We start from the raw sequence: 141,545 nt of genomic DNA, 5'->3' as shown, positions 1-141,545 counted from the left end.
CTCGAATCAGTAGAAAAGCTTGCAGGCTGTGATGAGAAAGAGAGATGGAGATGTGCAGGAAAAAGGTAAAGAACTGGGGTTTTGTTTGGGTTTTTTTCACCCCCTTCCTTGGGACCCTGAGGAGCTATAAGGGAATGACATAATTCAGCTTTCCCTTGAAAACATCATCTTTGTTTTCATCTTCTTCCCATCCCCTCATGCAAAACAGGAGGCTTGAGAGGGCAAGGGCTGGTGAGCACAGGGATGCAATGCAAAGGTCCCCAAAGGTAATGTTCCCAGGGAAAAGGGAGGGCAAATGCCAGGCAAAGCTGCCTGGACTCTTGTATCTGTGATTGTGAAATCTGTCTGGAAAGAGCAGTATCAGAGCAAAGCTTTGCTCACATTGAGCTGCTTAATATTTCATGGTAAGCTGGTGTTAGACACGAGAATCTCCAGGAATGCCTGGAGCTGTGCAATAGAGAGGTCTCAATGGTCTGGGTGGCTGCTTACCTGCCGTCGTCCGCAGCAGGCTTTGCTCTTGGTTGTACCAGTGTCGGGGTGATCCTCTCCGGGCTGACAGCACCCCATGGCCCCCAAAGCAGGCTCCCCACAGCCAGGATCCCCGGACGAGGTCCAGAGCAGCAAGCCTGGGGCTGCAAATTGTGCAGAGGAATTTGACCCAGGTAGAGGGGGTTATTAGAGGCAATTTTTAGGGAAACAACTGCTTTGGGAAGCTGTTTTGCAAAAACTTCTTAGGGCAAGTTCAGCCAGTGTCCCTGCTGGTTCGGGAACAGAAATGTCAGTGTTTTATCACCTACCTGATGACACATCTCAGGATTTCACCCACCTTCGTTTTGGGGTGGGTGCAGTCTTGATTGTCACAAGCAGGCAAATAAAGATGGGGTTTTTTTCCTAGATCTAAAAGTTGAAGGAAACCTTTTGTGGAGTGAAGGCTGGAGCCTGTCTGCCTGACACCAAGTTCATCTTGGGTGCAGAGCATTCACCTAGCCAACTGCAATTCTTTTCCTTTGCTTCTGTGCCTGCAATACGCACGCAGAGAAAGCTTGCTCTCCCAGTTTGCTGCAAACCACCTGCAGACTTTCCCAGTCCGCTGAGATTTACAGGCGAGCGCTGGGCGAGATTCCCAACAGCCGCCTGACGGCGGTACTACAACCTTGTGATCTGTGGGTTTTATGCACGCTAAAAATAATCGCCCTTAGCAGGAAAACACGGTTGTGCTGTAGCAGCAGATGGCAGCACCGGATAACGAACGGCGGGGCCGGGCTGGTCAGTCCTGGGCATCCACCACCAACCTCAGCCTTTATGGGTGGGTTGGTAGCGATAGGTGGGTTTTTGCATCCTTCTGCAGTTGTAGAGGTCTGGTATTGCTGGCAAGTGGGGTCCGAGGCCTCTGGAGTTGGACGCTCATGAAGCGAAGGGTGCCTTCTCCTTTCAAATTGTTGGCTCCAAAGGAGTAGAAGTTTGTACTGTGTTGTGTGCTTGGAGTGGCTTAGCAAATACAGGATGAGTGTACTTAAATGCCAATCCAGGTTTTAAATCCTCTGCACCAATACTGGATAAAACTGCAGGTGCATTAATGAGGCAAGACACCTCTGCCAGTGCTCCAGTACCTATGGATGGGAAGGGCTTCGTGTCCTGTGCTCTCAACTAGGAAAGCACAGACTGGCTGCAACAGCACAATGATTTATATCCTAGGGGCAAGCGAAGCTGCTGCTCCATTAAAACAAAGTGCCTGGGATGTGCATCCATCACTAGCTTTTCCTGAAAGGCTCGAGTGTCATAGCAGGGTGCCCATGAATCCATCTTTCCAAGTGCAAATGCTTTAAGGCTAATCAATACTTTCTTCAAAGAGATTGGTTGGAGGAGAGGAACTCATCTAATTTCTCCTCATTGCCCATTCCCTGGTTAACCATGTTAATTTGATTGCAGTGGATCTCTAGGGAGAAAGCAAAGGAGGGGACCCTCTATGAGCTCTTGAGTGAGGATAAATATCCAGAGTGGATCTGGCGAGGAATCAGAGCCAAGGAGGGAGCACACCGCTGCTGTGTCAGGAGTCGGCCCCTCACCTCCCATGACTGGGCTCTGCCCTGCAGGAAGGTCTGGCTCAATAACCAATGCACATATGTCTCTCTCTGTTGGTATGGGATGCCCTCCTATTTCAACCGCCTGTTTGCTGGGAAACACCAAGCACCTGGGCCTAGCTTCATGCTAATTTTAATGGTTAACTGACAAATGTATCTTGCAAGTACAGGGTGCAATTTCTATCGCACATACATGCTTCATCTCAAGTTGCCAATGGTTTGCAACAAACTATTTCTCTTGACCGTTCTGATCCTTGCTGCACCAGATTTGGTTATCCCTAGATAGAGATGCAGGATAGGAAGCATGTCTCACCTTCATTTCCCCCACGTACACATGCTTGAATGGTCTCCAAGCATCAGAGCTCTGCTCGCCATTTCTTCCAGTACATCTCGCAGAGGTAGCTACAAAGAAGAGTAAGCAGATTTTTGTTCATAGCACAAACAGATCAGCACTGTATGTTGCAAATCAGTATTTGTGTGATGCGGGTAGGCAGTGTCCTCCTCCAGATGGGATTCTCTGCAAAGAGGCTTCCAAAAGCAAGAAGGGATATTTCAGTTCCTTCCCATGAGGCTGTTTTGCAACCAACACCACTAACAGGAGAGAAGGGATAGATGCTTGCAGGAACAAGGATTAGAAGTGAATTTTGCAAGGTACTGAGCATCTCATAAAGCACAGTGTGCCCTCGGATCCCTCTGAATTTAATGATAATCAGCATCACGGAGGAGCACTCAACACTCTTTAAGAGGGAGCTCTTGAGTGACTCTACATACTCCTGCCCTAAACCTAGCTGTACAAGGGGATCCCTGCAGAAATGGCAAAGCCTGATGAAGTCTAATGTTTCCAAAGGTGTGCTGAGCAGCTCCAGGGTAAGAGAGGAAAGCCTGTGCCTCAGTGACATCAATAGTAAAAGGTCCCCAGCTTTAGGCACCTGGTTTCTTTACACTTTGCTGCTGATCCCTCTTTACTCCTGTGTATGATTTGACTTTTGCCTCTGCTTTCACCAGCACCCTGGCAGTTGGGGATGGGTGGCTGGAGCTCTGTTCAGCACTGGGTTCTGCACTGTCTCAGCTATTCTTAATTGATTTATCTTCCTTCATTTATAGCAGCTGGGCTGTTGCTGTCCTGCAGCACCTGCTCTCTGAATCTGGGTTTGTGTTACTGCATCTACTACTCAATAGTAAAATCGCAGTCTACAGCTTCTTTTCCAGATCCCCTGAGGAAGGTTCTTTTCTCTGGTGGTCCAGCAGACCCTGCAGGACACACATCTAACTTCTGACACGTGAATACTTCACTGGCTTTCATGGGATGGTGACACACATAAATGCAAATGTATCTCTTGGGCCAAGCCAGGGACCTTGGTACTTTTTGTGATAACCCTCTAAAGGGCTTGAATATATGATGTGCATCAGCATGTTCAATATATAGTGTCTAGAAGATATACTAAATCAATAAGGATCAGTGTGTTGCTTCTAGAGGAAGCATCTATATTAGTTTAAGTTTCACAACCTCAGCAGAATATTTGTAATGTAATAAAATGTTCGGCTAAGGAAGTGGCACATCTCACTGCGAGTGTTTCCTAGGTGGGGGAGGCTTTAATTAAACTGACATTTCTGATAACCAAGTCACTGAAGAGATGTCTGGGCTGCGATGTTAACAGAAGCCTCTGCTGGGTCACTCGGCGGGGGAGAGAGCCCGATTGCAGATAGCCACCAGCTGACATCTTACCCAGAGCCAAACTGTGATACTGCTGCTCCTCTCCAGCAGCCCCCTGCGTGGCAAAGACCCCCCCAAGGGCGATCCTGCTTCTTAGAGAGGGGTCAGCGAAGTGACCGTAACCCGGGGCTCCTCCGCAGCCCTTCATCTGGGTGACTCCCAGCGCTCCGGAAAGCCTTGTCCTTTCCTGCCCGGAAAAAAAAATCTGGAGATTGGCTTTAAAGTTTGGGACCCCGGGTTGTGCTTTTAGTGCCTGCGGGAACTTTTGGGGGCCGCTCAGCCGGCGGGGGGCAAAGCCGGTGCCGGCCGGCAGCGCGCTAAGGGGCTGCAGCTGCTAATTAACGGCACCGCTAATGAATCCCTCCCCCTCCCTTCTATCCCCCCCCCTTTCCCACCAGACCCTGCCTTCCTCCCTGCCTCCTCCCGGGGCGCGCTCCCTCCTTCCCTCCCTCCCTCCTTCCCTCCCCCGCCCGCCTCGGGAGCGCGCAGTGCGGCGCGGCCGCGCCCGGGAGCGCGCAGTGCGGCGCGGCTGAGCCCCGGCTGCGGTGAGCCCCGGCGCTCCCGGAGCAGGTCAGTGGGGGGGTGGGGGGGGGTTAAGGGTGGTGTGGGGGGGGTTACTGGGCTGTGGGTGGCCCCCCGGGTGGGGGGATGCTGGGGTCGGTCCGGCCGCGGCAGCCCCCGGGCACGGCTGGGGCTGGGGGGGGGGATCGGTCCCTGCACCCTTATCGCGGGTTTGGGACCCCACTGCATGCGGGGTTTACCCTCCCCACCCCCTTATTTTTTTCCCCTCTCCGGGCCGGAGCTGCATGTGGAGGGAGCTTGGGTACCGGGCTCGGGCATGTGACGGGATTTTTGGTCTTACGTCATGACATCGTGTCTATGCGTGTGATAAAATCCTGATGTGGCAGTTTCGGGGGGGGACAGGGGGCAGGAAGGGAAATGCAGCCCGGGTAGAGACCTTTATGTGACAGGGCACGTTTCGGTCCCCAAGAGCTCCTGGGGAGGAAGGTTTGCTCTGCGGGGAGGCTGCACCCTCCTTCTTCCCTCTTGTGTTTGGGGGTGGATTCACGTTCCCCCTCTGAAACATCCTGGGCTGGTAAAATACATCCGCCGGCCTCGTCGGCGAGGCCTCTTGGAAAACACCTGGGTTGCGATGCTGCGTTCGATGGAGCCAGGCCTCGCCGGAGAGCAGCGGTTAGTGACTGCCGTATTTTTAATCTGCATGCTCCGGCTGTGCCTGCAGAGCAGCTCGCTGCTATCGATCAGGCTTCTGGAGGTGGGGAAAGTGCTGAATCATTTGTACTCCTGGCTGTACGGGCGGCTCAGCTGTTCCCTATCTCCAGCAAATGCTCAGAAATGGGTTGCAGAGACTGAAGGAAACTCTGCTACGTGTGCGTGGCTGTGTCTGAGGTGGGAGTCCTGTGGGCCTGGAAGAGGTACTGTTTGGCTTGAGCACAGAGTGGTATCTTCTTCTGTGGCCTTAGTGGCTCCTTGGAGGACAGGGAAGATGCATGCTTGCATCTTGCTGAGGCCTCTGGGCACGGTACTGTGGGGGGCTATGGGGGGGTCGAGGGAGGTTCTGTCTAGAAAATCCTGTCCCTTCTAGAACTGGGAAAGGCTTGTGGGGCTTGCTGCTTGGATAGGTTTTTCTTTTTCCTTTTGAATACTGTCTTTGAGATTCTTTTTTCAAGGTCAGGTCCTTGGAATAGCATGTGGGCTATGGAGCACTTCTGAAAGTCAAAGAGGGATGTTTCTGTCTGCTTTTTGAGAGAGAGGCAGTGTAAAGGGGCAGGGGGACGTGTATATTGCAGAAAAACTGGAATACCAAAATGCAGACCAGAGACCTGACTGTTTTAAGATGGATACTGTGGTGCTGTCAGTGTTTCTGGGGTGCTCCTATCAGATGCTGAGGACAAAAGCAAGAATCCAGTGACTTTTACTGAGATGCCGACTGCTTTATTGTTGGCTGTATTTCTGTAAAATGTCTACCTTTTAGCAGACAGCTAAATTGATCGTCAGCGCGACTGCTTTGTTTCCAGAAAACTTCTTTGCATGGCCTACCTTGAAAGATAACTGGTCAAATTCAGCATCACATTCTTTCTATTTAACGGCTTCAGGCAGGGCCCTTGCTGACTTTCCTTTTTTGTGTAGCTGTAATGCAAGTACAACATAAATAATGCATGGAGGTCTTCTCAGCTGACGGAGGATGGGCTCGAGTTGTTAAATTTGAAAATGGACTTTGTTTACAGGGGTTGAGACCTGGGGACTGGCTTTGTCTTGCTTGAGCTAGAGCTGTGTGGTAGTGCTGGCTACCGTAATAACAAAGCTCCAACATCATCTTTAGTGCCTCGCTGGGGGTTACTGCAGGCCGCAGTGTTTCCTGAGTTGTGTTGCCTTGGCTGTGGCTAGGGATCTGATTTAAACTAAGTCAGTCAATCCAATCATCTCTTCTCCCAGCTAATGATTAAATGGAAAATATCCCAAGCTCTCAAATGGTATTAATTCATAATGAATTATTTGCCTAGCTGTGATCTAATTGTCTTCATCTTCTTGGGTCTGGTATATAAAATCGATGCTGCTGCTGGCAAAGTGCCACTGCAAAGGCTTTCTGCAGTGCACACGCGTCAAAGATGGTCAAATATCTTTAATAATAACAGCAAGAAATGAGGTCTCCTTCTTCGTATCTGTGTCCCTGCCAGCTGTCTGAGACCCTGCGGGAAGGCTACTCGCATGAGATGCCTGTGTGTAGGTCTTAGCATGGTTGTATCCCTCCTGTGAAGGAGGGCACTGAGAGTCTCATGGGTGAGCTGCTGGGTGCAAGGCAGCTGTTGGTGTTGCCTGCGATCATAAGGAAAGGAAGAATGGACGTGGACAGGAGGCAAAGGGACTTTTGTTGGTGCTCGGTTCAGGATGATGGGAAACGGTAAATAGGTGGCTTTTAAAGTCGTTTAACTTTTCACTGAAACGATTTTTACTTCCAATGCTCTGTTTCAGGCCTGGTTGGGTGACCTAGTGTCCTTGGGAGAAGGCTTGCTGGGTGAATTATTCATAGGTACCAAGTACCTTGCCAGGCTTGAATCTTCTACCCATTCCTGTCATCTGTTTAACCCCATGTAGCAGAAACGTGGTAGTTATGGGGGTCCTCTAACAAAATACTGTCTGGATAAACGTCAGTGTTTTGAGAAATGGAGCCTACCTGGGCAGAGCGATGGCTTGTACAGGTTACTCAGAGCTTCAGAGTGCATTGGCTCCATCTTGTTCTTGGTGTGCTCTGATAAGGAGGAGCCCACAAATAAAAGGTTTGCACTTGAGATTGTTTAAGAAATCTGGGGAAATTAAACAGCCAGATTCCCAGGACACTTCTGTGGTTCTGACATTATCTGTGAGTCTTTGGCAGGAGTTACTGAATTTCTTCCTTCTCCGTACAGAAGCAGCATGTGTGTGTTGACTTTTATGGGGTTTTAATTTAGTTGTCTGTGCAGCATCAGACTCTTGAATCTCATCAGCACTTAACCTTATGTGTAGCTAAACCTGAATGGTAGGGCAGAGCTCCTTCATTTGTACGGTTACAGGACTTCAGGGAGATGTGAAATCCCCTGGTTTCTGCACAGTTGCAAAGCTCTGCTTGTTTAAGTGAAATAAGAATGCAGCTGAATTGTGAGGATTTAAATCCATTACAGTTGTTTACATTGAATGTCTCTGAGTCATGTATAGAAAATCAGATTTTACCTGAATTTGAATAAAAGCAAAACCTGGGAGGAGACTTTTAAAAATCCAAGAAAGAAACCTAAACTCTGGTACTTCCCCTTTGAACCTTTATTGTTCCTTGGGTTTAGTTTGCCTTTACCAAAATACTCCCTTGTATCTTAAAACCGAGCAGGCAGCTGAAACCAAGGCTCGTATTCAGTTACAGTTTTTGAAAGGCTCTAGCAAATCTTGTCAGAGAGGTCTAGCTTGTCTCCCTGCCCTGTGGGTAACTCCTTTCAAAAATCATATTCTTATGTTGTTGGATGACTTCTGCTCTGTCTTTTTTTTTTTTTTTTTTTTTTTTCCCCCTCCTGCTGAAGCAGGTCATACCTTCATTCTTTTACCTTTGCTGTCCAGGATAATTGTTGCATAATTTTAGAGATCCAGTTGCTGTTATGCTAAATAATCCCCCTCCCCTTTTTTTTTCTTCTTTTTTTTTTTTTTCAATCCAGATCTGAAAGAAACTGTGTTGTGTTTTGATGGATTAAAATAGAGGAGGATTTAGACCTCAGCCCTGCTTATAGGGATCACCATTCCTAGTTAATGAGATAGGAGGAGAAGGATTAACCACTGAACAAATAGAGATGGTTTTGCATGGCTAAACCAGGTAGAAGTTCCCAAGGATGCTATGCAGGGACAAGTCTTTGCCTTGCCTCTTTAGCTTCTCTCAGTTCAGAGTCCTTTGGATCTCATCCCATCCTCTTGCTGCTGGTGATAACCAGGTCCTATTATTCTCTCTGTAGGAATGCAGTTTGGAGAGAACAGCCCAAGGGCACAGGAGAGCAAAGCATCCTGCCCTGGCTGCAGGCAGAGCTGAACAAAAGACAGGGTACAGGTCTTGGGAACAGGGAATGGAGACTTTCCTTCAAAAAGCAGCATCTAGAAATCCTTTGCTAGCATCAGTCTGCCTCTGCTACTTAAACCTAAATTTAGGGCTGTTGGCTTCTGAGGCTGCCAGAGAAGCATCAGCACTGAAAAGAGGGTGCTTTGTCCAGTCAAGGTTCAAACTAGCATGGTACTGAGCACCTTCCAGTCCCAGTGACTCCAGTGGAATTTGAGAAGGTTCGACAACTTCATATGTGAAGGCCTGTGCAGTCCGGGGTGGACCCATCTCCTGCCAGGCCCTGCTCCAATGTGCACTGCTGTTCCTTGTCACAGGCAACAAATAATCTCATGTTCAAAGCATGATGTAGGTATAGCTGATAAATACCTAGCATGGGCTGTCCTAAATGCTGCTTTCCCACCTTTGGAAGCAAACATTGATCCTTACAGATGGCTAGTTAAAGGGAGCATAACCCAGAGGGTTGGTGCAAGGTGAGCCTGGAGGTTCATTTGAATTCCTGGCAGGTTTTTTACTGCTTTATGCCTCCTTGACAGTAGATTTTGCTATCTTCCAGCATAGGGACTGATGGGTTCCTACGGACTTTCTAAGTCACAGCAAGCATGATACTGTCTCACTGTCAGCCTGCATACTATATGCCTCTTGAAATGCCCTGGCATAGATGGGCAGGGCTGGCAACTGCAGTGTGAGCTGTGAGGTGGATAGGACTCTCCTTGAATCTGCAGAAATTGTAGTGAAATCCCCTTTCTGCTACAAAATGTTTACTTTTCCTAGTTATCCCATTAACCTTAAGAAGCTCCAAGTTAAAAGAAAATGCAGTGCCTCTAAAATTGAGAACATCTAAGGCACTGACCTGTTGCTCATGTTTTTCATTTGTATTAAGTAGTTGCTCCTTGAGGACAAAAAGTGGCTTCTGTGTTCTAGGGGTTACTCAGAGATCAGTGCTCTTAAACAAGCATTCAGGCTCTCTGTTTAATTTGTTTGGTGTCCTGCATGTTGGGTGCAAAAGTAGCATGTATGCTTCCGGCTTTTTAAAGATTTTTCATTCCATGTGAGACTCAGGGACATGGTTTAGTGATGGACTTGGCAGTGTTAGGTTTACGGTTGGGCTTGATGGTCTCAAAGGTCTTTTCCAACCTAAATGATTCTACGACTCTATGTATATTTACACTGAGGATGCAAACAAAACCACAGATGACGGCGTGAGCCTGAGAGAGCATCCCATCCCCAAATTTCAACAAGGGAAGATGCTTAAAGGATGGTTTACCTGGAGTTAGCCAGGAAGAATGAAAATCGCCACGGATCAGGGAATTAGAAGGAAATGAGTGTCCGTGGGTGGGAGAAAGACCCGACCTGAGCCTCCTCCGTCCCGTCCGTTCCGTCCCGTCCCGCGGGGCGCCCCGGCCGCTCTCCAGGGTGCTGAACCGCCGCCGCCGCCCCGGACCCCCGCCCCGGGGAAGGGATGGAGGGAGGGGGCTCTGCGGACCCTCCGCCTCAGTCCCTGCCTTGTTGATCTCCCTGTTGCTCCTTCTGTCTTCGGTAAGGAGAAGGGGTGAGAAGCATAGGTTGAAATAAAAGGATGCAAGGGGGGTGTGGGAAATCCACACCCCGTCTCCAGCATAGCTGTCAAGCAGTAACATAGGTTACCCAGAGAGGCTGGGTGGTCTCCACCCTTGTTGGATGGCTGTTTTAAAGACCCATCTGGATAAAACCCTGAACAACCTGGTCTGACTTCTTGGCTGATCCTGCTTTCAGCTGACGGCTGAACTAGCTGACCTGCTGTGGTCCCTTCCAAACAGAATTGGTTTGTGATCCTATTACCTTAAGGGTTTTCACAGGCAGGAAGCAAAACAATCTACTTGCTCTCTGCATCGCTTTTGAGAACCTTTTCTCATGTACAAAGATGGACTGCCCATCCTCATATCACTGTGAAGCAGCTTTTATTGGATATTCACAGCAGCTTTTATTGGATATTCACACAGCCTGGGGGCTAGGAGGGAGGGAAAGAAATTACAGCACTCCCTTCTCACCCAACAAAATGAAAAGGTGAAGACCAGCCCTGACTCTTGACTTGTTCCTGGAAGCTTTACACATAGTCTGCTCAGTTAATGAGGAGCTGCCTGTGCTTTGGTGTGCGAGTGGTGGTAAATGTCACTCTTCCTCAAGCAATTTAGATGATTAGTACTTGGAGCCAGCCTGCATCTTGTTCCACAGGCTCTTAACAGGTCCACAGTAGGGTATGGTACCACCAGCCACCTCATGTTTAATTACACAGCCCTGTTTGTGATAGCTGTGAGAGTTACTAATATGCCTAACAGCACAGCATGGCTCTGCAGTTGATAAAGACACATCTGTATGCTGAGCTGTACCCTTATTGAGTTAAGAGCATAGAAAAAGCTCTCTTTCTTGCTGTCACTTAAATGGTGTCAGGATTCGTGAAATCTTGCTTTCAGATTCCTACCGGACCCAGCAACAAAGCCTGCTTGTTGCAAGCTCATTGGTTTCTGTTCGAATCCCTGTGACGTGTTCACAGATGTGTGCAGACAAGTGGGAGGGAGGGGGGAATGAGAGAACTGAGGCTTTGTAGCCATGCACATGTGACAGCATGCATGGGACCCCTGAAGCTCCTCTCAGGCCAGCCCTCCTTTCATGATACATCTGGCATGCCCCAGACCATGTTTTGGCACTGTCATTTTGAGCAGTCTGTCTGTAGTTGAATTGCAAGTCTTGCAAGCACGTCTGGGGACTTAAATCTTGGCTTATTTTTACTTCTCCCATTGCAAATTCAAAAGAGCGTAGCTAGGTAGGATTTGATGCCCTCTGCAGTGAAGCTATGTATATGAGCGTGCCCTGAGAACAACCTCTTGAAAACCATATCAAATCAACTTACTTAATAAATTGATAATCCTATTTCCTTCTTCCACTATATCTACTAAATTTGGATTCTAATGTAAAATATCTTAAGACTGAACTTTCTGTGAAAACTAAGTGCTCCTTCCCTTATGCTCAGAGAAGCTGAAGTTAGGGTTAATTCATACATTCTTTAGTTTATAAAAAATACATGGGCTGCACTTAGTAGAAGACAAATATGTGTACAATAGAGGTGTCCTTCAAAATATTATGTTGCATATCACAGCCTGACATCTCTTATTGACAGCTCTGGTATCCAGATGCCAAGGCCCACAGGGTTTTATTTTCCAGCAATATCAGCAGCTGAGTCCACGGCTATGTATTTTTGGTTGACCTCGTCTGAATTCTCCTGGCCATGGTAACAGCTGTGAGGCTAATCTGGCTTGAGCCCAGTGTAGCGGGCTTCTCTCTAATGTTATATTTCATGGACTCTGGTTTCCTTGTCTGCCTTGCTACTCTAACCTTCCTCTCCAAATAGACCAACCTTTCTAGAAAGCCTTGGTTTTGGAACGGAGGTGGGACTGATTTCTGTGAGTGCCAGGAGATGAGCTGGGGAGCCTGTGATTTCTAAATGTTCCTGGCTGGCTTTTTACCCAGGAGATCACTGTGTTTGCTCAGCTGTAATGCTCCTTCCTTCCCCCCTAACTTGCTTTGCAAGACAAACAAACGTGAATGATGTTTATGTCCATAAAATGGCCCGGGTTCATGACGCACGCTCTGTATGTTTAAAAGACAACTTTATCACAATTAAGAGAGGAGTTAAAGGCTTGTATAAGAATAAATACATCTCTGATTGCAGAGCTTGGATCAAGTGCTGCAGAAACAGGTTAGTTAAATTCAGTGGGGTGACTGGAATTGTCACTTCTGGGGAGGGATGGCACCTTCCTGGAACTGCATAAGTGGGAAATTAATGCAGTGAGTCTCAGCACTCTCACTGGCATCCAGTTGTTCCCAAGCACCTCTTATTTTGGGAATTCACTTGTTGCTCTAGATGTTTCCTCAAAAGCAGATTTATAATGGCAGTTATATAATACACAATAGCATGGTCCTTTTGCGGAAATCAAAGTCACCGTAACTCTGTGACGTAGGGTTGGGGTGATGGGGAAGGACAGGAATTCTTGGTTGAAGGGACTAGTCAAAGCAGGAGAGCCCGAGAATGAATTTTAAATAAGTGTATTGCCTCTTAGACTGAGCAAACATATAATTAACAATAAGATAACAGGGTGGCTCTACAAGGCAGCTAATTGCATTTTCAAATGTCAGCTTGTCAGCTCTTATTTAGTCTTCATTCAATCTGGGCTTTGCTAGAACAGTGTCTGGTTTTAAATGGCATTTCCCTCTCCTGGCACCATGGAAGGATCATTTCCTTCCTTGTCCTCAGAAATCTCTGCTAGCCCAGCTCCTGATTTGTTTCACCTTAGACATGGTCTCACTTGCTAGAACATGATATTAGTCCATTGGGTTACATTTAAAAAGATTAAATAAAAAAAAATCTGCAGGGGTAGAAAAAATAACACCAGAAACAATAGGAGACTGTCCTGCAGCTTGCAAGGGCTTGCAGTACATCAGCTGCCTGAGAAAGTCTTGCAGGCACTTTCTTCTTGCTGCAAGTGATAAGATATTATCACAATGTGTCATGTCTGTGCAGCTGCCCTGGGCTCCACACCCTAGTTGGCTAGCTGGATCTGGGTGCGATCGATGGAGATGGCTCCATAGGAACAGCTGTGATGTGTGCTTTATGAGGTAGGCTTCTGTTTGCTGATGTCAAGGTGGGAGCTGGCAAACATGTGGACAACCAGAGATTCCTTGGATGGGAAGAAAATTGTGTCATATTTGTGACTTGCTGACTCTGCTGCTGGTAGATGGCTGAAAAGTTCTGTACTCCACTGCTAGTCCTCCGATTAACAGCATGTGCTTTTAAAACTACATTAATTTAAGGTAAATTATGATGAAGTATTTTAAGCTGCTTTGTCAGAGCACTGTCATGTACCAGGATTGAACCAGCCAGGCAGGAACCCTTTGGAGAAAACCCCCTCCAGCAGAATGAGTGGATAAGAAGGAAAGGAGAAACTCTGAAGTTCCCCATAATTTTTTGGTCTGTGGGTGCAGGGTATCACCCCAGACATGAGGGGACGTAAGCAGCCAAAACTCAGCTTCTGTGGAGAAGGCTGATGTGTGACCGCAGGCAGGAGTTGGGAAAGGAGCACAGGGACGTTGCAGCTCCACGATCCTTCCAGGGAGGGTGAGGAACCACCTTCCCAGCCCCTCGACAGCCTCCCCATGCCAGGGAGCTAGCCTCGCCGTGTTTCTAGCTTCCATCAGTGGAAGCACTGTAAGAAACCGCGCAGCAGGTTGCTGTCGTGGGAGGGTGTTTAACCTGCACTGACCAGCGTGGCCGTATCATGGGCAGAGATTAGCATCACCTTCCCGTTCGAAGCAGACAGCACATGCACAGTGTCGGCTCCGGCCACGCATCGGAGCAGCATATAGTGAGCAGCAGCGTGTCACTTCCATTCAGCGTAGCCAGGGATGGTGGCCTCGCAGCTGACCAGCAAGTAACACCAGTGCTGCCCCCCCCCTGCGCCTGCCTTAGTCAGTGATAAGTAGGGAAATGGCACTAATGAACTTTTCAGTGTCTAATCCCTGACATGCTTAGGCAGGGGTGGTATGGCTTGACTTAAGGATGGCTTTGGACTGCCTGTGGTGGCAGAGAGCATCTGTGGAGCTAATGCTACCTACTTAAGGCTTGGAGGATGGCAAGTGCTTTGCATTAATGTGTGTAGTCACACCGGGGGTGGCTTGTCGGGGACGAGGGCTGCCCTCCCTGCCCCGCAGCTGGCTGTGGGCGTACGAGAGCCGGGCTCCAGACACAGCCCGGCCGAGGGACGAGGTGGATCAACCAACAGGCAGGCGAGCAGCGAAACTTTCAGTTCCTCTTAATCCCTCAAAAATCAGGCCTCCTCTGTGCACTGCTCCCCGCATTACTGCAGTGATAAACAGCACGGCTGTGGAGCAGCAAGACATGGGAGGGAAAGGGGTTGGTTATAAAGCACAAGTCCCAGCTCCACGCTCAGACCTCCAGGAGAGACTCGAGCTGGCCTCTGGTGTTCTGGAAACCCTCGTAGCTGCTGGGCCTGAGCACGGAGGTCAGGTTCACTGGGTATTTGTGCCCCTTCCCAACCTCCCAGTCATCCCCAGCAGCGATGCTCTGTGAGACCCATCCTCTCCAGCTCGGTGTAGGGGAGGATTTTGCCTCCTGACTCCTGCTGATAGAGCAGTTCTGTGCAGAGTGATGGGGCTGCAGGGTGAGAGTGCTGAGCCAACCGCAGGCGCCTGGTTTAACCTTCTTGTGGTCGCAGTCTTGAAGATAAAAACAATTGAAGAGAGAACTTTTCAAAGTTTTTACTTTGCTTTCTCCGCATTTCAAGGCCCGGTTCCATCCTCTGTTTGTTACTGCAAGATTGTTCCCTAAAATGCAGCTAAACAGTTATTGAAAATATTCTGTCGGACAAAACCAGAAGTCCTTATTCTAATTCCAGCTCTGCTACCAGGAGGCTGTGACCCTGCCTCAGTTTCCCCATAGGTAGATAAGGAAGACTGTCCATGTTGCGGGGACTGATATGTGTTTTCTCCTCATGTCAAGAAAACTTGAGGCCCTGGGTAAGCACCAAATATTTATTCTGTGGGCTGTTGAATGCATTAAATCACTGCCTTTGCCTCGTTCAAGTCAACATATGTCAATCAATTTGCAATAAATCCTGATTCTCAATCAGAAGGAGCTCTTGCTAAATAAAATAGTGCAGGCAAACAGCAGGGATGCAGTACGTGCACAGCCATGGAAGTTACATGCCAGAAAGCAAAAAAATGCTTCTCTACAATGGAAATGCAGTCTCCGCCTGACGCTGCCTATTGTCCAGTAAAAAGGGGCTTGTTGAGCTGCGCTGGCGATGCTCCTCGTATTGATTCTGAACAGATGCTGAGATGTGGGAAGGCAGATGGAGCCCCACAGTGCAATTACCTCCCGCGATGGGGTGGGCAGCGTTGGCCACATGCCACGTGGGGTTGGTGCGAGCGTTTGGGTTCAGCCCGGGCTGCGGCAAGGCTTTCCCCGCGCGCCTGCGGTGGGAGAGGCTGCGGAGGGGGACGTGCCTTAGAGAAAACACAGTCCTGGTCTCGGGCAAGTGAATCTGACACCTGACTCAAATCCTAATTGTCCCGGTGCCGAGGGACCCCGCGCCGCTCAGAGCGATGTGTGCCACCGTCTTTCTATTTCTGAATCACAATCTGTGACAAATCCATAGCTGCCTTCAGCGTTGGGCTCTAGAGGGCAAAAGAAAGGCTTTTGGAGTTGGGTTGCCATCAGCGTGTGCTCGTGGCTAATTATAGCCCCGTGCTGGCAGCTGTGGCTCCCATGGAGGGAGGGAGGGAACAGCGGGGACCTGAACTCTCCTGGTATGACAGCGTGGGCTTCGTCCTGCTGCTCTGACCACATCCTTGGCATCTCTGTGCACATCTGGGCTGTGGCCAGTGCTCAAACCCCATTCTCAGGTGCCTTTTGGGTGCAAAGGACCCAGAGGGTCCTGCCCCGCAGCCAGGCATCTGGATGGGAGCTGGGGGGTGTATGTGGGATGTGGTCAGAGGTTTTGTGATGAGTTTCTAAGCTAGAGAAGATGGTTGAAATGAGAATACAGCTACAGCTGCGAACCTGGCAGCAGAGTAGCAATGTTTCAAGAGCAAGTTAAAGATGCACTAAACTGTTAATTGGGACTTCTGGAGCATTTTTAGAATACAGCCTCAAGTGTTAATCAGGCAGATAAAAGGCATCTTTCCTCCTGGGGAGGAGCTGAGGCAGGAGAGGTGATTTGCCTTTAGACATGGATGCGAATTCCTGTTCGCACTATATTCCTACCCCTTCCTCCTACTTTGTTCTCACTCTGAGTTATGGCAGCCTGTAAGCTTGCAAGAGGAAGAGAAGTGATCCTGTGTGACAGCAAAACATCCTGCTGTCTGTATGGGCAACAGCTTGTCTGAAGTCCTGCCTCCCCTCATAAACAGGGGCAGCAAACAGAACAGCAATACTCAGAAATTGCACCAAATACAAATACTAGAAGAAACCAACTGCTTTTCCTTTGCAGTTTCCTTCGGGACAAAGGCAGAAGAGAAATATGGTTAGTTTATTTTGGCCAGAAACTTTGCAGAATTGTCAAACTCATTCTGTGTGAGTGTGCAGGAGGTTTGCAGGGCTAATCAAGCAGAAGGCAGTGCTATGTTCACTCTTGCATGCTGCCATTTCAAGGAACAAGAAGTGCATCTTCTTTAATAAACAGCTTTATGCTAACTTAGAGTTGTTTCCTAGCTGCTGCCCTGGGCGTGTTTAGTCCCTGATAAAGCACCAAGCCTGAGCTGGAAGAGGAGCTCAGGATTCTCCCTGCCATCGCTGCTGACTTGTGGGCCTCCACCCCATGAAAAAACTCATCCCCTCCCCAGCAGCTAATTATCCCTGAAACATGACCAGTTCTAAAAGCCTCTTCAGGCTTCTCTGGGGGGAAAGAAGAACTAGTGGACTTTTCTTGCTCAGTGTAAGCCTGTAAGCAATCAATGGGATTTCAAGGGTCCTGAAAAGAGAACATGGCTCATCTTCCCTGGGGAGCCTTTATTCATCCTCATTATTCCCTATCTCCCAGGCCTGCAGCTTGTGCTGTCCCCAACTTAAAGCAATAGAGATATTGGACTGAGTTAATCCCCAGTGACTTCATTCATCTTCAAGCAGGGATGAATTTTTGCTGGCAACCAGCCCTGCTCCTGACCACCTGCCACTGCTTTCTGTGGCATAACTGAGGCCATCACCTCCTGCCAGGCTTTGCTTCTCTTCCTCCGCACCTCTGTAATGCACTGTCTGGGCTGTCCATCACTAAGCAGACAGCATCCACTATGATGGGAAATTTTTCAGACTGCAGTGCTGGCAGTGTCCTGCTGCTGTCTGGAGTCATGCGGGGAGCAGATCTCTCAGGCTGCTTTTGTACTGCGAGGATGATGGTGCTAATGCGTGCTACACATCAGTTTGTCTCATGGGAGTACGCTGTGTTGTAAAGGTCAGGATCAAGGGTTATCAGCAAAGGTTTGGTAAGGCTCACTCTCTGGGGTCCTGGGGGCATCACTAGGAGATGCCACAGAGATACTGCAGCCCCATAGAGAGGGGCAGATAGAGCCAAAGCCGCTCTGCTCCTGCGCTGGGAAATGCAGAAGCTGTGGCCTCGCCAGACTGGGCACAATGGCAAGACCAGACCTAGCAATTCAGGGCACCTGGCAAGATTTCGTGGCTCTGGGCGCTGTTAAGTCTGACATCCTTGCAGGAGGACCAGTTCTGCAATGGAAAGCCCTTAAGGCAGTGTGAAACGCAGAGAGTCTGGGGCGAGCGGCACGGCTGGCAGTGGGAACGTGCCGTTGTAGCCAGCCTTTTGCAGCAACTGCTGTTGCCTCCCCTCCAGACGTGGCCGATCTGCCCCATCCTCTGCCTCTGCAGGGACAGAGTGGGCTGAGCCACCCGGGTGGCTGCTCAGCACGGTGGGAGCGATGCTGGTTTCCACAGTGTCTGCTCTGGTCACTGGTTTTCAAGCGTAGCCCTGCATCACGTTTAGTCTCTTTGGTATCATGATAGTTCAGCTGAGGATCTTCATTAGGCAATCTTTGCAGATTAAAAGTAATTCGGTTTTTAAACTCGGATCTCGCTTATATCTCTTTAATGTTTATTCTTTGGGAGCCTGAATCATGTTTTAATTTCACCAGATAGCAGGAAGGCATTGCCTGGATGCAAGGGAAAACAGAGAGAAGTAACTAATCAATTGGTAGGAATGTGGCTTATGGTTTCAAATCCCAAGGCTTGGTCCTGCTCTCGTTGTCCCATTGCATTGGACCCCTTATCCTTCTCCCTTCCAGCCCCACTCTAATTTCTAGTGGTTTGAAATCTGTTTGTGCTTGCTGGCTTGCCTGTTGGGCATTACCCAATCTCAATAATCCGGATCAGCAAGCCTGACTCTGTAATTATCTCAGCAGCTACTCTGGGTTAATGAGAAATACAGACAGCAGAGTCGAGCTGAAATCAGTTTGTGGTGGTGACGATGCCCTTTCACGGGGGAGAAAGGATTTGGAGGGGTTATGGAGATTGAGGTGTATTGCACTTGTGATTAAATTAGCTGTCACAAATAACCTTCTGATCAGTTATTTGAGGCTTAAAGTTATTAGAACAGTAATTGCTACTAAAGGGTAAGTTTTGCAGCACTATGGGGGGAGAATTGTGTGCTCTTGTTGGTGGAGATAAGAACATACCCCTTGGCATACAACATCCAGTAAGCATTAATACCAAATGCTTGGGAGACAGGAGCCGGAAAACAAGGGAGATGTTGCTGTGTTAGCTCCGAAATATCAGGTCCTGGGTAAATCCGAGCTGGGAGGAAGGTGCGTCCTTGGAGGGCACCTTGGGAAGCAAAAGCATTGAAGTACTTGCTCAAAAAGGTGTTATCTGAACTGGCTCTGGGGCTTAGACCTCTCGGCACCAAAGTACCTCCTCCGCTGGAGGACAGCCAAGATCACAGAGACTTCTCTACTCGCACCCGTTTAATCAGGAAAATGGAAATAGCGTTTTAATAAGATGGTAATGAAGTTGTGGATCAGATTGGTCGATTCCTCATTTGAAGCTACAAAGGGAAGCTTTGTTTTTTCTTTGGGTTTATCACTTCTGTTCTTGCCTGATTAGTCATAATCTTCTGCTGTCCTTCACTGGGAAACTCCCTATTTTATTCTCTGCAAAAGACTATCCTTAAGTTTGTGTACAATCCTCCACGGAAATCAGGCCACCTATATTTCATTTAGTGACTTCAAACAATTAACCTAACAAAGATTCCTGTCTCTCTCCCCTCCTTCCCCCATCTGTTTCCTAATTACCAGCGGAACTGGGATACATATGCGGATTGTACCCATTTTTTAATTAAATCACCTCTCTTCAATGTTTTGTGGTTGGCTCTTTAAAAGCTGTGTCTCGCCACTGGGAAAATACTAAAACATAGGATGTACCACGAGGGTGAATGAGCCTGAAAAGGGTCTGAGATTCAGATTTGGGGGATTTTTTTCACATCAGAGCTGGAATGCAGAATCACTTCAGTCCTTCTCATGGATCAGAAAGTGTCGAGTCATCTGGAGGGGAAGGCTGGGTGACTCGGGACCCTGGCGGAGGTCTCGCCCCGCTGGTCAGCCTGGAGCAGCTCTGGGATAAGCTGTCTTTGGCCCAGGAAAGCATTTTTGGGAGGGGAGCAATATGCTGTTTCTCTGTTCAAGACGGAAAAATCCCTGTGTCCCTCCATCCTTGTACAGGCTGGCCTGCCTGCCCCATCCTGCTTCCTTCAGCAGGTGCCGTGGCCCGTGCCGTGCCAGCGAGCTCCCCGATCCTGCAAGCGCAGTGCTGTTAAAGGCCCCGTGTGATGATGGTGGGGGGGCAGTGCATCCATACTGGTGTTACTGGGAGGAGGAGAAGTGCCCTGCAATGAGGACTCAGGATCTGTATGGGAACTAATGCCCACTTGGTGCAGGGTTTGCTGCAGCCTTTGGCTCTCGTTGCAAAGCTGCAAACCACCGTGCGCTCTCCGGCTGCAGGACCCCGCTGGCATCTTCGCTCCCTTCTCCTGCCCACCCTCTGCCCTTTTCCTCACCCTCTATTTTACCCTGCCTTGCCCCCCCCCTCCCCATGCTCTGAGTCATCTCGTCTGCACCATGGGGGACACGATGAGGAAAACCTGTTCACGTCTGACTGCTCAGCCCACGCCGCTGCCGGCGTGTGGGAATGAGCTGAGACGCGTCTGCCTGGGAGTCACCCCGCTTCTCGGCTGTACCCCGGTGCCTCTGCACCCCAGCAGCCATCCCCATGGGGGGAGCGTTTCTTTCCTGGCAGCTACAGCCTGGTCGGCAGAAAGGCATTTAACTTAGAGCTGCAGTTAATTATATGCAGGGTAGGACAGTTCAGACTCTGCTGAAACCTGCTGGGAGGTAATTATCCTCTCCTTGGCTCTGAATGCCTTTGGTGTGCTGCGATGCTCCAGGAGTTAAACCCGCAGCTGATGCTGCTGGGCGCTGCATCTCGGGCGTGAGCCTCGCAAGGCTCGGGGAAGGTCCCACCAGCGGCGCCGGCAATGCAGTAAGTGATTCAGCAGAACGGTCGGAGCGAAGCGGGTTTGGGAGGAGGCAGCTGCTTTGCTCTGTTCGCTTGCGCTTCGTTGCGTTTGAGCCCTGCTCGTGCGTTGGTTAGACCGTTGTGGCGGTAGAGGACGGCTGCGTCGCAGTCCGGTGGGGGTTTGGAGGGTGGGGGGAAGCCCACGCACCTCCCAGCGCGCAGCAGCTCGAGGCAGGAAACCTTGCACTGGGCGCAGAGTCTCAAGGACGGCTCGTGTTCGGGAGCAGGCAGGGTTTAAGAGACCTTTGGAGCCCGGTTCTGCAGCACACGTCGTGCTTTCTGCACTGCAAGATCGGGACCTGGGAGCTCAAAGGGAATTTTTGTTGTTTTCTACCCCCACCTGGTAGAAGAGCAGGAAAGCCCATGCTGTCCGAAGGGTGTCCCAGCCTCCTCCTCGGCTTCCCTTCCTTGAACTGGAGGGGTTCACGCTTCTCAGGCTTCATCTTGTACCTTGCAGTAAGAAATAACATTGTCAGGAGAGGCTCTGAAGTCTGTGTTTGGGGCCCATTAGGACTGTCGCTACAGGATAAAAGAGCGGGGGGGGGGGCCTTAATTAATTCACTTTCTTGCACTTCAGTTTGGTACCAGCAGAGTTGGTACCTGAGCCACCTGAGAGTCGCTCAAATGAGCGTGGTAGAAGACAAGGCTCCCTGCGACTCCTCACCTTTATTGCCTCAGTTTCCATAGCTGTAAAATGGACACGCTGCTGCTGGAGAGGGGGAAAATTGTGCTGAAATACTTAGAAATCCTTGGCTTAGAACTTTCGATCCACGGGCTGGCTCCGGTGCCGGTGAGATCTCCGCCCTGCCTCCTCAGCAGCTTTGCTGCATGATGTGCGGGTCTGTCTCACCGCCGCGGACGCCGCTGCCAGCGGAGCTGGAACAAAAGGAAGCTGCATCTGGGAACAAAACCCTGTCGTACCGGTGGCACTGGTGCCCAGGACATGGGGACAGGCCCTGGCTGGCACTCGAACTCGCTCCCTGCTGGCTCAGGGACTGGCAGGGGACAGAGTGGGTAGTGTCCTGCACCACAGCTCCTGCATTATTCATGAAGGAAAATCCAACAAGAGCAGGGAGGGAAGGGAGAAGAAAGTCGGAGTTATTAATAACAGCTATTGTGCCTTCTCCCCTTCACCGGCCCGCAGGGACGGGTGGGCTGGAGAAAACACAGCCCTGTGTCAGTGGGACGGGGGAGGATGGGGAAAGGGTCTTGGGCAGCAGCCCAGCGATTTTTTGGCTCGTCCCCAGGCAGGTCGGCTCTGTGCCGGGGCTGGGGGATGCCAGCAGAGCCATGGGGTTCACAGTTCTGTGAGGGGCTTAGTGCATCCTCCCCGGGACATGGAGACACTTTGTGTTTGGGATAGAGGAGACAGAGAACCTTAACACGAACTCCGGAGGGGAAAAACTGTATCTTAAATGGGAAAGGCAAAGGTAGGTGGCTCTCTGCCTTTGGAAAGTAACTTGTGAGGAGGTGGTGGTGATTTTCCATAAAAGCCTTGGCTGTTGGGACATTTGCAGTAGTATAGGCGGGACAGTCTGCTACTGTGTCCTGCTCGAGGGCTGACCATGTCCCGAGGGCCTCCCAAGGGCACAGCGTGAGTCACTTTGGGGGTGAGACCTGCCGGCAGCTCAGTCCATGTGCGTCTGTCCTACTGAGAACGGCCGCCTGCACCCAAACCCCCCTTTGCTCTTCAATTGCCTCATTTTGCCATGCCTGGGTGCTGCCTGGGGCAAGTTAATTGGATTTTGATCTCTATTATCTCAGTGTGTCTTTTGACTTTCTTGCTTTCCATTCTTTTCCAAGGCAGGCAGGGATGATGTGTGCGTCTAACCCCTTGATTCCTGTTCTCGGGGCTGCTTGTCACCGGGACGGAGCTGAATAACGCTGCTGCTGAGCCTGGATGGAAACAGCCCGTTCCTCTGCGGGGGGGTGGTGGTGGTGTAAATACCAGCATTCATCAGAAACATATGTACCTTTTGGTTTAATTAGGATGCTTCTCTTTTAATCCAGAGAGCTTTAGGGCAAGATGTAGAAGTGCTATCCTGACTTCTTGGGTTACTAATAAGCTTTTTCTTGCAAAAGGAGTTGGTGGCTCTGCAGTAATCTGGGTGTAAGCTGATTGTAGCCTCCTGCTCCCTTGCACTGTGCTGTGGGTTGGTCTGGATCCAAGCCGGTGTGGGAAGGAGGTTATTCCAGAACACCTCTAGATGCCCCCCCCCCAGGGCAGATATCAAGCAGTGGGAGCAGACCAGGTACCACGGTGGGGTCTGCCTGTCCAGCCCTGCATTGCAGGCAGCCCCAGGGCAGTGGCAGGAGGGATTAGAGCACCCTGCAGCCTCTGGGCATGAGGAGATGGAGATGATGAAGGTGAACTCCTTGGGGAGGTGATTAGTGTCATCTTCCGTAAACTGTGCTGGGCATTTTCATTACTATTTAATGGCAGGCTTTGTTCTGCTTTGCCCAAACCCTCCTTGCACTGAGATGCTTTGGCTCTTGAGGCCCTAGAAAGCTCTGTGCATGAAGGAGAGCGCAGCCCGCTGGGTTGGCTTCGTGCTTTGGAGGAATGCAAAAGGCATGTACGAGCTGGTGACCCAGAAATCTGTCTCCCTGCTCTCCTCCATCCGTCCAGAGGGACTCGTGAGCTGTGTGGTGCAAGGAGGATATTGCATCTCCATTGCCCCCAACAGCAACCGGCACATCCCAGCATACAAATTCAGCCTTTACCCCCAGCCCTGCCCGTGCTGCGGGGAGGAAAGCTGCTCTCTGAGCTGCTCCAGGTTTTGACACAGGCTGCATGGTCAGATGGTTTGGGTGTAATTGCAGCCGCGTTGCTCTGGAGATGCTGTGTTGAGTTCTATACATCAGCCGTACCTGTCTGTTGCTGTAATTTGATCTGATTAAAATGAAAACCTCTTGAAAGGTTGACTGGGAAACCAATCCTAAAAGCTCTGATAGCAACAACTGCGTTTCAGTGCTGCTGGTTTGTTTTCAGAATATGCTCCGTCAGACATCTGTTAGGGGGGGACTCACTTTCATGGACCCCCAGTTCCCTGCAAGTCAGTCTCCCCTGTATGTAGCTCAAGTGTCAGCCCCTCTCCTGCCTGTGAAGCATCTGAATTTGGGAAAGCAGAAACCGGAGTCTCTGGATAAGCTCAGTTTTGCTGCCTTTTGTGTTCCTCCTCCTGTTGCCCTGGCATCTCTCCTTCCATACCCATAATTGTGCGGTACAGTCCCAGCGTTGAAAGGCAGGTCAAAATTATACCCCGCCAGGCTCCACGCTGGGCTGCAGTGGTGGAGATGCAACAAGAGCCGTTAGTCACCATGTCGTATCTAGCAGCCAGTTTGCTGGGAACTGGTGAAGAGGATGTAACGTGGGGCAAGCTCGCCTGCAGCCCAGCAATGACCCGGCAGGATGGTATTAGCATCCCCAAACGGAGCGGGACCAGGCGTGTCTAGAGGCTGATGTGATGAGCTGATTGCACTGCCGGCACTCCGAGTATGGCAAATACATTTCCATGCATCTCTCTCTGTAGGAAGAATTTGCATAAAACTGTACAGAAAATAATTAGCATAAAATGGCTGAAATGAGGCTGTTGGATGGCTAATAGACTCCCGGGGGGTGCAGCGGGGACCCTGGGCAGTGCTGGCCCCTCTGCATGCACGTTCCTCCTGCCGCGGCTCGAGCAAACCCTCTGCCCGCTCCGGAGGGAAGGGGAGAAGCGGTCCCTGAGCCGCAGGGGCAACCAGCTGTGATTCCCAGTGGGAAATGCTTATTGAGCTCTGGTGGGGTGGGAATGGTAAGGAGGTTTCTGGTTTCTCAATCATCATGTAATTGTGGCAGAACATGGTCCTTTAATTGAATCAGCCTCTTATATATCCTGACTGGGTATTTTCTTTTCCATGTCAGTTTATTTACTGCAGTAGGTAATGGGATTTCTCTGCCCCTCGTTGGTTAGACTGCACGTGAGTGCAGGAAAGGGCTAAGATGAAAATAAGCAAGCAAAAGGCTGTGGGTGGCTGGGGGCAGAGGGATGGGGAAAGGGGTGGCTCAGGGCTGCCCCTCTCCCCGTAGCATCGCTGCATCCCTGAGAGTCTCTGTCTGCAGGCTGAAGTTACCTTTCGGTGCAAGATCAGGTTTGGCATTTGGAATAAAAAAAAAAACAAACCAAAACAACACACACACCCCACCCCCCCCCCCAATCCAAATGGGGTTAGAAATCTCTGATGTGAGCAACTCATGCTGGCTTAGGCTGCAATGGGAGCTGAACTAGAGGAATAGGAGAGGGGGTCTGAAAACAGTGATGGGGTGACCAGCCTGTCTGCCAACTGCTCAGAGACTCCCTTCAAGAAGGTTTTTCTTCTAATTAAAGAACAACAACAAAATAAGGCACTCAAACTGGTGCTTCAGAACTGACATCGCAAGAAAGGGCTTTTTTCCTTTTTTAATATTAAATTAACAGCCTTTTGCCAAGGGGAACGGAGAGGAAGATCCTCTGCCTGCCCGCTCCCAGGCAGGGCTGGGGGGGAGCACGCTTCAGAGGGCTTGTTGTAGCTCTCACTAATTTCTCATGAATAATTTTTGAGCTGGGGAGCGAATTCCCCCTTTTTCGCTCAGGCAGGCGTTTCTGCGCATGAACGCGGGTTGCTATGGCCACGCGCAAGTGCTGCGCTCCCCGGGGGATGCGAGCGAGCGGCTGGGGAGAGCTCTGGGGGCTCGTGACCCCCAAAAAGGGGTCTGACATCCCGCGAGGGTGTCTGCGCCTCCAAACCATCCTGCCCTGATCTTGATGTGCGAGTCGGTAATGCTCTCAAGCCTAAATGGCTTTTGTGCCTGCCTGTGGGCTCTCCAGCAGGGTTCGATCCTGCCGGGCTTCGTTCCTCCTTCATGGAAATCCTCATTTTTCCAAAACTCAAAGCTCGCCTCTCTTGCTTTCCTCCAGATTTTGATGGTGGAAACCTGTTTGTTAGCTGGGGTGGATGAGGGACTGATTTGATTTAATGCCACTGTAATTTAATCCTCTTACAGCTGTAGAAAACGCTGCGGGCAGGAGAGGCGAGAGCCCCGATTCCTGCCTCTGCCCTGCCTGCGCCGGGCAGGGAGGACCCAGCTGCACCTCACATGGGGGCTTGGCATTAGGTTTGCTCGTGTTTCCTGAAATTCTGCAGCTTTCTCAAACGGTGCAAAGCATACAAAGGGTTACAGATGCCTGCAGGTTTTGACCAGCTTTCTGAGCTATGAGCAAGGCTGGGAGGCAGATATTATGGGAATTGTATGCATGCCTGAGCGGGAGGGAGGCTCGGCTGCTTGGCATCCGCTTGTCACATGGTGCCTGTTTGGATGCCAGAGGAAGGATCCTGAGGTTGCCACCCAGAATAGATGCTTGTTCTTAAGCTAATTGCACCCTTTCAGTGATTCTCAAATAATAGAGTGCCAAACTTTTTCTGTTCCGAAAATTCCTGGAAAATGCCTGACACTTCATTGTACATTGGAAAAAAAAAAACATTTTAAAAGAGCTAACTAGCAAAATAAACAGCTGTTTGTAATTGTAAGATCATAAAAAGGAGTGTGTTATGAGCAGCGAAAAAATTTCTAGCTGCTTCAATGAGTTTGGTTTTGACAGGCTTGTGATTTCCCCAGTTCCTTTGGGAAGCACTTGCCAAGTGAGAGTGGGCTGAGGTCCTCAGGGGAATAGGGTTTAGGCATCTTCCCATGTCCAGAATGGTACAGACCCAATTCCTCTGCCCGCATTTGTAAAAGCAATGTTTCAACCAAGTTTTTACAAATGCATTTCCTTCTCAAATGGTGATAAACCCTCAGGAGCTGCCTCCCCAGCCCTGCCTGCTGCCCAGGTAGCGGTTGCCTTTGCAGCCACCCACCTCCTCCTGCAACCAGGCAGCAACACTCTTCTGCTGACAAGAGCACCTGGAAAATGCTGTTGCTGCCTTTAGATATCTGTTCAGGCAAGAAAAACCAAGTGGTCCTGCTCGGGACCAAGCCAAAGCTCTCATTAACAGAAGTCCCTTGGTACCTTCTGATGGGGACGGTGTTGCTTTACCATTTTGTAGTACTGAGTGTGGGCTTGTCTGCGAACGAGCATGAAAATCCCATCCTTAAATTAGAGCGTCACTCTTGAGCCAGCAGCCTGGTTGAATTGGGTATAAAGATGCAGCTGGGGGGATACAGGATCAGCCCAGAAGTGATCAGGCTTGTGGCTAGCTCTCCCTTTGTTCACACTGGGTTTGAAATAAAGCTGGTTGTGTGGCAAGTGCATTGCCTTGAAGTGCAGCTTGTTAGAAGTGAAACTAGCAGCAAGGCTGGAAGGCAAAACTGAACCTCTCTCATTGCTTGTTATAGCTTAAAAACAATTGAAGCTGGCTCTTCCCCTCTGTTCTTTGAAGGGGTTTAATAAATGAGCTGTGAAAATATCTCTGGGGAGTGATGATTTTTTAACGTAGCTATCTTTTAAGAGTATGCTTGCCTTATCAACATTTCTAACAAAGTCTTAAAGTGGAGAAATGTCTAAATGGGTTAGGCTCTTCTGTGCCATTAGATCTCAATGGGATTTGAGCGTATAGCTCTATGGTAGCATGGAAGAAACCAGGCTTAACCTTCAAGTCCGGCAGCCACAAGCGGTGGTACTGGTACATGCGTTATGGTTCTGGGTCTTGAGGGCAAGCAAGACCTGCAGGCTGGGGACGTTGCAGTCAGCGCTACACTGAATATTGGAAAATTTTGAATCGGTGTATTGCTTCTTTTTATTTATTTTTTTTTTTCCTTTGATTTTTTTTTCCAGTGATCCAGCTCCAGATGGTTCTCTGTGTGCATTTTGGTTAAGAAACTCAAATTTACTCTGTTTTTTAAATCAAAGTCAGTGCGTAGCTTTCCTTGGGATTCTGTTCTACTCTTAAAGCTACTACACAAAACCCAAGCTCGCATAGTTCCTTCAGTGTAAGAATAATGTTGCTTGAAAAGCATCAGCAGTTTGTGCTAGAAAAAAAGGGAAAGAAACTCTTTCAAAAACCACGTGAAAAACATTTACTATTTTCCATATCGCTTTAGCCAACATGGAACATGTTCTGCATTTCTATATTATCTTCTGTCCTGGGGGAAGTCAAGGGAAGGAGCTTGGGAACAGGGTTTGGGTTTTTTTTTTTGGTGGTTGTTGTTTTCTTTTTTTTTTTTTTTTTTTTTTTGAAAAGCCCTGGGACCGGTCGTGCCCTGAGCCCGGTCGGTGCCTGGCTGAGCGCTGGTTCTTCCCAAGCCCTATTCAGGCAGCAGTGCAGGCAGGGCAGGCAGCCTGCCCAGCTGGAGCGTGGCCAGGGTGCCGGGGCCGGCAGCGCGGTTCGGGGACGGGAAGCGTTGGGATGTTTTGGCTGAGGGACACTGAGCACCAGCTGCCCCGATGCTCCCTCCGTGGTTCCTGCCAGAGGTGATTTCGGGTGTTACTCAATAGGATCATTTCTCCTCTCCCCGAGTACTGTCAGGGGGAAAAGCATTTAAGTATTTTACTGGAAAACCAAAGCCGGATTTCAGCTCAAACTTTGGCATACAGAACTCAAGAAAATTGCCAATTCAGCCCTTAGTTCCCAATCCCTTCTCATTACCCCTTGTTTCTGTCAGCTAAAACAGTGTTTTAATGGCTTTTACAAAGATATTTTGCATTTAACATTTGCAGCGGTTCACCACCATGATGCAGAGCTCGGCTGGGTGAATTTGAGACGAGGTGGGAGACAGTGGAGTAGTTAAATATTGACGTTCTCCTTTGCTTTGTTTTCTGTTTGTCTTTAAACTCTATTATTTATCTAGTCAAGTTTTCCTCTGCTTCCAGTCCTTGTCAGCGAGAGGAGATTTGTATTTGCAAGGGTTTGTAGGACCCGGGGTTCATATCTTACAGCCTGTGGGATGTTGGAAATTATAATGGTCCTTAGCTCATGCATCCCCTGGCTCAAACTGACCTCCCAACTAAATCCTGCTTGGAGTCTCAGGATTGATCTTGCACAGCTGGAGTTCACAAAGCAATGGTTAGTGCTGCAGCTGTTGGTTTTTTTTTTTTCTTCTATTACTTATATATCATTTATTGCCGACACCTACACTGCTCCTGTGCCCATCTGCACCTTTTCAGGGCACAAACTGGTCGCTTTTGCCTTCCCGTTTTCACGGCTAGTGCCAGAAACGCTGCCGGATCGGCGTGGGCGTCACGCCTGGCACCAGTGACAGCAGATTTTCAGGGCAGCTCCGGAGCAGCGGTGCGCGGAGCAGCTCCTCTCCAGCAAAGCATGCGGGAGAAGCTCCACGGGAGGATGCTGTGCCCAGCGCTGGGCGCAGCCTTTGCCTTCAGTTTGAGTCTTTTCAAAGAAATACTAAGCACCAGCCTAGTCTTTCAATATGCATACACATCCCTTTTATTTTTTTTTAAACACAGTGAACAAGTAATCCCTATCCTGCATCCTGTACTCCGTCCCGAAGGTTAAAAGCTGGTTTTGTGCCAACTTCATTATGTAGAAGCCAAATGCTTCTACCAATTAACTTATTACTGTTTTGGAGGGGGCTCAAAAGGCAGATGGAGTGACTGTGCCGGCAATATTAATGACCGTGTTGCAAAGGGTGAGAATTTTATGCAGAGTAATGTGAAAACGTGCTGGCAAACTTGTGAAGGCATTGCTGAGAAATACCGGAGAATGGTGTTTCCCTTCCAATTCTGAGCTCGGGGTAATAAATAACGTGTGATTTCACAGCATCTCTGCTATACCAGGCTAAAACTCGCTGTCTGTCATCAAAGGCTGTCAATATTTCACATCCGAGGACAGGCAGGGAGAACGGGGCCACCAAAACGTTACAGGCGCGTAGTGGGAGACACGTAGACCATTAACTCTGAGCTGCCAACTGCTTCTGTTGGGAAATAAACTACTTTCAAATGTTGTTGGTGGGGTCTGAGGGAGGAAGGGGAGTGAAGGTGCCCAGCCTGCCCCGGTCAGGGTGGTGGGTGGGTGCAGGGGGACGCAGCCAGAGCTGTGGGGCTGGCTTGATTTTTAGCTGCACAACTAATAAAGTCTGCATATCGAAGTCTCCTAGATGAATGTCTGTCCCGTAAGATGAAAGCTCCCTGACAAGCCATTTTCATTAAATTTGCAGGAATTGAATGTCTCTAGCAGAGGCAAAGGGTTCCCCAGCTGGATTTGAAATGGGCCAGTGGGCTGAGGAGTTATTGGCAGTGACCAGCTGAAAGCCAAGCAGTGCGGGGAGGCTTTTTCCTTTGGAAAACTGGCTGAAAATGTGGATTTGTGATACTTGGTTTGCCCTTTTTGCAAAATCATTACAAGACATGCTTTACGCCTGCAGAATAGTCCAGTTAAAGGTAATTTTTTTGTGAAGATTTGTGAAGCTATGGCAGGTGGGCAGTCATTGAAAATCAGATTTCCCAGCCATAAGCTCCATTATACTGTAGTAATGTGACTTAAGGGAGTGTAGATGAGAGGTAATGATCTCCTTCCTGTGATTCCCCATATGTAATTAGGGTCTAAGTGTGCACAAGGCAAGGAAAACGTGTTACGCAGCATTTTTGCAAAAGCAAATCCAGTGCTACTGAGAGGGGCAGACTTCCAGATAGCCTTGTTGTTTGCATTTTTATATAAGGTTTTCAAGAATTGCTCTCTCTTTCTTGATCCCTTCCCATTTCTCCAAACTGTTCTGTACTGTAGTCTCGTCTAAAGGTTGTACGTCAGATGGCTTAGGGATGAAATGTCAGATTTGCTGCTGCTTTGCTCTGTCACTGCTGTCGAAGCGCCTAGGGTTTGAAATTAAATGTCAAAGGCATTTTGCAGAACATGGGAATCAGATGTGCTCCAAGACTCTGTCTGGGAAGAGCAGAGCAGCTTAATTACCTCCATTGACTCTTCTTGGGAGATTTATCTCCGGATTTGGGCTGATACCCAGCGTAAGGATGTGGTCCTGGAGAGCCGTGCTCCATGCAGCGGGGGCTGCTGCTCTAAGGGTGGTGGATGGAGGACACGGTGTCTGGCAGCTGCCTGCACATCATGACCAGCTGTAAGGTGATACAAGAGCTTGAGGGACCTCGGCCAGGCTCTGGGGAAGAGCCGGCATCTGTAAATACAGCTCATTTACGGGATTAATCATCAGCAGGCGTGTTCCTGCCTTGTTGGTGACACCTGTGTGTTTGATCCAGTTACAGACTGGGGGGGGAGATGGTGTCTGGGGACCTATGCTGGAGGTGGGGGTGGGTGGTGGTTGAAGGGGACAGGTCAGGAGCGTTACGAAAAGCAGCCAAAAGGATGGGGGAGACTGTAAAGGAGGAGCAGAGCCTGCGTACCTGGGGAAACCCCCCCGTGGGGCTGTGGCAGGTGGGTCCCCACGGACCTCAGCATCTCTGCCGGGTCTGGCCAGCCCGTGCCGTGTTGTGTTCCCACTGGGAACGTGGCATTTCCAGCTTCTCAGAAGGTGCATTCCTGCGCGGGCGGGCGGCTGCACAGTCCCGCTTTGTTCGCCGAGCCCTCTGAGGAGGCGCAGAAGGACTCGGCCGTGATGCTGCCCATCGGCTCCTCAGAGCTGGTCACAGCCCTCAGTGCCGTTTCTGCCTCCTGCTCTCAGGGGCAAAACCCTCCTTGCTCCTCCTGGTAGCTCTTGTCCCCAGCTCTTCTAGGCTTACACCACCCCATGAAAATTAAAGCTTTTGTGCTCAAGTCCTTCACCTTTGAATACTATAATTTCCAGTGGGGAACGTTCAGCACTTGAATAATTGCACCCATTCAGTGCATCCTGAAGAGCACCCACAACCGTGAGCAGGTCTGAAAGAGCTTCAGAGTGGCTGCTCTAGAGCGGCTACTTCTACTTTTCAACCCTAAAACCCAGAAGTATTCACCTTCCTTCTGGTTGTGCTATATTGAAATAGCTGCATTTCCCTGACGGAGGGAGTGTTCGGCTTAATAAAATCAAGGGTAGTCTGTACTACTGCAATTGTTTTCTCTTCCTTCTGCTAAACAGAAAATCTTGGTAACTTGTTTTGAAAGGAAACCCCATGGAATAAGCAGTCTCTGTTTGCAGAGGTGCAGGCAGGACCAGGTCCCTCTGCCACCGCGTTTGCCCAGGGATGCTCCTGTGCTGCTCCCCTGGCTCACCCTTGTCCCTGGGTTCACTTGTGGCAGCACTGCCCCTGCCCGGCCACCGAAACCGGGACGTTAGGGACATTGGGGACATTGGCTCTCGGTAGGGGCACAGCAGCTCTCATTGATGCTGGGGACCGCTCTGGGCTGCAGTGTGGACCCTGCTGAGGCTGAAAGCAAGCTTTCCTCCAAGTCAAAGGACTCATCAGGGCGCTGGGGATCCCTGGGAGGGAGTTAGAGGGTAATGGAAGGGTTAATGGATTTTTCCCAGGCTCTTTAGTGATCACAAGTGACCAGGACCTAAGTAATGTGAGACAGAAACACAAATACTCCAATTCATTTAGTTACCAAAGTGGCTTCCTGGAGGAGCCAAGGGCCTTTTAACCCCTGGGCACCTGCACGCTGCAGGTCAGGCCCTTTTGCTTCATTATTAACCTTTTCCCTCTGTGCAAAGGGAAAACCCTTCTTGCGGTGTCGGGGCGTGCGCATCTGTGACAACGTGCATCACGTCCCTGGACGCAGCTGAACAGGGCGGCTTGCCCTGCCTGGCACGGCGTACGGGAGAACATAGGCAGCTCGTGTGGCACGTACCAAAGAGGGGCTTTGGTGGCACAGCTGAATAAGTCACCATTTAGTTATGATTTGAGGGTTTGAGAGATGCTGGGGGCTCTGGGAAAACCCTTGGCGTGGGAAGGGGAGAGGCTGGGCAGGGGCAGGGCAGCTCTCCGAGCTCGTGGGACCCTGCGGGACCCATCTCCTCCTGGGACATCCATGTGACCAAATGCAGATTCAATGTCTTGCTGACTTTTTGAGCTTTTTAACTGAATGAAAGCACAGAGGGAGGGGACCTTGCCTGGGCACCATGTCCCCTGCCATGTCTTGCGATCTCCTCTGGCCACGGGGATCGACTGCGGCCAGCAGCGTGCGTCTGGGAGGCTCGGCCAGTTCACAGTTATCGAACCCTCGCTGCAGTCTTGTCCAGAGCGCTGCCGAGATGTGAGCTGAGACGCAGCTTCTGCCTGGGTCACCGTTATTTGCTGTCATGAACGAGAAGCAGCCGCAGGAGGAAATTGCTGCTGGGATAAGTCACGCTAGATGCTCTGTGCAGGGTCAAGAGTCTGCAGGCTGCCGGGTCCGTGGTGCAAGGCACGGGGATCAGCGCCGGCTCGCTCCCACGTCCGATGGCTCCTTGGGCGGTGGGAGGTCAGCGCTGGGGTGCTCAGCCCGTAGGGGCTTTGCCCTGAGCATCCCCTGAGCATCTCAAGGCACATCACCGGTGTGGATGAGGTGCAGGTTATGACCAATGTACAAGGAGGGAAGGACGGGTTGGTGCCCTTAATGAATTCATATCATCTCCTGGCCCTGTGCAATTAGAGAAATGCACATTCTTGCCTCTCTCTGGGTCTTGCATCCATCGTCTTTATTAGAGAGGCTCAGCCTGCTGCAAACCCCCAGGTCTGCCTGCTCCTCCTTGGGGTCGTGCCCCGCAGAGGGAAGGGGAGCAGACTCGCGTGGGAGCCAGAAGGAGAAAGGCAGCTTTTCCACAGCAATTGCTGTACGAACTGTCCTACAGTTGCTGTTTATAGCTATTGCTCTGCGTGATTAGCAGTTGGCTAATCACCAGGGGCCAGATGCTGCCGTCCCTGGGAGGGGTGGCCAAGGGACACAGCGGGGGCAGCCATTAACCACTCGCAGGCTGAGCATCCCCCCTTGCTGTTAGCTCTGTCACGCTTCCCCCCGAGCAGCAGCATGGGATGGATGGTCTTGGAAAGGAGCTTTGCTGTGAGGGTGGGGGACTGGCACCCTGTTGCCTCCACCTCTTCCGAGACTGCCGGGGGGGAGCGGGATTGGCGGTGCTGCTACTGGGGTTGAGTTTGAGTGTGGGTGCTTCTCCATCAGGAACTGGACAAGATGCCCAGAGTGTTCCTCATAGGCACAACCCGATAGCTGCTTTGGGGTTTGGCTCTTGGGGCTTCTGCTTTGGTGGAGAATTGGGGATTGAGAAGCTCCTGGACCAGCCTCAGCATCACCCTGGCGCTGCCAGGTGAAGTCCTGGCAGGCAGGGTCCTGTCCAGCACCAGAATGGGTGTCACCAGTGTGTCCTGTGCCCTAAAACTGCCCCTTAAAGCTTCTCATTGAGAAACTTTCCCACCTGTGTTTTTTCCCTTTTAATCCACATTTTTCACACCAGTTCCCTTCCTTGTGCCTCTTAAAAAAAAGCAACATCCTAATGAAGTAAATGACCATGTATTTTTCCAAATAGGTTGCAAGATAAGAAAAGTTGTTAAATATTTTTCCCCCAAAATAACAAGTAAAAATGATTGCTTTTTCATCTTAGCTGTAGCCCACCCCGTGTTCCTTAAATGTCATGCGATGCCCAAGATGCAGCCCCTGCAGAAACGATGCTCTGGAGCTCCTTTGTTTCCTACCAAGGATAACCCCGATGAATTGGGTTTTTTTTTTTTTCTTACTCGCTTCTCACTCTTGCTGATGAAAGGAAGAGATGCGGAAACAAGCGGCTCCCCAGGAGGGTGGGAAGCTGATTAGCGGGGCCGGTGTGACCCGGTGCCCCGCGGGTCCCCGGAGCGGCCCCAGCAGCCTGCGGATCAGCTGTCGTGGGCCAATTCCCAGCTGCCGCGGGGGCACGGCATGGGCTCGTGGGTGATGTGCCGGCTGGCGAAGGCCACATCGTCGTCTTCCATGGAAAGTTTCAGGCTTTTCCTTTTTTTTTTTTTTTTTTTTTTTTTTTTCTCCCTTGACTGTGACCGGTTTGTAAAGGTTAAATGGTATTTTCTGATTAAACCGAGTACTCCAGTGATCTCAGCTCATTTCCCACTCATGCCATATCTTTTGTCTGCCCTTGGGGTAACACTTACACAGGGGGACTCTAGTCCGGAGAGGTTAATAGAATGACAGTATTTCCTTACATTACCAGAAGGACAGGATGATAAATTTATTCACATTTATGTAGTGCCGAGATATGACCGTGATAGATTAAGAGTCTGTCCCTGGAGTTACCCGTGCTCTCGGTAGTGACACGCAGCTCTACGAGGGAATGAATTACCTCCTGAAAGTGTAACCACTGTCTGCACTCAAACGCTGCAAAATGCAGCCACAGCTCTGAATAGCAGCAAGTGCAATTATCCCCTTCCTCCTGCATTTTTTAAATATTTCTGAAATTGGAGCCTGAGTGCAGCTGGTCCCGACTCAAGAGGGCTGCAGGAGGAAGGTCGGGTGAGCTCTGGCTGGCTGATAGCTATGGAGACAAGCTAAAGTATAAATCCCCATACTGCTGGCGTCAGCTTTAAAGTTCAGGGGATTGACGGATTCGTTCCCACTTCCCACGTGTTGCCCTATGCGGAGTCGGAGGGATGCTGCCGCGGCTCTTCCTGGCATGTGCTGGTGGGTGACTTTAGGAAGCCATCCTTGTTCCTGGTGATATCACGGCACCTTCTCTCAATGCTTGTTTGTTTGCTCGGTTCTTTTAAAATGCATACAGCCTGCAGGGTCTGGGATTGAAAACTCACCCACGTGCAAGGCAGGAGAGTTAGAGGGAGTGAAAGGAAAATGCAGCATATGGCAAAAATCCCGTGGAGGAGTGAGACGAGAAACCAGGGGCTGTGAGGAACGGCCTGTGTGTGTGTTCCTTAAAGACATGTTTCTTAAAGATGTGCTGAAAACGTAATAGGAGGAGTCTATAGGCAGATATCCCGAACAAATTGGTCTGCCTGGAGTTTTTACGGAGGGTTTGCAGTGATGGTGTCGAAAGCGCCTATCTCTGCAAACCTCTGCTGCTGCAGGTTATGTTTTGAGAAATGTCTTTTTGTTCAGAGGACAGGAGCAAAGATGTGTTTGGGGACTCCTTTGGGGTTACAGCGGGTATAGAAAATGATTGTCGATAGACACTGGACCATCAATAATCTTAGCCTAGGACCCGTTTCCCATGACAAGCCTGACTTTCTTTCTTGCCTGTGATTAGAAGGTATGTAGGTCTGAAGCGTTAGTTGCTGAAAGGATGGGAATGACTATTTTTTAAGGGGGAGAAGATGAGATGCAAATGAACTTGTTAGTGTTTGCTCTGACAGTTGTTCTGCAGAACAATTGTGAAAGCCGTACCCAACCTCAGGAACAGACACAAAGCGCTTCTCTCTCCTCCAAGCAGAAGCAAGCGGGAAGCGCTGCCCCCCCAGGCGCTGCTGGCTGTCCCCAGGAAAGGGCACGGTCCGTCCCTCGGGATGGCAACGCCAAATGATCATGTCTTGCCTTTGTGATTGTTTCTTTGCTTCTTCACGATTGCTTCTTTCCTTCTTTCCGCTGACTTCTGCGCTGTAATGCAACCTTTGCTTTGAACGGCTTCTTAGGCCTGTTGCAGGGATGCGGCTGTACGTACATCATTTACTGGTGCGCGTCTGCGTACGACTGGGGAAATGAAAAGATGCGTGGATGTGTCCGTCCATATTCCACAGGTTTCGTGTTGCAGGGTGGGTCCCAGCTCCCTATGTAGCTCCCAATGGGCACCTGCGTGGAGCAGTTCCTCTGATGGGGTGTCAGGGTCGGCTGGCACCCACGTGGTGGTTTTTACCAGGTGTGACAGAAGGTCCCGTTGCTGCCAAACCAAAGCGGGGGGTGGATTTATGGCCTGGAAGTCAGCAACCTGGAAACCCATCTGATATGTTATGGTATGGGGCGGGGGGGGAAGGCTGCGGAGAACATGAATGGAGCAGAAGCAAAATGAAGCCTTTAGTCACTGTTAGGGAATCGCATACATACATTCCCTCTAAATCAATGTTTTTCATTATCTGAAACCAAAAGGGTTTTCGCTTTGTGGAAACGTTGTTCTGTGCTCTTCAATCAGTATTAATTGAGTGACTGAAATGCATTAAATGGTGCGGTAGGAATCTTGGGAACACTAGCTGCTCGAGTTTTACTGTTCCTCTTACAAACGTAAATAAGGATAAATGCCTAATTGCTACTGAAAGCATCCTGCTGGACCTAATGAGCTGATTAAAAGCAATCCTTTATTGTGGAATTATTTAATTGTATATAACTTCAACCAGAGATTCCCCTTGCTAACCATTTCTGTGTCTGCTCTACAGCCCCCCGTCTGCCTTGGAGAGTTCATGACCGCAGTCGTTTTGCAGGAGCAGGGCTACAGGGATGGGATTTGTTTCCATTGTTATTCTGGAAGGTCTCATTTTGTTAAGCTGTTGAGAAGGCAATGAATTTCAGCCCTTCCCCAGTGTTATTTGTGCACCTGGGGGAAGTCCTTGAGCTCTGCTCAGTGTGCCCAGCTTCCCCTGGGCAAGATGAAGGGCAGCAGGGCTGGGGCAGGACATCCCGCATCTTGCAGTTTGCAGGGATGTGCTTTTGGGAATTATGACAAAGAGCCAAATTTTGGCCAAATCAGCCTGGGAGGAATTGGAGTCCCAGCTTCTGCTGCCTTGGCCTGGAGTGGGTTCTCGCTGACAGTTGCATCTCTGCAGCAAGAGGAGATATCTTCATATAGCGTTTGCCCCGGAGCACCGCGAAGCTGTGGAGCTCTGAAGGGGGAGCCCGGCTGGAGAAGAAGCGAGCGGATTACGTGGCATGTGGTTCATGTTCCGCTAAAGAGCGGAGCATGTCAGCAGCCTCGTCTTGCCAGAGCCTGCCATAGGCAAATTCCCCCCTCCTGCTTCTGGCTAATGCCAATCGAAGCCAGTGGGAAACTTGTTGGTGCCGAGCAGATGGGAGCTCTGGCTCGCCGGCGCGGGGGGAAGCAGGGATGCTCCGGGGCTGGGATGTGAGGATTTGCTAGTGCAGCTTTCTACCATCTGTGGGAAGGAGAGATTTCCTCCATCTCAATGCAGGGAGGAAGCAATGTACATGTTAAATCGACATGTGCGTGGAGAAATAGAGATTCAAAGTTTCTTCTAGATGGCTGTGAAGGTTTGCAGCTCTGCCAGGCTGGTACACAGCCCACTGTGCTGGCTTGGCATCCCCGAGGAGCTGTGAAGAGAGGAGGCAGCGCCTGCAGAGAAACTTTTCTCTAGTGGTACCATCCACAGCACTCCCAATGCTGGAGCAGGGCTCTTGAGAGATGGAGGAGGACCTAAAGGAATTTTAAAAGCTGATTTTTTTCCCTCTCACTGCAGATTTTGAGTGGCTTACAGGCAAAGTGCTTGGATATGTTTTCTGTTTTAATTATTGTTATGTCAGTGGTGTCTTTACATAAGGAGAAACTTGAGAGTGTGAAACTTGCAACAGAGCAGGGCACGGAGCCTGTAAGAACATATGGGCCAGGTATAGTTTCAGTGCCATCCCATTCACCATGTGGCTGTTCGGGTAATCAAGGCACGTTCGCCTGGTGGGTGCCGTGACCGTCAGCACCTCTTGGCAGAGGGTGTCGTGGGGGGCTGGTCCCTGCTGGCGGGGGCACGTGGGGCTCCCTGGGGCCAGGCTGGGCTCTGCCGTGCCACACGAGCATCCGATACCCCTTGACTCTTTGTACCTCTTCTTGACTCCACCAAACATTGGGGCAGTTGCTTACCTGTCGCGCTATCGTTTGAAAATCCAGATTTGTTTGGGAAACATTTGACAATGCCACAAAAATCACTCTCTGCCTTTAAAATAGAAAAGAAAACCCACGCTGCCAGAATATGGTCCTCTGCCTGTGTATTTTTTAATGCAGGATGTCCTATGCACAGCAAGATGTTTCCTTCTGGAAACTTCTTTTACTTTCAAGCTGATTTGGCCTGACTGCTGCACAAGAATAAAAACTGTGGCTAATTTATCTGTAGAAAGCATAAATCCTCTCCAAACCCTCCAGTTCCCATCCTGGTTGCCCAGCCCTCAGCTGGGGCAGGTACTGCTGCCATTGAGTCCCAGCATCTGTATTTTCAGCCCTGGGACTAATCGTCCCATCATGGGGTGTCTCCTTCATCCCCAGGTGTCTGTCCCTCTTTTGTCTTTCTTGCATTTATTTTTTTTTTTTCCCTCCAGTGCCTGTTCAGAGAGAGGAGGGAGGCTCCGAACAGAGCAGAGTTAAGGTTGCATGTCCACCTCTTGATTTCAGATACACCCCATGCTGTGTGGATATTTCGTTGGATTTTGCCAAAAGGAGCAGTCTTTAGTTTTAAAAATCCTGTCCTGGGATTACTTGTGCTTTTGTCTAGAGAAAAATGTGTTTACAAAACTATCTGATACATCTGGAGGGAGATCTGGGCCAAGGTCTGGGATGTATTTCTCAACCCAAACTAATAGTTTGTGAGAACTGATGTTGCAGTAGGTCATGGGGGAAATGGAAAGCCCCAACAAGTCTGAAAAACATCTCTGAGCTCTGGGTAAGTATTTGGGGAAAAAGGCATCTGAGACTCTTGTTGCTGTCTTGCCCATAGCTGGGGGAAAGTGGAGCAGGGACGTGGCTTTTGTTGGTGCTTGGGTGCAGGCTCAACGCTGGATGAGAAATGCATTTAAGCAGTTAAATTCCTATTTGATGGCATCACAATCTTGCAGCTATTTGTGTGAGATTTTGCTCTGTGTTGTGTTTTTGCTGAATTTTAAGGGCCAGATTTCAGATCAGGTTTGGGTCCAGCCAGCTCAGAGGCTTCCTGAGCATCCCCAGACTGAACCCTCCCGCCTCCACGGCTCCGACCATCCCATCAGCCGGCTGCGGGTACGAAGTTGAAGGGCTCGTTCCGCTCTTTGGGCAGGAGTCAGATCTTCTCTGTGTTGCGCAACGGGGCCGGGAGCAACGATTAAGAAACGCTAAGTCTGGGAAGAAGAGGTCTCATCTGCCCCTTTGTGTGGGCCGTTTTGGGTCGAGCCAGTCTCAGAAGCGGATGAAGACATCAGACAGCTTCCCGACGGTTAGCGTCCCCAGATAAGCCCATCCGTGTCCCCACCGCAGCTCCAGCCCTCTGTGCTGGGGAGACGTCCCTGTCCCCGGGCGAGGAGCAGCCCTGACAATGTGGGCTGTGTTCTGCGCGGCCGGGGGCTCGCGGCACTGCCTGTCCCCAGGACCCACCTACACGCGCAGGCACGGCGGCAGATTGTTCCTGATGCACGGCGAGTCGCACCCACATCTGCCCCGAGACAAAGGGGCCCTGGAAGAGCCCGGCGTTCCCTCTTCTAAAGGCGGGGATGCATTTTTTTGAGCGTGTTCTGTTCACGGGTTTTATTATTTGCTCTCCGTCGGTGCCACTCCGTGCGGTCATACGGGCTGTTCTCCACAGCCGGTTCATCGGTACTGGAAGCGCCTGGGTCATTCTCCTGCAGCTCTGCCCACGGTTTCAGTTCGGAGCTGCCGTGTCCCTACTGCTCCCTTTTGCAGCTCAAAAGTTATCTGCAAATTTATCTCTTTCTGATATGCACAGCCCTTACTTTTACAGTCCCAGTGCATGTGGTGACGGGTAGGATATACTATTCTGCATCAATTAGATGCATAGATGCCTCCTGTGTATACTGTATATATCAGTGTTTGGGCTCAGCCCTTTCTGTATTCCCATTTAATGCAAAAAGCACGTATGTACAAATATTTCCCAAGCATCTGTGCCAGGAACCTACTCCTTCACGTCATGGCCATTTCTTTCACACCCAGTCTAAAGAAAACAACATATTATTTGCTTTTCAGGCTCCAAGCAGCATGTAGAGATGTGCGCTATTTAAATGCCTGCTGTCTTGCACTTCCCTCCCATACTACATCTGTGAATGAAGAAGGGTTTAAAGCACTTTGCGATAGTGATGTGAAGCATCAGTATGTGAGTAGGGACACTAGAAATCTCGGCCTTCCTAAATCTCTGGTTGCAGTATTGGCTGATTCAGTTCATAAGTCAGTCTTGTGCTTAGTAACACAAAGGCATAAAACCAGCTGATCCGTTACTCATTTTAAGCTGTAACTGGAGAAATGAACCGCTTTAAAAAATGAAGGCTACAGATCAAAATGATATCTTCCCTTAGACAGAAAGCTAAAGAAGTAATTTGAAAAGCTTTGTTCAGCATGACCTGATCACAGGACTGCGGAAGTCCTGGACATGACTTTAATTACTGGCCCACTCCTATAATTATTCTGTCCTTCAACTATTTTTATTGCAACAGCTGGATTGGAAAATCCTTAGAATGAGCAAAAAAGATGAAAGCAACACTCCCCTCCAAAACCCTTCACAACCTACAATCTGTCATCTGGTGTAACTGGGACATGCTGGGACGGCGAGTTCCTTCGGGCTTCAGCCCGAGAGCGAGGACCCGGAGACACCGATCGCGTCCAGGCAGGGCTGGATGGAGAAACCATTAAGCACATCTTGTTCCCCGTAAGAGTAATGGGGCAAAGTGTCCTTAAAAGTTGTCTTGCGCTGGGTTTGAGCCTGTCTGTGATTCAGGAGAGCTTCCTGGGCCATGTGTCAGGGCTGTTTATTTTCTGTGACATCTGCTCCTCGCTGGCTCCCAGCAGCGTTCCCTGCGGTACCCGGAGCCCCCCGGCAGCCCCGTCCTCACCGGGTTTTGTCTGTTGTTCTGGGCCCCCCCCTCCCTCCCGCAATTGCTTCATATGGGGCTCAGGAACAGCTGAAGGGGTAGAGCATCCAAAGCTGCAGCCGGTGATTTATATTTTATGAAGACTGGCTCTCCTTGCCTGCCAAATGGCCTCTCCGTGCTGCTCCCCTGCCTGGTGACATCCCACCTTGGCAAAAGCCTGTGTGAGGGCCAGGGAGGAGCGGGATGGAGCAAGGCTGGGGATTTTCCACTGTTTGCTGCCCTGGCGTTATTTTTGTTCTTAGCTGAGAGAGCTGTCTGCACGGCTGATGCCCTTTGTATAACTCTATTACAGAGAGTTGTAGCTCAGCCGCGATGCAACCTCTGTGCCACAGCAGCCTTTCTAAGGGGGCTTTTATTGTGCAGACGGGATAATTTATCCTCTTTTTAAATCTGCATTTAGTCTATGGGTTTATTAACAGCAAAATAAGAGGTATGGAAAATGCAAATGATAACCCGACAGTCCCCAGGAGGTTTGGATGAGTGCCTTGGGGAGCCCGGCAGCAGCAGCAGCGTGCAGCACATCTGGCAGCAGGGACCGGCTGGGGAGGGAAGCAGCTGGATCCTGGTTGGAAATGGGTTTGTCTTGTTGGGAAATGTCCCACCATGCCCCGACTCCTGCTAGAGCTGTGCTGGGTCAGTGACAGGCTCTTGGGACACGAGGGGATCTCCGGAGCTGGCTCCTAGTATTGCTGGGCTGCACGGGGAGGCAGAGCTCATCCCGGCACCCCGCCAGAGAGAGTGGATGTTTGCTAGGTATTTCTTGTTCATAAAATACAAATTTGGGGGTTTTTTTTGTTTTTTTTTTTTTTTGTAAGCCGCAAATCATCCTTTTTATTTTATCCTGCAGGGACTGTTCACTGCTTTTGCATTCAATTGCTCTGAGTAACTTTCTGTCGGTCCCAGGGGAGAGTGTGGTCCTTCTTCCATCCAAAAGGTCTCTCCAGGGTGTAAGCACAAATAACCCCATAAGGCTGATTTTTGTGCCTGCAGAACAGCCCAGGGGTTGGGAGGGCAGTGACGACAGGCTTGTACCCGGGTCACCAGAGCCTGGAAACTCTTTCTGGCAGTATTCGCACCCCTGTCCCTCCGCACAAATATTTTTTGATTGGAAACACTCTCTCTCCACAGTTGCCAAAAGGAAGACAACAGAAACGGAGCTGTAAACGGCTCGGTGACCACTGCGTTTGTGTTCGTTTGCAGCTGAGGATCTGTCTGTGCGTGCTGCTGGTCTGCTCGCCTCGGGGGACACGACTGAGGTCCTAACGCTGCCCAGGCGTCCAAAATGGTCATGCAAAGACACCACCTCACCTGCGCAGGAATAGCATTCGCTCTCTACCTTCATCACCTCGTCAGCGCCATCGAAGTCCCCCTGGATTGTAAGTAGTGGTTTACTCCTCTAAAAACTCCTGCTGAAATGCTTGAGGAGGTAGAGTGAAGATGTGCACGGCCCAGGCAGCCTTCCTGGTCCAGCCTAAGCTTTTCTTTACTGCTGTTTGTTTGGGGCTATTTTTCTTTTTAAACCACATGCCCTCCAGAAAGTCACCTAAATCACTCTCTGATTTAGTCAATCTATCTCAAAAGCTGAGCAGAGGACTCAAAACCACATGTCAAAATGGAACAGAGCATCTGAGCCAAGCTGGCAAGCCTTCAGCCTGTTGATTTAAGTGGAGCATCCCAGGACTTGTGGTGTTCCGACAGCATGGGCAGGCTTTGGGATGCTCTTTTGTGGAGGAGGTGAGCTCGTTGTTACTCTTACCTGGCAGATGGTGTCACGAGCTGACACCTAGGTCCTCAAGGGTAGTGGAGATCCAGGCAGGTCCTGCAGAGCAATGTGATTTTTCTCTCTCTCTGTCGGGACTTTTTGGTTAATTTTGAGATGGGACTTCTGTTTTATTCAAAAGCACAAGAGCTGGGGGATATGAAGCGAGGAGGAAGGGGGACATGGGCTGATGTTTCTGCTGAATGGGCATCTTCGGGCCAGCGCATGGGAAATGCATGACTTGTTTGAATGCACTTGAGACTGGGGTTTGTACTGAGAGCTGCTCAGCCACTGTTCTGGAAACCAGTTTAATAATTTCTTTGTGTCCCGGCTTCCTCCTGTAGAGGCTGTTAATAATAATCAGCCTGTCGCTGCAGGGAATCTCTTCCGACAGTGCAATGTACAGAAATCCTCCAGTGAGCAGTGCATTAGGAGAAAAAGCATGGCTTTTTGCTGGGGTCTAAATTCAGGCTGAAGTGCCAGGGTTGCTCTTGATAGGAGAAATTAGGTCCTGTGGGTTGTTTCTCTGTGGAGTCCTGGGTGTGCTGGCCGTAGGTGTGGTACCTCAGCTGATCCCTGACTCTGGGGAGGAAAAATCTGAGGCAATGGCTTTTGGCTGAAATTTGGAAATGACTGAAGAGAATGCGTGGGAAAGCTCTGATTTGTGGAGGGGAATAAATACTTGTGTTACTTGAAAGCATAGGGAGGGGATCCCAGACTCCAGTCCCTGCTCTGCTCCATTCTAGGTGATTGTGGATGAAAATACCTATTCCCCTGGAGTCAGCACTGTAACACGCACAGGGGACTCTTGTTCCCAGCAATGGGAATTTTATTTGATGTACACAGCTCAGTGGTTCCTTCAGGCCTGGCTTTGTTAGCATTGATAATATTCCAGAAACGCAGGCAGCCAGCGTGGAAATAGGGGCCAGTGCAGTTGGGGAAAACCGAACGGGTCTGCAAACAGCCGCCTTCTGCCATTTCTTGTACTTTGCAGCAGGAAAGAAGTAATTTTGCTACTTAAATATAACGTGACCTTAGAAAAGTAAGAGAAATGCTGACAGCTGGTGGAGAAATGCTCAAGGCAGCCTGCAGCAGCTCACTATTTCTCAGCAGCTCACCGTTTCTCTAGCCACCTCCTCCTCCTCCCTGCTGCACAGCACTGAGCCGCCGAAGAGCATCATCCCCTCCGGTGCTGGTGGGAAGCTGGGATCATAACTAAGAGCATCCTTTTGTCATCCTCTCCCGAACAGGTCCCTCGCAGGACAGATTATTTGTAAATAATGTGCAGGGAGGTGGTTGTGCACAGCTGTGCCAAGAGCGGGTGGGTGAGGAGCATCTCCCAGCCCGGGGTGAGGGTTAGGGATTCTGCTGATGCCTGTCCCCACCAGCCGACCCTTCCCAACCTCCCTTGGGTTAGCTCTTTTGGACACATGGAGCATCAGCTTCGTTTTACTTCCATCCCGACCTTCAGAGCCATCAGGGGTTTGTTTTCAGCTCTTGTTTAAGCCACCTGGTGATCAGGGCTCCCTTACCCACTGCTTATCTGTGAGACTGAGCTAATGAAAGCATCGCCTGCGCTCAAATGGCTGCAGGTTTGTCCAGGTGGTGTGTAAAGAGCCCCAGCTGCTCCGGCTTTGTGCAGGAACTGATAAAGGTGCAAATCAGAGGCTCTGTGAGCACATGAGCTCTACCCTCCACATACCACTAGCTATGAAAGTCTCTGCTCAACAGAGATCAGCTCCTTTGTCCAGTGCTGGGCTCTGCCTGGTCCCCACCAGCCGGAGGGGGCTGGGAAACCCCCCACCAGCACCAGGGGGTTGAGATGCTGGTCCTTGCTGACACACCTCGGGAGTCAGAGATCTCCCCAGGGAGGAGTTTTGCTCCCCGGACCTTATGTTTTAAGGGCAGAAGCAGCTTGGGAGAGGGCAAAGCCTCAGGGTCCCCTCACGGCAGAGGGAACAGCCCTTGCTCACCCTGTGTCAGGGGGAGCTGTACTATTTCCTCTTTTTTTTTTAAGCTTGCCTAGGTGGTTTTTCCCCTGCCCCAACCCTAACAAGTTTTCTTCTTTGGATAAAATCCTGCCTGCCCCTGTTCTGGGGACAGTATATATATATATATATATATATATATATATATCCCTATGTTACAGGCACCTTCTCTGAGTTTGAGCATCACTTAAAAAGTCAGCTAAGGGTTTATCAGGCACACATTAACCTCTGACTCAGGGGGATGTACCTGGGAGGCTCAGGGTAAGCCTGGCCATGGAGAAGGGGTGAGGGAACGTTGCTAACTCCTGCAGGCAACTCGCTGGACCACAGGGCCACCAATGCCTGCAGGCGAGTGGTGTGAGTATACCTGTGCCCTCTTTTGGCCCCCAAAACCCCTGCTGCAGAGAGAGCTGACAGCTAACAGGACCATTCAGCAGCAGCTTCTCCCACGTGGACAGTAAGTAGGTAGATTAGAACATGCTTGAATGGTAAGATGGTTTGTGTGTAGTATTTGCAAGCCCTACAATAACTGTACATGTTTATGTTTGTCTACATGATGTATATAGGTTTGTTCTTCAATTAACCCTTTTTCTTTTTTTTCATTATGCTTGCACTTGGGGAATAACAGCAAATATTCAGAGTGAATGTAAGTGTTCCCCTCGCTCCCTGTGTGTATGTGTCTGTCTCCTGCATGGCCGAAACAGGGCACGAGGGGTCCGCGCTGACCAGGGGCCGGTGGTGGCTGTTGCTTGGCACGCAGGGTCCGTGGGTGCGTTGCCTGCCCTGTGGCAGGGCTGGCCAGAGTCAGGACAAGCCACTTCTCCTGCACAGCCAGGCATGGCTGGGAGAGACACGGGAGGTGCTGGAGCCACTTGGGAGGAGTGCTTAGGCTCTGCCGCTTTCCCTGGAGCAGAAACCGGACCGCCTTCGCGATGCAAATGTTGTTTCTGCAGGGGCTTGTTATTGCTAACGCCACACCTCGGAGCAGAGCAGGCTCCTCTGCCTCGCACGAGCACGTGTGCCAAGCTCAGCTCCACGCACTGACACGTTTGCAGCATCGCTAGCTCTCGGGGGAAGAGCAAACAGCCTCGGACCTGAGCGGCTTCGTTCCGGGTCAGCCATGGGACTGAGCTCTTCAGTTCAGAGTCGGGGATCCGAAGCCAGATCCTACACTAGCTGCTGGGCTCATGTGGCCCTTTTCACAAGCCCTGCCCTTCCAAACACAAGTGCTGTGCTCCTTCAGGGTAAACCTGGAGGTTTTGAGCCTCTTTCTTGCACAGAGAGTACCTGTAAGCGTCTTGCAGCGGCTCGCTGGCTCCCCGTCCCAGCTGCAGCCCCTGTCTTTGAGGTGCACAGCCAGGATGCTTTTCAGTCTGATTCAAACAACCTGCAGTAGCAGGAAGATGTAACTGTGAAATTTCTTAATGAGACTAAGATACTGACTGAGAAACAGGGGCTTCCCGGTACCAAACGGGAGTCTGAGCAGGGCTGATGGTGCAAGAGGTGACAAACAGCACACCCTCACAAATGCTTATGGTAGTTTCCTCAGGTGTTGAAGGGCTTTAAACCACAAATTGCACGTCCAGCCTGGGGAAGGAGCTGAAATCCCATCAGGATCTGCTGCAGGATGGCAGAGAGGGGATTCACCCTCTTTGCACGACCCTCCTCACGGCTTTTCGTTTGCTTTGCAGTGCCTCAGCCCCCCACAATCACCAAGCAGTCCGTGAAGGACTATATCGTTGACCCGAGGGATAACATCTTCATCGAATGTGAAGCCAAAGGGAACCCCGTTCCCACGTAAGTGCATCTACAGCCCTTGTTAGGCTGAAGCCCTGCTGTTCTTCAGAGCTGGCTCTGGAGGAGCTTCCCTGGGGTCAAGTTGTGCCTTTTACACCATCAGCTAATCCAGCTGTTGGCTTGCACAGCACAGGTAAGGATCTCACCGGGTAAATACGGTCCGTGGTTACAAAACCAACCTCTCCGCTACACTTGCAGTTTTTCCTGGACGCGGAACGGGAAGTTCTTCAACGTGGCGAAGGACCCCAAGGTGTCCATGCGGCGGCGGTCGGGGACGCTGGTCATCGACTTCCACAGCGGGGGACGGCCGGAGGACTACGAGGGCGAGTACCAGTGCTTCGCCCGGAATGACTACGGCACTGCTCTCTCCAGCAAAATCCACCTTCAGGTTTCTAGTGAGTAACAGCAGTGATGCAGAGAAAGCAGCCAGCTGCTCCAAGGAGAGCAGGGACTATTTGCAATCATATGAGATTTTGTAGAAGAGGTGTGGAGAATATCCAGTGCTCAAACATCTCAGCCTGCTTCATCTGCGACCTGTGTCGGGATGTATCCAGCCACAGGACCGAGATGAAGGCATGGGGGTTATGGTTGTACCTAACAGGGAAATACTCAGTATAGATTTAAGGGAGTCTCGCGCATGTAGAAATGAAGTTTGCATTGAGGCCGCTCCATTGAAACCAGGCCAGGTCCAGAGGGAAGAGATCTGCAAAGTTACTACCCTCCCTTCCTCACGCGGTGTCTTTACTTCTTATGGCAGAGTCTCCCCTGTGGCCCAAGGAGAAGGTGGATGTGATAGAGGTGGACGAAGGCGCTCCGCTCAGCCTGCAGTGCAACCCGCCGCCTGGCCTGCCCTCTCCCGTCATCTTCTGGATGAGCAGCTGTGAGTTGGGGGAACCCTCTTCCCACCTAGAACCCTGTGGGCAGCCTTTCCATCGCCTGCAGCGCTTATTTAAAATAACTATGTTTAGGGTCGTTGCTGCTAGTTCAGAGCTTGGAACGTGGCTTGGGTCAGGGGTTTGCTTTTCTCCTTTATGCAGCCACCCGTGGGAGGGTCTGACTTGCTCTGAATACCTGTTCTCCCCTGCAGCCATGGAGCCCATCCACCAGGACAAGCGCGTCTCCCAGGGCCAGAATGGCGACCTGTACTTCTCCAACGTCATGCTGCAGGATGCCCAGACCGACTACAGCTGCAACGCGCGCTTCCACTTCACCCACACCATTCAGCAGAAAAACCCCTACACCCTCAAGGTGAAAACCAGTAAGTGTCACGGTGACTGCTCAGGATGGGTCTTCCCTGGCCTCTCCTGGGTAGGGTTTTCCTTCCAGGCACCTTGTTTCTGTTCTTGACAGTACTGAGACCTACCAGGGAGAAGTGTGGCTTCCTTCATTTTGTTTAGGATAGTACAAGAACCAGTTTGGATGAGGAATGATAGTCCTCGGACAGCTAACCTGGCAGGGAGGGGTGGCTGGTTTCCCTCCAGCATCTCAGAGCTTTGCAACTTCATGGGTTGAGGGCCACAGAGGTGACTTGGTGCAGGTATCGCTAAGTCCATGTGTCTGGGATAAACTGGAAAGCGTTTCAACACAGATGAGGCATTCCCCCCATCTTTAGGGGAATGTATAATATCAAGTGAGCTTTCCCTAGTTTGAAAAGCTGAGAATAGCCTTGGTTTGCTCCAGGCTTAGGTTTACGTGCTGGTGCTGCGTGGGGGGACTGAGTGTGTGTCAACCTTGCACAGCTCAGGATTTACCTACCGCCCAGGAGCTGCTGTTTAGCTCCTTCACTCTGGGACATGCTGCCAGGAGGGCTTGAGCCTTTGGGTTCTGAGCGTGTACACGTGGGTCGTGTTCAGGGTGGCCAGCGATCTCAGTTTCACCCTGGTGAAGAGCATCGTCTTGGGGGACAGGAGGAACACAGGCACAGCTCTCTCCAGGCATGTGAAAAGCTTTTCTGTGAGCAGGTCCAGCCACCCGCAGTCTCTTCTCCCGAAATGAGGCTGCTTGAAGGAAGGCGAGTTCCCGATGCGAACGCGTTTCATGCCAGCTGGCTGGTGGGAATGCTGGCAGAGGGGAACTGAGCAGAGTGCTGCAGGACGCGAAGCTCTTGACTTGATGCAGGTCCCGCAGAGCACGGGCTCTCTTTTGGGGTGTGTGCGTGTGTGCAGAGTCACCGGTGCAATAAGTAATCGGCACAGAAACAGCATCTATGGGCCCCAGTCATCAAACAGGAGCCATCTCCCATTCCCAGTAAGGTCCGACTGGGAGGAAGGGGTAGCGTGTGCTGGCAGATGCAAGGCTGTGTTTTGGGGACAGGCTCTTGGGTGAAGCAGGCACGAGGCGCTCCTGAATCCCAGTGTTAGGAGCTTAATTTGATCTCGCAGCAGCTTAAATTAGAAGTAACGCTATTAAAGCGACCTGAAAGTGACGTGAGAAGCAGACGGGGCCTGGAGCGTTTTGTACTTTCATTGTAACAGCTTCTCCTCTGTGTAAAGCATGAGTGGAGAATCAGCAATATAAACACTATAAACAGGCTCTTTGCTAATGGTGAGGAACGTGTGTAGGTAATTCATTCTGAGTATTATTTGGCTGTTTACAGAGCTGGCCAAACAATGCCAGCGTTTACCTGTTAGGGAAGGACCGAGTCCTAAATTAGTGTGAGCTGGAGAAATTCTGGCAAACAGAGATCTGTGGTCATTTGAGCCTCTGAAGGCTCCAGCCTGACATATTTGTCAAACTCTAGAAAAAATGGGGAAGAAATCCTGGAAGATTTCTGTGCAGACAGATACAAGCTCCCCCTCCTGCTACACTCAGATGCCACCACAGCGTTTTGCTCCCAGGCTATGTAGAATTGGCTTCCAATAGTACTGGACCCTCTCTTTAACTTTTCCTTTGGAAGTGTCTACTGGATTATCAGATGCAAATGCCACCCCATGAGCTCCCCAGCGGCCCTTATAATTTAAAGAACTGAAGCTCTCATTTCTCATCTCTTATGATACAAAAAATTCTTCATACATAGAATGTTCAAAGGAGACGAGCTTGTATTTGTCTCAAGCTGTTCAATCATCTCAGCCTTAAGCCATGAGCATTGGCTGTCCTTAAAAAAAAAAAAAGTTCACCAGCTGCTGAAAAATGATTGCATGGGATTGACATGTTCTTGGATGCAAGAAGAGAAAAATGCAAAGGTTTGGGGGAGCGATACACTTGTGCCTTTCCCTGCAGAGAGTTTCTCTGGTGTATCCAGGTTCAAGTAGCTCTTGGGCATCTGCTGGGCTCTCTTAACCCCCTTGCACAGAGACACAGTGTGTGGCTGATGACTTATGGCTCAGGGCAACAACTATATGGTAGCCAACATAGCCTCCTGCATCTCCTGTTGGGCAGATGATACCGTAACACGGCTCTGCCACATGCCGGTGGAAACCAGGGCATTCTCGGACACCGAAGCAGTATTTCGGGTAGCGGTGTGAGCTGAGGAGGGCAGATCCTCCAGCAGCTGCGGGGCAGGACGGTGCATCCCCCGGCTCCTCGCAGAGGAGCATTGCCCACGGGCAATTAGCTTTCTTCTTCAAGCAGAGGTGATGGCTGGCGGTGGTTGTCAATAACTGAGAGCAGCGTGTTATTGAAGAGGTGGTATTTTGCATGTAACACAATCTACTTTAATTACCTTGTAATTAAAAGGGATTTGACAGCAGATTATGCTTTTAGAGCCTAATTATTATTATTATTTTTATTTGTTCATCTTCGCCATGCCTTTCTGCATCCTTACACTGCTGCCTAGCTGTGTCCAACCTATGCTTCACGCTGGGAAAAAGCAGCTGGAATATGTTTCCCTCATAGTTAAGAAACTGAGAGAAAACCCATTTTTCTTCTCCGACTTGAACTGATATTTTTTTTTTTTTCAAAGATACAACTGTCTTTATAGCAAAAAGAAAAACCCTTCAAGGAAATGTTTGTGAAATGATTTTCATACGTTTATTTGTCCTTCCATCTTGTAGGAGGAAAACAGTCTTCTTTTCCTCTCCTTTATTGCTGTGTTGTGTTGTTTGTTGTGGAAGGCAGCTGTGCTCAGAGTGCTTTTGTCTCCCTGCTGTTGCCTGTCCGCATTGCTCTTGTGTTTTGGGAAGTTATTTTGTTTTCTGTCCCCTGTCCCCCCCCCGCACCGCCTGTCCCCCCCGCCCGCTTTGTGGCACTCGATATGCTCACAGTCTTTTGTTTATTGCAGAGAAACCCCATAACGAAACGTCTTTACGAAATCACACTGACATGTACAGTGGTGAGTCAACGCTGGCTTCTGGAGACCTTCACGATTTAACCCCCCTTCTGCCTAACCTGACTTATCTCCCGCGCTAACCGGGCAGCGAGCCGCCGCGTTCGCAGCATCGTCTGCCCTTCGTCCATGCCCACGCACCCCTGTGTGTGCCCGCGTCCCCCTTCGTGGGTTACGGCCTCAACTTTGCAAAAACGGGTGGGACGAAACGAGCCAAAGGATGACAAAAATCCTCACAAAGTTTTGACACCTTGAAATTATTGAGTTTTAAGCTAATTAACTGGATATGTGGAGCCCAGCTTGAGAGGCATTTGGATTAATAGGATCTGGCCCACGTGAAAAAGTCTGCTTGGCTGAGCAAGCCCAGCTTGCTTCCTCGCTGAAGAGGTGGCTTGTCCTCAGCAAAGGCTCATGATTTAAAGATAAGACCCACCATCCCTCTTCTGTCTTCAGAAAGAGCATCTATTGTATTTGCAGCTAAACACAGGCAGTGCCTGGGAGGAAAAAAAAAGAAAGAAAGAAAAAAAAAAGAAAGAGTATTTGGTTTTCTTAAAAGCTGGGTGCTTTGTTTCTTTGTGGTGAGGTTGTACGTGTTGGATGCTTTCACGAGGCTCTTGCCCTTTGTCTGGGCAGGGAGATTACCTCCGCAGCCTGCGTTTGCTGGGAGAAGCGCATCCCAAACTCATAAATTATGCTTCAGACACAAAACCGCACGGCTCCCCGGGGCACGATCGCTGCCCTGAGAATGGATTGGAAGCGTCACAGACGGGACGGGATAATGCCGGCAGAGTTGGGCAGCAGCAGGGTTTGTAAGGGAGCGGGGAGATGGGGCTGTTTGCCGGCGATGCTGAGAGCGCAGGCACTATCAGGGATGCGAACGCCTCGCCAAAACCCACCACGGAGTCCGATTGCCCCAAGGCCAGGCGCTGTTTTGAGCAGGATTTGCTTTCTGCCCCCCTTGCTGCTTACGGGGACCAGGGTTGCGTGGCAGCGGGATGGGGACAACCCCAACCATGCCCTGGGCTGGTCCCCAGCTGTGTCCTATGGCAAAATCCTGCTCAGCCGTTGTCTCATCCCCTTCCACCCAGAGCCACAGGTTGGTTTGTGTGATCCAGGGCACATTTTCTTCTTCCACGGGGACTTTTGGGGCCAAGGAGTGCTTTTGCCAGCTAAGAGCAGAGAGAGTTGGAGTGTGAGAAGAGGAGGATGTGCCAGGTGAGAGCACCGGGTTTGGTGTCCCCGTCGAGAGCCCTCCCGTGCCGGCGGGCAGCCTGGGCATCCCTTCCCTGCCGAGGGAACCGGGGTGTTGGCATCTCACCAGCAGCCGGGAGTGGGAGGTTTCTGAGGATGCTGGAGAGCTGGGGAAGGCTCGGCAGAGGAACCGGTCTCGGAGGAAGTGCTGGTGGCAGCAAATGGGCTGGGCATAGTCTGAAAATATTTGTAGAAATGGCTGTGGAAGGGGATTGCCAGCAAAACTAGCTTCAATGGGAACTGCGTAAACTGCATCACGCCTCAACTAGAGGCAAGCGGGAGGAGATGCCTCTCTCGCAGGCACACAGGGCCAGGGACCAAAGAGAAATCCAGTGGCGAGATCTCCTGTAAATATATCTTGCACCTCAGCAGTATAAATGATGTTTGCATTTCAAAGAGAATGCCTTCACGCTGGCTGGGCATCGCTTCTGTGTTTGCAGCCCGGCCAGTTCAGGAAGGAAAGTCACTGTGGTGGTCGTGGGCTTCTTGATCTCCCACTGCACGTCTTTGTTCTGGGAAAAGGGATGCTTAATAGTCACTTGGTTAGGAAAATGAGATCTTATCTGCACAGCCTCATAGATTTCTCCAGATTTCTCTTCATAGATGCACAGGATAAATTGCCTGCGCTTTGCATTATATGGACTATTTGCACTTATCCCCTGGAACACTTTATGGGTCCAGTGGATTAAAATCACCCACTCACGCTCCTGTGCAAATCTGAGCTCCAACCCAGCAATTTCTTAATAGTTAACAAACTGGTGAAAAAATTCTTACCCTCAGCCCTTTTTTCTTTTTGCTAACCCTGTGTTTCTCCCTGGAATGACCTGTCTGGCCATTCTGGCCACTGGAACCAGCTGCAGCAAAGCAAGGAGTCTTAGGGGTGGGGAGTGGGGAAGAGGGACATCAGTCTCCCAAGTATTTTAGGTGTTTGGGAGACTTGGGGCTCTCAGACCCTGTACTTTGGGGTGCTGGTCCCTACGGAACGGGCTCAGCTCCGGAGCCAGCTGGCAAAGGGCTCTGCAGAGCTTGCAGGGAAGCTCGATGGGACGGGACAGGCTGGTGGTGCATGGCAAAGTCCCCTTCCCCGCCGGTCGGCGATGGATGTGCCCGAGCTCATCTCGGGGACGTGGGACCTGCTGGTGTGGACGTGGGGCACGAGCGGTTTGTGGGACGCTCGTCTCAAACTGCACTTGAGGGCCAGGTTAATCGCAGGAAATGCAACCAAGCCCTTCTCCCCACGGCTCATAGCGGGTGCAATGATTTCCTTGCTGCCAACTTAATTCCCTAGGCAAACCGCCTGCAACCATGAAGGCAAAATTGTCTAAAAGGAGTAACTGAATATTTTATTAGCAGAAATTTCTCACCTTTTTTTAAAATGGAAACGAAAATCTGTTTTGTTCCTTTTTCTTTTTTTTTTTTTTTAATTATTTTATTTTCTTTTTTCTTTTGGCAAAACTGCAGGATGTTTTAAAGCTGGCTAGCTGTGCAGGAGGTGAACAGATGGGATGTGTCTGGATGTGCATATTCCGATTATCGCCTTTCAGTCGAAATGCGAGTTGATGTACAATTTTTAAATGCTGTCAGGTCAGGACTGTGGGGAGGCGGCAGTTGGCTGCTCCGGGGTGAGAAGTGGCCATTTCTGGGATATCCTGTTCACAGCTGAATGGGTCCAATTTCACAGAGGTGGGGACAACAGTAGCAATATATTGGAAGCAGAGCCTATTTTTGAGCAGAAATAAATAGCCATGGGATTTATTTTTCCAGTTCTGTTCCATCCAAACAGATGAGTGAGACATTGCTATCTGTCTGACAGCTTCCAGCTGTAGCTGCCGCAAGTTCAGAGCTGGAGCAGTACCTCTGCCTGAGAGAATTTCTGGCCACTCCTTATTATAAATAGCAAAATATTTATTAGTAGTGCTGTACTAAGGCAAAAAGCTTATCAGCTATGCAGTGTTGTCGTTAGATTTATTAAACAAGTGGATAGGATACTAATTTATCTCCCTTATTTTTAATTTTCATCATTAATATATGGCTCGTAAAATTTGGCTTGCACTGCTGCTCATCTCTTCTCGTTATGCCCCCCGGGCTCCTCAGCGAATGGGTTCACTGTGGGAGTGAAGTGTACAGCCTGTTCAAACAGGCTGCAGACTGTTGGCTAATAAAAGCCAATATTGACTTATAAAATAATATCCCACTCTCCTAATCACATGAGAAGAGAGAAGATCACGAATGTGGCCGGAGGTATGGGAGTTGTTGATAAGTGCTGACTTTAGATCCAGCCACTGGCTCTGTCATCCCCCCGCAGAGCCCCGGCATGGGCGGCTTGTTTTAACCAAGAAAAAGATCCTCTCCAGAAGCAGGCAAGCAAACAGCGGCGTGTGCCTGCCCAGAGAACTGGCCCTTCAGGATAAGGTCAAGATTTGCCTGCCCTGGTAATCCATTAATCAAATAATTGACTAACCCGCTGACCAGCACGTGCGGACCGGTAACCTGTGGGAGCGGTGGGAGCGGTGGGATGCGTGTGTGCGGCCGTGCTCCTGCAGACGTGGAGTCGTTTCAAAGGCACCGTTTAACTCCTGGGGTTGGGGTTTTTTTCCCCTTGTGAGCCTGGTCCCAGGCTTTCCCTAAGGCAGGCTGATGGGAATTCCAGGAACAACCCCTGCCCTCTCTCCTTTCCTTCTTCCCAGCCCTTTTCCCCTACCAGAGCTCTGGTGGAGGCTTCCCAAATAGATGTGGGCATCCCCCAAAACCCCACGGTGCTGGGCACACCTGGCTGCCTCCTGCTCACTGAGCGAACAAAGCTTTCGGGGCAGCGGGAAAGGGTTTGGCCTGTGCCCCAAGATCCTGCTCCTGCACCGGGTGGGCTCTCCCCACCGATCGCTTCAATACTTGTAGTGACCCTGTGCCAGCCCTGGCCATTCTGTCCCCTTTCCTAATCTCATAACCTCCATCTCTGCTGCTGCTGCTTTCAAGCCCATCTCATCCTTTGTCCTCACTGATCTAGATCTAGTTTAATAATTCCACTTATTAATGGAATTTATTCCATTAATAATTCCCCCCCCCCACAAAGAGACCTTTGCGGTGTGTATCTGTAGAGAGTTGTCTTGTGTCTTCCCCTGGTTTTCTCCTGTTAAACTTTCCTGTCCAGTCCTGAAATTTGTCATTTTTGGTCGCCAAGTTGTTCCTTTCCAAAGGGCACTGTCCTTCCAGGCCCCACAGCTCCTAGTAAGGGTGGGAAACCTCCTTGCTGCTGCTAGAGCCCCAGACAGCGCTGGGATCCTCTGTATTTCAGAGAGCCCTGTGGCAAAGCAGCTCAGTTGCCTGATTAAACCCTTCCTGTACCCATTTGTTCCTTTTGTCCTTCGTTACATGTTTTGTCCATCAGTATTTCCAAGTCTCACCTGATCTCAGCCCATTTCTTTGCACTAGAGGCAGGGGTGGGCAGGAAAGGCGCTGCCCCGGCGGGAGCTGGTGCTCCGGGAACTTTCCTGATGCACCATCCCTGTGGCTCAGCTCCCTCTGCCCATCCTCTGCTGCTTTTTCACCTCCCTGCCTGCCAAGCATCCACTCTCTACCCCCCCTTTTTTTTTTTAACTTTAAAAATTACCTTGAGCCTTTCTCTACTTTCCAGGTACGTTTCTGGGTGAGTTCAGTATCCCAGGCTTGGCCAGGAACTTGACAGCTTCCCCCTGAAAACACTGTGTATTTCTGGCCCTGTATGTGCCCTCCCCGTTGCTGTGGCAAAGGAGAGTTTAAAAACACTTTATTTTGTTTGTTTGTTTGTTTGTTTTCTCTCCCGCTGATTTCAGCCCGAGGGATTACGGAAACAACTCCCAGCTTCATGTATCCGTACGGGACCTCAAGCAGTCAGATGGTGCTCAGAGGGGTGGACCTCTTGCTGGAGTGCATTGCTTCAGGAGTGTACGTACCGCTTCCCGGCTGGCAGAATTGGGGAGAGGGTGGTCCCCAGCAGTCCCCGGTGGGATGGCCTTGGGACCAAGGTGTTGAATCACCAGTGGAAATACTTCTGGCTAGAAAAAGGGGTCATTCCCTTCCTTTTAACTGCTATTAACAATACTCTTATGACCTACTTGAAGCATAAGAACGTGGAGCGAACAGGAGAGCTGAGTTTCGCAGCACTGTTCGGAGAAGCAGGTGGCTTCGGGTACTTGCTGTCCGAGGATAATTCCCCACTGGTTTGTCCTTATAGCTATTTGCAAATCTCCTGGGTGCTCCTCGCCATGCTATAGTAACTGCAGAAGCATCCTGGGCTCGGGGTCAGCCTTCGGCAGCACTCCCAGGGTGTGCTGCCTGGTGCTGCCTGCACACCCTGCCAGACGCGTGCTCTGCATCCCCAAGCACGAGGCGTGAGATGGACCCCGCTCCTGATCAGCTGGTGATGCTCAGGGTGCTGGATTAGGCCCTGTGGGAGGAAGGAGGGTGGCCCAGCAGTTGGATCAGTCCTTCTCTCTGGGTGCCAGTGGTTCCGAGTGTGGGATGATCAACTGTTTTCTTAGGAGTAATTTTCTTGTCTTGCAAAAGCATTTATCTCCTCCCCTCTCCGTAGACCAGCACCAGACATCATGTGGTACAAGAAAGGAGGAGAGCTCCCAGCAGGCAAAACCAAGCTGGAAAACTTTAACAAGGCTCTTCGTATCTCCAACGTCTCCGAGGAAGACTCCGGGGAGTATTTCTGCTTGGCGTCAAACAAGATGGGCAGCATCCGCCACACGATCTCGGTGAGAGTGAAGGGTACGTCATCCTTACCTTGCCGTCTTTTTTACCTTTGCAACCAGAAGCTGAGGGGTGTGCATGGGAGGGGATGCTCTGATTTGTTGAAAGGGGCAGCGAGGGCTTTCTGCGGGGGCTGTTTCTCTGCTGTATCTAGCCATACTTGCTTCTTGTCCAAACTGACCTAAAAGCAATGCGAGATGTGCTTTCAGCTGGTGTAACTCAGCAGAGCTTATGGTTGTGGTTTTGTGTGGCCAAAGAAGGGGGCAAGAGGACTCGCCACCCTCACTGCACCCAGGGAAGCCCACTCGAGAGGACGGTGTTTTTGTTGTCTTAGTTCAGCAGGGAGCAGTGGAGAGGGGATTTTGGATGAGGCAGTATTGCTGCATTCATAACTGGTGCATTGGTGTATTTTAAAGCTGCTCCATACTGGTTGGATGAACCCCAAAACCTCATTCTGGCCCCTGGCGAGGACGGCAGGCTGGTGTGTCGAGCCAACGGGAACCCCAAGCCTGCAATACAGTGGCTGGTGAATGGCGAACCTATAGAAGGTGAGCAAGGAAGAATCTGTACCTCCTTTACAAAAAACCTCGCCAAGGATCTCGTGACTGACCACAAGAGCCAGAGCTGCTGTCGGGGTGCCAGGCACCTCACTGAGCGGTGTGTGTGGGCTCCAGCATCGCAGCACATAAACCACCTGCTTGTCTGAGATGAGGCCAGTTGAACCGTGTCTTTGTAGGCTGGGAAGGTCACGTACCCATCGTCTGGTTTTATCTGGGCTGAGACGGAAAGATGCGTCATGATAGACAGTCTTGTGAATTTTAATTAAAAATTTAATTTGAGTGCTCTCTGTTTTGAAGCTTCTCCCCCCAACCCGAGCCGAGAGGTAGCTGGAGACACCATTGTATTTCGAGATACCCAGATTGGCAGCAGTGCCGTGTATCAATGCAACGCGTCCAACGAGCACGGCTACCTTCTCGCCAATGCTTTTGTCAGCGTCCTGGGTAAGTACTTACGGAGGATGAACACCCTATCCTCAAGTTTTCCCTGCACGAGTTCTCCGTTTGCTTTCCTCTTTGTTGTTAGCTACTCTGAGGCTAATACACAAAGGTACATGATCTCTGCAACCAGGCTTTGGAGCAGAAGTCCATTGCCACAGACCTGCAAAGCCATGCAAGGCTGAGCAAGTCCTGTTGGTCCTAAGATGTAAGCAAGCTGATTTGTGTAGCGAGGCTAGAAAGGGAAGGAGAAATGAGAGGGAATGGAGAAGCTCTACTGAGTCTTGAAGTGCCAACAAGGAAGAGCGAACAAAAGAGAAGGGAGGGTGGCTGAAAAGACTGGAAAGGGAGCAGCGGTCTGGAAACTGGTTCCTTTTCTTTCTCAACAGCTGTGATTTTTGCTATTTGCAGACGTGCCTCCACGGATACTGGGCCCCCGCAATCAGCTCATCAAGGTGATTCAAAACAACAGGACCCGACTCGACTGCCCCTTCTTTGGCTCACCAATCCCCACCTTGAGATGGTAAGAGCTGCAGCATGTCCCCTGCCAGTCCGGAGAGGTGGGGAGGGGAGGTTTCCTGCTCTTTCTTCCCTTACAATAGCACTTTGTGGTGTTGTGAGGTTTAAGAACGGCCAGGGGAACACACTGGATGGAGGAAACTACAAGGCGCATGAGAATGGAAGCTTGGAGATGAACATGGCTCGGAAGGAGGACCAGGGCATCTACACGTGTGTCGCTACCAACATCCTGGGTAAAGCAGAGGCCCAGGTTCGCCTGGAGGTCAAAGGTAGGGGCACGAAGGGCTCTAGGTCAAAATGGTCTCTTGGATCTTCTGAAACTTGGAGGAGAAATAATAATTTAGGTTAAGGGAGGGTTGGTTGTGCGCTCCAGCAGTCCGTCAGCGGGACAGGCACTACGTAATTCGGAGCTGGAATCCACAAAATGGTAGAGATTCCCTTTTAATGTTGGAAAAAACCCAAGGCTGTGGACATACTGAAGCTGTAGAAGGGCCAGCTGTGGATATTGAGCTGTAAGATGCCATAAGCAATGCAAAGAGAAATACAAAGTGTTCCTCAGGGTTAACTGATGGCAATAAAACATTTTCCGACTCAAGTTTCCATCAGGGCTCTCCCTGTTCAGCAAAACTGATTGCTGACTCAGAAAACTGGGTATTTTTTAAAGGGTCAGCATGAATTAATGGCTTGTTAAATTAATTTATTTGCAAGCATTTGTGTCAGAGAAGTTCACTATAGCAAGCTGGACAAACACTTGACACACATGCTTGTCCCTTCCAAGTAACACTGCTCTTCATTGAGTTCCTGAGCTAAGACCCAGCAGTTTGGTGCCTAACGCTTTCTTTCTGGCTCTGTGCAGATCCAACGAGGATTGTGAGAGGACCAGAGGATCAAGTGGTGAAGAGGGGCTCCATGCCTCGCCTCCACTGCCGTATAAAGCATGACCCTACGCTGAAACTTACAGTCATGTGGCTCAAAGATGACGCACCCTTGTACATTGGAAACAGGTCTGTGTTGAACAGTTTTGTGAGTCTTCTCTCCCAGGATTGTCAGACGACTTAAAGAATGTTTCAGGAGTCACCAGGGATAATATGGATAAACATCGAGTTCCTGTCTAGGCAACATTTGCTGTTCTTGATACTTTAATGTTACTAGCTCCTTCCAACAGACAGTGCCTAGCAATTAAAATCGACTTATCAGTTAATCAAGACTTTGGCTGTAGGTTTTATTTACAGATATTTTAGGACATCTTGATAGAATGCGTGAGTTAGTTAATAACAAGATACTTCAAAATCAATGTTTATCTGGTGTGAGTGGTACAGCTGTAATTTCCTTTCCGTAGCTGACTCCCTTCTCATGAAGTGACATCTGATCACAGGACACGAGCCGGCCAGAGGTCATACTGTTTTCCTAAAAGCGTGATTATTCCAGATATATACCAGAGCACATTTGCTGATTCCTTAGGAAATGAGGTTTCCAAGAATAACTCAACACATCCTCAGCTGATAAAATCTTCAGACCAGAGACGTACTCCTGTTCTGTTTGGGCTTTTATATGTATTTTATCAGGGAACAGTGAGACCTCAATCCTCCTGCTTAATGTGCTTAGGCACAGTTGTGTGATTATCGTTTTCATCCCTTTAAGGATGAAGAAAGAAGATGATGGTCTGACAATATATGGCGTGGCCGAAAAGGACCAAGGGGATTACACCTGCGTAGCTAGCACCGAGCTGGACAAGGACTCAGCTAAAGCGTACCTCACTGTACTAGGTAAAGCTGTCCTCCCAACGTACTCCTGCAGAGCTAAGTGCTTTATTTTTAATACAACAGACTGACTTCAAGGTCAGACTGAAAGGGTGATCTGTGATCACAGAATTGTCCTCTGAAGCAGAGATGCTCAGGGAGATGCTGGCAGAGCAATTGTTCCGTTGCTGCAGGACTCGGCAAGGACATGCTGCCTAATCTCAGACTCAGACAATGGCATTGAATTTGAGTTGAAGAAAACTTGCATTTGAGACAAAAAAAAAAAAAAAAAGAGCAGTTATTACATACAGCTAAAAATATCTAAATGTGGACATTGAAGCTCTGTGAGAATGGTCCTAAATTTGCAAGTGAATTTAACTGAGTGTCAGGGTGCTGAGCAACACTGGAAACCCGGGGGTGAGAGCAAGCCACTCCCAGCCTTGCAGGTCCCCTTTTCAGTATAGTGAGTGACAAACCTAAGCCCGTTCCCCATATCCCTTTATGTACGCTGCAAGATCTACTTGCAAAACACAGATTTATCAATCCCTGCTCTTGGCCACCTCAGATCTTGCTGATGTGCTGCGTTCACAGAAGTGCCCCAACTGGCCACTGCTGCTGGCATAGACCCACAGTGCCCTACAAAAGTCAGAGTGCAATATGAATCCCATATCCCTAATAATTTGACTGGGCTTGTTTTATTTCCCTTCCTTTTCCCCTAATAGCTAATTAACTCTATAGAAGGCTGATGTTTCCCCTTTGCTGTGTACTAGAAGTATGAATAAACGTGTGCAGAGCATGCTTGGAGGTCCCTGGGGGAAGGATGTACCTACCCTAGTCCCCAGGCAGCATTGGATCCTTCTGAAATCTGTAACTGTGTGTGTAACTTTATATTTGCCAGGTGCTCCTTTGGCCACCCAACCTTAATGACTAAACTAACACCGTTAACAACCAATGTCTTACCTTGCAGCCATCCCTGCTAACCGTTCGAGAGAGTTACCGAAAGGTAATCATCACTAATTCATTGTGTTTATTTTATTTTGTAAATTGATTTTGCTTTGCCTTGCCAATAATGCCAACAGAAAATCTAGGTGTAGCAGCTGAGAAAGCTGGGAGCTGATGCTTCCAAGTCCTGTCCAAGTTGTCCTTGAAAAACCATCCAGATGGCCACGGGTAGAAAGGTCCTGTGCCACATCATTTCATGTCCCACAGTGCCAATTCCTGAGTGCAAGAATCACTTTACCCATACTTGGAAATGGTGAGCCCTGATGGGAGAAAAAAAAATCACATTGAATCCCTTGACCTTTACCTGGAAAGAAGTTATTAATGTTACTCTTGTTGCATGAAATGGTTCTGTGCGATCATGTGGGTTGTGACCAGATAAAGAAACCAGAATTGTGCCCAGAGCATTTCTAACAAGTATGTCTTTTCATCGAGACTTTGTGTGCTTTCTATTCTATTTGTTTGCAATTATGTTTTGGACAGCTGCGTGTAGTTTGTTGTAAGATCATACATCCCCCTGCTAAGCCACTATATCGTGCTTCCACCACCAGATAACATCAGTTGTACAGGGAGCAGGTAGGGTTTCAAGGCAAGGCACAATTAGTACATGAGCACATTTGTATTTGAAAAATTGCTCTGGTCCACCAAGAGCTGCAGGACGTGAATCGTGCCACAGAGCACGTGTCCTCCCACGGGTCTGGGCTAAGATGGCCAGGGCTTCCCCTCCCGGGAGAAGCAACGGGAACTGGGACTCCCAGCTCCTGGGACAATCCCAGCCTAATTTGTCTCGTTACTCGGCCAACAGAACGACCCGACCGGCCCCGTGACTTGGAGCTGACAGACCTGGCCGAGAGAAGCGTGCGGCTGACGTGGATTCCCGGTGATGACAATAACAGTCCCATCACAGGTCAGCCGCGGGACCCTCTGGCCCATATCCCTCCCTCCCTCTCCCACACAGCGGAGGGAAAACTTTCCTTGTGAGCTGAACCCTTAAACTCACCTCTCCATCCTCTCCCCCAGACTACATCGTCCAGTTTGAGGAGGACCGGTTCCAACCTGGCATGTGGCATAACCACTCCAGATACCCCGGGAGCGTCAACTCGGCCGTGCTGAGCCTGTCTCCTTACGTCAACTACCAGTTTCGGGTGATTGCGGTGAACGACGTGGGCAGCAGCCTGCCCAGCGTGCCCTCCGAACGATACCAGACCAACGGGGCACGTGAGTACCGTCCGCCCGGTCCCTCTTGCCGCGGTGACTTGACGTTGTTCTTAGCATCTGGCCACCACTCTCCGTGTAGACTCTCCTCTTGTGGTGTATGATCACAGCTCCTGTAACAGAAACAGATTTACACAGGTGAGGGAATGAGCTTGTCCATGCAATCATGTGCTGGGGTGTAATTTTATATATCACATCCTTATGCCCATGCCCAATATTCTGCAGAGCAGCAAAACTCAAAGGGGAAAGATTTATGCAAAGGTCACTCCAGTAGAATCTATTGAAGGAAAGCCCAGTTTCACCTTACAGAGAAACTTTCTAAACAAAGTCTTTCATCCTTTCTGACAACAGGAAGCTCAGAAGTCTCTTGGAAAATTAGACTCAAGTGTAAACTGGCCACAAGCAAAAGGCATTTTGTTCCAAAATTGCTAATTCATTGTCCACTGCTAGAGCTGGCCAGGAGCCCAGATAGATGCAGGAGTAAAGTGTGCTCCAGCCCACGACCAAGACTCAGGTCTTCAGTTTGTGTGCCCAGCACTTTGTAAGTTGTAGAATACTTGGGAAAATTAATATGAGGCATTCACAAGAAGCTTAGTAGTTTTGCTGCATTTCTTAAATTAACCGTTGCAGAGATACTTCTGCAATATCTACTGGCATCTAGTGTTGGCTTTTGACATTACTCTTCTTGTTTCAGATTTCCAAAGTGTCAGACTCTGTTCCTGGGGTTGCTTCACAATGGCTGTCTTTCAAAGATTTAGGACATTTGGGGGAAAAAAAAAAAGAGGCTCCTAAATAAATGGCCTGGTTTTCAAGAGTGCTGAGAGTGTCATGTTCCATTAACCTGAATGGGAACTTCTGGAAAAATCAGGCCATTAACTTCTGCCTTGGAAGTACTTTTGACTTGCACAGTAAAGGGTTTTTAACCACTCAAATGGTCATTTTTCAACATTTTACACTGCATTTTTTTTTTTCGATGTGAATTTCAGGTCCTGAAATCAACCCAACAGGAGTTCAAGGTGCAGGGACTCAAAAAAACAACATGGAGATAACCTGGACGGTGAGTACTTCTTTGATGCTTGACAGCCACCCACCATCTTACCATTACAGTCACAGATGTTAAGAAACAGAGAACTCAGCATCTCTAGCATGCGTGATGTACCACACAGAATACCATAACATTAACGATTGTAAAGGAAATAAAAAGCAGAAGATGCATCTACAAGAGAGGCTGCTGTTAGTGCCCAGAAGACGGTTTCTGATGAAAACAGTAATTTGCAACTATGTAAGCCAAAGAAGAGATTCTGTATCACAGATACAGGTTAGGGAGGATGCTCAGAGTAGATTCCTTAAGATTCCTTAAGCAGTATATAGGGCTTACAGACCAGCTCTTGCTTTTCATCGTAGACCAGCAGGTGTCATCCACAAATAAGCCAGCATCTGTAAGGAGGCTAGAAACTGCAGTGGGAGTATGGATTGGAATATAAGGATATGGTTCTTGGTCCTGCCTTGGGTCTGGAGGGCAAGGACTGGGTATGTCTCTCTCTGGGAACAAAAGTATTGACCTCCTTTGAGATTTGCTGATGGAGCATGAAATAAGAACCAGCTGCTGAACAGAACTTTTTGGAGCTCCATGGCAGAGCAATACAGTTGCTCTTTCTCCTTCTCACTTTCTTTTTCTGTTTTGGTCCATTAAGCCTCTGAATGCAACTCAAGCTTATGGGCCCAACCTCAGGTACATCGTGAGATGGAGGCGAAGGGACCCCCGAGGGAGCTGGTACAATGAGACAGTGAAGACACCAAGGCATGTCGTCTGGAACACACCCATCTACGTACCCTACGAGATCAAAGTGCAGGCAGAGAACGACTTTGGTAGAGCACCAGAGCCCGACACCGTCATCGGCTATTCAGGGGAAGATTGTGAGTACTTTCTCAGCCAGAAATCGTAAGTGTTTCAGGGCAGGATCCCACCCAAGGTCAGTGGGTTGGCACCTGTGCCCAGGACATGTTCACAGCACTGCTTGATTTGGCACAAAAATCCAGTTCCAGGCATTGCAAGAAAAAGGCTTGGGCATTAGATTCTGTTCTGGGCTCTGCCTGCATGACCCAAGTCACTTAGCCTCTCCCTTGCTCTCTGTAATACCCAGATAACACTTTCAGTGTGGAAGACAGTAAGATTTCACTTAAGATGAGCTCTAGCTGTATTCCAATAAATCGCATTAAATTTTTTGCCCCTGACATCCATAGAGCACCGAGTCCATCTCAGATGAGAGGTGCTACGAATGGCCAAAAGGGCCTTGGTTCATCCTGGACTGGATTCTTATGCCTCTCTGATAAGGCCCCAGCTAAGTCCCAGCTTGGGCTCCTGTTTGCAACACACCATTGGCTCAGCTTATCTTTCTTTAAAACTCTCCACCTGGTCATGCAGAACAGCAGCCAGCTTGTTTAACTCTCTTTTCACCTTCTTTCTGGGCTACTGGTATCACCTTCTGCGCCTGTAGCATCCAACACTGAACTATGATTATCCTTGTCCTGTTAGGATAATGCGGTTTGCTGCCAACAGCTTTATTTTTAAAGAAATATATATTAGTTCCTTGCATTGCAGCATCAGTGGGGGTCCCTGGCTGTATGACTTTAGGATTACCAAGAAAGAAGTAAGGTAGATAAGCCAGCTAACCATCCCTGACTCTGGGCTTGAACTCAAGGGGACACAAACAGGGCACGGCAATTTCAAGCAAATCTGCAATCTTGGTGCTGAGATAGCACGCAGGACACGTCCTCTGACTGGGCATCTTCTCCCAGAGGAGACAGGGCGATGGGAAGGAGAATGGGCAGAAACAGCGGGAGTCAGGCTAAGAGCTGAGCTCTGGAAGCAAAGCTGGACCTAGCTGAGAGGCTGTTACTGGAAAAGCTCCACAAGCACCTGACTGCACCAGCATCTGCATTACCTGTCTGTGCACTACCAGGGTGGGTTTTTTCTAGTTTCAGTTGAAAACTTGTGCAATAAATTTGAGTTTTGGGGGGGATCTGACTGGGCCTGCCCATGTGTGCTTTACATGGAGGTAAACCAGGGAGACCAAAGCCTCTGTATCACATCCCAAACAGAAATATGTTCCTGCCTGTATCCCAAGGAGTAGGCCAAGTTAAAAACAAACAAACAAACAAAACCAACCAACCAAACTAGTCCCTGCCCTGTCATGTCTGAATTGCTTCACAAAGAACTTCAGATTTCTACAGACAAGCAGGTGACCTGTAAAAAGGAGGTAAAAAAACCCAACTGGATCAACAGCAGGCTCTGGCCAAATTCAGATTAACCGATATGGAAATAAGAGGTAGTTTTTGTAACTCCTGGGTCTAAGAGCAGCCAGCCAGTTGCAGCAGGAGGGGGCTGGATTTGCCAGTGCCCTTCACTGGGAGGGAGGTGAGCCAGACCCCTTTCTTGCTAACATGATCTCTTGCAGCAGTGTGTAGGGAGCCCTGCTATTAACTGGATCGTCAATATTCTCATGATGGCTGGCTGAGTGAAATATGGGGTTTTTTTCTCCCCCTTCCTGTGGAAGCACTGCTGAAAAAATAATAGTTAGCTTCTAAAGCATGCACATGTCAGGGACAAAGCGAGGGGGACAGAGGTAAGTGATGCTATTCTGTATATTTGCAGGGTGGTAGGGTCCGCTCACCCCAAACGAGGGCAGCCAGGAAGCTGGGAGTTGGCCTGTCGCTGCTGGTTTATTTTATCAAGTTAGGAAATCCTCAGAAATTGAATTTAAAGAGGGAGAAAAGTTGCTGATTATCCCCATGAAATCGGCAGACAGGCCGGCCACGGTGCCAGCAGATGGCAGAGCTGGCACAGGGCCACTGCTCGCCCAGTTTGCCACAGCCCAGCGATGCTGTGATGGGAAAACCATGGCAAGGGCAAGGGGAGCAGAGGGGTGTCCGTCCGTCTGTCTGTCCTCCAGGGTACCGCTGGGTACCTAACGTCCACTCTGCTTTATCCCTGAACGCTCAGATCCCAAGGCTGCGCCTACGGATGTTAGGATAAGAGTTTTAAACAGCACTGCCGTTGCTCTGACCTGGACCCGAGTGCACCTGGACACCATCCAGGGACAGCTCAAGGAGTACAGAGTGAGCAAAACCAAATCTTTTCGGCACTGACTATTAATACAGCTAACCTTCTTACAAGCCGAGGTGGCCCCAGAGATGGAGCTGCCTGCGATGGGGATGACAGAAAATTCTCCTCTGGCCATCACGACCCTTTTGCCATGGCTGGGTGCAGACCACCAGAAAAGGCAGCAGAACCAGAAGTGAAGGGCCTTGGTTTGCTCTTCGTGGTGCCTGGACGGGGCTGGGGACATCTCCCCTTGCTCCCCCAGGGCTCGGTGCTGGGCTGGCCCTTCCCAGTGCCTGCCCACAGGATCCGGGGTGCTCAGAGCAAGCGGGGCTGCCCTTGTGCACCCAGAGAGGGACTCGGGGTGGTCCTACCCGTACAGCAAGGTGTCTCCTGGCTCTAGAGCTGCCCAGAACGACGGGCTGGCTGGCTCTGGGTGGGAATGACCTCAGATAGGTACAAACAGGCTGGTTTTTGTGTCATCCCCAAAGTACCTACATCGTCTTTTAACGAACACCAACGCCTGCAAAGCCTAAACCCAGCGGTTCGTACTAACCGGCAACTAAAGACAGCATGGATTCTGTTGTGTTTGGGAGGTTTTTTTTCTTTTAATGTGGAATATTTACTGCTAAGGTAAAATACTAGTGTTTATGTCCAGAGGACAGACCCTGTTCAAAACAAGCAAAAGCCTGGACGGAGCCCCTTCTATCAGAGTTTAAGACATTACCAAAAGCATGCGTCCTGCAAACAGAGCGTTTCAAATCCAATAATCTGCTGGGCATAAAGCAAGCTTCCTGGGTACTGCTTGCATTTTTTTCTGCCTCTGCTCTGTCATTCTGGTCTATTTTTTGAATGAATCTTATTTCTGCATGAAATAAGATTTACAGTCAGGGCTTTGAATGGGAGACTTTCCAAGGTCAGACTTTCCTTTGTGCCTGGACATGTCCCACCTTTCCTTCTACACCGCTACGGTACTACTCTGGGTAGAAAGGCAGAGTGAGTCACTTGATGCCTAGCCCTTGGGAGCCAGAAACAGCTCTTTGTAGTCTGAACTTAGTGGTTTTGCTCTGTGGCCTTTGGTAAGCACTTAACCCCATGCTCAGCCTCTTCCTCGGGTAACACCACTGACCTGCCTCGCTGGGGGGACGTGGAGCTTCATTAGTTGCTCTAAAAGGCTTCTGCAGCTGAGAGCTGCTCTTTGGAAAGGCAACCTTTTGCTATGCTTTGTTAATGGAAAAACAACTGCACTTAAATGGGAAAAGCTTCACTTGCCATGCATGTTTCTTGAAGGCCTATTTCTGGAGAGACAGTAGTTTGCTGAAGAACCTGTGGGTCTCCAAAAAACGGCAGTATGTGAGTTTTCCTGGAGACCGAAACCGGGGCATAGTGTCCCGGCTGTTTCCTTACAGCAACTACAAGCTTGAGATGGTTGTAACCAACGGGAGAGGAGATGGGCCACGCAGTGAAGTTAAGGAGTTCCCCACACCAGAAGGAGGTACGTTCCTGGGGGTTTATGCCGGCACCCGTCCCACACAGGCACGTGCTGGGAGAGGTTTGGGTGGTTCAGCTCCGCAGAGCCACGATGCTGCTGGGGAGATGCTCTAGGGACAATTTTTAGGTGAGCCTGGGCAGCATCTTCTGGGCAGCATCGTTGTCCAGCGGCGCTGCTGTACGCCTTCGTCACAGCGGGGCAGGTGACATCTCCACAGCTACACCTAGAGCTAAATAATGGCACTGTCTCGTCAATCTAAAAATCCCCTTTAGGTACTTCGAACACATCAGCAAGTAGCTCTTAGGCTGAACAAGAGAAATGTTTGCAAAGCCTCCTCAGAGGCACAGCACCGTGCCCTTGATTTGCTGCCTGACCCGCAAATGTCACCGCCCCTCCCTGCGCTGCGGGTCGGTGAAATGGCAGCGAATATATTCATCTTGCTCAGTAAAAGGCAGTAAAATCCCTGTAAGACCTAAGTACTTTTGTTCTGAAAGGACATCACTGATACCCCTGTTAGGCTTTTAAGGCAAGAGCACCTCATTCTTCTGTTTAAAGAGCTTGTGTCAAGGATGAACTTGAGATTTTAATTTTCTTGCTGTCACAGGAGCTATTTATAGATATGCCAATAACTTTTTGTTGCAGCTGCACTTTCAGTGGCTAGCAATGAATCTTCCTATAGCACAGATGGTTTTGGCACAGTATATTACAAAAATGCAAGAAGAGAAAACAGTAGAGGCTGGAAGCAAATCCTGTCTCAGCTAACACAAAATACTATGGGGTCTTCCTCTTTCTCTTCATCCTACTCCTGCTGCACAAGAACAGCATCTCTCAGTCCCATCTCTTTCTTCCTTCACATTTTCTTGGACGCTGTCACCATTTTCTAAGGATTTTCAATTGATCAACCATAATTAAGCTTGCTTAAAAAGAAGGGACTCTGTTCCAGCAGGGTGGTTCTGCAATCAGGTGCATTTTGATTGAACTGCTTACCTGCGTGCTAGAGGCACAGAGCATTTGGGGTAGCTATATGCATACATGCATGGCATTGATTGAAACAATTATAATGGATTACACTCTTGTCATAGGGAAACTGTTGATTATTTTTCCTATACCACTAGACTATTTTATTGGCTATATATTGATGTTTAGGAGACTGAATGATACTCTGCAAAACTTCTGTTTTAAATAAAAAAATAAAAAATCTCTGATCTCTCAGATCGGAGAGCCAAGTTCTTTCCCCAGTCAAGACACTGCAATTATGAGTAAGCCAGGAGAATAGTTTAATTCAAGAATGTATAACGCTTTCCTTCCTTTACTAGCTTTGAATAAGCAGTCATAAAAGCAGCAAGTCCTCAGGGTAAGGACCGCTGTATGTGTGCACCAGCTCCCTGTTACAGATCTCCAGACATTAATAATACAAGGATGCTTTGCAATTAGAGAAGCTGTTATACTATTTTTCACTGTTCCAGCAGCTGAATAGATGAGATGTAAATGTTGGGCTGGGTGGGGGCTGTACACAAGACCAGTAAAGTGTGCGTACAACATACAGAAGTGACACTTGAACTGTGTCGCAGCTCCGCTTCACGGCTGTAGCATCTTTTGCGGGTGCCTCACCGAGCTATGCGCTGGAGGGCAGTGGTACCCAGCGAGCGCAGCGCGGCACGGGCACGGTGCTGCTGGGGCTGGGGTGGCATGCAGAGCTGCTCTGCTTTCTGCTCCCTGCACACACGCTGCTGAAAACCCTGGGCTGGCGCATGGTTTCTGGCACAGGTTTTTGTTCAATCGGTTTCTGACCTTTAGTGTGTGTGTGTGTTTATTTGAGTGTCTTGAGTGTATCGGTGAGCTTGCAATGTATACAGTATTGTAAGGTATGTTATCTCGTATGTTTTTTTTCTTCTTTTCCTCTCCTTCCTGGTCCCATCCTCCTCCCAAGTGCCCAGCTCCCCCAGGTATTTAAGAATCCGACAACCAAATCTGGAAAGCATCAATCTGGAATGGGATCACCCAGAACATCCCAATGGAATCCTCACAGGATACAGCCTTAGATATCAAGCCTGTACGTTCCACATCTTCTTAGTGATAATAATGAAGTCATTAAATATTTTCCTTGCTGCTAATGACCTCCTCACCTAGCACAGAAAGCTCTTCATAAGGAACTGGAGGCTTTTATCACAGGATGAGACACACTGGTGTTGGAGAGGAGTCCTGGAGCAGTGCTGGGCAGCTGCAGTTAACCAGGGAGGCTGGCAGCTGCTCAGCAGTTCTCCAGACTCGACCACTGAAGGGAAATAAGTTTGATCTCTGATTTAGAAAGACCTTTAAGCGCAGTCTGAGTAGTTTACGTGCTCACTCAAGCACCAGCTCCCAGCCATATAAGAGACGCTGCCCGGATTGCAGCACACTCTGCAGAGCCCTGCACGATGCCTGGGGCAGTACAGCCTTCTCTGAGACCCTGGCACTGGGGCTGTGCCTTTCCTCGACCACCTCTACGACCCCGAATGTCCCCACTAGCAGGTCCCCCAGCCGGGAGGTCACTGACTGCCCCAGACGAAGTGTATTTAACAGCAGCTCTAGCTCTGAGCACATGTGGCCCCATACCGACTGCAGGTCGGTCCTGGGGGCGAGGCGATGAGGTAGGTAGCACAGGGTATTTCTGAAACAAAGGCTGAAGCCACCACGACCTGCCTTTCCTCCCCAGTTAATGGATCCAAAACGGGCCGAACCCTGGTAGAGAACTTCTCTCCCAATCAGACAAGGTTCACCCTGCAGAGGACAGACCCCATCTCGCGCTATCGCTTCTTCCTGCGAGCACGGACCCAGGTGGGAGAAGGAGAAACCATAGTGGAGGAATCGCCTGCCTTGCTGAACGAAGGTATGTGCAGCAGCAACGCCTCCTGGCTTTGCTGAGGGGTTAGGGGGGTGATGGTACATGTATGAGCCAAAACCTGCAGGTCAGAGAATTGGGTGATCCACAGAGCAGCCAGTACAAGATAGTAACTGGTGCACAGCTACCTTCTACTACAAAAATAGATAGAATACTGGCCAGGACCGAATACTGCAGCAGAAACGCTACAGAGGTGACTGGGGGGACTGTCCTGTGCTCCAGGGAACCATCTTGCTACCCCCCAAGAAATTAAAGAGTTCCTCACATGCCCTGGAGCCAGGAGAGCCTCTTGCTCTCCTCTTGCAAAAGGTGAAGCTCTAATCTGCCCCTCTGCAGTCTCTGTAGGAGCTAAAGAAGGGGCAGATGTGGGTGATTTTTCCATGGCTCGAAGGGGGTGCAGCAGCTGCATCCCCCAGGCAGTGAACCCCAGCCAGGGGCTACGGTGCCACCTCCCTGTCACCCCATAATCAGCAGCTGATCTGACCCTCCAAAGCAAAGCTCCAACTCCCAGATTCATAATAAGATAAAATGCCTATTGTGAGACATTCATCAAACTAAGTGAAAGTTCAGGAGCCCTCAGGGAACTCGGGGAGACAAAAGCTGGCTCCTTCCTTTCTTTAGCATTTGCTAAAAGACCCATGATTTGGTTAGTGCTCTGATTTAATGGGTTTTTTGTCTCCTTTCCTCCATCTCCCCCTCCCCAACTAATGGCTCTGAGTAGGAGAAGTAATTCCTACTGATGACCCAGTGGAAATGAAATGCTTCCTGACACCTCTTAGGTGGGCTCCAGCGTCGCTAATTGATGCGACAGGATGGGAGATTAGGCTGCATATGCTATGGGGAAAAAAATCGGCTAAGTTACACCCTGGCAAACACAAGAGGGGGCATGTCATTGCTTTAAAAAGGAGCTTTGCTGAACAACCTGTTAGAGCACAGGGATCGGATTGAAGTTGTTGGTGCTGACAGTCCATAGTTCTAGTTGTTTCATATACATTTGCTTTACTGGGTTTGCTTCTATACATTGATAAGAACAAATGTTAGCAGAACGCAGCTAAATAATAGCCATAACCAACCGCTGTTGTATATTGCTTAACTGATTTGCATCGGGAAATAGCAGGTCCAGCGTACGCCAGCGTGACAAGGTAAAGTTCCCTCTCCGCAGGGTCGGCGATGCGGGCAGGCGGTGGCACCCAGTGCTCCCCGGCTGCCCCTACCGAAGGGACAAGCTTTGTCCCTTAGCAAAAGGACCAAGCATTGGCCATTAAGCAGCAAGAAAAATTGAAGTAGTTTACAGACTGACATTAGAGAAGTATGGCAAAGTTTGACCTTCAAAACACGAGACCCTGAGGTACAACACGACATAGGCAAGCTCTGTTAATGACAGGCGTATCAGTACAATTAGCAGCTCTAAATGCCCACTTTGATACGAAGGTACCGGCTGTAAAGCTACGCGAAAGATGAGTTTGGAATTAAAAAAAAAAAAAAAAAGAAGCCGATTAAGAAAATTAAACCCATTAACGCATTCAGAGGTTGTTTTCTGCTTGCCAGACTCATTCACCTGAGAAGTTTAAATAAAATACATCTCTCTGATGTTCTGCGCCAAGGGCTCCAACCCACACAAGGCAGGACGAGCACTGATGTTAGAATTACGCTAGAAAAGCAAAGGCGAAATTCAGAGTGTCAAAACCGGTCCTTGCTGGGATTAGCTATAAGCACCTGCTTAAGCACTTTGCTTAATCGACACCACTGGCATCTCTGCTGCGGAGCTGGTGCGTGTTTAACCGGTAACCTCCATCTCCAAGGGGCCGTCTCTGCTCTCTGCCCTGTGCAAGTGGCTCTGATGCACAGGAGGGTGACGGGTTGTAGCTAATGCATTTATTTCCTCTCTTTCAAGTCTCTGGTGACTGTGTGTAAGTGGTCCCAAGTCTCGTGTTGGTGTGTTCTGGTTGTTTTATATATTCCTCTGTTTTCTCTTCCTTTCTCTTCTATGCTCTCCTCGTATTCCCCTCTCTATCCTTGGCGCTGCCCTCTGAAGCCACGCCAACCCCAGGTACCGTACCAGCTGGAGGAGGTAACAGGCATGGGGCAAGGCTCACTCCACTCTCGCTTGCGTGTGCTGGCAATTAAGCATGCACTCCATTAACCCTTTCAATGGGAAGGTGAAGTGTCAGAAGTCTAAATTGGGCATATGAAATGACAGCAAGTAAAAACGAAGCCCCGCAGGCAGAAGGGACAAGGGCAGGCTCTGCAGGGGGGTCCGCAAAGATCAAAATATCTCTGAGCAGGGCTTAACAGCCTCCCAGACGCCTAATGATAGCTAAACCCACCAAACACTGCAGCTGCCGCAGATTGTACAAGCAAAACCAAAAGTCAAGTTGCCCTATTAAAGAGGTTTTTAATTCTAGGTCTGCACAAGCCCTCTTCCTTTATAAGGCTCAACGTCCCTGCCCTGCAAAATACAGAATATTTACCAGCCAGCCCTGAGTCAGTGGTGCCCATCCTGCACCTGCGCTCTGCCCAGCGGTATTTAAGCCGCACTTTTACACCCGAGAGCCTGCACTATTGCTGCTGGAGCAGCTGCCTCCCTTGGTCAGGCAGGTCTGGGTTGCAGAGTACAGGCACCCACCTCCCCGTGGTTCTTTTAGGGCTGCCAGGGCTTTCGTACAGGAGAATCCTTTTGTTTCCAGGTGCCCATTGAAAGGGTTAAGGACAATGTTTGTGCCACGGCTGTGCATGTCTGCATGCGAGGCTATTGCTGGCTTTGCCCTCGATCGCAAATTTCTACGGCAGTTGAAGCAGAGAGAAACCTTTTCTTGTAACGGGCTGGGGGCAGCATCTCTACCTGCTTTCAAGGAAACCCAAATACGCAGTCACCCAGTGTCAACCCTGCAAAGTCCAAAGCATAAGCATAACTTCTGGTTGCCCAAAGAAGGACGCCCACCTCTTACAAAAGCTGCAGACATGACTTTTTCCCCTCCTGCCCCTCTGAGCCAATATTTCAGCGGCGGGGACAGCCCTGTGACCGAGCTCAGAAGGGGGCTAACGGCAGCGCTAGGGAGTGCAGCCAGCCAAAACGCACCCTGAATGCTGCAGAAAAGCTTTTTGTCTGGAGCAACAGCACTTGTTTGCCCTGCACCAAGGGCTCTGTAAGAGGTCGTGCTTTGCCTTGGCTGGATGTGGCCCCAGGGCTGCTGGGGCTCCCCAAGGAGGAACAGCTTCTTAGGGAAGACTCTTCGCAAGTGATACAAGTGCAGGACCCGCTCTCTGCACCTGTAGGTTTTGCTTTCCTACCTCATAGATGTTTCTCCTCCTTTTATTTTGTTGCAGTGATGTCTCTCTACCCAATATTATTTTGCATTTTTTTTTCCTTTGTGAATAGATGCCAATCTTTTTCTTACTCTATTTTTCTCTTCCTAAAAAAAAAAAAAAAAAGAAAAAGGGGGGTAACAGATTGGTCTGCTTTGGGTGGTGGTAAACAGAAAACGGACGTAGACGTAACCGTTTGGCTTCAAGGATCTCTATCCTCTGAGTCCAGGATGGCTGTTCTGCTGCTATAGCTCATACTTCAGCCAGGGTTTAGCTTATCCACAAGAATACAGATTTTCTTTGTGGATCAGGATCACTTTCTAAAGTACTTTTCTACTTGCAGTGGATATTGCTGAACTCTGAAAACACAACATGATCTCTTTATCCTTCCAGCTTCATATAATTTCAGGCATAATTTCTTACACCACTGGAAGCTAGATGTATTATTTGCCATTTAAAGTATAATTCTACAAGAACAGAGCCCACTGGTCCCCCACGCCTCTATTTTTTTATCTTCTGCTAGGAGAAATAGTAAAGAGAAAAGATATGCCAGAGCTGAAAGAAGTCTAAGAGTCAGTAAGTGGAGTGAGTAGGTTGTTAAGTGCTAACTCAGCCACATTCACAGCTTCCTCACCATGCTAGGCTTTGGCAAGAGAAATCAAGGCAGTATAAACCGTAGCAAGATCCAGGATGCATCTTTGTCTTGCTTTTGAGCTGGATGTCATTTCTTGTTAGGACATGGGGCGAGTGTGGGAGCTGTTACACAAATTCGAGCAGTGTTTGTCCTGAGAGGCTGTTTCTCTTCCTAACAAGTATGGGGTTCGAGTGAAATACTGCTTGACCTTTCTTGGAAGATTCATCTCCGCTCAGTGACCTAGATTTTGTAGATTTTTATGGTTTCACAGCGAAAGTTGTCTTAAATTGCAGTAAAATGCTCTTTGCCATAGGCTGCTGGCACTAAAAAATATAAAAAGGTCTTTTTTTTCCAGAGGTAACCTTACATATACAGGGTCAGAGCTGTTTTGTATGTGTATGAGAAACTGGACCAGCTTGATGAAATCAAAGTGAAGTGCAGGGACTTTCCCTTAGGAAAGGCTTTACCTTTCCTAAGCCAGACCTGAACAAAGGGAGAGGTGAAATGGGAAAAGAGAGGATATCTAAAAAGGGCTCTCATTTATGCTATGAATGAGAAAAAAAAACCCAAACAAACAAGCAAACAAAAAAACTGGATCCTGTACTACCCATGTGTATGGAAAAACTTCATCAGGGACCATAAAGAGTATTGGTCTTAGACTTTAAGGAAAAAAACATTGACTTTTCTCTGTTCCCTTCTTGTTTCTCCATAATTAGGAATTGGAGGAGAAAGATCCTATTGTTCGTTTTAGAAATGGACAGCAGTAGAAACAGAGAGAACTGCTGACCCCTCTCTTTTAGAGGCTGCTCAATCGCTCCTTTCTATTCTTGAATTTCTTATAGCCATCATCAGATTTGGAACACTTTATGGTACAGACTTTACAATTTCCTTCTATTGTTAAAAACTGGGAGAGGGCGAGAAGAAAAAAAAACAAACCTCTGAAAATGTATTTGGCTAATCATCAAAATTCATGAAAAATTAATCAAATTTCTCCAAGCCTAATTATTTTGTAGACACACCCAAGGGAAAGCTTTTACTACAGCCTAACAACACATTAAAAGCACCTTTAAATAATTAAAGAGCAGTATGGATGTGTATTGTTTCCTGTATTTTGCAAAAAACCATGCAACTACTCCCTGAACTGCTGCACTACTCAAAGCAGGACTTGAGCCCTTCTCTTAGGAGATTCCCTCTTTAAATATCCCCCTTTTGCCTTTATGATTCTTCCTCTCAGGTTTTTTCTAATCTGAACCTCACACAGTTTTTGTGTAAGGTTTGGGCTCCTTTGTACTGATCCATTCATGGTCATAGAAGCCAAGCTGCAGCAAAGAGCACAGCCGTCCTGCTGCAAGCATCTCTCTCATTACTTCGCCTATTAATTGCTACAGCCAGACCGCTGCATCCCCTGTCCATTATAACAGCGTATCTCCTCCCCACCGTGCCTCTTGGTCTCCATTACCTGAAAGGGTAATGCATCTTGCAGACAGAAAAAGCAATCTTTGCCTTGCAAAGATGGGGCCTATTAATGAGCTGAATGGGTATTTCCAGGAAGATGGGCTAGGCTACGGCGGGAGCAAGAGAATGGGAATTGCTGTTGTTGGCTTTTGCTCTGGGTTTCCTGGTTGTATTGGGGCAGTTTCAAGCCTGCTTGAGGTGCTGGTTTTCAGGGTGCTGCTCTGCCCTGCAATTGGGAAAGTGGCAGCCCCTTCTCTGTACCACCTCCTGCTTTCAGAGAGGGGGGAATTTTTTCCCTATCGCACAAATGCTACCTGCTCCAACCTGTACCTAAACTTGAGGCAACTGTTGTCAAAGCCCTTGAGCGAACCTCACGTTGGGAACGCAGAAAAATAAATTCAGCTACTCTGCAAAGCTCAGAAACCTTATACCTGATGAAGTATTCCAACCACATTTTTAGAAGGATGTGTGTGATTTCTAAATTTTCAAACTGAGCAGTTCTGGAAATGCCAGCCTCGCCCTCCATCTGCCCTGTTCCCCCCTTTTCTTGCCAGGAGCAGTGATCTGTCACTCCTTAATTAGCCCCGACGTGGTGGGGAACGAGCGGGGGACCCCAGGTACCCCGGGGAAGGGCCGCGGCCCCGCGCAGGCTGCTCCCCGCTGCTCCCCCATGGCAGGGTGCCCTTTTCTTCAGGGGACGCTGAGGCGTTCTGATCTCTGTCAAAGCCCCCCTTTATCTCCCCCCCAGTCTGAAATCAGCTCTCATTAGGGGATGGATTTCAAAGCCTAGAAAATGGCCCTTATCTTCTCTCCCCCAAATCTCCCACAGCTGAGCTTTTCTCCTGCATACATTTCATATTTAAACACAAATGAGGCTGTAGCTTTGAATCCCGGGCAGCTTAGGGCTAAATCCCCCCAAGGCTGCGGGAGCCCTGGCCAGCCGCAGCGCTGCCTTCCCACCGCCCAGTCCCATCCTGCAGCACGGTGCTGCCCATCGACGCTCTCCTCATCCTTCCCTCTCCGAACTATTGCTTTCCAAACTCACCCAATCCCTCCTAGTCCTGCCAGGATCATTTTTACCCCCAACACCCCCTCCTCAATCTCACACAGGGACCCGCTCGGGAGCGAGCCCGCGTTATCCTGATGCAACGCGATAGCCCCGCTCTCAGGGAACATTTCCACTGGAGTGGGCGAATCCTGCCTGGCATCGCTGTCGGCCAGAGCTGAGCACCACAGCTCGGACCGATGCTGAATCGCTTCGGTCAATGCAGCATCCGGGAGGGTCTTGGCACTGCAGCTTCACCTGCGTGCGCGTGTATCTGCAAGTAATACATAAAGATGATATCCTACACGAGGGATAGTGAAGCTTTGACTTATCCCAGATAATCTCTTCCCATCTAGAGACTAGAGGAGCATTAAAGCTGAATCTCTTCTTCTGCTAGAGCCCTTACAGCAGTGGTAGGTGATGCAGACAGTCCTCGAAGGTGCTGTGCGGGAGAGGCATGATGAAGAGACATGTGACAGGCCTGGGAGCTGGGGGGGTTGTACTAGGTTTTCTACCAGGTCCTGCCTTTCAGCAAGTTACTTTGTGCCTTTTGGGGTGCTATTTTCCTCAGAGGGGATTCACAGGGGAAATGCTGAGACTGCATTAGCTAATGCTAGTGTTTACGGTGCTACTTGATCACGTACGTTGCAAACCTATTGAGGAGCTGCAGCTTTAATTGGGTTAATGGTGACATTAACCTAGTGACACTAATCTCTTAACCTTCCAAAAGAATGCTATGAATCAGCAAAGATGGATGTTAATACTTCCCAACCCAAGAAGAGCTTTTGTCACTTACAGCCCCAGGACACAGCAAAGCCCTCCTTCAAGTAAACCGGGTGAAAAAAAAACGCAGAACAGCAAAACCCCCAGAAACCCTATTGCCATGGCTGGGTCAGGTCGGAGAGAGCTTTCCTACCCCACAAACACCCGAGGACAAAGCCGTGCCGTTTCCCACCCAGGCCGGGTCCCCTCCCTGTCACCACCATCTCTCGCCCGCGGCCGGACCTCCCCACTCCCCCCCCCAGCCCCTCGCCCACCCGTGGGGCAGCGGGTGCTTTATTTCGGTGGCTGCACTGGTGCATGAGGCTGGCTGCGATGCTGCGTTGGTACCGCGGCAGAGAGAGGACGCGCTGCTCTCTGGGCACGCGTTGGGGTGGGCTGGTGTTTTTCGGGATGCGCTGGTAACTGTGGTTTTATTGCAGCTGCGGGCGGTAGGGACGATGGACTGAGCGACCTACTGCTCTTCTCTGCTTTTGGATCCGTGGGAGGGCTGAGGTTTCAGGGGTTAGCCCTCTTTGGGGGTGGACTTGGTGAAAAAGAAAGCCCTGGCTTGGTTCCGGGACACCTTTTAAAGTACTTTCCGAGAGCTATTCTTGTTTGTGGGTGATATTTAAAATAGCCGGTTTCATTTGCCTAATGGGGATTTGTAATCCCTTGATCTATAGTAAGAGTAAGTAAATATAATTTAATGCAAGCATCACAGGGTAAATCTCTGCCCACTTACCTTAGGCAGTTTAAGCAGCATTTCAGCTGCCTTTTCTGCTGGCAGGTTTTCAGGCCCAAGCCACTGCACTCCCCTTTGGTGGTGTTCAGGACCCTCTCAACCACGCTGCGGGGTGTGGGCGTAAAGTGCACATTTACCCCTTTGCTCTGGGGTGGACACAAGACAGCACAGGTGAGATGTGGACAGGGGCTATTTAGAAAACAAATTGCTCAGACTTTCCCCCTGGACAGCTTGGGGTGTGCCAACCCCTTTGTCCTAATTTAAATGTAAATTGTGAGGGGCAGTGATGGCAAAGTACCATCCATCACTCACCAACCAGCTAAAATCCACGTTAATGCTAAAGCCACTCCATCACCAGACTGCAGTATTAGTACAGAGACGAGCCAGGAAGGAAACAGCTGAGAAGCTGCAGGCTGAATTGGCAGCTCAAAAATGCTGGAGGTGTAGTCCAGGGACTGCTGAATTAATGTAATTGTGGCTTGCCTGGCCCACGACAAATGGGATTATTATGTTTTCTTAAGACATAAATCCCACTACTTATTTCAGGGAGCCCTGAGTGCTCTCAGCGCAGTTCTGCACGGGGGGGTATGATGAGGCGAGGACAGCCTGCCCTGTGCAGCCCCATCACTTTCCTCCTGCCTCGCCTTCTGTGCAATTTAAGCCCAGGGTGGTGGGAAGCACTGCCGGCAGAGCAAAGGCAAAAGAGAAGCAGGTCGTTCGGCCCTGGGAAAGGGATCAAACCGTGGGTGCAAGCGGTGGGTGCACGGGAGCAGCTTGCCGGGGGCAGCCCCCCGCTCGCTGCCCCTTTTCGCCCCCAGCATCGCTCCTTGCCCCTCGGCCAGGCACGTGGCCGTCCCCGCACGTGGATGGGAAAAGCGGTTCAGCCTCGTGTTTCCCGGTGCTGTTTGCTGCCTCCCTCCCCAGTCCCCCCACCCCTGCGCTGCGCTGCTCTGCTTTCTCTCGCGTGCCTGCACATCCAGCCATCGGGGATGGCGAGTGCAAGCCCCGAAGAGACATCGCCTCGTCTAAAAAGCCAGTATTTCCCTCTCCCAGCTGCAACCGGGTTGCCTCCAACTACAATCGGTCTAACCAGTACTACAACAACCCCAACTACCACCACCACCGACACAACTACCACAACTACCGACACAACTACCACCACCACCACAACTACCACCACTACTACAGCCGCCACCACTCTACCCGCCACCACCGCCGCAAGCACTACAACAGCTCCAGAGAGGGCTCCGGCAGCCACCACAAAGCAGGAGTTGGGTACTGCGCTTTCCTTTTCCTCTAACCCCTCTAACCCTACTGGGACCTTCCCCACATCTTGCTCAGAGCAAGGATTAGTAACGGGCGTAGGCAAAATTTAAGACATCCCATGCTCCGGGGACGGCTTTGCGAGGAGCCGGAGGTGGCACAGGCTCGGGAATCAAGGCGAACAAGCGGCTCCCGGCAATCTGGGGGTCTCTGTGCCACCCTCCTGGTCTCAGTCTCAGGGATAACACAGCCCTCCCCGGGGTGTCCCAATGCTGAATTAGCATCAGTGTTTGGGAAGGAGGCGGAAGACCCTGCAAAAAGCTCTCCAAAGTATTATCTTGTATCTTATTGCCATTAAAAAGGGGTTCTGTTACTATTATAGAAGATGTCACTTCAAATTTAGCACATCAACTGTTAGCTAAGAGACCTGTCATCATTTATATGAGTCTTTTGGTTTGTGCTACTGCTCTTTGCGATGTAACCTAGCCATAGCCCACAGGAGAGCTGGGGAAGTGTTTAAGTTAGAACACGCTGGTGTGTGCCAGGTATTTATCAGGTCAAGATGAACTCCTCATGTGATCAGCTAGATGGGATGATCAAACTCTGTGTCAGTGGAGGCTTATTCTCTACTATACGTGTTTTACTGATAGAGAGATGTATCTTGCTGAGCCTTGTTTTTAAAACACTACTATAATGGTATCTACAGTTAATAAGTAATTATGGATAGTTATAGTCAGGTTATTAAAAAATAAATCAAGCTAGTAGCAAAAGGGAATGCAATCAAAAGAATTCAGTTGTATAGCTGGATAGGATACACTCAAAAATGCAAGTGCAAAAGCTGCAGAAGTCTTTGTTAGCTCTTCATAAAGAGGGAAAGGAGATAGTCCTAATAATTAATATCAAAGTTGACACCCATTTAACTCAAGGAATTTGATTAAAGCAGTTCAGACCCCTCTGTTTATAGTCTTGCATAAGATTAGCTCAGGATGGTTAAAAAAAGCCACCAAAAACATATGCTGGGAGGAGCAGCCTCCACCTCAAACTCTGCAGCAAAACAGATTTGTGAATCAGCAGCCCATTTCGTGCTCTGTGCTGATTTGCTTGTTAAAGATGCAGACCTGAACTCAGAAATGTGAATTTGTGTTCCAGCTTGTGGCACCACACGCTTCCCCAGCCAGAGAAGCCTTACGCTGTGCAAAGCTGCTAACTGCACGGCAAGGGAAAGCATACAGGGAGCTGCACTGCCAAAACAAAATCATCTTAAAAACTGGTGCAAGAAATACAGATGCAGCTTCGTCACTACATATGAGGTCTTAGCCACGAAGCAAGATTGCTACGACAACACAGTCGTTATTTAAGCAACTACGTGGGAAAACGTTGCTACCTGAAAACAGGCAATTAAGTGACGAGGCACGCAGTGCCACAGAGCAGGGAGAAGGGACGGGAGGAAAATAGGAGCTGCAGAAGGAACCGTGCGTGTCCCGAACCACCCCGGGGACAGGAGGGAAGAGGCTGAGCCGTAATGTGGGCAGACAAGGCAACCGTGTGGCAGCACAGGTTGTATTTGTATGAGGGATTCTAGGTCACGTCCCCGACCCCACAGCGTCAGGTCCTTGCAATTTCCTAAAAGTCACATAGCTGGCCTCCTCCCAGGGACTGCAGTTATTAATCTGTGTTTTTTCAAACCAAAACCTGAGCTACACCCTGATGTAAATAATAAAACCAAGGTGTAACTTAGCCGACGTCACTTAAACACACACTAAACTAGTGGATTAGCTCTACTTCACTAGAAATGAAGTTCATCCGCTCTCCAAAGCAACGTCGACAATCCTTAACTTCAAAATCAGAAACGAGTGACTTCATTGCCCCACTGGCTGTCTCTAGACCCAGTAACATGACAATATTCTCTCCCAGTCTTTCCTTCTCGGTTGTGGCAGTGAGTCCGTGTGCACTCATGCACGTGTCTCCTGTGTCCATTTGGGCACAAGTTTAGTCAGGAGATTTCCCTGCTGACCGAAATCCTCAGGGATGTGCCACAGAAGTCTTCAGACTCCAAAGATAAGCTGAGTGCAGTTGGACTTAAACACCAATACACAATGAGCTTCTGCTACCAAACTTCCCTCCAAAGTTTAAGGTTAAGGATCTTGAAAGGAACAAATACATCCTTAGGCATGCTTGTAGGTTAAGATCAAAGCATTAACTTCAGGAATGATTTTGTAAGGTTTTACCAGCACCAGGTGCTAGATGAGGTCTCATTCGTGTATAATCCAAAATACTAACTCCTGTTCTAACCTGTCCACCAGCCACCAATGGATCGTCCATATGGGACATAAGAGCTATGGCTAATAGTAACTGGGCAAACATCACCTGGAGCCACAATTACTCTGCAGGAACTGACTTTGTGGTTAAGTATATCACCAGTAAGCATCAGATCGCGTGGGGACTCTACAGGGTGGTGATGCCATTAGAGATCCTGCCAGCTCCCATGGTTGCAACCTATTACTCGGTCTTAATTACTGTGCGTAGAATGACACTCTATGGCCACATGGAGGATGGGAGAGGAAAAGGCAGGTCACGGTCATGGCTGTTTAGAGTGCACCAGAGCTAATCCTGGTGATTCACAAGCAATTCCCCTCCTTGCACCAACTGCCGCGAGACGTTTATGAAACATAAATGAGCAAAGCTGTTTCATTTGTGAACTGTTCATTGAGCTGGGCTGTATGTGGTCACAATGTAAAGAGCCTTAAAAAAAAAATATCTCTATATATGAAAGGGGACGAAACTTCAAGGGAAAACAACTGAAACCTACATAAATTGGAGAGTAGTTTTAAACGCCCTTCAAAACGGGCTTCTTGAACCTGGAGTTGGCAGAATCATCTATGATCCCAAACCTCCTGTTGTATCGGATATCGTTGTCTCTTAAAATTGTAAGGCTACATACTTAGTCTGGAAACTCAAAGCCAGTATCTCTGGTTTTAGTACTTGTTTAGAAAGATGTTTACATATTGTTGGTTGGTTGTTGTTTTGGGTTTTTTTATAGATAGGCAGTGATGACTACTGCTTATCTCTGACTTTATTTCCCAGCCATTTCAGACCTCATATCATCTCGTATACTAGTCTTAAATCAGCATTTAAAATAAACCAACTAGGCGTAATCATTGACAGCAAACCACTTTTGGTCATTTACAACACAGCTTAAGAGATGACCTCGATTTCTCCTTGAAACAGTTTCTAACACACAGCCAGTGCCTGGTCTCGCTCCGCAGCCTGCAGGGCTTCGGTAGGCAGCGTGGGCTGGGCTATGCTCAGCCTTCCCCTTTTTAACTGGTTTCTGTAATTCAAGATATACATCAGCTTTCCAAGCCCTAAATGCCAAGTACTGCAGCTCCCAAACCACCTGCCACCAGCCCTGGATTTTCCCCATCCCTGGAAAACACAAAGCACAGGCGATGCCCTTCCAGAGCCCACTTGCTGAGTCTATGCTTGGGATGGGCTGCAGCAGCAGCAATGCCTTGGGATACCCTTATCAGGATCTGGCTGAGAGGGAGGAAATCTGAAAGATTTCAGCCCTTCCCAAACAGCCACAGCTCTCCTCCCTTTCTGGTGGCATTGGAAGCAAGCAGCACGCTTTTGGCCTCAAAGCCACATTTCTGCTTTCCCGCAGCACTGCCGAACTGGAATGCGCACACCTCCAGAACCACAAATCAAAGCCCCACTGCAGGCTTTCTTAGAATTCAGTGGTTTAATGCTCAGCATTAAGCTCATCAGCAAATGATTCCCAGCACAGTGCAAAGAACAGGTCATCCCTGGATAGAGCTTGGGAGCAACCAGCCCACGAGCATCCCTCCTTGAGCTGAAGGGCTGAACTCCTCTCGCCCTCCAGCTCATTCAAGGCTCCTTAACCTCCCAGCAAAACCGGTGCACAGGTACCACTCCCAAAAGCACAAAAATTGGCTCCTTTACTGAGTCCTGTAGCACCTCCATCCAGCTGAGCGGGACCAGGCAAATTTCAGATCTTTTGTGGTAAATACCCAAATATCCAGACCTGAGGCTGGGCAGATAAAGAACCTGTCAGGTCTTAAAGGTAGGGAGAGATCTGAATAGCTACCAGTATTTTTTCCAGTATGGCAGGCAGGGATACAGCAAAACCCACACCATATTCCTGCATCACTGATTTTCTTCTATTCTCAGTGAGTAATAATCACGAAGCCGTTAATAGCTCCTTGACCATCAAGCTGTATTATTTCTGCTCAGCGGCTAGGGATAGAATAATGCATTGCCTGCAGTGTCAACACGGTAATCTCTCCGAGCCTCCTGCGGCTGGGTTTGATGTGCGGTTTCTGTTTCTCAGGTAACAAGACAGAGAAATCTATCCCTGTTAAAGCTCAGACCCCTTCCTCTGTGCAGCTGGCGAATCTGACGCCGGGAATGATGTACAAGCTGTGGGTGTTCCCCATATGGTCTAGCCCCAGCGAACACTCGTACATAACCTTTACCACCAGCTCAGGTGAGACGGGCTTCAGCCCCGCCGCGGGGGCGCGTTTCCGAGGCATGTCGCATCCATCACCGCCGACGTCATTCGCGTGGTGGCGGGAGGTGGTTTGACCATGACTGCATGGAACAACCCTCATCCATCCCCCCGGCAGCTCTCCCACCTCTGCCCTTAACTAAAGAGCCACCCCCAGCGTCGCCGGGAGGTTGCTCGACATCGCGCAGAGGAGGGGAGCCCCAGGAGGGGATGGGGATCCCTTTGAAGGAAAGGCTCTTCAAGGAGAACGTGCTCGTGTTGTCATGCGGCTCCGCTTGAAGCCCCGCCACTGTCTGTTTGCACTTCCACGCGCGCGTTGCTCCTCTTGGTGATGGTGGTTGCTTTGGCCCCAGAGAACGTGCACGCGTCTGGCCCCAGGTTATGGCAGAGGGGCAGGTGGGGAGATATCGGTGATGGGATGCAAGCGAGGGGCAGGACCGGGAAGGGGAATGTGGTGTTCGCAGAAGACCTCGGTCAGAGTCACATGTGGCATATGCTTAGGGCTTTCCATCCTCCAGGTATGTTTCCTCTGGCAACTTCACATTTAATTGCACAAGCAATTTTCCAGGCTTAGCACCTGAGTGATTTTTACAGCTTTCTAATTATGGGCTTCCTACACTGCCCACCAAATGCCAGAGAAAAACCCTTACTGACTTCTACAGGCACTGAATCGGGCTTTATGCGTTTATAAAACTTCACTGTTCACACTCGATGAGTTTCAGTAAATCAAAACAGCCGTAACTTCCTTTGTATTCACCTGGGGGTTTTGCCGTAGGAATCTGTGCACAACGCTTGTCAAAGCATGGGTCTAAACACTCAGCTGAAAAACCAAGGAGCAAGCAACACTGGAGCAGCCCACATTGACAGATGTAGTAGGTAGAGGCTGTGATTTTCAAAGAACTAAAATTATTTTGCTCAGATCCAGCCGTGTAATGGAAAGCTCGAGCACTTACCAGCCTTTTTGCTGACAAGCGCAAAAGGAAAATGTAATTCACAGCAAGGGAGTGCTGCAGGGGGAGGTGGGGAGCAGCAGGTCTCCCCACACCCCCTACACACATCTTATTTGGTGTCCAAAAATTTGGTAAGCTGTAACGCCGCCGAGTAATTCTCTGACATACTAAGATGACACGGTGACAGATGGCAACTGCTGGTATTTCTGCATGTCTAATGCTGCCCAGCACTGAGAAATAACCAGCGAGTGCTGACCTTGGCTCTGTCCTACCTCTGCCCTGTGCTGAGGTCTGACGTGCAAACTGCTCCATCACCCTGTGATGTGGCCGAATCCACAGCACAGCAGCCCCTGGAACATGCTTGGCTTTGCAGAGAGCCGTGTTTTCAAAAAGAATTTATTTTCACCGGGGTTTTTCCCCCATTGCTCTGGTGCTGTACATGTGGCACAGTGCGGCTGCCTTGCCTTGGGAGTTTTCACAGCTTTGCTTTGGCAGGACTCGGCTCGCAGACACACAAACTGTCTGCAAGTTTCAAGTCCCTGCACTCCCAGCCTGTTCCTACATTGCAGAGGCTGATTCTGACCCCAGACAATAAAAGAGCTGATTTTTCAACTCGGACTCTCTCCAGAACAGCTCCAGCTGCAATGTTGCATCCCCAGTTTTGCTTCTGCTTCTGGACCCTCCCCAGACTCAAAAATAGCCACCAGCTCCGCAGCCCCACCAATACCACGCAACCCGTCTTTCTGGATAACTCTTTCCCAAACCGGACCCGCCTCTTCTTTTATCACCCGCTTTTCACCCACTTTGGGGTCTGGGGGGAGAGGGGCAGCCCCCTGCACAACAGACAGCAAGGGGCAGGGAATCATTAGAAAGAGGGGAAAAAAACACCCCCAGTATCCTTGGCTGATTGATGTTGGCAGTCTCGGCATATTTATTTTCTGTAATTGAGGGGTTCCAATGGATATTATTGTAGAGACTAAAGGATGGGGCCACCTTTGTCCCTGTGATAGAGGCCAAATGGTGACCTGAGCCCTATCACTGTGGGATGCACAGTTATCGCCGTCCCTGCATGCATAAATGCTGCAGATCCATTTCTTTGCTGGCTGGATACTGCTGACACAAGTGTTTAGCCCCCACTGACTATCATATGCTATCAGGAATGCTTCTGACAAAAAAAGCACTGTTCAGTTTTTTTTGTCAGTTTTGCTTTTTAATGTTTTCCGAATAGCTATTCTAAAGGTTTCTTCAGTTTGAGGGTAGATAAATAAGTAGTCCACCCACACTGTGGCTGCAGGACGCTGCCCTCCAACTTTGTTTCTGATTAACTGACAGCTCAATAACCCAACAGAGTTCCTTCCAGTAGTAAAGGACACTTCAAAACTACAAATATAGCTCAATACAAAGAGGTCTTCTAAATTAAAATTAAATAAATAAAAAAATAAATTCCCCAGCCTGTACAAACACTGGGAAGAAGATCATGCGAGGGTGGACCTAGTGAGACTTTACATACCCAACAGTCTGCTTTACAGAAAAAGACAAAAATTTTGCTGATCTTCTGTTGGTGGAACACAGTCAGCTTTGCTATTGGCATATAAACTATGATTGTTAGATAACATGTTTTCTGCCACAATAGTATAATTAATTTTTTTTAAAAAAGTCACTGCAGTTGCATTTCAAATCAATACCTCTTCGATTACGCAGCTGCTTTCCACCATTTCCCCTCAACATTGGCCTTACATTAAAGCAAATCAAAACATCCTGACAGCCACGTACTTCTTCTTCTCTTTCTCAACGCTGCAATGACAGTCACTCGTTTACTCTAAATACAAGATTGCTGTGACTATAATTTTGTCGTCATGTGTTGCTTTTTTGGGAAGGATGGCAATTATACCTCTACCTCGGCGATAGGCAATGCCACGATCCTACTGCAAGATCCCCTGGTGACTCGGTACTCAAAATCCTCCCTCCCTGTAAAACTCAGCCCAAATCCACATGGTAGCACAAACCCACCTCTCAGGCTGGTCTGGCATTTCATACTTTGGAGACCCCCTTTTCTCCCTTAGTGTTGGTTTCTGTAGAAATCCCATCTCATCAGGACTGCTAATACAATCTTTTTCCATTTCAAAGCTCTCCAGTAAAGCTTTCTTCCCCTTTCCTCCCCAAGCACTCTGCTAATTGAATCCAGTTCTCAGCTCCGCTCTGCTATAATCTCATTCTCTCCATTATAAAAAGTGCATCTTCAAGGACTATGTAGCTCAGGTTGTACTAAAGGTAAATATTAAATGTGGCAGCATTAGAGGGAAAAGCGGCAAAAGGGAGCCAAGGCACCATTAGGCAGCTACTTCCACCCGACTTCCCCAGGAGCTCGGTGCCGCTCACAAATACAGAGCGTTCAGGGTCCAACACAATTTCTTTAGCAAATGGTCCTCTTTCTTGTCGTTCTCCTCTGATCTGAATTCCCTTGTCACAGTTTGGCTGCAATTACCTACTGACAATGTGGCTTAGATTCCATCCTAAGAAAGCACCTCTTGGGTTCAATTTTGATGGAATAAGTACAGCTTACAGCCCTGAAATGGTGTGGGTTAGGAAAGTTTACCAATTTAACCCATTTTTAAAGTTGTTGCCTCTCTTACAAGAGCCTTTCATTCAGAATACCTTAACGGATGGCTATCTTTTATGTTTTCTTTGTAAGCACCACCTTGGTTTTCATCACATGGGCACCACAAAAGGTTGCTCGCTGCACTGTCCTGCCCATTTCAGGCAAACCCCTGCTAAATCCCAATTTGATCCCATCCAGCTCAGATCTCCCGCGCTCCTGCCAGGAATACCTATCTCTGTTTGCACTGCAGTCTGGTTAAATTTAGCCCCCCTGCTGCGCTGAAGGTTATTTTCTCCTCTGCTCTGTCTTGTTGAATACGAAGTGCATGTCAATGAGAGCCAGAAAATGGCAGCTTGTTGCTATTTATAGGACACAGATTTGTCTGTCTGACCGTGTATGGGAGCTGCAAACAAGAAGTCAGAGTACGTGAGGGAGGACACGGCAGTTAGGAGCCAGAGCGTTGTTTGGGGAACAAGACACCTCCTTGCTTGGTATTAATATAACAACATTCAATATAGCCTTGTGAGGGTGCTGGAAGCAGTGGTATAAAGAGCTTGCCCCAGGAGAAAAGACTTTCCCGTGCTATCAGACCACCTCTCAACTATCTGGGACCCATTTCTCAAAGAGCTGTTCCCACCTCCATATCCCCACTCGTGCATTGGCCAAGTCTTGGTGGGCTTCCAAAGTCCCCTCTTAGCCCTGGAGACCCCCTGTGACCACCCAAAGGCAGCAGAACCCTGTCGGTGGTGGCAGCGCAGCCAGAGGCGATGGGCAGTGCAGCTTGGGCAAGGCTGGCCCGCAGGATTCAGGTTTCTGCCAGCTCGAGGCTGTTAACGAGCCCTTGAGGGGCTCAGGATCCAGTGGTGCTGCTCAGCCTCACTGGACACCAGGGACCGGATCTGCTTTGGCACGTTTCTTTCAGACCTTCTCGCTTCCAGGGCGGTTTTCAGACACAGTAAATTAAAGATCAAATCTGTTACCCAGCTTCTTTTGCCATTATTTGCAATGCACCTTTCTCACTGGTCTGTGCTAGGTTTTACTTTATGTTGTGACCCTTCGCTGTTTGTAGCTCCTGCTAAAATGTTGAGCTGACCTACCACCACAAAAGAAAGAAAGAAAAAAAAAGCCACAGATCCCTGTGCTACAGTCTCAGATAACCTGGTCAATACACGCAAAGACACACAAATACAGAGCTAAAGATAATTTCTAAACCAGTGGATGTGTCTTACTCTTCATCTATTTCCCTCTGTGGTTCTGGTCTGTCCCTTACAGCTTTTTTTTTCCTTTCAATTTTCCTCCCAGCTTATACCAAGAACCACGTGGACATCGCAACGCAGGGCTGGTTCATCGGGCTGATGTGTGCCATAGCTCTCCTGGTCCTTATTCTGTTGATTGTCTGCTTCATTAAGAGGAGCAGAGGTGGGAAATACCCAGGTAAGAGCACTGCATGGCAGTCGTTTGTGCTCATGGTTTAAACATCTCCAGGCTTCTGGGGGCTAATCAAATTGTATTGCTCTCGGATAGATGCTTGTGATTACAAGGGCTTTTCTTTCTCTGTAGTAGGAACGCTATTATTAGTGGGAAGCATTTCAGTTAATTAAAGGTCGGGTGAGGGCTCTGTGCTGTGCAGGCTTCAGCCTGTGGAGCTGGACGCTCCTGCTACGCGTGATCCAACCTCTACTCTGCAAATTTGCTTGTCCTTATCTAGAAAAAGATCTTTTCAGGCAAAAATCGCATTAATTTTTGCAAAGCAAAGATAGGGCTTAAGAAAATTCCCAAATTAATACATCCTCTCTCGCTATCTGAAGCGCCTGTGCCCTGGTGCCACGACAGCAGCACTCTTTGCAAGCCCTCCCAGATGCAGGTTTTTTACCGAGTCAATGAAAAGCTGTACTTCACCCCGCAGGGATTTCACAAAGACAGCCTCAACGCCAGCTGCTGTTACTGTCTCGTAAAGCTTTTATCTTCTGTACTCCTTTTTAACGTGAGTGTCGGGGATGTGCTTGTTTACAGTACGAGACAATAAAGATGAGCATCTAAATCCCGAAGACAAGAACGTAGAAGATGGGTCGTTCGACTACAGGTATGCTTCCATCGGCATGCATACCCACACGACCACGTCTCCCCATCAGCCCCACTCCCGGCCATCACAGACCTCACCGCGCTACCCCTCCACATAACCGCAGCACCACGGTGCCACACAGCCTCTTAAATTATTTCTCCCACCTTCCTCCTCCTGCCTCCTTCCCTCTGCAAGTCCTCTACCAAAGGAAACATTTCCTGCCTAAATCCCTGGAAGAATAACCAGGCTGTGAGGGTGCTGCTAAGGTCTCCTACTTTTCCTGTCTCAGCCTGGGAGGACCAGTCCAGGCAGAGAGCTGGGACTCTGGCATCAGCTACCCGGGACACGGCTCTCGCCAGGCACAGATCAACCTTAATGACACTCCTAACACATACAAAAAAAAATTTAAAAACAACTCTGAAGCAGCCTGAGGATATTTCAGGTATATCATCCTTAGCTCAGCTTCTCTCCTACCCATAAAAGAGTATCCAGGGGAGAAATGCCCAAAGTTATGTTTGGATCAGCCCTGAAAGCATGCAGGAGTTCCGATGTGGGGGTCTGCCTGCATTCCAACTAAAGCTTTTCTGTGAGGTCCCCAGGCAAACCCTTCAGAAACACCCTTTGAGGGCTGCAGCGCAGCCTAGCAGCAGTTCTGCTAAAACGGCTCTGTTGTCCCCCCACCTCCGCTCAGCTGCTTTGATGCAAAATGGCATCCTTTGAAGAGCAGCAGCACCCATTTCTACTCCAGGAAAACTCCTAGGATATTTCAGAAAGGGGCAAGCGCTCTCCCAAGCCTGCTCACGCACAATGCAGCATTCACAGCTCTGCTGCTGTTAATGGTTGCCCCTAAGGAGCAGAAGCAGGTAACCATGTCAGGTCTCATTGGATTGCCCACACTTGACAGATGACGGGGATGTATTACAGCACACCCAGCTCGCCCTTTCAGCGCCTACAGTGGGCTTTGCTTTTCTTTAAAGAATTAAAATGCACCTTTCCATCTGAGCTGGATCCAAAGCCCAATTAGACTAGCAGGAATTTTTCTCCTGACTTCAAAACAGGGGTTAATTAAACCCCATGTCATTACTGATACTTCTAGCATTACAAATTGAAGTAGTAAAGATAGGAAGAATTTACAATTCAGTAAGGGATGTAACAAGACACACGTGTTCCGCCAAAGACTTTAAAGGAGGCAAAATGAATATATCTGCCTGCAGACAATACATAAATGGAAGTAGAACTGCAGCCCTCAATACGAACACATTTATATTGTTAGCAGCATGGTAACTCTCAATAGCGAGACTTTCTCCAAAGGATGTCATAAGCCCAAAGTTCCCCAGTCTTCTGATAGCGTGACACAGAATACAAATACACCCCAGCAGGAACCAGAATAAGCAGTATGTTGTAGGAAAAGGTCGCCATTCTTCGTTGCCCTAAACAACACCCAGGGCAATACCCTCCTCACCTCCCTGCAAAATTTGGTTATCACTTCTAGTGGTGGCAAGCCACACTGGGGCAATTACATTAAGTCCACATACAAATCACAGCCTGAGGACGTTCCCTTCAGATTCCTGGCTAGGACATAAAGAACAGCAGAGAAGAAATTAGCCCAGCCTGGTCCTGTTGCAGGCTTTGCCCCAGATCAAATGCATCTCTTCCCAGGCATGATTTTACAAGTGCAGGCAGTGCTCCTTGTACAGATACGAGCCATAACCATAACTGCATACTACACAGCTAGTGTCCATATTTTGATCAAAACAAGTCCCTTAATGCTCTGAGTCATGAGAGGGAACTTCTTGGTTCCCAAATTTGTGGGATGGTGTAAATACCATGTAACAAGCCTGAACCATCTTATCACCCAGGAGCTACCCACACACAACGCTACAGGCTCAGCTCCATCACCTGGATCTCAGGCAAGGTCTCCACAGCCGAGCTTCTGGCAGTACGCACCGATTTCAGAGATCTGCTTCTCAAGAGTCCGTTGAGGTGGTTGCAGTCAAGACCTCCTCAACCCCATCGCTCCTAAAGCAACTGCATTGCCAGGGACCACTTGCCTCGCACAGAAGGAAAACCAAGCTCTTGGCATGGCTGGCAGCATTGTGACAGTCAGCAATGCTGCAATTACTGCCCAAGCACCATCCAAGGGGCACTGCCTTCCAGGCAATGGGAAGGAATGGGGTGAATCCTTCACCCTACTACACAGCAGATTCTGCTTAGCTGAAGCTCAAACTTTTATTGACAGCCCCATTCCCAAAAGTTTGTAAGCTAAAGGCAGAGGTCAGTAGGAGGGCAACAACCAAGCTCCAAGATGCTCCTGCATATTCAATCACACAGTCCCATAGACCAGATGGGGAAAAAAAACCCAATCAAACAAGAACAACACAAAAAACACCCAACAACCCATAAACTTTGTCCCCTCCTTCTCAGGAACAACAGGTTTCCTGAGAGAAGTAATAGGAGGCTTCCCTCAAGGAGGCAGAAAGGAAGGTGAACCTGAAGGATTGATACGAAACGCTGTTGGCTGATTAAGATTCAAAATGATTGCGATGTTAGGCTCAAGGAGGGTAGCAATTAGTATTTCAAGCAAGGACAGGAATTGAGTTGACGTGAGTTCTTCATTGGTTTCCCTCCCCACCTCCACATAGCATGTCTGATATGCTCTCATCATATCTCACGTCCTTAATGCCCTGTGCATGCAACTTTCAAATCTCTGCAGCCTATAATTAAGAGATACTGTCACATCTTTCTGTTCCACTAACAGAATAATGGTTTTCCTGAGCAGAGGCTAAGCTGAGAAGCTTATTTTCAAAGCAGGAGACCATTATCCTTGGACAATGTTCTGTGCCAGTGACTGTGCCTCATTATACCAAATGTTTAAGCTGCACGTGGGGGAGTCGGCTGGAAACCCCGGCTGCTGGGAAGGAAAAGTTGACTGGTTTTAGCTTCTGGGCTCCAGTTCAGATTCAGGATAGTGTTCTGTGGCACAGGTTACACACCACGGGCAGTGCCAGCTTGCCTCGAATGGACCATCTCAGCAGACATCAAGACAGGAGGACACAGAGCCGTCCTCTGAGCCTAGCGAGGGGAGGAGAGGTCTGGCGAAGAAGCCTGGGGAGGTGTAGGCTTCTCAATAGATAACATGATACTGGTGCATGACTACATCATGGAGACCCAGCAGAAGGCTGGAAGGGAAACCGAGTGACCCATTCACTTGGCCCTTGTCCTGCTGCATGTCGGTCCCCGGCAGCGACCGCTGTTCCCTACAGCCACTCACTCATGGACTTCAACCACGAGCCCTTTTCGAACAGTCTGATGGCAAACAGACCACTTCCCACCTGCACCATCCACTGCTGCTCTGTATTAGCTTTCTTGGGGAAGCCAATGAGGCTCATCCAGCTCTGAACAATTACACTGGTTCCATTTGGTATAACGAGGCAATTAGCTCCATGAGGAATGCAGACATTTCTTTTTTGGTTTTTAGCACTGCCCCTGTAAATGCAGACCTCATCATATCTCTCTCTGATCAGGCTCTTTCTGCTTCTCTCTGTTTTATTCCCATTCTTTCTTCTCCTTTTCACCTGGTCTATCCACATGGACCATGAAGGTCTCTTGAAAGGTAGGACCACGTGCTGCCAGAAGTCCGGCACATTTAGCTCTTTTTATTTTCCTTCCTTCTAGCTATTTATTTCCTTATAGCTGAAACTATACCTTCCCCTCCCTATTCCCATGTACCTGCTTCCACCTAACACATTAAACAAGATCCCTCTAACTCCTGCTGGCATCAGGGGTACCCCCATGTCCAGCGAGTTGCATCTTGCTTGGAAATGCTCTGTGGGCTGGGGGCACCCCCGAGCACCAGCCAGGGCCCCCCCAGCCCCATGCTTGAGCAGCTGATCCCTCCTGGTGTAGCGGGACCGGCCAAGGGTTGGACCTGGGGATGATGCCCTCGGTGCATTCAGCCGGATGCCGGATACCCAGGGGATGGTGGCAAGGGACACGAGCGAAAAAACGCTAGATCCTAAACAATCTGCCCACTCTTTGTCTCAGTCCTGAAAATCCTCCCTCCGGCTCTAGCCTCCCCCTCATCTCAATGATTTATGCAACTCAGGACAACGTTTCCCAAATGGTTTTCATCTGGGTGCTCTGGTTCTCTAATGTACACATGAGCAAACCCCACAGAAATCCATTTTAACAGGGTTATAGCGCATCAAGATGTTGATAAATATCTGCTTCACCCTCCTAATGCACTAACAGGATAAACAGTACCGGAGAGAGGTAAAACCAGGGGGCAGGTTCGGGAAATGCATTGCCAGGGTGTTTGGTGCTGCAAACCCCCCATTAGGGAAAAATCTGGCTCTAGATGCAGCTTTAAATGAACCCCAAACCTTGGGAAAGAATATTGCAAAATAAAGGGATCTGGGTTTTGCCACTCTCTACTTGGCATTTATTGGGCTTTCTAACTGGCAGTCCTGCTTGCAGACTGAATTCTCTTCCTCCTCCCCCAGAAAGAAGCTGCTTTCAAAGCTAACAAGGTATTTTTTATTGTGATGCCAAGTTAACACAAGGCCTTAAATATTGGTTTTGTCTTATCACTTAATTCACAAAGTGCTGATATAAGGAAATACGTTAGAAAGCTGCGTGTTGTACTGTGGGATACCAAATTCCTCTCCCACTGTAGAGAGCTGATGCCATTAATTAAATGGCATGAGAGAGATTTAATGCCTTCCCCAGCTGAAGAGCATTTTGCTCCCTGGCCCAAGCAAAGTGTTTCTCATGCCTTTGCAGGAAGCAAACACCTTTGTGTGGACACCGACTATCAAGGGATGCAATCAAAGCCCAGTACTTTTACCGGTTTTAAGAAAAATAAAGGAACAGACTAGAGTGCCATGCTGGGGAGTGAGTCTGATGAGTCCCAAGCTAAAACAACAATAAAAAGACAGGAATGGAGGTGGGAGGACAAATGTTTAAGGTACATATGTGATACCTTTAGCAATATTACAGAATTTGCATGCTGGACATAAGATCAAACATGAACTAAGGACTGGTTGATATGAAAGTTAATTTTTATATATAGCAATCCACTCTCATCCTCCACGCAATGTTATCTGTATTTATGAGATACCAGCCCTTGCCCTCCAGAGAGAAAACAGCTTTTCCCTGGTTTTTTTTGTTAAAAGGGTTTCTTTAAAGGGTTGGTATTATTCCCCTGTGGGTCAGACTATTTATTTTTCAGTGACCTGGCTTAATCTTTCTAGTGAAAAAGAGAAAAGCATAAAGAATTGAGCAAACAAGCTTAGATGATCAGAAATAAGCTTGGAAAGGTAAATTCCCATGAGTTTTGGAAGCTGCACAGAACTTGGCATCCTATACATGCGCCCTCGCAGTGCTTTGAGAGTGCTCCCCATTGCATGTAGCTATCTAAACAGCCGAGTGTGTTTTTTGCAAGGAAATCTGGAAACAAGCCTCACTAAACCAGGTTACACCAAGGTTGGCTAAAATGCTAAGAGAAAGAAAGAATATAAGCAATGACAAGGAAAGGATATTTATAATGTACATCCAGTTGGACTGATCTAAGCATCGTATGTAACATAGGTTAAAAAAAATTGCTTTCTAAAAAGAAAAAGCATGAAGGCTGGGCTTGCAGAAATACCAACCACAGCACCAATTGCCCAGGCAGCTGTGGGCCTCCGACGCGGAGGCTGTCTCCCCACCTTCACGTCCATGTCAGACATGCCACGACTTGCTGTCTGCAGTCAGAGCACCCCGCGTTTGTGGTCTCTGGTCAGTATATTTGCACACTGGATTTATTTTTGAATATCCAGACCTTGGGTGAAGGTTGTAAGCCCCATTCTCAACCCTTACTGTGTCTGTCTGTCTTCTGCCACCCAGCGATGAAGACAACAAACCCCTGCCAAACAGCCAGACCTCCTTGGACGGCACGATAAAGCAGCAGGAGAGTGACGATAGCTTGGTGGACTATGGAGAGGGAGGAGAAGGGCAGTTTAACGAGGACGGCTCCTTTATCGGCCAGTACACGGTGAAGAAGGACAAAGAAGAGACTGAAGGCAACGAGAGCTCAGAAGCCACCTCCCCAGTCAATGCTATCTACTCATTGGCATAGCGCAATGCACTGAAACCACAAACAGCCTGAGGTGTTTGTAGTGGATGGGGGTTAAACAACAGCCGCCGCCGCCACTACCTCCAACAGAAACGTGTGAATGAAACCAACCAACAATGACAAAAAAAAAAAAAAGAAAAAAAAAAAGAAAAGAAAAAAAATCCAAGCAAACAGGCAGACCAGGTGGCTGCCGATGCCATCTTATCCTTAGCAAGCAAGCAAATGGCAAGGACTCCCGGGGCAGGGTGGGGGGCAGGTGGGTTGTAGCTGTAGCTGAAATCTGGGCTGAGCCAGAGGGGCTGAAGGAGGAGCGGGATGCTCGAGCTGCACCCCAGCTTCGGGACTGGCCCCAGCACCCAGAGCCAGCCCGGCAGGGGCCACGCGATGGGCTCGGCCACCCAGGCTCCCCAAGGCCCTTTTTGTTCTTTTGGGAGGGAGTTAAAAATTCTTCTTTTTAATCTTTACTGGAAGGTTCCAGATAAGAGGGGGAGGAGGGGGGAAGAGAAAAAAAAAAAAAAGAGTTTCGGGAGGGAAGAGAGGTGAGCGGGGCCTGGGCAGAGCAGCAAAAGCAGCGTAAATGCATGAAAGAAGGAAAGCGATGGGTCTTTGGGTAACGACACCACAGCACTGTATTACTACGATGTCCATCCTCACGGCAGCACCTTAGCCTCTCCCAAACTAGTCAGCACCGCAACCTCCTCCCCAAAATATCAAGCAGCACCTACGCAGGGAAGAACAGGTCCCCACCACTTTCCTTGGCACCATAACCCGCATCGGTAGCTGAGGCTACATGGTCCGTCCCCCCTGCAAAGCCCATGGGGAGGTCACCCGCCACCCCCACGGGACTCCAGAGCATCCTCAGAGGACGAGAGGTTGCAGAAAAGCTTGTGGGATTTGTGGAAGGACAGTCAGGTGCCGCTCACCCGCCGAGCCCAGGATAATAGCATTGCTTGCCTGGGTAATCGCAGGCAAATCATTGTGGTTTAGTCTTTGCTTTGTAAGAATTTGGGGGGAAACTGCCCCCAGACCATGCCTGCTTTCTTTTAAAGGCAACTCCATATTTCTAATGTAGCAAAGAGGCAGTAGAAGCAGGACCAGTATTAACAACGGATGAGGGGACCAGAAATCACTTGTAAAAAAAAAAAAAAAAAAAATCAAAGCCACCTGGTCAGGATGAGAAGCACCCACCAGGATGGGGTGGAGGATCCCCTGCTATCGCCCCGCACCACAGCTCCCAATCAGCAGCTTGAACGGTTCAGGGATGCACATCCCTCGGGAGACAGGGAGGAAGGCACGTGGTGGGAGCGCAGGACCTGAGGTCCACATCTTCCCCAGGCACCAGGGATGAGCCAGATCGCAGTGTTTTCCACTAAACTCTCCTCCTCATTTCTGACAGTGGCCTTTTCCCCCTCCATCAATCAGCCTGAGCGAGACCCTTCCACGAGCGAGCGCCTGCACCGTGGGACTCCCCTCCGCTGTCTTATTTACATATCAAGACAACACGCGATTTAAGTTAACCCGTTAACACACTGTAACAAAGCGTCTTGGATAGGAGTGCTCCTTCACATGCCTTACACAGCTTCGAACTTCCCGTGAAGTTTAATAAACTGATACTATTCCCCCACCGCTTACACGCCCCTAATGCGATGGTCTTCGATCCGCCAGACCAGTAGGAGTAGGATGCCTGGGCAGCTCTCCCAGCTGAGACAGCATGGATCATTGTAGAAGGTAGAGTTTTATAATAGACCGTACTTAGTGGCCAACGCCATGTGTATTCTCCCACTTCCTGCACTTTCGAAACCAAAGGTACCTTCGCTGAGAGAGATCGGATTTCTTCAGACCGTTTCACAGACGGCGAACGACGTTAGGATGGATTTTTCTTTCATTTCTTTTTCTAAGGAGGATGTTTTTGTTCAGCATAATGGATTAAATGCAATAGGATTAATGCAATTATTCTTTTAGCTTTCAAGCTGGTTTGCTATGAAGACATATTGCTAACAAGAATACTTCTACTAATATGGATTGTCGAGATGGACTTTGCCACATTCTTTAAGCTGCTAATGGCACAACTATCCTGCACCTCGGGGAAGAGCCTGGACCCGGTCAGCACCCGCGCAGCACCAACTGCTGAATCACACAGAGAAAACAGGAGAAAGCTGGATGGAAACCAAACAGCAAAGGAGTTACATGCACCATGTAAGCCAAGGAGGGTTTAGGATGGTGTTAACAGGCAGGGCCTCCTCCTAGAGCTGGGGGAGCTCCTGCTACCCCAGGGCAGCGCAAGGATGTCCCCTCTCCACCGCACGGGAACACATCTGCCAGGGTCCTCCATCTGTGTCATCTTACAGAGTAGGAGCCATACGTCTTGCTCTGTTACCGTCAGTGTAAATGCATTCATGCAACAAGCCTATTTCTACGGCTGACACTCGCCACTGATCCGGTTTAAGGAGAGCATCTCCCAGCCCGTTCCCAGGACACGCATTCGGTTTTTCAGCAAACACACGAAGCCAAGTGTAATGCAGCCCCTGGTCACAGGGATAATCGCTTCCCAAGCCTATGGCTGTCCTTACAACATTGAGTTTGCATAACTTCTTGCCTAAGCACTGGTGGAAATGAGGAGAGAAAGGAACTACAGCCTCCGCTGCAGAAAAGCCTCTGCCACCAGAGCTGGGCATCTTCATTCACACCCAGCACATCAGGTCCTCGCTGCTTGGTGGGCCAACAGCTAACAGGGACCACAAGACCCTTGGCTAACACGCAACACGTCCAAACCACAAGAGAGTTGGTCAGGCATTACTGGAAGCAGGGCAGTCTGTGTCATTTATCTGTATTACGTGCCATTTATATTAAAGCCTGCATTTCTGTCCTGTCATTAACCATCATTTTACAGAGCAAACCTCTTGGCATCTATTTGGAAATGGAGAAGTGTTTCACTCTGTAGCTTTGCAGCGTGCGCCCTGCGGCATGCCTCAGCAACTGGGGAAGGAAGGAGCTGGACGCAGCCAGTCCTGTTCTTGCCCCAAAAAGTCTTGCAAAAACATTTAGAGTCCTACCACCACATTACTTTAAGTAACCAGAAAAGGAAGGAGATCTCTGCAGAGGACCCCATGGACAAAGAGCTCCATGTAAGTTACTTGTAGCCTTGTAGTGTAAAAATTACTCAAAAATTATAAGGTATAGTCAAAATTTCAACATTTCTTTGAAATTTCCCCTAGAGTTTTGAAGCCCAAAGAAAATTCTCACTAAGTTCAAAACTCATCCTGAGCTTAACATTTTTTACTCCCTTTAATAAAGATTCAGTAGACGTTTGCACGTGCAGTTACTGCGTCGCAGGGAGCAAAGCCCTCGCTTGCTCCCACCACCCAAAGCACCGCAGCTCTGACAGGGTGACCCCACGCCACCCCAAAACGCATTTGCCCCCCAGAAATAGCCAGAGCCAGGCTGCACCCACACGGGCATTGTGGCCACACTTCTGCCGAGTGAGAGTCCTTTGAGCACTAGGAGATGGATGGGGACCCCGCACGAGGACCGGTGGTGCTGAGGGGTCTTGTCTGCCCGTCTCTGCCCGTTTGGCTGTGCACCGTGATGGTGGTTGTCTCTGCCTGTCCCCAGCGTCACCCTGTGGGAGCTGCTTTGCTTCTCCATCCCCAGCTGTCCCTCTCCGGAGGGGACAGGCCAGTCACCTCATCTCCCGCGACCGATAGCGTAACCCCCAGGATTAGCAGAGGTGCTTGGGAGGGCTCTGTATCAGCCACCCTCCGCTTGAAGGGCAGGACCCCTCCTAAGGGGTCGGTCTCCATCACAGGGGCAACTGTCCCTCACTGGGATCTGCACAGCCTCTCTGGAGCAGGGCACACTTTCACCTTTTCTTTTCCAGAAGATGCATCTTCATAAAGGGTCTAAATTAGGGGCCAACACTTAATAAATAAATAGATTTTTTAAAAAGAGAAAGAAGAGCCAGACTGAAACTCAAGTGCTCTCAGAAGCTGGGGAAAAAGCAGTTTGGGTCCAACTCCCAAGTTGCAAACTTGAGCCTGTTTCTAAAACTGTCTGAGCCAAAACCTCATCCATGTTCTGGAGACAGATCCAGACTCTGCTGGCTGCATCTGAGCCCAGGGACACAGCCTGTCCCTCCCTGACACGCAGCCTTTTGCTATTTGGAGCCCTGCACAGGTACAACAGCTGATACGAACCACAGGAGAGCAAACGTGGGATACGAGAGGACACTTGCTGTGTTTACATGATCTTGAGGCTGCTCCTATTCTCCCTGAAGTGATGTTGCAGTAAGAGACAGAAACGCAGCAAGGAAAAAACGAGTTTTGGTACAAGACCCGAAATCCTGCTCACAGAAACCCCAACTATCTGGACACCAGGTCATGACCACAACACACCCCCTGCCAGCATTGCCTTCTCGCAGATGACAGACCCCGAGTCCACGTGTTACGGTCATTTCTAACCCAAGCGATCGACCTGTCGATGAGAAGCCGCAGCTCCTGCCACCGTCACGCCAGGGGAGCAGGATGGGTGCGAGGGCAAAGCCGCACAGCATCGTCCATCACCGGCGCCATGCCCCGTGCCGTGCCTTACCTGGCATGCAGCACTCGCTCCATCCACGCCACCGGCTGTCCTGGCAAGTCCCAATGCCTCTTCTCAGTGTGCAGGTCCCAGCAGAGCTGCGAGTTCAACCTGCAACGTAACATCCGTCGTACCAGGCTTAATTGTGTACTAGCAGCAAACAATTTCAGTTAAGCAATAAACAAACCTTGTAAAAAAAAAAAAAAAAAGAAAAAAAAAGACCATGTTCTATTTCTTGCACTAAGACCTGTTTTATTAACAAGAATAATGATGCTTTTCTGGTCCTAACAAAATAACCCACCGCATCAGTAGCTTCCCCCTTGCCCAGCAGCGCCTGTCTCTCCACGTCCTTCGCAAGTGGGCATCGGGCTTTGGTTGTCAAATGCAGTCTAAACCCTGTGTCAAACCCACAGAACAGACTCCTTCCTTTGCAGTACAGAGTTTTAAATGTTTGTTCCTCCTGCTCACATCAGAAAGAAAGTATTGGACTGTTTTGTTTTTCTTTAATTTGTAAATATATCACCATCCATCCATCCTCTCTGTAAAACCTCCTGGTTGTTCTAAAGTATTCTATGTATTTATTTGCCTTTTTTTAAAGCAAAAAACAACACCTTTGCGTTAACCCACTTGTTCCAATGAGAAATATATAGCTGAAGCTGTAAAATTAACAGTTTACAGCAACAAGATTTATGGACTACAGAAAAAATGTTTAATATGAGGACTTATAAACCGACTGCATGAGAGATGAAAGAAGGCCAAAATACTCAGATATCATTTTTTTGAATCACTGTAAAAAGAAAAGACTGGATTTTTTTGTATAGAGAACACTAAACATATAATAAAACATTGTTCAAAACTCATGCTAAGCCTGCAATTCATTTCCATCACCTTTCAAAAGGTTAAAGCCAGCACCGCTGCTGCCGCTCACCCGCGGGCAGCACCGGGCGAGTGCTCACCAAACACACAGCCCTTCACAGCCCGCAAAACCCTGCTGGTCCCCAGTGTCCCCCAGTTTCACAGCCTGCCCCAGCGCCACCTTCCCTCGCCAGCCCTTCCCCAGGAAGGGAAGGCTGGCTGCTCAAAAGGATGTTTCCCTGAAATCATTGCCCAGCCTGAACACCACTGCGGATATGCAGAGCATCCTTCCAGCAGGTCAGTGCTTCTGCTGAAGAAAATCTGACCGAGTGGTTTAAAAACCCCAGTGTTTCCTTTGCTACCCTGCTAGACCATTTTCCTAGCCCTTGGTTTATCTAGGCAAAGCAGCACAAGCCCTGGGCCAAGACTGGCAGTGATAACACACCATGGATGCTTTCTTTTCAGAAGCTTCTCCCAGAGCCAGGTTGCAGAGCTCTGCACAGCCCAGGACCATGCTGAGGTGTGAAAGCAGAAGCCAGGGTAGCGGGACAGGAGAAGACCCTCCAGCACAGCCCTCTACCCACCAGCTTGTCTCAGCACGGCCGTTCTGTGGGCTCAGGGCAGAGGGGATGGTTCCCAAAGCCCGTACAAGCTCAGTGCAGCAGCTCCTGCATTTCTGCAGCTGCAACACAGCACGGGAGGTTCACATGAGGTTGCAGAAAGGGTCTGGGGAGCCGCAGGGCTTCGCTCCTGTTGCACCCAAGCAGGCTGTGGGGATGACCCAGCAGAGGCAGGGCAGCTCTCCCCACTAGTGTTTTTACAGCCTCCCTGCTCTGGGTGCTCTGACATCTCCCCCTCCCCAGCCAGATCTGCTCAGCTGCATTAAACAGCCGGAGATGCTTTGTTCATTAAAACCTGGTAGAGGCTGAAACTTGGGAGCAGCTCAAAGTGCCGGGACAAGTCCATCAGAAGTATCCAGGTGAATAGGATGAGAGCGGCTGTGCAGGCGGGGAGGTGCAGTGCTGGCACATCTGGCTGCACATCGACCTTCGAGGCGAGGAGCCTGGACAGTGCGACGTCGCTGCCCGACGGGTGGGTGGGCTGGCAGCGAGCTGGCAGCAGCCGGGCCGGGCAGCACCATGCAGGGCATCCAACACAGGGGTAAGAGCCCGTCCTCCAAGAGGACAGAGCACACCACGGGGATTTCATCCGATGCCCTGTCTGATGTCCGTCTGTCCAGGCAAGTGCTGTGAAAGCCGGAGAGTTTAACTTCTCTCCTAGCCATCAACAGTGTTTTAAATAATTGCACATGGTTGCCAGCCCATGAGAAGCATTAGGGGAACCACTCAAAGAGCCGCAATATCTGCTCCCAATGACCAGGGCTCCTTGCAAAGCCCTCACTGATCGTCTTGGAGGCCAATGAGGCCTCGCTGCAGGCAACGATATCCTTTCCAGGTGGGGAAACTGAGGCACAAAGGAGCAACGGCTGCCCAGTTACCTGGATACACTCAAGATGCTGGCTTGGCACGTTTGAGACACGCTGTGCTGCCAAACAGCAGCTCTGCATCCTTGCCAGTGCCAGCTGCAGCAAGAACACCCTTCAGAAGCACGCGATATAAGCTGGAGGAAGAAGCCCCCATGGCCCAGCAAACATACGGGAGCATCAGGGTTTACCCAGCTCCCTGCTCCTGACCCAGCAGATCCTGGCAGGCAAGCAGTGAGCGATGCCTTCCCCCAGGGCCAATCCTGCACTCCCCAGCCTTTCCTGTCCCTGAGGCTCTGAAGTGCTCTTAACAGAGGCTCCCTGGTGCAAAGCCTTGACGAGAATGGGCTGAAGGAAGGGGGAAAACCAGCAGAGTGTATTTGGCTAATGAAGATGTAATTGCTGCAGCCTTCACTAATAGGATGAAAGTATTAGTGCTTCCTACTCCGGTGCTGCAGCGGGGGGGCTTTATCTGCCCCCTCCCCACCACTTGAACAGCAGTGAGAAAAAAAGGCACCTTTTGCCCAGTGTAGGAGAGCTCCCCAGTGCCGACTGGGGCGATGGAGGCACCAGCCACCATCAGTCCCTGCCCCAAGGAAGGATGAAGGAGGAATTGCACTTGGCCCTTGATGCAGAAATTCAAGCTCGCTAGAACCCAGGGACCCCTCCGATACCTCAAAGCCACCATTTCCCACTGCCCACGGCCACGGGAACCAGCAGGGCCCAAGATCTCAGCTTTGCAAAGGGTCACGCAGGAGGCAGCTGCTTCCGTCATTCCCATAGGACACACGGTGTTTTTATCATCCAGGAGCGAGCGACAACGGACCCATCCTCATCCTCGCGATCAATACAGGGGGAGACACGCATGCATTAGCACTCATCCCTTTTTATGGTACGATAATGACACCCATATCTTCCCTGATCTCTGCCCACACAGTGGGGCAGCAGGACTGGATCAATGCCGACAGACTGCCTCCAATTACCCTCCTCCTCCTCCTCGAAGAGGCAGCTCCAGTCTATTGCCCATTACTGTAGCTAAGAGCCATCCGCTGTCGGCACCGGGAATATCCAAGGGAGCCCTTACAGAGCTGCTTCCTCCCCCAGCTGCTATCGCTGCAGTCTCGGCACATGTCTGCGCTAGGACGAATACCCGAGAGGTCACCGATGCCCTTGTAACCCGCAGAGACCCTCGGAAAGCTGCTGATAGCAGAGACACAGAGGAGAGGGGGCAGAGGGCAGGTCCCTCTCCCTCCACTGGGGATGGGGGTCATCATCTCTCTTGGGTTTCCCTCCATTAGTCCTTTTGCTGGGGGTCAGGATCCAACTCTGTTCTTCCTTTCTGTCCAGCAAAAGCGCCTGATATCCCAGGTGAGGTCTGTGGGAAAGGCTGTGCCCGGTCTCTCCCAGTCTCACCCCAAAATGGGAGCAGGGAGCAGAGAATGGGGCGAGCTGGACAAGGGGAAGGGAGATGGGACCACTCCATCACAGGCACTCTCCTGCCCCCACCCATTTGCTGGATGAGCCTGAACTGCTGGAGCTTTGCCAATCAATAGAGATACTAATTCCTTAATTACTCCTCTGTAATTGCAGGCCATTAACCTGTGGACAGCCCCAGTGCACATTGATCTCCTTACATCATTAACAGGTCTGGGCTGGAGATGGGAGGGATGGCGAGCGCAGGGTGGTCCCTGCCACGCTCCCGAATCCTCCGTTTCCCACCTCGCTGCACGCAGCCTGGCAGCGACCTCCCCACTAGCAAAACCCCACGCCGCGGGGGCCCTTCGCACCTCAGCTCGCTCAGCACCGATGGGATTGGCGGCATCCCTTTCCCCCAAACCTCAGTGCCTGCAGCGTATCACGGCGAAGGTCTTGGATTGTCACTGTCACATCTCATAGCATCACTCCACCCGGACAGACCTCCCCCCCCAGCAGCCAGAAAACAGCAAAGATCTCGTGGCTGCAGATATTCACTGGGAAGGGCTCTGGGTGCAGCCTCATGGGGGGCACAGCTACTGTTTGCAGAGCACTGCCAACGCAGGCAAGCCCAGCCCTAAGCCCCTCGGACCACAGCAACAGCCAAAGGTGGCTCCGGCACACCCAAAAACCCAAAGCTGACCCCAGCTGCCACCCCTGTCCCCCCGCTTCGGCTGAATACCGGGCAGCACTCAGAGTCGCAAGCGTGATCATACGCTGCTAACCCTGCTGCGAGGAAACCCCGTCCTCCGCGGCGCAGCGCAGGTCGGGTACCACCTACGACAGCTGCGCTCGGCTTGATGGAGCTTCCCAAAATTTGGCTAGAAAACAATCTCCCCAGCGTGCACATAAACCTGGTTATGCCTGTATACATACAGATATACATATATGTATTTAGGCACGGGGGTGCGCGTATACAGAAACATGCATAGAGGTGGGTGTCCCTGCTGAGACACCCCCCCAACTGGGACTAATCCCGTTCCTGCTTCCACCCTGCAGACATGGGCTCAGGACCCCCCCTGGTTCCCCCAGCTGCCCCCCCAGGCCTACACCTGCTCCAGCCCCAGGGACAGGGCGAGCCAGCGGCGATCGGTGCAGACAGAGGGGTTTCTGGTGGGAGCAGCAGCCAGGGAGGCTGAGGAAGGGCATGAATTATGCATGATGCTGCAAGTCGCTCTGCCTCCCTGACTGGTCCTTGGACTGTGGCAAGTGAGGTAAAGGCAGAGAAAAAAAATACCCTCTCCAGGGACCGGCGTGGTGGTTGGCAGCGAGCGAGGGAGCGCGCACGCAAGGAGGGAGGAGAGGGAGGAGCACATCCTAATGCAGAGATGCTGCAGTGGCTTTGGGCACACACATCCACACTCGGGCAGGCACCAGGCAAGCACTGCCTCGCAGCCCAGCCTCCGGCAGCAGCGGGACCCCCCAGCCCCCCGGCTCATGTCCACCCATCCATCCCGCACAAGGTAAGCGCCTTCTCCCTCCTTCCTCCATCCGAGAGGGAAGAAAGAGGCTCCGGGTTTCAGGGCACCATTCCCCATCAGAGCCAACTTGCAGGCGCGCCCGGCTTCGCTCCGGCAAGAGGGAACCTGCCAGATCCCGCTCGCCTCTGACGGGGAGGCGAGAGCAGGGGGTTGGTTTGGGCATTTCTCGGCAGGCGATGGCTTTGCAGGCGATGCAGGCTCTGCCTGCGCTGGAGAGGAGCCGGGGGTGGAGTTGGGAGGAAGGGGGGGGCTGTAGCTGTGTCACTTGTGGCAGGAGCTGAGCGGCCGAGGTCGACACGGCTGTCAGCAGAAATGTCTCTTCTGGACTAAGTCCGGGAATATTATTTTTTTTTATTAATTATTACTGTTATGCTTTTCCTGGTGCATTCTGGCTGGGGGGTCTTTGACAGCCCACTCGCGGGGTCAGGCATCTTGAACACAGTGCCTGGGAGGGGCGGGGGGACTCGCAGAGATTTTGCTGCACAAAACTACTTCGGCATCTCCAGCGCGGGCTGGCAGAGCCGAGAGCAGCCCAGGAGACCCGAGTTTCCTCTCCAGGGAGGAAGGATGAGGAAGACCGCGGTGTCCCAACTCCCCTCCCTATGCACCCCCGGTGAGGGCAGATCCTGGTGAGGGGTGGGAGTCGGGGCACACGGGGGTATTTCTGTGTCTGAGTTGGGGGGGGGGGGGGGTTGCAGTGTGTCAGGGAGGCTCTGGGGAGCCGGAGGGGCTCAAGTGCACAGTCATGGACAAGAACTTGCCCACCCCAGGCCTGCACCGTGGGGCACGGGAGGCACCGGCAGGCAGGGCACCGCTTTGCTTTTTCCCACTCGCAGCGGGACAGATGCTCGAACGGGGAAGCAGGCGGCAGCAGGGCAGGCTGGGGTGGGCTTTGCAGGGCTCCAGTCCCACGACTTAAACTTCCCGAGCTCCCTCCTCTCTTTGCATCTCACCCGTGCTGACCCACTGACCCCCCCCAGGCTTGCACCGCTCCCACGAGCCTCAGCATTCTTTTTCTGGCTGGACTGGGGAGTATTCATAAGAGATTGTCATCTCTCCAAGGAAACACTAGTTGCTTTGAGGATGGGAGGCAAGAGCTCTACAGCCAAGAGCTGGGAACAACCCGAGCCCTCCCCAGCAGCAACCCCACCCCAAGGCTTTAGCCAGACCCCCAGAACGGCTCTTGCTCCTCTCAGGCCATCGCCAGGCACATCCACAACAAGCTCTGAGAGTACAGAGCTGAAGCACAGGCTCTCGCACGAGATTTAGGAGCAGGTTTACATCCACTGATGAACCTCTCGAGGCTGTGCATTTGGTACCGAGCACACCCAACGGCAACACCACCACCAAAGCTTGCTTTGCTAATAGAGGAAAGCATCGGGTCCCAAACTTCCTAGAAATAACTGTACTTTCCAGGGGTAGATTAGAATTACCCAAGACTAAAGAAAACAGAAAAGGAGAAGGTCAGTCAAGCCTAGCTGCAGGCTCTCCCTGGAGCACGATTAGAGTAGACCAAGACAAAGGGAGGCTAACGTTCTTCTCCCACCACCCGATCAATTACTACCAAAGAAAGCAACCTCGACTTTTGTCACTCAAAATATATCTGCAGAGAATTTAATGGCCTGTGTTATTATTTTCTCTGCAGATTTACCACAAGCAAATCAAAGGCGGCAGAAAACCCAACCATATCATTAGGGAGGTATTTCCCACACACGCACCAGATGCACCTAAATGCAGAGGATCTGGGAGTCCACGTGGAGACTGAGCTCACATGCTTTAAAGCACGGCTTGGCTGTGCCGCCACCCTGCATGCTTTGTGTATGTCCAAAGTCCAAATTATCCACAAGAAGTCATCAACCCCAATGAGAGGCAGACACCTCCCCGTGTTTCTCAGCGCCTCCTCCCTCCAGCAACCCCCAAGGTCTCCCGTAACACTTTGTCTATTTGCACCGACCACACCACAAGCACACCCCAATCTTTGAGAGTTTTCCTTGAAGGTGCTAGGCACGAAGCAAACCCACGCAGTCACCCAGAACACATCACATCCCGAGGGAGCCTCCCGACAGCTCCCCAGCTGAGAAGCTCAGCGGAGCAGAGCTGCAGGAACCGGCGAGCCTTGGGCTCAGCACCCGCAGGGCTGGCTCCCAGCATCGGGCTCTCACCCGTCCCAGCCAGCCCGGAGCAGTGCCCTTCTGCTCAAAACAGGGATGGGTTTTGTTCTGTCTCGCAGGGACTGGCTTAACACAGCACTGCCTGTAGTTACCCTACACAGCTGGAGGCACATCGCCTTCCTAAAACAGTGTCATGCGCTATCAGCCCTGCTTTCCAGGGATGAGGAACCACAGATGCCCAGGAAGATTTTGGGATGGGCTGATGGCAACCCTGAAGCCCAGGGCTCTGCAGGAATGGGACCACGTGGCTGCACACATCCCCTTCGCACCAGGTTAGCTTGCAGAGTTGCCCTATAAGCCAATAGGCCACACAGGAAACCCCAGCATTGACCAGGGGCTTTCAGAGATGCTGTTAAAGTGCAGATACACAGAAAGAAGTGAGAGAGGCTTCCTTAGAGTCCTTTAAGAGTCAAAAAACATAGAGGGAAGGGAAGAAATGTTATTAAAATCTGCTGTGATGGGCTGTCTCAGGCTCTTCCTAGACACTTTTTGTCTTTTACTAACACTAGATGTCTTTGGGTGCTTGTGGAGCTGTAGAGAAGGAATAGGTCTCGGCAGACTCGGAAACAAAGTCAGCTCTCGAGCTATACAAAAGCTGTTTCCTTGAACCTGAACTTTTTTCTTCTCTATGACAAACACTCTTGGGCCCATTGCCACAACACAGTTGTACGGTCCAGGATCTTACCGGAGGGATATTTAACACGACCACGAGGGAGGTGTCCCAAGACCTCAGAGAGCACGAGAGATATTCCTACCCACAGCCAGTTGTGAAACACTGAACCCAGCCCCCAACAACAGCCTAGGTCCTAAATTATTACATGTATTATTTATCGTACAGCCTGTAGAGCTGTCAGTCCTGCACGAGAGAGCCATAAACCAGGGAGCCTGCTCTGGAGAAAGAAAGAGGGATATATGTTTTGTGCTGGTTCTTGCTTGGTTTTATAAAGAAGAGAGCAGCTTAGCACTATTTGGAGACTGAATACTAAAACCACTTCAACAAAGACAGGCGAGAAGGTCATACACAGGGATGAAGCCTTCCAAGGAGCAAAATAAATATGACACCGTTGCAGAGGATACCCTAACCTTCTCCTAGGAGGGAGAGGATTTTAGCACTGTCCCAGTGAGGTCCCCTCTGCCTGGGGATGCTGCACCCCCCCAGCACGGCCAGCACAAGCACCCAGCAGCGCAGCGGGGCCAAGGCGAGGGCTGAGGAGCTCTGCGGGGCTGGAGCAGACGCCCGGTGCCATGCACGGATACCCACTATGCCAGGAAAGCTCTTGCTGCTGGCATGACCTTGCTCAGCGACACAAACAGGGCAGCCAGCACCAGTGCCACGTACTGGTAGATGTTAGGGCTTCCCCACATAACACATCATCTTCCCACGGCTGCGTTAGCCAGAAGGTTTCCCGAGCTCTGCACTTGTTTTTCCTCGCTACAGCCTCTCCCCGGGACTGGCTCCTGCCAAGTGATTTACCAGGCAGCGGAGGGGAGGGGATGGAGCCAGGCTCCGTCGCAGGTAGGGAGCTATTTATACCAGTGCCACATCAAAGAGTTTCTGCTATTGACGCCACGGTAGCAGTAATAGCAGAAAGTGGGTGGGTTTGCGAGGCTGGCAGCGCTGTGGATGTCCCAGGGTTTAGGCAGAGCTCCCTGCGGTTGAGCTGTGCGTGCTCAATGCATGGTGCCATGCTGCAAAAGGAAAAGAAAACCTGCAATGTGAAGCTTTATTTTGAAGTTTTATTTTAGGGAGACGATAGCAGCATGTGCAGCCAGACCTCGACTTCCTTCCCATCCCTTCTGCCAGCATTTCTGCCTGACATCCAGCCTTTCTCAGCATACCTTCCCCATGCAACCCCAGATTAATAACCTGCATTTCTTAGGCAAAGAGGTTGCACGGCTGTGCTGAGCTATGCTTAGAGTGTGGATTGCAATATACTGAATTTGCAGGGGAGTGTCTGTAAGAAGGGCCCAATATCTGGAACTTTAGCAACTGTAATCAGGGCATTAACGAGGATTTCGGGCAGACATCATCTCTCAAACACCCATGTGCTAAACTGGAGTCACTTGCGGCCTTGTTTTCAAAGACTTTAAGCATCCTTCCAGCTGCTATCGACTCAGGCTATTGATTGAAATACAAGTCTTCAGGGAGAGCTTAGGAGCTGCATGCTGGCAGCCTCGGTCGAACACCACGCTCGTGCCCAGCCTGCGAGGCAGCAGGCAGCTGGTGGGAAATCCCCTCCCGAGCAAAGCTTCCTCCATCCCCGGGGTCTGGACCCTGCGTGGGAGGGTCTCGTGGCTGTTTCTGTTGGTCTCCTTTGCTTTCTAACACACTGTGCTTGTCCCTATGAGGGACCCCAGCAGCGCTGCCCATGGACCCCAAGGTCTTGCCTGGAGGTGGCACGAGCCTGGTCCAGCTGCGGGCAAGACTCCAGGTCCCACCGAGCGCTTCAGCTCCAAAACCCTGGGGATTTACCACGGGCTTATTGCAGCAGAGCTGAGGATCACACAGCTCAGGGTGGATTCCCATTACCTCAAGGCACTAAGGTGACTGCAACCAGAGATAGAATCTGGCCAGTTCGGGGGCGGGGGGGAACCCCCAAACCAAAACCACCCCACACACACACTAACTGCAAAGCTCAGATCTAAAATTCAAACCGCTCAACACAACAGAAGAGCAGTAAAGGCCCACTCATAATACCACCTGTTTTATTGCAATTAGATTTTACCACTACAGCAACTCCAGTCCCAAACCCATCATGCGCAGTGCTGCGCACACCCCCAGCCCGTATCCCCAGATTGAACGCAGATCCTGGCTTTGTCTCTTGCACAAAGAAGCGCTGAGCTGGGCACAAGCACAGGGGTTCGCCTGTCTGGGGGTGGAACTTGCTGGCTGGGGGCTGAACCAAAAGAAAACTCCCACTGAGACCCTCTTACAATAAGGTGCCGTGACCCGCGATGTACATGAATGCACCAACCAATTATTAGGAAAAAGCACTTAGACACAGAGAAAACAGAGAGTGCTTGAAGACCGTGCCTGAATGCAGCTGCCCTGCTGGGATTGCATCAAAGAGCCCTGCCTGCTCCTTGAGCCAGGACAAGGAGAACCAGACAGGCCTATTTTGTCCCCAGGGGAAGCCAAACCTCTCCCTGCCGTTAGCAGGAGATGCTTTTAGGCATCAGGACTGCCCCGTCTGTGGCACGCCACACGCTTGTCCCAGTAACGCCCTGTATAAGCCACGCAGGGAAGCGCAGCCCAAGAGCAGCGGCTCTTGTCCCAGCAAGATGCTCCAGCTCCCCGGTGCTTTGCTCAAAGATCGGTCCATCTCACGTTAAAAAAAAGTGATGCAAAAGGCAGGAGTGTGGCGGCCTCGGTCCCCAACCCTAGCAGCGCAGGGCTCTCCCCAGTCACGCCAGTGATGCATTTACTGAAGCAGTTTCCCGTGTCCCACAGGCAGGGCTTTCCCTCCCCTCAAAGAGATTTTTCTCTCATCTTTTCCAGGATGTTGGATAATCTGGGCTGCCCCCTCTCTCTAGACCCCCCTGCCACTCTGGGACCCTCCCCTCCCTTCACCCACCTCAGGAGGAAAGCACAGGAGCCACTGATCAACTATTGATCCTTATCAAGCCAGTCCCATTACAATTAAATTAATCAGTGATCAATAAGACACAGCAGCACAGCCAAGGGGCTGGGGCAGGGCAAGAGGATCCGTCCCAGCTGGTTTCTCAGCCCTGGGAAAGGGATGCCCAGAGCCTTTCCTCCTCCGGGCAGGCAGCACACAGCCTCCTGCACACCAACGCACTGGGGGTATTAAACACACCCAGCAGCCCTGGAGTCACTACTGACCATGCACCAGTGTTGCTTTATCCTGTGCACACATATCTGTGCATGGACAAGCCCACGCGTGGGTACCCCACGTGTCGAGACGTACACGTGCCAACCAGCGGGTTCAGCCCCACAGGCTGCACAGCCCCGGGTGGTTTAGGCACCCTTCTACACACAAGGCTCTGCCCCTCCACCCATTTCACACCCCAAATCCTACAGCCTGCTGCACTCTCTGACAAAATTAATTAGAGCCCATGCACGCACTGTGGGCCCTGGCCCTACAAGGTCTGCTCTGCACAGGGAGCGGGAATGGTATCACTCTGGATGCTCCGTGTCAAAAGGAGAAGCACATTAGTTTCCATGGATATGGTGATTCAGAATTGCTCCAGATGTAAATTCGTTTGCAGTGCACTGCAAGGAGACCTGCAGCATTCCTGTCCAGCCCCGCAAGGCAGAACCACAGCACCGAGCCCATTCAATGGAAAGCAACAGGACCAGAGCCAGATCCAAACCAAACCAAACCCCACCCCAAATAAAATCCCACCCCTGAGTTTTGGAGGTGCCCCAGCAAATGCAACTTTTTTCCTAGCAGCAAGCAAAGCACGTTTGCATGGTATGCTATCCCTGGATTGGTATTTTGCTGCTTGACTTCATTTCTAGAAGTACAATATATTTCAGCCAACAGCTCCCAGGGGCAGACAGGATGCTGGAAGCTCTTGCTAGGGAAAGGACAGGGCTGAAAAAGCCATGCTGGGGATTAAGACCACAGCACAGCCGGGGCAGGGCACCCCAAACTGGCAGCAGTCACCAAGCTTGCAACGCGGCAGCACAAACCAGCCAGGGCTACAGACCACACAGAGAAGCAGAGCAAATGCACAGTGCCAGCACCCAGCCATACCAGCCCCGAGGGAGCTCGGGGTGCCCTTCCCAGCCACCCTAAAGCGTAAACCCCTGCAACAACCTCCTCCTGACAGGGTCCTGCCATGCTGCAGCTGCCCACCCTCCTCCTCTGGGTGCTTAAACGCTCCCAAATCAAACCTTTACCTCTCTTCTTTCTCCTCTTAGCTCTTTCCATCACACTCTCTGGTCTCCACTGAACTGGGAGGGCAGAGCCCAGCCCTGCCTGCAATTATACTAATGAGGGCTGGTTGTAATTGCTCACACCTGGGGCCAGGGCAGAGGCACCGGCTCTGGGGGCTCGGGGTCAGCCTGGCCTGGGAAAGCCCCTTGCTCCCTTCTTGGTGGCTCTGCTCCTGTCCCAGGGCTCACACCCTCTGCCATGGACCGTCTCCCCCATCTCCCTTGTCCCCGAGCTGAGCCGCTGACCATCCCAGCCATGGCACCGCACTTCTGCCGCCTGCATGGCCCAGGTGCAAAAGCAGCAGCAGCAAGGGCAGGCAGGCCAGGCAGACAGACAGACAGACAGACTGAAAACACCTGCTTTAATCCAGCCCACCTGGGCACGAGCTCCCCGTCCGCAGGTGCCCCCTTCACCCAGCACCGCAGCAAAGCCCTCCCGCAGGCAGGACGTGCCGTGCCGTGCCGTGCCGGGCACCGCAGCGTGCAGAACACGTCCCCCCTCTTTGTGCTAACGCCTCAGCCCATCAGGCAATAACAAATGCATCCGGACAGCAAAGCCCCAGCTCCAGCCTTGGCTGCGGGTGGCATCGCCATGGCCCGGCAGGGAGCTGCTGGCGGGGAAGGAGGCCGGGCTGTGAGCACCATCTGCTCCCGCAGCCTCGGGCTGGGGGCTCCGAGCCTTCTGCACCAGCCTCAGCTCCTCCTGTGCAAGCACAGCCGGGGGGAAAGCTCTCCTCCTCCAAGTCCCCGCTCCGTCCCCTCCTGTCCCACTGCCCGGCTCCTCAGAGCGATGTCGGGGTGCAGACAGGGAGCACCGAGCCCAGGGCAGGTGAAGGCGCCCGTTGCACAGTCCCTCTGCCCTGCGCGAGGGTGACAGGGTGGGATGGGGACAGCAAGGTGTAGCTAGCTGATGGCCGGGAGCTACAGGATCCCCCGATCCCCAGGGAGAGCAGCTCACGCCGCTCCTCTCCATCAGCTTGCACAGCAGAGAAGACCTGTGCAGAGGCAGAGCCTTTGGGACTTTTCTAACACGCCAAAAATAATCCAAACCCACCTGGGCAGGAGAGAGGGCACACGGGACTGACCAGCTATTGCTGGAAGTGTGTCTGGGACACATCTCTGCTGGAGCTGGGGACAGGTATCAAAGCGAGCGAGCGGTGCCCGCAGCACTCCTCTACATCAGGTCCTGACCTGCACCGGGGAGCGACGTTCCCTTAGTGACTGCAGGCAGGGTTTGGAGTCCGTTATGGGATGACCCATGAGCCTAGGGAGGGCTGAACTCCACCGCAAGTCTCTGAACCCTTCTGAAGGTACTTTTGGTCCTCATTTGGACCTTGGGAGACTTCACTGCTTAGGATGGGGTTTGGGTGGACCAGGATTTCTGCAGCAGCAGCAGCTGCTACAGGTCCTGGAGCTACCAATAGATGTGAACCCAAAAAAGCTCAGGAAAGGCTGAATCCAAAGTTTGCATCTAAATCAACCTCTCCTGAGCACAGGCAGTTTTACAAGGGGACAGATACATTACAATAAAACCATTTGCAGCTCATTGAAACATGCTGTTCTGGAGATGGACAAAATGTACCTAACCTTGAAAGGGTTTGCAAGCCAAAATCCAGCAAAGATCAAAAGCGTGCCCTTTCCAGCCTTAGCGATGATCCTTAGTAAAAGGGACACTCACAGCACAGGACTAATTCCTGCATCACCCACCCTCAGGAGCAATCCTCCCTGGGGAATGCTGCTGCAGAAGGAGCTGCCCCACTTACACACAAATGCTCATCTCATCACCTAACCACAGGAGATTGCATTACACTCATTTATCCCAGTAATAGATAGCACTTTGCCTGTGCTGGCCATGTCATCTCTTGTTAAAGCCCATCTCCTACCAAAAGCCATTTCTGGCCCTCCCACGGCCAGAGTCCTGCTGGAGTTGCCTCCTCCAAAGGATGCTGCTCCACAGTCAGAACTGGAGCTGTGGGTGCTGGACCAGGCAGCATCTCCTCTCCCAGAGGCTCAGGAGGACTCAAAATCTCTCTGTAGCTCTTTAACTCTGCCTCCACGATAATGGATCATTCCCAGGTCCCAGGGGCTCCAGAGGAAAGGCCTAATGCGTGTGTTTTTGAGTGTGCCCATGCCTCCCTTGCTACTGGAAGTATTAATGACAGCATCCATTAGCAGGGATGACAGATCCCCTTTCAGTACAACAGAAGGCTCTCGAGTGACTGTCAAAATATCCTATGAAGAGGGGAAAGAACAGGTCCCCATGGGCCCTCTTTAATTAAAGATGGAGAGCAGGTCTAAATATCAGATGCAAAGCACACACCCACACTTTGGAGAAGTTGAGAGTCAGATGCAGGGTCCATGGTTCAGGGTCATGGCTTTAAGATGCCTCCAGGGTGCCAGTGCAGCCCCAGGTGTGCTCTCGCAGCGTCAGGCCCTCGGGCACAATTTGATCACTGTCACTTAGGCAATAAAACAATCAGGAACACACAAAACAGCATCTGAGAAGATTACTTCATCCAGTCTCTAACTGCGAATAAATACAGCATCAGCACTTGTAGAAATCACTCTGTTACTCTCTTACGTGTTTGTTTGATGTGGACCGTACCTGGAGCTCTCCCTGTCTATCACGTTCCTAATTTTTTACAAAGGAGTTAAAGCACAGGCTGGGCTGAGGCTGGATTCAAAAGAGCAAACCAGCAGCATCTCCCCATGCCCCCTCGGCAAGAGCATCCCCATGCCCCACCTCAGCCTGCAGAGCAGCAGCATAGCACGTCTCGCCTTTGGAAAGGGCCCTGAGTGTTTCAGGACCAAATACACGTCTGTGTGTGTGAGGGGGATTCTGGAGAAATGGAGGGATGGACACAAGGAAGTGAGAAGAGAAAATGATGTGAGCATTTGGGATCAGAGCAGATGGGGAGGTCGGGGCAGAAAGAGGGAAGCTGCAGAGCCGCAGCCAGCAGCAGAACTGGGGATCAAAGCCGTAGTTTACAACATAAATAATGAATTGACAACTAATTAAATAATTCAAATCAGCTTAATTTTTACAAGATACCAGCTTTGCTTGGCCGCAGGGAAGGAAGCCGAACGGGGATGCTGGTAGAAGTATTCCCACAGAAGGGCATGGCAGCTCACCCTCCTCTCCCTCCTGACCAGATCTCAGCTCAGCCCTTGGGACCACTGCTGGTTTAGGTAAAAGCACCCAAGAGAGGCAGGATGCAATTTGCTCTCACTCCAATGCAACATCTCCATTTCATACAGCAGAAAGTGTGAAGTGCTGATAAAACCAGAAAAGTGGCAGAGCCTCCAGCACCCCAGAAGGAAGGATGGCCAACACCGCACTCCCCAACCTCCTCACGCTGCCTGCTCTTTATTAAAAGTAACAAAATCCAACTTTCCCACACTCTTTCCTATTTGTTTTAAAAGTGAGAGGAAAAACGAATAGAAGAGAGCTGCCTTCGCGGGCAGCTCCCAAGGCACAGGCAGAGGACTCAGCCTCAGAAAACAGGGCTGGCAGCGATGGAGCAAGACTCTCTCACTTTAATTTGCTGCCGCTGGGTGTAGGAACAGCTTTGACGCTCGCTGCCTTTCACAAACCCTGGGCATTGGATCACGCTGGTGAAGAAACCATACTGCAGAGACCTGGAAAAGTCAACTTATTAATTAGTGCAGTGCTGGCATTGCCTGCAAGCCCACATCGCAGGGCTGCCTGCAAAACAGATCGAGCTAAAAGCTGGTCCTTGTCCCAAAGTGCTTACGACGTGAGCGCAAGACACATGAGAGAGAAGCAGGCAGAGGGTGAAGGCAGGGGAACAATGAGGCAGTGTTAGCTGAAAGGCCGTGGGTTCAGGACACCATTTGGGGCATGATTCTCGTTGACATCAAGTGATTTCATGTGACTGACTCACTTCAGGGCTGCTGGAACAAACTGCGTGGAGCAGCTTTCATGTCAATGAGTCTCACGCCCTTCTCCGCTTTGTCCCCGAATAGCCTGTCTGTAGCACAGCTCGGCCCTCTCCCACTGCGCGCCATCATTTCTTTATGGCAGGGGTCCCTCCTTCCCCGGCCGCGCAGTACAATTAAGCACCAGCCTCATTTAGGGGCCTGCCATGTAAAAAATGTTTAACCGGGGCATGAGCTAGCTAAGGGTGGGCAGGCTGGGCTCTGCTCTCAGCGCTGGACCAGGAGGCTGGAATCCAGCCCTCTGACCCAAGCAAGATAAGAATCGAGGAGGATTTGGGATGAGGTCTCCTCCCTTCCAAGTGTTGGTAGCAAAATCTTCTCTTTTGGGTGAGGACACAAAGAGGCCAGGTGGCTTTTCCCCCCAGCCAGGGTCTCCGGAGGCAGGACGTGAAGCAAACACGGGACTATCACTGTTTGCTCAGGTGCATTTCAAGGGCTGCTATTAATGAGCAGGGCACTGGATTTTTTTAAAGCAGCAATGCACAAGGGGCTGCATCCCATGGGACAGAAAGCTAATCCCTGCTCGGAGGAGCTTAGGAGCAGTACTGCCTGCTTGGGCAGACAGATGGGCAGGGAGAGGAGTGGAAGCGGCACCAGCTGGAGCAGAGGGATAAGCAGCACTCGCAGCCCACGAGCAGCCCAGCTCTTGGCAGTGCCTTCAGCAGCAGCTCACTGGGGTGTGCATTTGGGAGAGCACCGGGGAATGCGAGGCTCTGCCGGGCAGCGGGGTTCCTCGATGCATGATTTCAAAAGCATTTGTTAACAAAGAGGGAAAAAAAACCCAGCCCAACATCCCCGCCGGAGTTACCAGGAAAGAGGTGCGTGTGCTGAAGCTGGTCCCGTGGTGGGTTTAGCCAGGAGAGCACAGGGACCAGGGTCTGCACAAACAGCTCGGTGTTTTTTGGGGGTTTATTTTTGAGATCTTGGAAGTCAGGAGTCTGCAGAGGGGACTGGAAATCACTGCTCCACCTACTAATGTGTCTTACGGCATCAGGAGATGCCTTGGTGCTCTGTTATCTCTTGATTAACCATTCAAATGCATTTAGCTTAGAAGAAAAGCAGGAAATGACCCAGCCCTGTGCAGCCGCCTTGTGCCGCTTGCTTTCCTCACTGCACGGATGCTCTGCAAGCTGGGGTGCAGTGCACAGTGGTGAGCTGGGTCACCCCAACCTCTCCAGAACAAGAGACTCGGGGCCGGCACGGCACCCAAAGGCAGTCACTCCCAGCCTGAAGAGTTTCAATGAAAGATGCCTTTTTCACAAAATAACAAGAACAAATTATTTCTTCCTCCTTCCCTCCACCAATATCCTGTGTGCTTCTGGCTTTGCGTTTTTTAATAAAAAATGCTAGGAAGGAAGCACTCTTTTTGGAGGAGGGAGGAAAAATAGCAGATAGTAAGGGAGAAGGAACAACAATTTCCCAACCAGATCTGACATGTCAGAAAGAAAAAGAGCTCCTTCAAACCCCTGTGTGTTCCTCACCGAGCAGCTGGATGTTTGCTCCCAAGTGACTCTCACCCCGGGCTCGTGGCCAGCGGGGACGTGCAGCTGGACGCTGGACCCTCAAGCAGAGCCACAGGAATGCTGCACATAACTTCTCTCTCTCTGTCTCTGGCAGGGCTGCTGTCCCCGCTCGCCCGTAGAGGCTCAGCCGTGGAGGCCATAACCCAGCCGGAGGCGCAGGATGGGAGGTGCCGCTGGATTTGTCCGCACATCCTTAGCTGTCATCACTTTTCTGGGTAAGAGCAGCCCCTCGCCTCTCTGTCCTGGAGGTTTCTGTGGGACAGCCGAGAGGGGCTGTCGGAGGTGCCAAGCGGGACATCGCCCAGGGTACACAACGCATATGTTGCGTTGCTCACCTGGGACGCACCTCTCCATGTTCTGCGGCTGCAGGGATGCTGAAGCCCAATTCTCCTGGGTGGTTGATGCAGCCAGGGGATGTGTCTTGTACCACTCAAAAAAGTTGTCTTGTACAACTTCCCTTGTACCACTCAAGAAAGAGGACAGGACCTGTTGACACACAAGCCTCCCCCCTTATAAATTCAAATTTAAGTGATATGCAGAAGATGCAGATCCTCAGGCAAAGCCTTGGCAGGATCAGTGCCCCTCTGCAGCCCGTGCTGCCCAGGCTTGTCCTGGCCTTGGCACAAAGAGGAATTTCCTCCTGCCAGCAGGACTCGCTCATGGCAAAGCCACTTCGCCTCCTGGTTTTTCTAGGGATGCCTTTTTGGCTATACCCTGACTGCAAAGATCCCCCAATCATCGGGGACCATTTCTGGATCTTGGGGAGTCTCAGGCTGCACTCTGAAGGTCCCTTTTCAGCAGGGAGACATTTCATTTCAGACAACCGAGAATTAGATAATGTCTTCAAGCTAATTCATCATCCCAGGCAGAGACTGCTCGCCTGTCCTTATAAATATCTAATTACCTTTGAATGTTCTCTGGATCCCCGAGGAGGCAGAGGGAGGGGTGGATGCCCTAGATTGGGAGGCAATTAGCCTGTTTGGAAATTGGTCTGACCCAAATCTGGTAGAGGCAGCAAGATGGAGCTGGGCTCTCCCATTAACCAGCTGAGTTCATGCAACTTGCTCCCCATCCAAGCTGAGCCCGCAAAAAATGACTCACTGTAAAGCCTATGAGGGTTATTTTCTCCTGACCTTTGGCTGATGATGCAATGGATCTCAGGAGCCAGCTGGGACAGGGAGAAATCCTCACAGGGAACATGAGCAAGGGACCAAGGACAAAAAACCACCAGCTATAGATGAGGCTCAAGGAAACACTCTAGAGTGGGTGAAGACCCAAAGCCTCCACGTCTCGGCTGTCAGCTACAGCCCTGGGAAGCTGGGTTGGCAATGACAACCCTCCCTCGGCTGTATCACCGAAAGGATGACTTCCCAGCGATACATAAAGGTTTAAAGCCTATGAAGTGCACAGAGACGACTCTCTAATGAACAAGGCTGTCAGAAAAGTCTAAAAATCTCTCTGGCCTTTCTTCATTCGGTAAAAGCCATGGAAAAATCTTGAAATCTAAGGCTAGCCAAAGCACTGTCCCTTTGTTCCTCAGAAAGCTTCTCGTTAAAAATAACCCTCTGTTCCTCAGAGAGCTGCTCTTTAAAAATAACCACTTTGATTTTGTGCACATGTGTGTGTTCAGATTTCCTATAAAACCAATTAATTGCCCAGCTTCCTCACGAGCCAAGGCTTCAGGCCGTGGTCAGTGCTCCAGAGCTACAGCTATGCTGCCTGTGCTCAATAAAAGGATTGCTGCTGATGTCCTCAAAAACTGGAATACCTCTTGGAAAACATTCAACTGAGACATTTATCATTTCCCGGTCTCCAAAGCTAGTGTGGGGCTCAGCACAAAGGGAATGTGTTCAGCCTCCTGGACACCTGGGCTTTCCAGGTCTGACTTTCAGCATATTCCAAATACTAGTAATAACGCAAAACCGCCCTGCCAGAAATGGGCCAGCACCACTGCACAAGGGAGACGCTGGCAGTCACCTCCCTGCTCACGGAAGTGGCAGAGGAGATAAGGTTTGAGTTTTGTCTGTTCCAGCAGTATCTGGTATCAAGTTTAGGAATTTTTTTATACACACAGAGACTGCTATGTCCTTGGTGGTGTATTTCATAATACGGTATTTTTCTCTCCCAAACAGTAGCACAAGTCACTCTTGGAGCACTATCTGAAATCTTCAAGTATTTCTGCAGCTGTTCTTCCAAATCTTAATTTTCAGATGTTCCAGTTTCATCTATTCCTATTTATTTTGGTGTTAATATTTATTTTTCCTAATAACGAATGTTGTTCTAGAGAGGCATAGCAGCATTTTTATCATAATTTCTGCTCTCCTAGCTGGATTTTAACACAGAAAGTAGGGCTGCATAAGGCATGCCCAATTCTGAGCGGGTCACTCTGCTTCTTGCAAATTTGGCTTGCAGGCTTGAAGACCTTTATTTTGTGTTTGTCTTCTCCCTGCTATCCAAATGACAGAGCCCAAGGAAGGTACCTGCTTTGGTAACATTAAAAATGAGAGTTCTGGGGTGACAGAAGTACCCAGACGATCAGTCTCAGAGGTACTGAGATTCACCACTCTGCTTTGCTCTCAATTCTTAGTTCTAACCATACTCCGATCTTGTAACTGTTTAATTATTACTTTAACTGTTGTTTTGCTTAATGAGGCATTTCACCCCCAACATCAACCAGACACCTTGGAACTGTAGATAAAAACTCGTCCGAACTTCTGGCATTGATTACATTTGAGAAAATCAATGGCTGACAGTTGTAGTCCATAACCTTGGCAGAGAAAAAGGGACAGCAGCAGATAGCAACGGGGTGCAGACTCCGGGTGAATCAGAAGGGATGATTAGCGTAATTTGGCTTGATTGGGAAAGAGCATCCCATGAGAAAAGGCCGTGAGTGTTAATAGTATATATTTTATTTGTTAAATAAATAGAAATTATTTACCATATGCTACCTATTAATCTCAAAATGTAAAGCTGTTAAACCTTAATCCATTCACTACCACCTATCAGAACACAATTAATACACTACTTTCTTATTAATTCTCCATTAATTCTCATGATTATTTTACCTACTGGTCAGCAGTTATTTCCAGCTGAGAGTTCCTCAGCATAGCCTTTGCTGACCCAACTGAGAAAAGATTTCCAGCTTACACAGGCTTCTCCCATGTGAATATAACTATTCTAGAAGGAAAAATGGCACTTACACTGATTTGGAGGGAATACAACCCTCAAAATGCTGCTTTTCTTTTATTCCAAAGTATAAGACACAGGCTTACAGTCCCTCTCCCCTGTGTGACACCATCAGGCTCCTGCCCGCATGCAGCACATCCCTACTGCCGGAGCCGAGGGCCCAGGTAATTGGCTGCTGCTCGGACACAAGGAGCAGCCGACAGCTGCTCCAAACCCACTGAGCCAATTAGCGGAGCCCCTCTCCCGTCTCACCCTCATCTCCTCATGCAAGAGCAGCCGGAACATGAGACGAACCCCGGGAGCTACAGGTAAAGAACTGCTTCTCCCGAGCCCAGGAGAGCTGAGCTGGCTATTCCCTGCTGGAAGTTACTCTTGCATAAAACATCACACTTACTGGAGTCACTTAATTTAACTAGTGACCATGCTGTGTACTGTAGGGAAGGAAACAGATTGCTGGTTGGCATGGCGGTTTTAAGACAGTTATTAATTCAATTACAAAGCATGGAAGGATCCTGGGGCTAGCTAAGCATCTCTGAGCTTATCACTGCAGAGGCAGAGGGGGACTGTGCTGGGAGCACACTGCCTTGAGGTGGCTCCATCCCTGCTAAGGGACATTTCTCAGGGTGCCAGGGAGAGAACAGACTTGCTGGAGATAGTTATCCCACTAGCCACTTCTGCAGTTAAGAGATTTCCAGGCAGCTTCTGCTTTGCTCTTACTTATTTGCACTGCCATTTCCATAAAGCCTGCATGGAAGGGCATCTGCTAGCACTTGCCATTTATCTGAGACACAGAGTCACTCACTGCAGACAGCTGGCACTTTCCAGTGAAACATCATCACCACGCCAAAGGGTGGCCCAGATAGCATAGGAAAAGGCAGGCAGGTTCTTACGGTTCCTCTTGTGCCTGTGCCATACTCATGACAGCAAGATCAGAATCAAACCCATATCGGAACACTACAAAGGAAGCTTCGAGCTTATTCCGTTAGTTGAATAGCAGAACTGATACCTGCAGCGTTGGTTTGCACACCAGCAAGCAGCAGGTTTGAGTCATCAAGAGCTGATGATGTTGCAGACGCAGGGATGGAGGGAAGCCAGGCATGTGCAGGGAGGCAGTGGCAGAGCTGCGAAGATTCAGGTTCTCCTCTCTCCTCCCTTGTTCTGGAGAGGACTTAGTTGGAACCAACCAGCCGAAGTTTGTACAGACAGAGGACGAAGCGGCACGTCCTCACTGCCAGGGACAAAGAGGGCATCCAGGAGTTCCCAGCTCCAGTCTCACCTGTGCATGGCTTTCCAAGAGGCATGTGTCAGTACTCCTTCTCTGCACGTCTTTAAGCACGTCTGGTCCCTCTGGCACAGCAGAGATGGTGCGAGATGCTCAGTGGGAAATGCACTAGCGTGCCCAAAGCCATGGCTGGGGCTGGGCTGTGGTGACAGATGGGTTGTGATTTTCGCGTTGCTCCTTCTTTTATTCTAGATGCAGTTCTGACGCTGCCAGGGACACCCTACAAAACTAAAAATGAGAATTTTTAGAAAAAGCTAAATTGAGCTGAGCAGGTTTTCCCTCTCTTGCAGTTTGGTGCCGAGCACAGAGTAGCACAAGGAACTACGGGCCAGTGTTTGAAGAGCAGCCTGTCCACACCCTCTTCCCTGAAGGCTCAACAGAAGAGAAGGTCACGCTGGCTTGCCGCGCAAGGGCCAGTCCTCCTGCGACCTATAGGTGAGCTTGCCTGCTCTCTCTCTCTGTACCAGGACTGGGACACAACCATCAAAAAATTTTGCTTTCTCTTCTCCACTTTCATATAAAGAAAATCACTAACATGGGAATCAGCTTCCTCGTCCACACATCATGTGCCATCCCTCCCAGGTCACAGACCAGATCTAAATCTAACTCAAATCCCAACGCACCACAGCTGGAAAAACAAGCAAGCACAGCCTCCTATGAGGCACCACGAGTGTTACAGTGAGTATCTACCCCTCTCACTCTTTACACTTGCTCTTGGCAGGTGGAAGATGAATGGCACAGAGATAAAGATGGAGCCAGATTCCCGTTACAGGCTGGTTGCAGGTGACCTAGTGATAAGCAACCCAGTGAAAGCCAAGGATGCTGGCTCCTACCAGTGCGTGGCATCTAATTCCAGGGGCACGGTGGTCAGCAGGGAAGCCTCCCTCCGCTTTGGCTGTAAGTTTGCCTCCACAAGGTAAATGAAATGCAGCCACAGTTATGCTGGGGGTAAACTGAGCCCCCCTGCTCGCATTAATAAAGGTTGGAGAGAAGTTCTCCTATGCATGGTACCCAACATCATCACTTGGAGAAAGCTCCTGGCGCTTTCCATTAACATGGAGGTGCGGTAGAAATTTGATGCACTACAGAGAAAGTCAGTAATATTTTTGGATCTCCCTCTGTACAACTGCTGAAAAGACCAGCCTGTGGAGGGAGAGATAAAATACTGTAATTCCTCCAGCTGTTTTTTTCATCCATGGACAGGTTTCACTTTGCATGTTTAGTTTTGCAGGAATTCTCCGCAGAAGAGCGAGACCCCGTGAAGATTACAGAAGGCTGGGGAGTGATGTTCACCTGCAGCCCTCCTCCCCATTACCCAGGTAAGGGTTTGCATTTCAGCATTGCCACTAGCAGGGATTAGCAGCACTGCTGGTGCCAGGTGGAGAGATGCAACAGAGCAAGGGATTCCCAGACAAGTGAATCACCCCTTGCTTTTCTTTGGGAATTTTAGGGAAGCAAATTTGTCTCTAATTCAGACTCTGTAAAGCAACAAAACAGAGGTAGGACTTAGCACATGGAAAAAACAAGTACCATCCAAGGACCAACTTCAGCTTAGACTGGTCTAGGAGACAGCCTGCTGGGTTTAGTCCCACCTGAGAGGATACAGGCAACTTGTGCAGTTTGTTCCTTTTTCTTTTCCCCACAGGCTTATCCTATCGATGGCTCCTGAATGAGTTTCCCAATTTCATCCCAGCCGATGGAAGGCGTTTCGTCTCTCAGACCACAGGCAACCTTTACATTGCCAAGACAGAGGCTTCCGACCTGGGGAACTATTCATGCTTTGCCACCAGCCACATCGACTTCATCACCAAGAGTGTTTTCAGCAAGTTCTCCCGGCTCAGCCTCACTGCAGAGGGTCAGTGCTCTTGGATTATCATAAGAGGACTGGGCAAAATGCAAAATTAACAAGCCATCACAAAGCACTCAGCCTCCACAGGATACCAGCAGTGCACCAATCACCCACCAGCCTCTCAGGGGAGCTTAAGAGCTTACAAAAATATTAATTGGCTGAAACCTGGGGGAAGCAGCCCTCTCTCCAGGCTTCGCTGCTTGTGCAGCTACAAAACCCTCAGTGGGGTTTCTCTGTAAGAGAGACAAGGCACAAGGTGCAGCCTGTGCAGGCTCACATACCCCTGAAACTACTCTCCTGTGTGTTTGGTGATCTTGCAGAGGTGCAGCTAAAGACACTTCTTGGGCAGGGCAAAGGTTGTTAAGCAGGTAGGAAGTTAAGGAGAAATAGTCCTGAGATGCTGTAGAGATTTTTAGAGACTTTAGTAAGAGCTGGTTTAAAAAGAAAATGAAACCTAGCCTCTGTTGCCTTATCCAAACGCACAAAGCTTTTGGAAAGTAGGGTAACCTTGCAGGTACCTCTGCCCTTTAAGACCTCATGTGTGCCATTTTAAAGTCATCCAGAACTCCTCAACAGTGCTTTCCTTTTAACAGATGCCAGGCAGTATGCACCCAGCATAAAAGCCAGGTTTCCTGCAGACACCTACGCTCTGGCTGGGCAGATGGTGACTTTGGAGTGTTTTGCCTTTGGAAAGTGAGTGCAGTATCTGTATCGCTCAGGCTCAGGATGGGGAGGGTATCGCAGAACCTGCAACTTTCACAACCCCACTCTTCAATGGGTCTACTGTAGACCAGAGATGGAGGGGTAATAGGAAGAGGGAGGAACTGGCTAAAGCCATCTGTCCTGCTGGCCAAGGCCCAGCTGGAATGGGACTTGGGTGGCTAATTGGGGATTGAGTTACACTACGCTGTAATGCAGCACGGGGTACCCAAGAGCTGGCCTTTACCAGATTTACTTTTACATAGCCCCGTTCCTCGAATCAAGTGGAGGAAGCTGGACGGCTCGCAGTCCTCCAAGTGGATCGGCAGCGAGCCCCTCTTGCAGATCCAGGATGTTGGCTTTGAGGATGAAGGCACTTATGAGTGTGAGGCTGAAAACATCAAAGGGAGAGACACCTACCAGGGCCGCATCATCATTCAAGGTAACACATTTAATCACATGCCTTTCCAGAGCAGAGCAAGATGCCCCAGGCAATGGACTGAGCCTTTGGGACTAAAACCACCACTTCTGATCCTGCCTCATATCAGCCCTAATTAAATCTATTGCAAAGCCCTAACAAAGACCTGCAGTGATCACTGATACCTTTCCTCAGTGGATACATTTAGGCTATGGCAAGTAGACAGCTCCTAACTTGCTCTAAAAAAATTCTAGCAAAAATGAGGTAACCAGGGAAGGAAGCATAGCGGTAAAAATCAAACTTGGCTCTCAATCAAGATATTCTCCAAGCCTGGGGTACTTCCACAAGGGATAAAGCTTGGAGCTATTAATCAGATCTAGTCAAGTTGCAAAACTTAACTTAGTCTGAATCCAGTCTTTCCTGAAGTTCAGGAATGACTGCATTTAGTCTTAAGAAGAGAAACCATAATGTCCTTCCTCAGATCTGGATTCTGCCATAATTTTGTGCAGTCCACATGCACAGCTGCAGCCAGACCCATAGAGGACTCAGCCTTGCATCGCTGCACAAAAGGCAAAGGCTGTTACTATGGTGAAACACGCTGTGATAAATAAATCTGCCAGCAGAGATGACACAATGAGCATCCTTCTGCCTGCCTGGCACAACAAACCTCTCATCTGATCTTCTTGGCTCTGCCACCCCTCTTGCTCCTTTGCAGCTCAGCCAGAGTGGCTGAAGGTGATCACAGACACGGAAGCCGACATTGGGTCCGACCTGCGCTGGAGCTGCGCGGCTGCTGGCAAACCCAGGCCCGCAGTCCGATGGCTTCGGGACGGGCAGCTGCTGACCTCCCAGGTACCACCGTGCAGGTCTGACAGCGAGAGCAGCTCAGCCAGTGCACACCAGAATTTGCAGTACTGAACCCGCTACTCCAGACTTAAGACCCTCTACTGCCTCGCTGCAAATGCATCTCAACCCCGTTTTATCACCCCGCATCCCTATTCCATGTGCCCCCATGAGGCTGCAAAGCAATGCCACAGTCCTTATCGACAGCAAGTTCCTTCTCCCGTCACTGCCATCCCAGCCATTGCTTCATGCAACTACAGGACCTCATAGCCAGTTATCAAGGCGGATAAATAGCACCTTGTACCTGTCTCTGTATGACCTGCACGTTGCAGCTCAGGCACTCAGAAGTCTCAGCAAACAGAGCACAGTGATGTGGGGTAGTGACTGGACAGATGGAAAAAAACGTCCTGCGTTTTCTCCCATGGAAAACCAGGCTGGCTTCAAACTGGCATAAGAGTCTGTAATGAAACTCAACCCTGAACACACGAGGCTTGAGTTCCATTTTTGTTTTTCTCATCTAATGGGTTCATCCTCTTGTTTGCACAGAACCGCATCGAAGTGAGCGGTGGAGAGCTGAGATTTTCCAAGCTAGTCCTGGAGGACTCTGGCATGTATCAGTGTGTGGCTGAGAACAAGCATGGCACAGTATATGCAAGTGCTGAATTAACAGTGCAAGGTAATTTCTCATTTCCCAGTGCTCTGGGTTTCAATGGGACACTGAAGCATTTTAGATCTCTTCCTTACATCCTATGCTTGCAATCTCAGAGTAAGATAAGAGCAGACAAAAACTGCTTCACTCACCATTGAAATATAGTTGCTGGTTCAACAAGACACTCTACAACCCTTTAAAATTTAAACCTTGTGTAAATTCAGTAATGCTGAAAGAGAACAAGGACATCTGTTTAGCTACAGAAAGTGTACAGGAGACACGGCAGCAGCACTACAAGCTCTCTTCCACTACACAGCCTTCCTCTTTTTTGGAGGACAGAGGTCAAAGAAAAGAGTTCAGTATCCATTCAGCCTGCTTTGATGGATGGTGACTGGAATTGGACTGATGCCAAACTTGTTCCACATTAGTCTAAAAGCTTATCTCCTTGTGGTCAGTAGATGCCAGAGATAAATTAAAGGTCCTAAGCAACTATTCAACTATTCAATATTAACACACTGCAATGCATGAGGGCAACAGATAAAATCCAATTCTATCTCTGCAATTCCAGGAGGAGTTTTAGGCAAGCTGGATGCCTGCATTGGTGACTTTGGTCAGGATATTGAAAAGAATATCCTCTACATTTTCAAAAGCAGCTGTTCTTGTGTCTCTCAAAGACCTTGCACTTGTTAGGGTCATATCCCATTGCTACGTATGACACGTGTGTCACGTAACACCTGCCTTGGCAGGTGTTAGACACCACCCAGCAGCAGAGGAATCACTCCATCTTGCTCACCAGATATTGCCATGCTTCTGTTACCGAGTCATCTAACAACAAATCAATACCTAGTTACATGGCAGTGAAAATGCTCACATAGCAGGGTTTTCTAATCATTCCTTAATCCTCTTTTTTTCCCCTGTAGCCTTAGCACCAGATTTTAGACTAAACCCAGTGAAGCGACTGATACCTGCAGCCCGAAGTGGGAAGGTCATCATTCCATGCCAACCAAGAGCAGCACCAAAAGCCACTGTGCTCTGGACCAAAGGGACTGAACTTCTGATCAACAGTAGCAGGTAGCAGCACAGAGTCAGCTTCTACCTAGAAACCATAGCTAAAATCACATTTTTTTCTTGCCAGGAGATTGGACTTGATGACCCAAGTGTGCTGCTACATCCCTGAACATAAGCACTTTGTTATTCCTCTAGTTTCTTCTATAGAAAACACCTACATAATATTTTGCAGTCCTGTCTTTATCACCAATTTCTCTAAAATCAGCAAGTGCTGGAAATTGTCAGGTATACAGAGTGAACAGACATTTTAACCTTCCTCTTGTATGGTTCTTCTTCCTTTCCAGGGTGACTATTACCACAGATGGCACCTTGATCCTCCAGAATATCAGCAAATCTGATGAGGGAAAGTATACCTGCTTTGCTGAGAATTTCATGGGCAAAGCCAACAGTACCGGAATCCTCTCTGTTCGAGGTAGAGATGTTTGCCTTGATTTGGGGGTCAATCGAGCAAGAAACAACTAAGAATGCCATGATGTGACATTTCTCCTCTCCTTATACTCCCCAAAGTCAATGCTATATTCAGGGAATCAAAGACATTTCAGCCTGTGGAGCAGCAAACCTTCTGCCTGACCCACCAAATCATACCTACCAACAACTGGTCCTTGAAAAAAGCATTTCCATTTTCTAACCACTGCAATCCCTCATCTTTCTCCTGTAAAACTACAGCTGTTAGAGAAGGATGACAAGTTGGAAAGTGTTAGTTGGCTTGGATGCTCTGCAGCATTCATATATATCTGGTACATGGACATTTGCAACTAACAGCCCTCCCTGCTCTTTCTCTGCAGATGCCACCAAAATCACATTGGCACCATCTAGTGCTGATATCAATGTAGGTGAAAACCTTACTCTGCAATGTCACGCATCCCACGATCCAACTATGGACCTAACCTTCACCTGGTCACTAGATGATTTCCCCATTGACTTTGACAAGTCTGAGGGGCACTACCGGCGAGCCAGTGTGGTGAGTAGAAAGGGCAATTACGTACCATCAAAAAGGACAGAAAACTAATACCAGCCTCTTTGTTTGCATGTTTGTGGTGGGTTTACCTGGCTGTACACCAGGTGCCCACCAAAGCTGCTCTATCACTCCCCCTCCTCAACTGGACAGGGGAGAGAAAACATAACGAAAGGCTCATGGGTCAAGATAAGGACAGGGAGAGATCACTCACCCATTACCGGCAAAACAGACTGGACTTGGGGAAATTAGTTTAATTTATTAACAATCAAATCAGAGTAGGGCAATGAGAAATTAAACCAAATCTTAAAAACACCTTTCCTCCACCCCTCCCTTCTTCCTGGACTCAACTTTACACCCAAGTTCTCCACCTCCTCCCCCTGAGCGGCACAGGGGGACGGAGAATGGGGGTTGGGGTCAGTTCATCACACGTTGTCTCTGCCGCTCCTTCCTCCTCAGAGAGAGGACTCCTCACTCTTCCCCTGCTCCAGCGTGGGGTCCCTCCCACAGGAGACAGTTCTCCACAAACTTCTCCAAAGTGAGTCCTTCCCACGGGCTGCAGTTCTTCATGAACTGCTCCAGTGTGGGTCCCTTCCCCGGGCTGCAGTCCTTCAGGCACAGACTGCTCCAGCGTGGGTCCTCCACAGGGTCACAAGTCCTGCCAGCAAACCTGCTCCAGCGTGGGCTGCTCTCTCCATGGGTCCACAGGTGCTGCCAGGAGCCTGCTCCAGCACAGGCTTCCCACAGGGTCACAGCCTCCTTCGGGCATCCACCTGCTCTGGCGTGGGGTCCTCCCCGGGCTGCAGGTGGAGATCTGCTCCACCATGGGCCTCCATGGGCTGCAGAGAGACAGCCTGCTTCACCATGGTCTTCCCCACGGGCTGCAGGGGAATCTCTGCTCCAGTGCCTGGAGCACCTCCTCCCCTTCCTTCTGTACTGACCTTGGTGTTTGCAGGGTTGTTTCTCGTACATGTTCTCACTCCTCTCTCCGGCTGCAGTTGTGCAGGTATTTTTTTCCCCTTCTTACATACATTATTGCAGAGGCACTACCACCGTCACTGATGGGCTCAGCCTTGGCCAGCAGCAGGTCTGTCTTGGAGCCGATTGGCACTGGTTCTGTTGGACATGGGGGAAGCTTCTAGCAGCTTCTCACAGAAGCCACCCCTGTAGCCCCCCCGCTACCAAAACCTTGCCACGCAAACCCAATACAATGTTGAATGCTGGACTGTGATCAGGCATGTTCTAATGCTCTCCCCACTGTCTTTTCTCTTCCCCACACAGAAGGAAGCTATTGGGGACCTCAGCATCTTCAACACCCAGCTAAAGCACTCAGGGCGATACACATGTACAGCCCAGACAGTTGTGGACAGTGCTTCAGAGTCAGCCACGCTGACTGTCAGAGGTAGTTTCTCTGTCCTAAGGTCCCCTGCTCCTTACAAGCCCAAAGTAACAGCATAATCCTTGCAAGGGATCAGCTCGCTCTTCCCTTGCTACCACCTCACCATCTAATATTTGAACTGGATGGGATAGGCTTATGAGCTTTTCTGGAGGCCAAAATTGGAGGTGGGGCTTCCTAGCTTCCAGAAAAGAAAGGCCTGATTTTAATTTATGACTTGCACAATATCAAGAGCAGTAAGCCTCCAAATCTTTCATCTTAGTAACATGTCCGTCTGTCTCTCGTCATCCCAGGACCTCCAGGCCCCCCCGGGGGTGTGGTGGTGAGAGACATCAGTGACACCACCGTCCAGCTGAGCTGGAGCCGTGGCTTTGATAACCACAGCCCTATTGCCAGGTATATCATCGAGGCACGGACCCTCCTCTCCAGCAAATGGAAGCAAATGCGTACCAGTAAGTGTCTTGAGGGCAGCGGCGGTGGCATGGCCCGTGCTGGCTGCAGGGCACCAGCTCACTGACAAGTTCTTGCTCTGTGCTCGTACACCGGCTGCCACTCGCTCTATTTGTTCTTCTCTCATGTTATTGGATTATATAGATCCTGTAAATATTGAAGGCAACGCAGAGACAGCCCAGGTGGTGAACCTCATTCCTTGGATGGATTATGAGTTTCGGGTCTTAGCGAGTAACATTCTTGGAGTTGGAGAGCCAAGTTTACCCTCCAGCAAAATCCGTACCAAAGAAGCAGGTATGTGCAGATACACTCAGAAGTAGAAAGGGGAATCACAGGTACCTGCTCCTACATGCTGGAGGGGGAAGGCTGGATTGCAGCATGCCTTGGTCCCAAACAATTAGTCATCTCCTTGAGTGCTTCTAGAGGTGATGCCATCACAAAATCTTCTGCCTTTTTGCCCATTTACATGTCAAAGACAAAGCAGTACTAGAGCTGGCAGCCAACTTCACTAGCATTAGATACAGTATATTAAACCATTATAAATTCTAGCTTCAAATCCTGTACCTTCTGGGCAGTAAGGCTTAGAAAGGGGAAAGAGACCTATTATATCAGAGAGCACAACTCTGCAAAGACAAGGTAAATTTCCCAGCAAATGGCTGTGAATGTTCATTCTATCTTCTGCTGCTTGAACGTGCAAGCAGAAGGGATGTAATAAGAGCAGAACTGCTCTCAACATACCAAATGCATATTAACTCCTTTCTACTAAAAACTCTCCTCCATATCCCTGCTTTTGAGCTTGATTCTTGTCCCCTTGGAGACATGCTGCCTCCAAATAAGCTCGTCAGGTAGTACTCTAGACCCGATTTTCACAAAAATCTGAAACACAGCTGAAAACATAGAGACAAGCACTTTCATACAAGCTGTCAAAGCCTGGCTACTCCCAGACCGCGCGGTGTCTGTGCTCATTTTCATCACTATTGTTTCCTTAACCCAACCTGTGCTGTCTGCTTTTGTTTGGGGACCCGACAGCACCTACTGTGGCACCATCTGGGCTCAGCGGAGGCGGAGGGGCTCCCAACGAGCTGATCATCAACTGGACAGTAAGTCAGCAGCACGGCACCAGCCGTGGATGCTGGGAGAGGGCCAAGGGGAGGAGCACATGCCATTTCTTTTCGGAAATCAGTGCTGCAATTACAATTTTGATATGTGGTTGAGCCAAACACTGTGCTTAGTCCAAAGTCTTGCTCATTTGAACGGACCAAGGCTCTTCTCTCTTTCCACCCCGCCTCACAGCCGACACTGCGGGACTATCAGAACGGAGATGGCTTTGGCTACATCTTGTCATTTCGCAAGAAAGGCACCCAGGAATGGTTGACAGCAAGGGTGCCACACGCAGAATCGCTGCACTATGTCTACCGCAATGAGAGCATCAGTCCCTACACCCCCTTCGAAGTGAAGATCAAAGCATACAACAGGAAAGGAGAGGGACCAGAGAGTCTCACTGCCATCGTGTACTCTGCAGAAGAAGGTAAAGAGGGACTGCAGAGACTCTGAATTCATGATGTTTTGTCCAACCAACCAACGTGTCCTCAATCAGCTCCTTGCAGAGCTGTGTCAGTCTGGGAGCATAATGATAGGAGAGGTTTCTTCTACTCAAAGAACAGCTGACAGTGATTTCAGCATAACATTTATCTTCTACTTCAAATACACAGATAGATATTTCCCTAAGCCCAGCCATGACTGTACACCCCGAGCTTTAGAGCAGACACAGATCCTCACAGCACACAGCTGTGGCCCTGCTTGTCCTACTAAGTCCCTAAATCCCTTCCCCTTGTTTTGCTCCGTACACATAATACCAGCTGTCTAGCTGCACGGTAATGGTGCTGCAGGAGAGCCTTTCGTTTCAGCATGGTGATTATGCTAGGAAAAGGATTTTATTCCCTTTTGTTGTGTTTTTCAGAACCGAAATTGGCTCCTTTCAGAGTTATGGCCAAGGCTGTTCTGTCCTCAGAAATGGATGTGTCCTGGGAGCCCGTTGAGCAGGGAGACATGACTGGAGTGCTTTTGGGCTATGAGGTACGAGCCTGCCATGGGAATGAGAGACACTGAAATTGAGATTGGAGAGCCCAGCAAAGAAGATTCCCCCAGACTAAGTGAGGTGAAAGGAAACAGCATTTTGTTTCCAAAGATGGAGGATAATTAATGGACAGCACGAGGCTCTAATGGGGCCAGTACTACTGCTCAGAAGAGAGATGAGTAAGAGAGAAACACCCTTTCTTTTTCTGCTTGCCTTTCCACACAGGCTGTAACCTTATTCCCGGGCACATACTAAGCAAAATACACAGAAACAAATACCAAAGGGTCTCCAGCACCGGCTGTGGATGGACTGAGTCTAGTATTTGCAGATGCCTCTATTCTTACTAAACCCATCATATCCTTTTCTATTCAGATCCGGTACTGGAAGGATGGTGATAAAGAGGAGGCAGCTGACAGAGTGAGAACAGCGGGGCTGGTCACATCGGCTCATGTAACAGGCCTAAACCCCAACACGAAATACCACGTGTCAGTCAGAGCTTACAATCGGGCTGGAACCGGCCCTCCCAGTCCCTCTACCAACGTCACGACAACAAAACCGCGTGAGTGAGCCCTGAACACCTCTGCTTTGAACATTGTACTCCCTGGGGCTGCTGCTTTCTCCTGAGGACTCCCAGTGATCAGCTAACTGATTAGCTTTTTTATCTTGGTGCTCTAACGCCATTTTAAGTAGTCCGTAAAACAGTTCCCTGAATTTCCTCAGATCAGCCTTGTGGTCTGCGTATCACTTATCTGAGAAGATCTGTGCTCAGAGTAATGTTTGCTGGGATACTTCCCTTTAAACCAACCACAGTGGTGCCATCACTGTTGACTAGTTGTAGAGTCTCAGGAAACAGTTGTAACCAGCACAACCTTCTCATCGCTCCATGACTTACTGAATCTCTGTCTTGTTTTGTATCTCTTAGCACCAAAGAGGCCACCTGGCAACATCTCCTGGACTTTTTCTGGGTCTACAGTCAGCATCAAGTGGGACCCAGTGGTGGCAAAGGCAGATGAGTCTGCAGTTACAGGGTACAAGGTACAGGCAGCATGTAGCTGGCCTTCTCTTACAGGTGACCCTAAGAAAATCACAGTGAACGTAAACTCAAACTTGCCTCTTCCCACAGATGCTCTACAGGCAGGATTCCCACTCTGCTCCCACACTATACCTGGCCAGCAAGAGCCGGATTGACATCCCTGTACCTGAAGACTTCACTCACGCCTTTGTACAGATCAGAGTGACAGGCCCTGGGGGAGATGGAATCCCAGCAGAAGTTCACATCCTCCGAAATAGTGGTATGTATACTCCTGTGATATACACACTCCATGCACAAACACTCATTTACAGGGTGCTTCACAGACCACTGGAAAATGAGCTCAGAGAGAGGAGTTAATCTGCAGCATTACTTGCTTATCATTCGCTACCACTGTTCTTTGATAAGTAATGACTTAGTCACACCTCCTCCACTACCGGGCTACAGCACAGCATAACAACAATAAATGCTATTATATTTTAAAATCCCACTCTCCCTTCCAGGAACACGGGGGAATGTCCTACCCCAGTGTTTTAGGCTGAGACTGTGGAATTGGTCTTTGACTCCCTTGTGCTGTTCACTTAAACGAAGTGAAGCATTCCTCTCCAGCCCTCCATCAGCCAACCTCTCCCCAGATTCTGAGCAACTTTCAGTCTAGTCCGAACCCAGCTTTATTATTGGCAGCTAAAGCCCTCGAGGCCCCACGCAAGCCCAACTTACACTCACTAAGAGTGAAATCCTGACTCTGCTTGTGGGGCCCCGACCCCAACTCCAGCAGGTTCCCTTGATTCAGGGGGTAAGTACTTGGGGCCCACCTCCAAATTCTTGTTTCAAATACAAGTGTTCCTGGGAGGTTCATCAGTGACAATCACAATATGAGCACACAGAACCCCAGGACTAACATTTTTACCAACCCTCCCAACTGTTTCCTTAAGACATCCAGTTGCGTCCGTGCAAATAGACAGTTGCTCCTTCCCCATTCCGTTTTTTTCAGGGACAAGTATGATGGTGGAAGACTCTGTGATGAGGCCAGTGCCACATGCTGTCATTATTACAACTAACTCTCTAGTAATGGTGGCCCTGATCAGCTACCTGGAGCTCTGACGATGGCCAGCACAGCAGAGGACTCCCGGACACGCTTCCTCCCAAGCCAGTGGGGAACTACTTAATACTTGGCTGCTGAAACTTCAAGTTTGTACCACAGCAGCACTACAGAGAAAGGATTTGACAACATTGTTTTAAGGGAGGAAGAAAGAAACAGCTTCTTTTTTTTGTTGTTTTGGAAGAATATAAGCTTTCATACAAGACGTGGGTCTTTAACCAATTAAAAATTTTTTAAAGAAACGAGTAAAACAAAGAAGAATTCTACATGAATTCTGACAGCCAACTGCCCCACACACTGTATCCAGTAGGTTTTCTGCCTTATGAAGCCATGTACTAAAATAACCAGACTGCTAAATTTGACTTTTTAAAATATGTACAGTGAATTTTGGGGGGGTAAGGGGAGGACGGGGACTGAAGATTTCACAGTGATCAGCATGTTCCATACCAATCCCAGTCACAGCCATCTCTAATGAATTGTGGGACAGGATTTCCATGCCCCCTGCCCCCCCCAATACGAGCCAAATTCTGCAGCAACCAGCCCAAGGAGATAAAGCCACAAGAGAGATTGATCTCTGCCCCATCCTGAAGATGGGTGATAACAGTTTAGATTGTGAAAAGCTTTTTTACAACACTGGTGTTAACTTGCAACCCCAGCCTATTGTTTGTATCAACTGTTATGCTGTGAGGTGCAATGTTCAATGTTACCCATATCCCACATGCTTTTGGGGTGTTTTTGTTATATTGTTTGCTCTTTCCTTTTGTATGGGGAGGAGAAGGGGTAAGAGAAAAGGAGACACTTTTCTAGTATCTGCTAATTTGGAGGGGCAGTTCTGCCTAATAACGGAGATGTCAACATATCCAATTTCAATAGAGAGAGGGTCTTAAAGGGGGAAGAAAAAGGAATATTACATAATTTAACCAAGAACTGGAGGCTCAAGGAAGCCATCACTGCGGCAACAAGGAAAATCTGGACTCAGATTCATCACCCTACACAAATGGTTCTGTCCAGCCAAAATACCAGTCTCAACTCAGGACTGCAAGATTGAGATCCAACCAATAAGTCAGTCTGGTTTTCAGGACCAAGGCTCATACAGCTAATGTAAATAGGAGGGCTGATACCCCAAAGAAGTACAGGGATGTTGAGGTGTACCATTAACTAAAATGGTTGGGAATAGATGTTGCATATTAAAATCTGTCTCCCGGTAAAGCAATTGACCAAAGTTAACGAGAAGCTGATTTACATTGCTTGCTGGTTAGATCCCACGCGCGCTTTTAGGGACCTTTACCTGCCTGTACCTTCCTCCTTCCCAGCAGACAACACTGCTGACCTGAGCAAACTTAGTTCCAGAATTACCTGACAAAGGGATACACTTGCAGGACTGTGTGATGGCAAGGGACTGACATCCGGTTTCTACACTAGATGCCAATTCCTTGCCCTTGCTAATCATTTTAAAACTACCATGTCCTAGGCCTTAGTAAGCATTTGAGAGATTACATGCATGAATCCCTGGCCTCCTGAAGTTATGCCTATTGGATATATCCATAGCATCCCATTGCAAATTTTTTAGCATCTGGCCTACTCTGGAAGCAAGAAGGTAAAGGCACCAGTAGAGTCACACCGTGCAATGCAAACAGCAAGGCTCCAGGCCGAGGAAGAAGGGCTCCTATATGTTTAGCAAACAAGAGAAATGTTTTTAAGAATCAGGCAAAGAAAAATAAACTTAATGAAAGAGTCTAAACATTTAGAGCACAGCTGCAGCAAAAAAAAAGGGTACCTCACTGTTTCCATTACAAATAACACCTGGGATAAAGTGGAAAAAAGAAGACAACAGCTCCCACTGACAGATAGCAGACTGAAGCAGGCAGCAAAGGCAGAGAACCATCACCCCCGGAGCCTGTCCTGAGCTTCCTCCAGGTCCCTCTGCAGCTCTCCATGAATTACCCCCTTGGTCCCTCCAGCAGGCTGAAACACTTCCTTCAGAAGGACAACAGCTAAATATAAATTATATTTTTGTATGATTTATGTTCTTGAAGATTTTAAAATATTTTTATTGATGTTTGGAAGCTTTATTTGGCAAAGTATTTTATGTTGTTAATTCAGCATTTTTGTTATCACCTCCATCTTGCTGGGCCTTCAACCTTTCTCCCACAAAAGATAGTGTGAAAGGAAAATTAGGAATTCAGTGTTAGCTCAAAAGCAAAGGAAATTAGGGCTTGGGCAACAGCTACTTGATCGATGTGCAGAACTAGCAGTAGCCATAATGACAATATTTAGGAGACATAAACCAACTGGACCTATGGAGCTTCAGAGCACTGCTGGATGATGCCCAATGCAGCCCTGCAGAAGCATGGGCCTGATTCAGGAGAGGAGCAAACAAAAGCAACAAGGTTAAATGACGTGCCCAAAGAGCGTTCACCGAATGGAGATGCAGATGCTGAAGGCACCCCGCATCCGATCCTGTTGAGTAGCCAAAACTCTGCAGGGTGGGACCAGAACAGAAATCCCTTATACTGAAGAAGTCTGCTGCACTCCTCGGGAGGAATTGCTGAGCAGGAGGGAGCTGCTTCGGTGCACAGCCTAGCCGCAGTCACGAGGTTTGTACTGGTTTCAGGCACAGACTCTGCATGAGGCCAGCTGTTTTCACCCCATCATGCATCACCAGTCCCATCCAGGGCAGCCAAAATGTCTCCTCTCCCAATGGGCTGCTATGCCTGCATGCCCATGGACACAGCTAATTCCCTTCAAGAGGGGTACACTAAACACCTCCAGGGCTGAAGAACATGCTTTGATGGACCACATGTTGGATGAACTCTCACAAGCAAGCAAAGCAAAGCAAGGTACTCCTGTGAAATTCAAGGGCTTGAGGTTCAGCATCAGTCTAGGTCTGACCACAAAGGCTATGCAATGTCTCTTGCAGAAACTTGGTCTCAACAGATGCTTCCAAATGTGTCTGGCAACACTGGTGGCTCTGTCTGTTTTATTGAACTTTACAGTGTTGGAAAGCAAGATGCTTTATAGCATGGTGAAAACAGTATCTAAATGCTGCAATGACACTGGTTTTTAAATAGCAGCCACCTGCAACATTTCCCTGGGAAGGTTAATACATTTTCCATACATTTCTTTGTTAAACTAGATCACAGACACATCTTATGTAAGAAGTGAAAAACTACATGAGTTGGATTTCAAATGTTCCAGTTTGCGCTGCTCTGCATTGCAAATGGGCTGAATATATTCTCATTTGTAAAACTGATGGGATAGTATTTTCGAAAGCCTTCAAATGACAAGTAGATCCCCTTGAAAGTTAAATGTCTTCAATCTGAATTCAAGCTACGCCTCTTTTTTAAGAGGGTAAATCATCAGTACATACAGTTTCATCAGTATGCATTTTAAACCAAAACACTGCTGAGCTTTTGCAACATTTTAAGGATTACACATAGCAGCAGAGAGGTATGACCTAGTGATAACCACAACGGCCTTCCAACCACTTGCTCTAATCCCAGCTCAGACACTGACTCCATCTATGGCTCCAAGCAATTATTTCACCACATGCTGCCTCAGTTTCCCTTCCTGAAAAGTGAGGCACAAGCATGTCATTGTGTATTTGCAAGTTCTTTGCAGTTTGAAAGTATCTGCCTATTCACACTGCTGTCAAAGGCATGACTGCAGCTCCCATTGGGTATCAGAGCTGACTCAAACTACCTAGCTCGGCCACCAAGAGCTGTGTACCCACGCAGAACACGCTTCAGCAAGGCTGATTAGTCACTGACTCCTTGGTGGCAAACCTGTCCTTGTACCTGTGCTGTCTCTGCTACCTAGTCCCTACCTAACTCAGCCAGCCACAGCTCAGCTGACATCAATGTTTCCTGAGCATTAGCATAAAGAAACTCTGAAAAACGCACATGATAAACAGGCAGTCTCTCCCCCACGGTTTTTTTTTTTGAAATTTTGGGGGAATTTGTTGATACTCCAAAGCTGCAGGGCAGAAAAGATAATGGCCCGTTATGAAACGCTACAGGTGAGCACAGGGAAACACCTCAGGTGAAGGACAGGGCACATTGGGGAGGGAAGGGGACAGAAAAGACTTTCCACTTGCAACACTGGTGGATGAGAAAGGTCAAGTTCAGGCCCAGACAGCTGCAGGCTAAACCCTGCTCCAGACAAGACAGCTCAGTTTTTGTACGTACACACAAGCCAGGTTAAGACAAAGACTGCCTTGTCTTAGGCAGTCTGTTCTGCCATTTGATTTATCAGGGGGTTAGGTGATCCACAGAAAAGGATTTGCACGTGCAAATGCAGCATTTGTACCTAGTTAAACTTTATCCAGGCTATAAAAAAACCTACACATAAAGCCTAGCCAGAGCTACCAACAGGAGAAAAAGATGTGGAAGAAGCCTACTGTAAAGCCAGTTAGAGCTTCCTAAAATGCAGCACAGGGTTAAAGGGAAAGGTGTTCAGAGCTGGGAGAGAAAACTTAGATTTCAACATCTTAACAGAATTTACTGGCTTTACACTATTGCATTAAGTTGCAAATCAATTTCCTGTCTCATTAAGAATCCCCTAAATTTAATTGCTCTGAGCATTTGCTTTAGAGATTAACTTACAGGGATGAGTTAAGTGCCATGGGTTTTGTTCTCAGCGCTGTAATGGCTTGCTAAGGAAAGTCATCTAATTTCACAGGGTCCATCTTACTTGTCAGTAGTAAAAATCAACCTGACAAGGGTGCTGTAAGGAGTATGCAACAAGGGTGAAATGTTTGGAGACTCCCAAATAAGAGGAGCTTTACAGTTCTGATTTATTCATACTTAAAATAATCTTCTACCTGATACTACTGAACTTGCAGACTGAAGACTGCACTTCTAGTTTTAGGTTGTCTGGGCTAAATTCAGCACTCAGCTATATGAGTTTGCATCAGTAACACCTCACATTTGCAGCAGGGCAGATTAAGTGGTGTGCCCTGAATGGAAGACACTAGTATCTTTGCCCAACGAGTCAGCTGGATAACACAGGCATCACATTTAGCTAATGCCTGGGGGGGTCTAAATCCCATCTGCTCTAAACCTGCAAAGCTATCCCCCATCCACAGAAACTCTCTGCTGTGAATATTTTAATCCAGATTCACTACACACAAACAGGGCAGTTTTCTTCTCAGTAACTTTGTTGTACGCTATTTTTTTAAGAAAACCAAATGGGAAACATTGTAAGCATACTGTACTTACTGTAATTATGGTTATTTATTGGCTACAGTAGCACGCAGTTCATAAATAAAGATCTTCAGAGACTTTAGACAACTACTGGAGTCTGGAGTACTTCTGTCCAGCTTTAAATGCAATTAGTACCTTGCTTGCTCAGGAGTCCCCCCCAGCCCAGGACTGTATTTTTCCTGACTGCCAACTGTGCATACTAATACAAACAAGAAGCCCCATGAGACTCCATCTGCACGGAGCTGGACCCTTCAGCAAAAGTTAAGTCAATTAAGATATAGTAAACAGAAATTCTATCCCATGACAGTGATAACCAACCAAAAGAGGAGAGACTCTTCATGGAGCAAGGAATTGCAGGTGTTGAGGGTCTGGTTAGCGATGTTAATATGTGCTCTCTCTGGCTGGTATTCCAATGGCTACGAAGTAATGCTAGAAAACTCAAAGTAAAAAAATTCATGCACCTTATTAGCAGAAAGGGTAACTGATCGTTGGAAAAGCTTGCCAAAAAGCTTCATCATCAATCACAGCCTTTAAACTAAGATTGGAAGTCTTCCAGGAAAGATATCCACTAGATTAGCC

At 49.7% G+C, this 141,545-nt stretch overlaps 2 protein-coding genes across 11 annotated transcripts; both read left to right on the top strand.

Moving 5' to 3' along the window:
• The first annotated feature begins 41,321 nt into the window (after window positions 1–41,321).
• NFASC (neurofascin) lies at window positions 41,322–97,493 on the top strand. 10 transcript variants are annotated; one of them, XM_075055055.1, is made up of 32 exons: window positions 41,322–41,891; window positions 42,339–42,514; window positions 45,514–45,531; window positions 46,577–46,682; window positions 46,881–47,077; window positions 47,440–47,562; window positions 47,770–47,940; window positions 50,902–50,952; window positions 56,007–56,118; window positions 56,765–56,949; window positions 57,348–57,479; window positions 57,789–57,932; window positions 58,338–58,449; window positions 58,548–58,714; window positions 59,302–59,449; window positions 60,087–60,211; window positions 61,152–61,187; window positions 61,989–62,090; window positions 62,204–62,401; window positions 63,385–63,455; window positions 64,093–64,315; window positions 66,402–66,517; window positions 67,791–67,995; window positions 69,923–70,045; window positions 70,688–70,861; window positions 72,909–72,923; window positions 79,871–80,092; window positions 82,384–82,500; window positions 84,432–84,587; window positions 89,460–89,591; window positions 90,171–90,240; window positions 96,106–97,493. In XM_075055055.1, exons 2-32 carry the CDS (start codon window positions 42,421–42,423, stop codon window positions 96,335–96,337), a joined length of 4,077 nt encoding a protein of 1,358 aa, XP_074911156.1. In that variant the 5' UTR covers window positions 41,322–41,891; window positions 42,339–42,420; the 3' UTR covers window positions 96,338–97,493. The 10 variants fall into 10 exon arrangements, with proteins under 10 accessions (XP_074911156.1, XP_074911157.1, XP_074911158.1 ...); XM_075055056.1 differs by lacking the exons at window positions 41,322–41,891; window positions 82,384–82,500; window positions 84,432–84,587 and having other exon boundaries at window positions 41,946–42,514; XM_075055057.1 differs by lacking the exons at window positions 41,322–41,891; window positions 50,902–50,952; window positions 66,402–66,517; window positions 67,791–67,995 and having other exon boundaries at window positions 41,949–42,514.
• An 8,598-nt stretch (window positions 97,494–106,091) lies between these two features.
• Window positions 106,092–137,752, top strand: CNTN2 (contactin 2). The gene is made up of 23 exons (XM_075055338.1): window positions 106,092–106,183; window positions 118,853–118,973; window positions 123,517–123,661; window positions 123,948–124,123; window positions 124,450–124,545; window positions 124,872–125,081; window positions 125,669–125,768; window positions 126,041–126,216; window positions 126,908–127,044; window positions 127,582–127,711; window positions 128,605–128,755; window positions 129,037–129,164; window positions 129,538–129,713; window positions 130,989–131,109; window positions 131,397–131,555; window positions 131,698–131,847; window positions 132,583–132,653; window positions 132,847–133,081; window positions 133,514–133,629; window positions 134,003–134,189; window positions 134,553–134,665; window positions 134,754–134,922; window positions 135,655–137,752. Exons 2-23 carry the CDS (start codon window positions 118,919–118,921, stop codon window positions 135,762–135,764), a joined length of 3,111 nt encoding a protein of 1,036 aa, XP_074911439.1. The 5' UTR covers window positions 106,092–106,183; window positions 118,853–118,918; the 3' UTR covers window positions 135,765–137,752.
• The last annotated feature ends 3,793 nt before the right edge of the window (window positions 137,753–141,545 follow it).

This window comes from Buteo buteo, chromosome 23, assembly GCF_964188355.1.
Source record: "Buteo buteo chromosome 23, bButBut1.hap1.1, whole genome shotgun sequence".
Classification (NCBI taxonomy): Eukaryota; Metazoa; Chordata; class Aves; order Accipitriformes; family Accipitridae; genus Buteo; species Buteo buteo.
The sequence above is the reverse complement of the archived record's forward strand: the minus strand, read 5'-3'. Positions and strand labels throughout refer to the sequence as shown.

Coding starts and splice junctions, on each gene's coding strand:
- CNTN2 (XM_075055338.1), top strand. CDS start 118,919: ATGGGAGGTGCCGCTGGATTTGTCCGCACATCCTTAGCTGTCATCACT. Junction 132,654..132,846: donor AGCTGATCATCAACTGGACA/GTAAGTCAGCAG, acceptor CCCGCCTCACAG/CCGACACTGCGGGACTATCA. Junction 134,666..134,753: donor CTGCAGTTACAGGGTACAAG/GTACAGGCAGCA, acceptor CTCTTCCCACAG/ATGCTCTACAGGCAGGATTC.
- NFASC (XM_075055055.1), top strand. CDS start 42,421: ATGGTCATGCAAAGACACCACCTCACCTGCGCAGGAATAGCATTCGCT. Junction 57,480..57,788: donor GAATGGCGAACCTATAGAAG/GTGAGCAAGGAA, acceptor TCTGTTTTGAAG/CTTCTCCCCCCAACCCGAGC. Junction 82,501..84,431: donor TGTGGTTAAGTATATCACCA/GTAAGCATCAGA, acceptor TCTGTTTCTCAG/GTAACAAGACAGAGAAATCT.